The following is a 123,043-nucleotide window of genomic DNA, read 5'->3' on the forward strand; positions in this document are numbered from 1 at the left end:
CTGCCTGAGGTAAGTTATGGGGAAGAAGAAGAATCAAGAATAGAAAAAGATCTCCAAAACATACACAAGTGTGCAGAGAAAGAGAGAGAGAGATATTAATAAAGTCTGCTCCACTGAAAACAAGCAAAATCATATTGAGTAGGTGACTGTCTGTCTATCTATCTTCCCACCCATCTATCTATATGTTAAAAAGCTTTGTTATGATAGTGTATCACGGCTCACAGATGGTAACATTTTTGATAAATGTTACACAAAGTGCTGAACAGCTAAATTGATTTGCTAAATCTGCATGCGTGTTGTATTCATTAATTTTTTTAAAGAGTGGGACCCACACTAAAAACCTGCACTGGGACCATCATCATCTACTTCCTCTGCTCTTCTTTGGCATTTATTGCCGACATTCTCCCCCCAATAAAATAAAATAAAAGGTAACAGAATGAGGATTTGACAGACACTACCAGTTGAGGCTGCCTCTCCTAGCTGAGAGTGGGCTGGCACCAGCATCTTATGAGTCACTTCCTCTGCTCTCCCAGTAATCAGTCCCGCCCACCTGCTCAGCACCCCAACATTGCCAAGGCTTCCCACATTGCAATCTCTACCAACTTTTGCCCTGAATCTCTCAACTCAGGTGAGGGAAGATGTTCACACTAGCTTCCTCCTCCCTCATCATTTGCATACTACATTCAACATGCACAACCTGTAATTCTTGAGGAGGGAATTTTTAGAGGCTGGTTAATAAATATCCTATGTATTGGCACCTGCACTCCTGCTGTTAGGAGAATTCCTGGGTGATGCCATCACCTGTAAAACAGAAAAGTCTAATGAGGAAGACTTCATCTAGCTCCCTCGTGTGTGATTTACCCATACCATCACAAGGTATAATATTTGAAGACAAACATGGAAAAATATCAGCCCCTCTATGGTGCAGCTGCTGGATTGGACTGGCTAGTTGAATCTGGCCCCTAGACATCAATATGGGATCAGGTAAGCCTGTTTTTATATGCCTGTTGTCTTTGTCCATGGAGTTTTCTTGGCAGGGATACTGGAGTGGCTTGCTGGTTCCAGCTCTAGGTGAATCACGTTTGGTCAAAACTCTCCACTTTTTTTTTTTTTTAAATTATGGTGCTGGAGGAGACTCTTGAGAGTCCCATGGACTGCAAGAAGATCAAACCTATCCATTCTTAAGGAAATCAGCCCTGAGTGCTCGCTGGAAGGACAGAGACTCCAATACTTTGGCCACCTCATGAGAAGAGAAGACTCCCTGGAAAAGACCCTGATGCTGGGAAAGATGGAGGGCACAAAGAGAAGGGGACGACAGAGGACGAGATGGTTGGACAGTGTTCTCGAAGCTACCAGCATGAGTTTGACCAAACTGCGGGAGGCAGTGGAAGACAGGAGTGCCTGGCGTGCTCTGGTCCATGGGGTCACGAAGAGTCGGACACAACTAAACGACTAAACAACAACAAGCCTGTTTTTTAAAACGCAGTCAAACCCAGATCAAACATGCAGGTTTATTGCACCAATATGTTGGGTTTATGGTTTGCCATATGCCAAAGACAGAAAAATTAGAACTCAAGAAATTAAAATCAAAATACTTGCCTTAACACCATATGCTGGTATTTACTGATTGCATAATAACTCCTGGAGGTCTATGGCAAAGAGCAGTGAGAAATCAAAGCCCCACTCTGCCCTTTTGGCAGAAAGTGCAGTTTCAGGAGTTCAGAGTACAGCTTTTGCTGCTGCTTCTAGACTTAAAAATAAAATAAAATACCTTGACACAACCTTGACTGTATTCTGGATGGAAAATTAGCCTGGGAACTTGCCTAGGGGTGCATAAAGTGATGCAACAGCATAGAACAAAGGCGAAGGGGGAATGCACGTTGTTCTGCTGAAGTTCTAGAAGCTCAAAGAGGGAAATTTCTCCCTCTTTGCCCGGACGCAAGATCATAGGATGACTTGGACATGTAAAAAGAGCTATTACGTATCAAACGCATAATAGAGGGCTTCCATATCAGCTGTCATCACCTTAGACACAACTGTTTTTTAACAGGCATGTTCAATTGTCAGTCACTGACTGTTAAGACGTGTACATATATTTTTTCGGGAGATCCAATGAAAAGAGACCATGGATTATATGTCCATCTCGTGGCTGGACTGCAGTGGCCAGAGTCCTCTAGTCTGTATTGTTTAACTCAGGGGTAGGCAATGTATTGCCTTCCAGATGTTGCTGGACTACAGCTCCCATCATTCCTGACCATTGGCTCTGCTGCCTGGGGCTGATGGGAACTGGCATCCCACAACATCTGGAAGGCACATGTTTGCTCCCCCTGGTCTAATTAGGAGCAGCTTTCCAGCAGAGCTCTTTCTAGTCACCTGCCCTCTGGGCCTGTTCATTGGAGATGCCAGAGACTGAGCCAAGGATCTCCTGCATGAATCCTGCCAGGGTCCTTTCATGTGCCAGCCTATGTGGATGGGGGAAAGGAGATTTCAGCAGATGCAGATTGCCCTACAGTGATGAGAAAAACAGCATAGGCTCAAATTGCTTCTTTCGCACCATTATTAATAGACACAGGAGTTCCTGTGTATCTGGACACCTTAAGAATGTGTGAATCAGCCCAGGGTCTACAGCATTTGGACCTGTAAATCTTAATTATAAACGTTGCTCTATGCTGGGGAAAGCTTGTAGTCCAGCTCAAGTCCTTGTTTCCTATCCACAGGGTAAGTCGATTAATAACTTCCAGGAATAGTCAAGTAAAAATAATTGGGACAGTCTGGAGAGCGGACTGTGTTTGGTTCTGGAAGGGAAATGGTAAAGTTCTCAAAAACCCTTCAGAACTTTAAAGTGGAATAGTTAGTTTATGAACTGGAAAAAGCCCTTGTTCACTTCCCTTGCCAATGTGCTGCTGGAAATATTTATAGGTATCATGGATGAACAATCAGGAAAACAATGAGCACAAGCTTCTCATTTATAACCGTTCTGCATGGCCTAATTAAGAAACATTAAACATTTAAACACCAGCCCACTTGATTTGAGGCTGTCATTAAAAAAAAAAGTTAGTAAGTATGATCTGTGAGCATGCAATTTGAACCTTACTCCCCCCCCCCCCCCCGGTTTCTGATACTTCTAAATTCATGATAATCCTGCCCCTGCTTCAGGTGAGATGGCTAATCTGTGATGCTCCAAGGATATTGCCCATTTTGAAGAATGTTGGGACTGAGTCACCTTCATGAGACCCCTTGACACAAAGAATTTCAATGGGCCTATACAAAATTTGAGGATATAGCTGGGTCAGGTATACGGAACTATATTTTTCAAGACCTATGTTATTTTTATGATTGCAAGCTGTTATAAAATGTTTTAAACATTGTTTTAATGTTGTATCCTGCCCTGGGACCTTATGATGAAGGGTTGTTGTTGTTTAGTCGTTTAGTTGTGTCCGATTCTTCGTGACCCCATGGACCAGAGCATGCCAGGCACTCCTGTCTTCCACTGCCTCCCGCAGTTTAGTCAAACTCATGCTGGTAGCTTCGAGAACACTGTCCAACCATCTTGTCCTCTGTTGTCCCCTTCTCCTTGTGCCCTCCATCTTTCCCAACATCAGGGTCTTTTTCGGGGAGTCTTCTCTTCTCATGAGGTAGCCAAAATATTGGAGCCTCAGCTTCCAGCGAGCACTCAGGGCTGATTTCCTTCAGAATGTATAGGTTTGATCTTCTTGCAGTCCATGGGACTCTTCAGAGTCTCCTCCAGCACCATAATTCAAAAGAATCAATTCTTTGGCGATCAGCCTTCTTTATGGTCCAGCTCTCATTTCCATACATCACTACTGGGAAAACCATAGCCTTAACTATACAGACCTTTGTTGGCAAGATGATGAAGGGTAGGTAATAAATAAAATGGCGGTAGCAGCTATAATGAAGTATCTGGCTAATATCCAGAAGATTTTAACAACCTGACTGCTTCTTCGCGCCTACACCAAAGCCAACCATTACATACCAGTGCTGCCTTTTGCCTAACCTGTGGCATTCTTCTGTAGTTCACCCTTGTGGCTTCCCCAGTGCGCTGCTTACATTACAATGCCTCATCCATTACAATTGCTCAGGACCACAATACCTCCAGGACTGCCTCTACCCATATGAACCAACCCAGACCTGCGATCATCATGCGAGATCTTTCTTCATGTGCTTCCTCCGTGAGAAGTCTGGAGGGTGGCAACACAAGCATGGGCATTTTCTGCAGTGACTCACTGCTTGTGGAATGCTCTCCCCAGGGAGGCTCACCCTGCACCTTTGTTACATACCTTTTGGTACCTGTCAAAAACTTCTCCCAGGCCTTTGGCTAATTAAACAATCTACTGTGTGTGTGTGGAAGTTACTGTTTTCGTTTGTCACCCTAGTATGTATTTTTGTGGGTGGGGGTTTATATTGTAAACAGCCCTGTGATCCTCAGGTGAAGGGCAGTATAGAAATTTAATTAAATATATATATATATGATATGGGACGCAGGTGGCGCTGTGGGTTAAAGCCTCAGCGCCTAGGACTTGCCGATCGAAAGGTCGGCAGTTCGAATCCCTGCGGCGGGGTGCGCTCCCGCTGCTCGGTCCCAGCGCCTGCCAACCTAGCAGTTCGAAAGCACCTCCGGGTGCAAGTAGATAAATAGGGACCGCTTACCAGCGGGAAGGTAAATGGCGTTTCCGTGTGCGGCTCTGGCTCGCCAGAGAAGCGATGTCACGCTGGCCACGTGACCCGGAAGTGTCTCCGGACAGCGCTGGCCCCTGGCCTCTTAAGTGAGATGGGCGCACAACCCCAGAGTCTGTCAAGACTGGCCCGTAAGGGCAGGGGTACCTTTACCTTTACCTTTATATATGATATAGTTGTTTTTCCTTCCAATTACTCATACCACATTTGTCTTCGATACCTGCCCACTTACTCTGTGACACTGCTATGCACTGCTTATAGAATCAGTCTAGTCTTCACCTAGATCCCCATCCCGGTTTCCTTCTCTGTACTCAGGCCTTTTCCACACTTCCAGTCTCATAGGCTCCACTCGCATTCACTGCTTGCCACCTTTTCTCCCGAGGAATGATGCTTTGATCATCACGGCATCCAACAAAAAGTCAGCAGGGCTGTTCTCTTCTCACAGCTTTCGGCTGCTATGTGCTGGTTTCATCCCTGTGCCTCTGATCCTCCCCCACCAGCCACATCTGAATGCTCTCCACATACCTTCACCTTTGTGGTTAGTGTTGGAATTCAGTAAGACTTTAATTGGACCGGCCTCAAATTGCCCTCCTCTGCCAGAGACCTTAAGATTTTAAACTCTCATATTTCTGGACTGAATATAAAGCAATCCGTTGGAGGGCCAACCAAGTCCTGCCCAATCAGGGAAGTTCTTTAAAATAATAATAATAAAAAGAATCAGTTACCAATGGGGGAGAAATTCAATTCCGTTCACATTTAAAGGCAAATTTACAAAACCAGTACCTTTTAAAACAATCCATGAACTGAAACAGCTATCCTTCAAAATTTGTATTTGTCAGGGAACTGCCCTCAGAGCTGGAGGCGGAGGGAAGGCTCCAGAGGGATGTCGGAGAGGGTCCCAGTAGGGAGAGAGGCAGCCCATCTGCTGGGGAAGGAAATCAGCGTAACACCAGTGGAGAAGGGGGGCAGAGAGGGGATTTGGAGAGGAGGCTCCAAGACTCTTCGCCAGAAACCAGCGGGGAGAGCACGGGTACTCCGCTGCCCACTCCCTCCCTGCGCAGAAGACTTCCGTGCAGGGAGAGTAGGAGGAGACTTGGCGTCAAAGAACTTCTTTGCTGGAAGAGATTCAAAAAACGCCCACTGACGGATTCTGCCAGTGACTGAGACAGCCACGAAGTGAAGGGCTGTCCAGACAGAAAGGGTTCAACCAGGCAACCAAGCCAAGAGTGGCGGCAACTTACGCACGAGCAACCCCTAGAACCATTACATATATCTTGGAGGCAAAGCTTCTCTCTGTTCCCTTGACTCCTTCCTTCAACTACAGCATCTTTCTCTTATTTCAGCATATCTTAACTGCATTGTGGTCTTTGCCAATATGCCTTCGAGGTACCATGGAACTGTTGAGAAAGTGTTAGAAGAACAGGATGCATGGCTAATTAAAGTGAATCCCAGGCTTGTTCACCAACTCCCCCACCAGTTTTGATGGGTCAAGGAGCCAGTGGTTAGTTTTCAAAAACATCCATCACTACACCAGGTAGGTCTAGCCATGTCTAAATAACACAAAGGGCACTCTTGACTGTCCTACCTTGCAAAGGTGGGAGTACTTTTGCCTCTTCTTTAACAACAGGGAAGAGGTGTGTGTGTGTGTCTCCTCCCATGTGTCAGTGTGATTGGATGCTGACCACAACAGTGCAATATTTCTTATCATCCCTCATGTTGTGGGACCATTCTGCCTCAGACTGCTGGATCCTGTCCTAACCAAAGTGGTCTTCTTCCTTGCTCTCAGGGGGAAACCATGCAGAAGACGAAGGGCACATCCTCAGTTTGTTGGCATTCCAAAATAGTCAAGGGCAGAAGCTGTGAGCCTACCATCAACGGAAGCTGGTCCAACAAAAGTAACTGCTTTTCTTAAGATGTATCTGCGATGGGAAGAAGCAACTGTTGCATGCATGGACGTGCAACCTAGAAGGGCAACATCTGCTAAAGCATCAGATCACTGGATCAGACAGTGGGATAACCAGTTCTGAACATTGACTTCAAAGACTGATCTCTGTAATTAAAAGCTAGGAGGCTTCTGCTTTCAATTTGGGGGGGCGTTCATGGCGGGCGGGGGAAGTTGGAAGACGGCGTGGCGGCTGCGCTCTGTAATTATGGCTCAGAGATGATTTCTCTAAGGACTCAAAATTAAAACCCATCTCTCATTTGAAGCTGACATGCACCATCAGCTGCATCTTCAGTATAACATCTCTGCCTCGCCCGTTGCTTAAAGGCCTTGTTGGGACGGCATGTTGCTATTTGGAGCAGTGGGTGCTCCAGCTGCTCCATTGTGCTGGGAGATGGCCATCACCCTTGGATCTGATCTGAAAGCAGCTGCTTGCATTTCAGAGCCCCGCTAGAGCACATCACGTAGCCCAGCTTGGGCATAATCACAAGGAGGTGCTATTTTTAAATGTGCAGTTGATCATTCATAGTGTGAGGTTTGTTTCCCTGGGCAGCAGAAATGGGGGGAGGGGGGAGAGATGATATCTGGACCAGCCAATTAACATAACGAAGCTGGTGGAGTTGGTTTTGAGCAACCTCAGGGGAACTAACAAAAAAAGAAGTCAATAACTGGTTCTGCAGCATGATTTTCAAGCCATTCCAAATTCCATGAAAGAGAGACTCCACCTACAATCAGGTCAGAAAGGGATGGAGAAATGATGGGCATCAGAAAATAATATATAAGACAAATGGAGGTGTATTGATTTCTCCTGGATGCAAGGAAGTACAGCACAGGCAGATTTGCTCAACACTTCTTGAAAGAACAAACCATTTAGTACTCTGAAATCCCAACAGAATGCTTTTATGTGTCATGTACTTGTGTGTGGATTATTCTGGATTTATAGAAGTATGGTGTTTCATATAAACTCCATGCTTCTCAAAGAAGAAGGAAATTCAGGGAGATGTTGCTTACCTCTCAGAGTTACAGTTCTCAGAATCATTAACCAACTTCAGTTCCCAGGATTCTTTGGGGGAAGCCATTCACTTTAAATGTATGCTGCTTATGTGACCACTGGCAGTCTCCAGCAGTTATCCTTGTATCCATTAACCCTCTCCTGTCCACTTTGCAATCTGCCCCCAATAGTGTGGGGAGGGGTAGGAAACTGAGGAGCTCTCTCATATCCATACTCTGTTTCACCATCTCAGTTCAGGAAGACATACATGAGGTAATCTCATTTAATCTTCACAACAACCCTATGAGGAAGGTTAGGCTGAAAGAGAGGGGCTGGCTAGACCACTGTCACCCAGTGGCGTAGCGTGGGTTGTCAGCACCCGGGGCAAGGCAAGTAATTTGCGCCCCCTAACCCGTGGATTTGCGCCCACTAACCCATGGATTTGTGCCCCCTAACCCTAACCCCCAGATGTTGCGCCCGGTGCGGCCGCCCCCCCCTGCATCCCCCACGCTACGCCACTGCTGTCACCCACTCAGCTTAACTGTTGAGCAGGAATTTGAACCCAGGTCTCTCTGCTTTACGTCAAACACTGGAACCATGCCACTGTGGCTCCCAACTAGGGTGACCAGTGGCAAAAGGAGAGAGAGGGTTTGTGCACTTTTAACAGTTGTGCAACAGAGGAGATTTCAACAGGTGTAGCTTGCCATGCATGCTATAAGTACTGAAATTTGTACTTCCAACACACTATAAAAGGGGCAGGTGTCCCCTATCCTCTTTGCCCAGCACTGAATCATGCCCGGAATGGCTGCAAAAAGTTGCCCCTATATCTTCTCAGCAAGTATGGCTGTGCAGGTGCTAGTTGCCCAACACCTGTGATATCTGGTCCAACTCTCTTAAGAGCAGAAAAAGTGCTTGCTGGATCACGCCCAATGGCCCAGCTAGTACAGCATCACTGGCCAACCAGATGCCTGAGGAAAACCCACCAGCGGGGCCCTTCCTGCAGTTTCCAGAAACTGGTGTTCAGAAGCATCACTGCCTCTGTCTGTGGAGGTATATTTATTCAGTTAGAGCCTTGCACTGGTCCACTGCAGAAGGAACTCAATGGAATAAATGCCATAGTAGGAAACATTGGTCTAAACAGCCACTCTACCAGAAATGGAAAGCTGAGATGCACCACTTTCATCTTTCCCAGTATTTTTTTTTTTGGGGGGGGACACACAGGGGTATGCATACCCCTAAACATTTTGTGAATCTAAGTTGGGCCTCACTGAGGGGCAGTGTTTCAATATGAGTAGGAAAAGGAGAGTACCCCTAAACATTATTTAAGAAAAAAAGCACTGATCTCTCCCTTCTTCTGCAGTATTGCCAGCGGTGGGTCTCTCTGTAAAAATCTGAGTCAGCCACTTGAACCAGAAATGCTGGCGCTGCAAAGGATGGTTCCTTTCTTCCACCAGGAGAAGATTAGTTGGAAAGAGGACCTAGTCAGGAATGAAAGGGGGCAGATCTGTAGATGTTCTCCATCTTCTCCCAACTTTTACATCTCCCCCGCAGCTGGGAGGTGGTTGGGTCATCAAAGGGCCCTGTTCCACATGGAGTAGAGAGGGGGAAATCGCTCAGATAGGAGCCTGGAACATATCTCTGGTAGCTTGATTGTCTCCATCGTTCCCAAACCAAGTGGAGATGTTTAGGACAGGACTCACGTGTGCACACAAACACGCACACACCGACCACTGATACAGAGCTCAGAGGACACCTGCCTAAGGGCTGAATTAAACGTGATGCATCTTATGTGTCTTAGCATTTAATCTGCACTTTAAAAAACAAACAGGGAAATGGCATCAGTTGGGGATGGCAACTGATGATTATTGTGATCGCCACCTGCGGGCATGTGGCACCAGTGGGGGATTTCCCCCAACCTACCTTGCAAAGCTAATACCAGGTTCAGATGAGGGCTTTCCCTCAGGGCCACAGCAGGGAGGAAAGGGTTACATTCCCTACCCCCTGCTAGCCATGAGCCTGATAATAACCTTCCCCAGCACAAAATGAAACTCAGAAAGGATGATATGAAAGGGCAGTGCAACATCCTATGAACGTTAGGACACACACACACACACACACACACACACACACACACACACACAAATTACACTGCAGATGTGGAGTTGTGTTGACATTTTTCATATTGTCACAGGCACAGAAAAAGGTGGCTATGGCAATTGCACAATCCCATTCCTACCCCCACCTTACTATTTGGATTGCAGTCGGCATGTTTGCTGTGAAAGGAAGAAACTGAAATTCCCCTGGCAACTCGAGTTACCACTCTGAGTGCTGGGAATCCGAGTCACTTGCAATGGAAGCAGAGTACTGTGTGAGGACATCATGTGGATCTTGCATATGAACTTAATAATGGCTTTTTGTATCTCTCTCTCCCTCCTTCTCTCACGCATGCACGCATGCGTGCACACACACACGCACACACACACAAAAACCACATTGTCTGCAATGAATCACTTCTTAATGTCATGTGTTCTCCTGACATAGAAAGCTGGTGATTTTTCAAGCTGATCCTTGTTTTGATCAATATGACGTTTTCATTCAGTGGGAAATTTCTGTTAGACTTAAATGTCACTTATGGAACGACTTGCAGAAATACTGTTACAGTTTCCTACCAGATTTTTGTGAGGTGGGCTATTGGTGTGGGTCGCCCTGAGGCAATACCTAACTAGTGTCAAAGGACAAAGAGATATGATATGGGATGATGTTCCAGGGAAGTGTCTCCATGGAAGCTGAGGGGGTCAGGTGATCGTCAGAAAAGACGGCTCATCCAGAGTCTGCCACCCTCAGCCCCAGCCAGGGGCAAAGTTTCTGTGTGTGATAAGAGGAGTCCCAGGGTGGGCTGCAACATTAAAACATAATATTAAATACAGTTCAAAGCAACTTACAATCACAAAAATAAGGTGGGTCCTAAAAATATACGAAAGTGTCAAAAGTTGTAATTACTGCAATTGCTGTTCCCAGCTTGCTCTGGGTGTGTGATGTGATTTTTGTCTGCAATAACACGACCTGCAGTGGCTTTCTGAAGGAGACTGGCTTAGTAAGCTGACCATAGCAGTTTAGTTTTAAATCACTGAGGAGTGTTTAATCCCAGTGGGATCTGCTTTTCCTTATTACAGAGTAGTTGCAGCTCAAATGCATTTAGGTGGTGGTTATTGGCAGGATTGAAGAAAGAGAAGCTATGCATTGGGTGTGCAGTCAGTAGAAGGCAGGTTGTGGACCCTCCTTTCTTGGAGGCTTTTAAGCAGAGGTGCGATGGTCATCTGTCATGGATGTTTTAACTGAGATTCCTGCATTGCAGGGGGTTGAACGAGGTGACCCTCTGGGTCCCTTCCAACACTACAATTCTAGGATTCTAAGAAGAAACTGAGGCAGAGGTGGGTGTTGTGGAGTAGTGGTACCTCTAGTTACGAACTTAATTCGTTCCAGAGGTCCGTTCTTAACCTGAAACTGTTCTTAACTAGAGGTGTGCTTTCGCTAATGGGGCCTCTTGCTGCTGCCGGCAAACAATTTCTGTTCTCATCCTGGGGCAAAGTTCTCAACTTCAGGTAACTCTGCCAGATTAGCGGGGTTTGTAACCTGAAGCGTTTGTAACCTGAGGTGTTTGTAACTTGAGGTACCACTGTACCTCAGATTGCTGGCTGTCCCCCCACAATGTGAAGTTGGGGCAGGGGGATTTGGCTGCCTCTCGGCTGTGCCTCCAACTATGCTCAACCTGTTTATGTGTAAATACTACACAGCACCAAGAAGCTTCCAGTGGCCTACTTCCAAAGGAACCCAGATCCACATAAGCTCTGCACCCCTGGAGCTCCTCCCCATTTGAAGCAGTGGAGCGAGCATAACAATGCAGACTGTGTGAAGAAGGATGCTACTTCATTGTCACAAGTGTGTAATTGTTATGCAGAAATAGCTTGATAATATTAACCCTGCTCACTAACAGAGTCCTGGGGGCAATCATTTTACCTTTAAATCTTGGTATATATGTATATATGCACAAATAAGTGTTCACGTGAACATTTAGGTGAGTGTGGGTCAGGCATTTTGTTTACAAAGCAAAATTATCATTCTGGGAGTGGAGTGGAGTGGAGTGGAGTGTGTGTGTGTGTGTGTGTGTGTGTTAGTTAGAGTTTCTTCCTGCATGCTGGGGTGGTAGTGATGATGCTAAGCTTATTGGCTTGCTCAGCTCTGCCAGGAGAAGCAAACAGTCCAGCCTACACACTCTCTCACTTGTTTCAGCATCCCTCCTCTTCTCCCAGTAGCCTCTCTTGATTAGCACAGGATTCTCCTTAATTTCCTCTCCTAAAATGATTTCCCCAATTCTAAAAGTAGCATGCTATGGATTTTATGCATGTAAGAGTTGCATCCAGCTAAGCTCTACGGAGATCAGCTGAAACGAATGGACCTAAGATAGTGTCTATTTATTTCAGTTGGTCTTTTCTGAGTACAACTAACACGGAATACAACCCATTATTTTTTCTTTGTTCCTTGGCTTCTCCAATCCCCTCCTTGCTTCATTCTGAGGAAAGGCCAAGGGGATCCTACATCAGATCAAGGCATTCTGGGGTGGGGGTGGAGGTGGCGGCTGGTAGAGGACCTGTTCTGCCACTCCTGTGGTGGCTAAACATGCTGTTCATCATTTAAACCTTTAAATAATTTTAAGTGGTGTTTCTGACAGCTGTGGCAGTGCCGTCACCTTGCTTAGAATGCCTCACACTGAGGAAGTGACCCTCTCCTTCCTCAGCGCAAGGGAGGTGGAGAACATGGGTGGTTGGCTCATGGAGGCAGCAGCAGAGTCAGGTGAGTAGGGGACCACCAAATTCCCACCTCCATGTCCACTGCTGGAGATAATTGCCTCAGGTTGCCTCATGAGTGATGGTCCTGCTGTCCCCTCTCTTCTCCCCGTCATATACCTACCAGTGATGTTCTGCCTCTCCTCCACGCCTTGTAAAAACGATTCCACTTTCTGCAAGGCTCCCACTACCAGCTTTCAAATGAAGCATGCCGATTGCATAAGTATATGCATAATCTATGGTGCACACAGAGCTGGTATTTTATTGTCAAACAAAAATTTATGATCTCCTTCTACCGGTCCACAATAGAAAGTGTCCTTTCATACTGTATTACAGTGTGGTACGCTGGTTTGACAGCCACGGACAGGAAGTCCCTACAGAGGGTGGTGAACACAGCGCATGATTTCATGGGCTGTCCCCTGAGTTCGCTAGATGACATTGCGGGAGACCACTGCCTCAGGAGAGCGAGGAAAATTCTTAGGGACGACTCACACCCTGGCCAGCACTTCTTTAATCTCCTATCTTCGGGCAGGAGATACAGAAGTATAGTCAGCCGCACCAACAGGTTAAAGAACATTTTTTATCTGTGGGCTGTTGGGCTGCTGAATGGAAAAAAATAGTGGTGCATTTGACTTCCAACAAGTACACAGAGTGCGAACAAGACTGAGTGTATGTGGGGGGGAGGGGGCTCATTTAATTCCACTGCACACAGGTGGTGTAGTGACAATAAAGGTTTATTATGTTTATTCTTTATTTATTATTATTATTGGCACAATGAACAACCACGATGACGTGAGCCAATGGCAAGCCACACACCTGAGCCACACTCATCCCAACAAGCGGTAGAGAAAGCTTTAAGGGACACAAACAGCTGGAGACACTATTTCCCGTCATAGATGGATGACCTGGAGGCCAACTAATTCCACAGTGGCAGCTGTAAACAATTCCTACCATTCTTTAGATCCCCTGCATCAGCTGTTTTCTACGTTTCAGCAGCCTAGCCTTCACGCCAGGCATCTATTCAAGCCCAAACTGCTTCAGAGAAGGAGAGGTTTTGGGCATTTGCTATCATCATTGCCGCCTCCTCCGCCACTTGCCATCCTTAGGTTAAAATGCCAAGTTCCTACAGTCTTTGCTCTTGCAGTACGTCCACCAATGCTTCTGTGCACTTGCTGGCCTTTTTAAGTATTTCCAGTCATGTTCCAGTTACGCCCCTACTGAACACACATACCTGCATACACTCCAACATTTCTCTGACGAAAATAGGGACGCCCTATTCTATACCCTTTGGCTGACTGATATTCTATGGCTTTTTATATGTGTTTGTGGGGAGGGGAGGTTATTATTTGTTGTTTTTGTTTTTACTTGTCCTTTTACCCTTGAGGAAGGGTGGTATGTCAATTAAATAAGTAAATAAATGCCCTCCAACATTTCTCTGATGAAAATAGGGACGTCCTAAGGAAAAGCGGGACATTCCTGGATAAAATTGGAAACTGGGATGGCTTCTGTAAATCTAGGACTGTCCCTGGAAAATAGGAGAGTCTGAGAAGAAAGTTAAGCACCCTTTCCCCCAAGAAACTGCTCTTGCTCCCCCAGTCCCCACCCTTGCTCACCATTCCCTACACTGGGAGAGGCAGTCTGCTGCAATTCTGCCTCAAGTGGCAACTGCACCCAACGTCTCTAATTGGCCCTTCATGTGAAATTCCTTATTGTGCATGGGAGGAGTGGGGTTGTTTTCCGATGAGATCAGTGCTTTTTTCCCTAAAAATAAAAAATAGGTGCCAGTACTTACCATGATGGTGTTACAGTAAGTGTCACATTTTTTAACAATAAAAAAGAGGTGCCACGTACCCTTAAAAGAAGCCCTGGGTGAGATGATGTGGACAAACTCCCCTTGCACTCCATTTTATGTTTGACAACACTTCCGAAATAGGCATGGCACACCAAACGCTTGGGACAGGTGTCAGCCCTGAAACCCCACCCAACAGGCCTCAATCCCTGGCACCCAGAAGCTAGAAAGCTATTGCAGTGCAGCCCAGATTAAACCTTTGCGCTCCCTCCCTGAAGCAAAGGCTTCTGTGCAGCCATCTCCGATGACTAAGTTTGCTGTAATAACCTCTACTTAGCAGCAGGAAAGAGCAGCGGATAATTGCAGCTCCACTTCCCTTTCGCACACCTGCATTGCCAGCTTTTCTTTTGCATTAGCTTCGGGATGAACAGTTCCAAGGTTGTGTTGTTTTGTTTGTTCCAATTTCCTCGGTAGCGATAGCAGCTTTGTAGAGGAATCCAGTTAGCACAATATAACACAGTTAACGCTGTCTGGAGGCTTTTCTTGCTTTTGCTCGGCGCTCCCTTGCTACGAGCTTCGCAACCATCCTCCAAACGCATAATCAGCAACTTCTCTCTCTCTTTTCTTAACGAGATTATTAAAGCAAGAGCAGCTTGTTGCCAGGAACGGCATCAGCTTCCCTTTAGCACAAACAAGCATTCACAGCCGTCAGTGCAATTGAAAAAGCTTTTTATCATAAAGTTCCAGTCCAAAATCCAGCTCCTTTTCCAAGAAGTCTTGCCAACCTTCCCTCTTCTATTCCTTGCTCATAGAAGAAGAAGTTTCTCCAGGAATTTACCATCTTGGGTGCTGTTCAAGGGCTTTACAGAACCATTAGATGATAAGCTCCCTGGCTAACCATTTTCTATTACCCCCCTGGTTTTTTGGGGTGGGTGGTGACATTATTTTTTGCTTGAGTCTGGGTCCTTGGCATTGAGTACATTTCACTGTACACACACTTAAATGATTTAACACATGTCCATTAACAACAGTCAAGTTCCTTACCACTGTTGAAGTCAGAGTAGCAAAATCACAGCTAAGAAGCTCAGATCATATATATGACTGACACCCTTCTTTGGAAATTAAACCAAAGTCCAGAATTTAACATTCAAAAACTTTACTTCCAGAAACTTATAGATGAATTAAAACATAATATTTATTCACGTTTCTCCAAGCATGGGCTTACAGTCTCTTCTCTGAAATTCCAAACAACTGTATTTTCCTCTCTTTCCAGAGCTTCAGCCTGTGGTTTCTCAATTAGGCCATGCCTTGCAGTTCCTATGAGAGATTTCCACTTTTACCTTCTCCTGCAGCTTTGCTACCTCTATTTCAAGCACTCCAACACTCTTTTCAACTTAGCAATGTTCACAGTGGATTCTAAAACACAGCCATCTCGCTTCACATAAAATGGAGTCTCTTCTTCACTAGATACCTCCCATGTGACCAATCACATGAGAACTGCTAGAGAACTCTCTAGAATTCAGTTACCTGCCAATTGAATTTAAAGACTTAGTAATGCATACAAGCATTTACAATTTCAGTAAATTACATTACTATACTTATCAACACCTACCCCTTGGGCAGAGGTAGCAACTAGGGGAAATGGAGCTTTCAAGCAGTTCTTAGGTTGGAGCCAAAGAAAACTCATTTTTCAGAGTGTTGAAGGTGCTGTGAGAGAGTCATGGTTGCTGGATATGTTTGTGTGTGCACCCATTCCATGGTCACCTGCAGTGAAAACGTGGTCCTGAAGGAGGTGAGGACAGGTGACCCCACCTAGGCCCGAAGTCGCCCCCCTCAACCAGACCTCAAAACTGTCCAAAATTCCTTTTGTCTTCTAAAAATCCAAAACAGCTTTTCTCTGCTCTTCTCTGCTTTTCTCACAAGATGCATAGGAAAAATGTTATTCTTTTATCAGCACGAGAAGGCTTCAAAAAGCTAATGAATAGGCTCTGTTCAAAGCAGGCCTGAGAACTGACTTTTATCTCATTCAGTTGCAACATCTTTGGACATGCTGAATCGCTCTCATTCCCCTTTCCTGTGAAGGGTGCCAAGAGTCCACAATAGTCCCAAGACAGGCGCTTTCTGTTCATGCTCAGAGGAACTCATGGGGCAGGACTTCGGAGAAGGAGGAGAAAGGGGAGGGAAATGGAAGGGGAATATATGCTCTGTGCAAATGACTGTGAACTCGTGCTTGTTTGTGAACTATCACACTTGCTCCTTCTACCAGTTCATGGATGGGAGAAATAAAGCCTTTTCTCCGAAACTATTCATTGAGTGTCTGTTGACTCCCATTTTCCCTTTCCTGGGCGCAATATTTTTTTCCACCCGAGGGCAAAGCCTCATAAAGCTACAATCCATGTTTTCGAACTGCAAGGGAAGAATGGCAGCTCAGTGGTAGAGCCCCAGCTTGGAAGGCAGATGCCCCCTGTTTCAGTCTTCAGGATCAGGGGATGGGAAAAGCCCATGGGAAAACCTCAGTGCCTCTGGAAAGCTGCTACCAGTCAGTGCAGAGTAGTCGGTATGGAGCTAGAGGGCTAATTTATCTGTCCTATGTTTCAAAGCCTTCAAAACATGCTTGACCCAGAGGCAAAAGAAGCATGTATACACCCAGAGCAACAATGTCTCTTATCACTTGACACAGGGAGATCAGTCTCTTTCAGTTCCACGCCAGTTTTGCATGCACTCAATCACAAGCTCATTCTGTCCCACTTTTTGCAATCTTAAAAAAATACGTACTTAATATGTATGTATTTTATACACATTCTTGCACACACACACACCCTATAAAACACACATTTTTGTGCACATACTTTTAAACCAAAGCTGCATGATAAAATCTGGAGAAGTTTGCAATCCAACTGATAGCTGTGTTCTGCAAATAAGTCCAGGATGGGCAAATTACTGTATTTTTCCATGTATTAGACTAGGTTTTTCCCCTAAAAAATAATGTCAAAAATTAGGGGGCATCTTATACTCTGGGCCATCTCCCCCCCATTTTCTTAAATCTAAGTCCCCCAAAATAGGGGGCATCTTATACATGGGGGCGTCTTATAGGCAGACAAATATGGTAGCTTTAAAATGCAGACTGAATTAATTTCTTGCTCCAACCCTATCTATCACACCAACATTGTCTTTCTTCAACCTCGGAAAGATCATTGCTTCGTGTATGTCCATTGCCCTAGGTGCACACTCAACAGGGAATATAATGACCCAGAATGAGAGGGCTGGTTGCATAGAACTTGAGCCCACAAGATGATTTTCTCCTAAAGGAACAAAGAGTTTCCTTAGCGTTATGTCCCCATATCTTTGACCCTCTGGGCAGAAAAGCATCTGGGGGAGAAAGCTCAGTGCTGTAGAGTCAGGTGGCTAAGAAAGAATGGGTTTTACAAAGCCCCTCTCTCAATTCATCTGTTGATGACCCCCATGGCCCCTTCCAGGAGGAATTCTATGATTCTATGAGCCTGAGCCTGAGGCTGTGCACATGCAAGGGGGGGGGGTGGAGGGAGAGGGAGAGGGAGAGGGAGAGAGAGAGAGAGAGCTTTCTGGTGGAAATATGCTTGCATTTAATTAGCCAAACTGTTTCCATCTGAGCTGTGCACCTCTTTATTATTGTCTGCTCCATTTGGTAGATTTAAGAGGCTTTGAAATGTCAAACAGAGCCATTCAAGATGCATATTCACAATATTTAATACCTATTGTATATTTTCCATATAATCAAGCCACCCATGCAACCAGCCAGACATGCAACTATGTCCCAGGTATAGTGGTAGTGTCCCAGTGAGATCCCCGCCTACCTCCTTCCCTTTCTCTGATCCCATAGGGAGGAGAAGAGGGGCTGCTACATATGTGAATACAGCATTTACATTTGCTCCCATAAACAAGTGTGTGTGTGTGTGTGTGTGTGTGTGTGTGTGTGTGCACGCGCATGTGTGTTTTCCCTTGTGGAAACTGCACTGTGGCCCAGAGCTCTGAGTACCTAAGGCTCCAAATAATCCTGCACCCATTTCCTTGATAGTAGAACTGAGCTGTGTGATTGCCAATGTACAGGACTGGATGTTTGGCAGCCAATCCCTTCTCTGAGCTTTTTTTGGGAATATCATACATGTGTAATAGTACTAAACATCAACTGCTGTTCAATGTCTGCCTCCCAGCAAAGTCACATGGAAGTGTATCCTATAGAAAGCCAATTGCATGCCCTGAAAAGTGAACCAATGATTTTGTACACTAGTTATGACAAAGTGCCAAAGGGTATCGCCTGGCCAACATCTTCCCCATTCCAAGCAATTTGTCCTGGCTGCCACTGCGAACCAGGTGAAAAACCTACCACTTAACAGCTGCTGCCTCTTTGTCCAAATGCAGAGCACATCCTTAGAGCAGTCAGAAAATGCTCAGAACTATTGCGACGGAGTGTGCAAGAAGCTGATGCTCAAGAAAACAAATGAGGAGAAGTGGAAGCAGCACAGTCTGCAGGAGAGCTGCAGCTAGTGAGGAGCTGCTGAAATCCACACACCCCTTTGTCTCTGCAGTAAAGAGCAGAGCTGGTGCTAGAGCAGTGGCAACAGGGTTTGGTGGGTGGGTCTGGCAGTGGTGGGTGAGATCTGGTATGTTAGCCAGGCGAAGACGGAAGACCAGGCTCCGAAGAGCTATCTAGGCCCTTTCACATGGTCAAAGAAGCCCATGCTGGGTGCTCTGCGGTCTGAGAGAGCACACACATGCCATCCCATGGCCAGCACCAAGATGCTCCTTGGCTATCTTCCCATGAGGGTCTTAACCCTTAACATGCTCCTGGGCCCTTGTAAGCTCTTTTACAGACAGTTATGCAGCAGGTGAAGGTTTTCCTAACATGGTAACATAAAGCTATCCTGCAGTCTTGTCAAGTTACTGTCCAAGGCACAGGTGCCATGCTGTGGTGATCAGTTGGCAACCTCACACATGCACAGGGGGGAGGGATGTCTTTCCCCTTTAGGGGTCACCAATGTAGGATTACACCCTAAATCTCCTTTGCAATCATCACAACCTTTGTCTTTTACTATGAGCAGGGATATTTGAAATCCGCTGTAGCATATGGTGGGAGCTATAAGAGAATTTAAGTTCCTTTGCTGAAAATTTTAAAATGTGGCTTCTCAAAGCCCTGATCACATGGATGTAGGCTACAGACTTTAAGAGGAGAAATCCATTCATGCACATTTTCAGATGCTTCCTATTCTGTTCCTAAGCACCTCCAGTTTTCGATTCTGAGAGCTCACTGTGTTTCTAGTCACCGCCACTAGAGAAGATTAAAATACTGCATTCTCAAACACAGTGTGGGTATTCGAATGCTTCAGTACATATCCAAAGTTTGCATTATAATGCTGTGAAGTTCATCAAAATGCTTGTCTGACATGTCTCCTTTCATTTACGGTACTTTGCTCCCCTGTTGCTTTGAAAGGTCCTTTTAAATAACGTCCTTTCATTCCATGTGCTCGGATTAACCAAGTGATGACTCACAGGTAACCTGGCAACTTCTCCTCAAGGCTGGTGAATCTCAAAAGATGCAGAAGCAGTTCCCAGAATGTATGAATAATGAAATGACCATTCAACTCAAAGATTCATATTTTTGAAACCTTGACAAACTACAAATGTGTTTTTAATCCAAACGTTTGACTGATGATAATTCAGTGCATTTTTAAAAATTTGCCTAGTCTTTTCAGCTCTGTTGGTACCTACCCATGGTTACCTTGGTGACTAAGACCCTGTAACCATGATTTCTTCCCAGCACTGAAGCACTGGTAGCTAAGGGCCATCTTCACTTTGGGATTTGAGCACTGTAGGCTTGTTGTCATGTGTTTGCGCTAACATTGGTTGTCCTTTGAAACTCAGATCCTGGTAAGCATTTATGAAGTTGGAAAATGGTGTTTTTCTGCTTCCTGGCTGCCAACCCAAATTGCTCACCCTCTAAATTGCTCTGCCCCTGGCAGAAAGACCTGTCCTTTGTCATAAGATCCAGCAAATACGAGCCTTGGCCCCAAGGGCTGCTTCACCACAGCTTTGATTTCTGCAGGCAGGGTACTGCAGAGCAAATCTTGGCTCATTGAACAGAACATTGCTGGAAAGAACATTGCTACAAGGTGGAGTCAGTAAACAGGACAAGGAAGCAAGGAGGAGCTGGTTACGTCCATTCCCAGGAAGAACAAGGTGAGACACAAAGGTTGGCTTTAAGCAAGGGACACAACTTTATTAACTCTGTGGTGAGCAACAGTTTGAATTCCTTCATTCCTCCTACCTGTGTTGAGGCAACAGAAGCCAGAAGACCATGTGACTCAACTGAACTCCTGGTGAGCTTGTCCTAATGGCTTGCAGGTCCTCTCTGCCCCACATACTAGTTGAGTTAAGGGGACAGTCTAAATATGGCAACCCTACCCAGGGCACACATGTGATGTCAAATCCTCTGCAGGAGGCCGAGCGCTCTGGCAAAGCTGGGCAATGAAACTGTGACATGCAACAGGCCCTGGGACCCCTCAACATTGAGGAGGCTGGCCTCACTTAAGGGTGCCGAAGAAATCTCAGCCCTCTAGAGTTGGCACACCTGGCAGGCCTACCTGCCCCAGGAGGGTTCTAGCCCTACATCCTCCAGACCCCTAAGTGTTGAGGGGTTTTTCCAGAGAAGCTCATTCTTGTGCATCAGGCCATTCGTCCTTTACCTCCACTTTCCTGCTAGTTGTGGTTGGTCTAAACTAGGCCCTATTTAACCAGGGCCACCCATGACTACAATCCAGCTTCCCAATCTTTCACATTACGCAAGGTGTAGAAGATGTTACTCAGCTTTGTAGTGACCAGCTAATTTTGAACTGCAAAGCAAATTGGGTAGCAGAATGCAGACTGCTGACTGAACAACTTCTGACTGTCATGAACTGGCAGGACACTGAGGAAGGGGAAGAGGATCCTGGCAAGGAGTGTAGCCATGACTGGTATACACCGGGGCAAGCTGAAGATGGGGAAGGGGAGGTTGGGGATTTAGGAGGTAATCACGGGACATCAGAGGATGTGACAGGGCACCTGACAGTTCACAGGAGCCAGGGGAGGGGGAACACATCACCAGAACCAGAGGCACCCCTATCTCCACAGACATGGCAGGCACTGAGGCAGACACTGACAGCAGGAGGTGCACTCTAGGAGATGGAGACAGGCAAGGGAACACAGCCCAGCTCACTAGTTGACCAAGTTGAGATCATGGGGCTTGTTAGGTCTGGGAGGAGGTTTGTGGTCACTCAGCTGCATGAGGCTCAGAGCAGGTGAGGTCCACGTGTCTTGTCAAGTAGAGAGGCACGGCTGCTCAGCTGGAGCAAACCCAGATGTGCCAAGATTGGAAAGGTAGAAGGGATGCAAGGCAGAGAGTCTGTGTCTGCTCAACATTCTATGACAATGGACCATAGCTTGGCTGCTTCGGGAATGCCACTGGGCTGTGACTTTGGGACTGACCCCAGGTTTTCTGACCCTCAATCTTCTGCAGAGGTGGGAACCTGGCCTTCCTGTTTGATTTTGGGCTTTACTTGCTGTATTGGGTTTTGAGCTTTTGGACTGTGTAACTTTTCTCTAGCATTGCCCTTGGGACTGTGTGCACTAGCAGGATTTACCTCCAAGTATTCTGAGGTTCAGGACACTGACTTGACACTTGAGGTGCTGGAAGATCTTTGCCTGCACTGCTCCCCTATTGGCCGAGCTGCATTGGCCCTTTTGCCTCACTTCTGTCCTGAGGCCAGATGAAACACCACTGCTCCTGACAGCTGCATTGCTAGGAGCGGCAAAACTGGGCTGTAGCTGAGCAATATTTCTGGACAGGCTTGATTCTTTCAATCACAAAACTTCCTCCTCCGATCCCTATGATTTTAAGAGAGCTTCTGACTGAAAAACAAGCAATCGCTATCCGCTACTCTGGGCGACTTGGAAAATAACTCTTCGCCTAGGACTTGCCGATCGAAAGGTCGGCGGTTCGAATCCCTGCGGCGGGGTGCGCTCCCGCTGCTCGGTCCCAGCGCCTGCCAACCTAGCAGTTCAAAAGCACCTCCGGGTGCAAGTAGATAAATAGGGACCGCTTACCAGCGGGAAGGTAAACGGCGTTTCCGTGTGCGGCTCTGGCTCGCCAGAGCAGCGATGTCACGCTGGCCACGTGACCCGGAAGTGTCTCCGGACAGCGCTGGCCCCTGGCCTCTTAAGTGAGATGGGCGCACAACCCCAGAGTCTGTCAAGACTGGCCCGTACGGGCAGGGGTACCTTTACCTTTACCTTTTTACCTATGGTCAGCAAGAGTTGAAGTGATGTTTGGGGCCAGAACTTTCTGAGAGATTCCGGTGAGTTTCAAGGAATTGCAGCCAAAGAACATAAACCAGACACAGCCTGTGGCTCAAGAGGCTCAAAATTACCTTTGTGCATGTTTCCTAGGCTTCCCAAAATCCTCCCTCAGCTGGAATAACAGAAGGCTCAAGTGCAGGAGCATTACGCATATGGAAACCAAGCTGAATTGAACAATGCCAGAGCCAAACTGGGATCCAAATTTCAAAAAAGAACAGAATTCAATACAGTGGTACCTCGGGTTAAGTACTTAATTCATTCCAGAGGTCCGTTCTTAACCTGAAACTGTTCTTAACCTGAAGCACCACTTTAGCTAATGGGGCCTCCTGCTGCTGCTGCGCTGCCGCCACGCCGCCGGAGCACAATTTCTGTTCTCATCCTGTAGCAAAGTTCTTAACCTGAAGTACTATTTCTGGGTTAGCGGAGTCTGTAACCTGAAGCGTATGTAACCTGAAGCGTATGTAACCCAAGGTACCACTGTATAAAACTGAAAGCTGAGATGGGGACACCGAGGGATTGTGGTTTTTATTTATTTATTTAAACCAACAACAACCAGTTTTAATAGGGGAAAATAGTAGAGATGGGTACAACACAGAAGCTAGGACCAAAACAGTTCATACTGCTGAGCCTTTCCAAACTCCCTTCTCGCTGTACTCCAACCTTATTTTAAAGTGCCACTTCCTGCTCAATGCTACTCTCCATCATAGAATTGTAGAGTTGGAAGGGACCCAGAGGGTCATCTCGTCCAACTCCCTGCGATGCAGGAATCTCAACTGAAGAATCCAAGACAGATGGCCATCCAAACTCTGCCTTAAAACCTCCAAGGAAGGAGAGTCCACAACCTCCCAACGGAATTCATTCCATTGTCAAACAACTCTTGTTGTCAGTAAGTTCTTCCTGATGTTTAGTTGGAATCTTCTTTCTTATAACTTGAAGCCAATGGTTTGAGTCCTACCCTCCAGAGCAATTGCTCCATCTTCCATGTGACAGCCCTTACTATTCTCAAACATCTGCCATTGTTTAAAATTGCCACTTTCCTCCTTTCAGTGTCTTTCTATCTCTGCTTTATTCAAATCTCTGCTGTTGTTTAAAATTGCCATTTTCCTTTCAGTGTCACAGCATCCCAGCTTTACTTTCCCCCTTTCCGTGTCCTTCCCTTCTCACTCCCATGCCGTGGTCACTTATGTTACGCAACCTGCCCTCATTTTTGATCCCCTACCCCATCCTGACTTCCTGAAAATCCAGGACTGCAATGAGGCACTACAAATCCTCCAATGGGAACTGTGCAACGACAGCCTAACATTTTTATTATATAGAAAGACAGAGATAGGTATATTCTTGCTGTTGGCCTAAGTGCTGTCAACTTTGCAATGTCAGCCTTTCCAATCTGAACTTTACTGTGAGACTCATCAGACCCTGGGCCCAGAGAGCTATTCAGTCCGATATAAAAGCGCTCTGCTTTTTCAAAAGACATAGCTTGCAACAACGCTTTCAAAGAAGGAAGGTACTATAATTTCCTGAAACTGGAAAATCCCCCGAAAGCAGGAACACTAAATTTCTCTGACTTACTGCTGACTTGAAAGGTTCTAGTGTGGGCATGGTGAGATGTTCCTGCACATGTAATCATAAAACTGGTCCCTCAGCTTCCTATGGGGCTATTACAGGAAACAGCACTAGACTGGAACATTGCTACTATAAAAACCAACGGGACAGAGAGCTTTCAAAACTCCTAGCTGCCTACCCACCCCCTTTTCCCAGAAATTATCAGGACTGCAGAACAGATTACTGTGAGGGGACCCCCCCCCCTTTTTCATTTCGGAGAACATCTTTCAAATAGGTTAGTAGGAATATTTTAGGATATAAAATGCACAAACTGTTCCAAGATCAGTTGAATATTTTGTGCAATTTCTTGTCAGTACTGCTTTTCCTCAGGTCAGGTCAGCCAAGGATGTGGGGGGTCCTTCTACATTTCTAGCAGTCAACATTATTATTATTTTAAATTCTGGATATTCTTAGAGAAGTTGAATAAATAGCACCTTGTCCACAGTTTTAATGAGTTATTAGTTCAAGTTGGTGATGCTGTATATTTCTCTTAATAGTTCACCATCTGGGATTGCTTCACTGATCATTACTTCCCATTTGCGAATATGACCTATCTTCATCCTTATGTAGTGTAATTTGGGACAAGATAAAAATTTCCTTTGTTTTTCAGACTGTCTTTTTTTTTTTTTTTTAAAGGCATTCATCTTGATAAGACCAAAGAGAAATTACTGGTTTATATTATTGTGGCAACAAGGGCACTGTATGTAAAGTATTGAGAGACAAAAGACCCTCCCCAATTAAAGGAATGGAGTATCCTGGTTTTGGGACTCAACATGTTGGAGCATATGAGACAAGCAGAAAACGTCGTTCAGTTTAAACACAGCCTCAAGAGGAGGAGGGGAAAGAGTCAATTATTTTTTCATAGCTGAAAGAGAAACATGCAAGTTATTCATTTTATATGTACGCCGCTTTTCCGGGAGGTGGGGGGTGGAATCATGTTCAAAGCAGCTTACGACAAAGAAATCAGGAAAGCATTTCAAAACTGAACAATGCAAAAAGAATTTCATAATAACAGAAGACAACAACACAATAGCAAATATAACTGTGTACCAAAGAATTAGCATTTCAGCGCTATAAATACAACAAGATTACATTAACAACATTACACCTCCTGGCAATAGCAAGGATAACATGGGAGCTTGACAGTTTCACCTTGGTCCTCTGCCACAATGTTGCTCACAGTCCCTCTTCTGAGGCAGCTTCTTATAAGGCTTCCAGGGGTGGCGGGGTAGCTGGAAACACCCCTCCCATTATGTTACACTTTGGAGAAAAATGTGGAGAAGAAATGCAATAAATAAATATAAATAAATAAGGCTCCAGATTGTTCAGGAAGGATCCAAAGACAAGTTCTCTTCTTGACGGATTGGCTAGCACTGTGTGACAGTTAAACTAACTTTTGCTGGACCAGACAAAAAACTTCCCACATCAAATGCATTACAATACCAATGTCAGAACACATTACACAATACCCTTGGAAACTTAATTGAAATAAACATGATTTCTTCACAACTTTATTTAGGTCGCAATCCTAATTATAGAGACTTATTGGGTTGTTGTTTTTATATTATGTATTTTGATGTTTTATATTTTTATTTTATTCTGTGAACCGCCCTGAGACCTCCGGGTATAGGGCAGTATATAAATTCAATTGATGTCTTGGTATATAAATTCAATAAAAATAAAATAAATAGGAAGCCCCTGTTGAGTACACTGAGACTTAAATGCATAGGATTATACCTCATGACATCAAAATAGAAAAGTCTGGAAGCCTAGAGAATGACAGAACAGACCCTCGAGGGAAGAGAGATGGCAGGAAGGAACTTGTTGCTGGCTTAGGAAAGAGATGGAGGATTCAGTTCCTATGTGCAGATTATAATTATTTTAGCCAATTCCACTTTTCTCCCTGATGAGCACTTCAGGAAGCTGCCACCTTTCTTTATACTGTAGGACACTTTTTCTCTTACAGTAACTTGAAGTTTCCTCCGGAGGGACTGGAGGAGTTATCAGTGTGGAGACCATTCTATCCACCAAACATTGATTTGCTGTGTGGGTGGCAGTAGAGTGAGTAGGTGGCCATCACTTGATTCTCCCTATTCTGTTTGGATCTTTTCTTCTCTCCCTTGCTCCTCCTTTTTCCTTCCCTCCCCCCTCCCCAGGAGCCACATCTTACTGAGTTCACAGCCTGTAAATCCTTTCCCTTAAAAGGGAAGGAGAATGAGAAGAGAAGGTACTTTGCAGATAAATAAGAGAGGCACTCTTCTGAAGTGAGAGAAAAAAAAAAGAATTCCAGGGCTAAGTCATTTCCCTAGCATTACCCCCCCCCCCAAAATGCACAAAGTTCTGAGGCAGAGTAAAGGTGAGCTCTGGCAACACCTACAATAAAATATCCTTCCAATGAGTTAAGACTATGCTGTAGAGTGGGCACAGTTTCTCTTGCTGTGGGGTCTCATTTATCTGTTCTCTCTGGGGCACTGCTTTGAATTCCTCTGTTGCCTCTTCTGAGAAATGCACCACTTACTTTTGTACCTGAGCCAAGGGTCTCATTTCTCTTTCAGAAACGAGGTAAAAAGCTTTTGTGCTCTGCTAAATGACAAAGAACAATGAGTCTGTATGCTCCTGTGCAGCTGCGGGAATCCAAGGCTAACCTGGTCTGATCAAGGCCTTGAGAATGAATGAAGCTATTTTTGGTCCAGGCAGTCCTTGATGTACCTTCAAGTGGTTTTGCCCTTCTGGACACCTCTGCTTAATTCTCTTAATAATCACAATACATCTCCGTTCGGTGGTCGGAGGGAGGTCTTAAATGCATGTTCTCACAGCTGAGCCTTCATCTCACAAAGGGATTGATGGACCCATTGAAGTTTGGTCCATACCAGTTCTCAGAAGGGACAGGACTAAATCTGTTTCCAAGCAGATTTTTAGGGGGGGGAATCCTTAAAAGAGAGTGGGGGGAAGCAGAGTGGGCAAAACAGTCCAATTAAAACTGAGCATGCTCACTGGCTGCAGAATGCAGGGCATCTGTTGGGGTGAAACCAGGGGTGCAGAATGAAATGGAATGGAGTGTCCTGGAAAAGGTCTTAGGGGTGGGCTGGCATCCTTCACGTCAGCACTCCGGATTGCAACACTTGGACGGATGCCCGTCCTGCTTGTCAGAAAGAAAGATGCTTGGTTGACATGGGATGTAACAGGAAATGAGAAGTGTTTGCTATATTTTTAGACTCGTTTATTAAAACATTTAATAAAATGTTAAAAACAGTGACAGACGAGATGGTTTCACAGTGTCTAAGAAGAAACTGCAGTTAAGAACATAAGAATTACTTTGCCGGAAGCAGAGCAAGCTTCCATCTGTTCCACCAGCGGTCAGCCAGATGCAGAAGTGGGAGACCCACAAGCAAAGCATAGAGGCAATGCTCTTCCCCTGCTGCTCATCTGCTCTCTTCTACACTGGACATTTGGCAATATTCCGCTCTTGTACATGGCGGTTCCATCTCACTGTGTTGGCTGTGCCCACTGATAAGTTATAACAGGAGGGACTTCAGGCCTGGGGGTGGAGGGCAATGTAGCTCTCCAAGACTATCCAGCCCTTGGGCTTGACCCCAGACCACACCTCCATAGGCCAGAGCTTTCCAAACTGTGTGTTGCGATGCATTAAGTGTATCGGCTGCAGTGTTTAGGCGTGTCACAAGAACACTCTTATAAGGGGTTAGTTTAACCGCCGATTTGCTAATACAGTGGTACCTCGGGTTATAGACGCTTCAGGTTACAGACTCCACTAACCCAGAAATAGTACCTCAGGTTAAGAACTTTGCTTCAGGATGAGAACAGAAATCGCACGGCGGCGGCGGCGCAACAGCAGCAGCGGGAGGCCCCATTAGCTAAAGTGGTACCTCAGGTTAAGAACAATTTCAGGTTAAGAACGGACCTCCAGAACAAATTAAGTTCTTAACCCGAGGTACCATTGTACTGGAAAACTGAATGACTGTGTCACAAAATGATGTGTGTCTAAAAAGTGTGTCACCAACATGAATAGTTTGGGAAGCTCTGCCCTAGGCCATGGCCCTCACTAACCCTGCTTTACGCCCATTTTTTAGTTGGTTTTGCCTAGCTAGAAGGTGTTCTTGAACCCACAATGCCTTTTCCTTGCCTGGATGGAGGATAGAGAAGGGTGTGTGTGTCTGCAAGAAACTAACCCACTGTGCAAAGGTAAAATGTACATTTGTTGCTCCACCTATTATTGCTTCTGGCCCTGCCCACTTCTGGCTTGTGGTCTCTGGAATGCGGCCCTCAAGCTGAAAACAGTTCTATGCTCCGGAGTTGTTGAAAAATGTCAGAACAGTCAGAACTATGCGAGCTAGGGATTGAATTTTCTGAAAATGTCAAACTTATCCACATGGAGGTTTTTTTTCTAATTAGAGTTACTATTTTTTAACCTGCTCAGCTAAAAATACAAACTATTCTCACATTAATATTAAATGCACATTATATGCATATTGTGATGGGACAATGAGCTACTTGTGCGTAAAAGGGTTAGTCCCTCGGAGTTTGCTTAACGTAGCAAAGCTCTGCCTTGAGCGGAGCCCTTGGACATGGCTCCGTCAGTCACTGGTAGAATCCGACAGTGGGCGCTTGCGGAAACGCTTCCAGCATAAAAGCTGCTTGACAGAAACGCGTCTCCTAGATTCCCTGCGTGACAGCTTCCGGCGAGGGGTGGGGGTCGCTAAAGGGGGCCTTGATACGTCCTCACTGTTCTCACTGGAAGTGTCCCAGAGCCTCCCCTCCGACTTCCTGTCCCTTGAAGCTCCTGCTCCCCCCCTACTGGTTCCCTCTTCTGCTGCTGAGTCTCTTCTATCCTCCTGGAGCCCTTCCACCACCTGTTCTTCCGATGGCAGTTTCCTGACACATATATATGCCAGGTCTCCTAACGTAGCCAGCGCATAAACTGACACATATAATAATGCATAGCTGCATAAAAATACTTACATATAAAAATAATGCTGCAGATATATAGGACTACATGAGGTGTATTTTGTGGATAATTTTGCATATGATTAGATTTTTTAAAAAAACCAATGCACTCCTATATAAACAGACACTCGGTGCAAGAGGTGTTGCAAAGTAGGCAAAGCTCAACTGGGCCACACCTGCCAAATTCCCTGAATGAATTCATTTTAAATGGACTCCTCCTCCATCCCTAGCAATAGCCATCTCTACAATTTACCTCATTTATATCCAGTCTTTCTTCCGAGTTTAAGGCATTTTCCATGGTTCCTGCTCTGTAGCCTACCCTCACAACAACCCTGTGAGGTAGGTTAGGCAGAGAGCAAGGATTACCCAGTGAAATTTTGTGGCTGAATTTGAACCCAGATCTCTTTCCACAGCCCTAGCTTAACCATAAAATTTGCTTTATGCTGGGGGGCCACTAGGGGGCGCATCAGAAGATGGCTGACAATAACATTTCTCCGACCCACACGAGGTAATTTGGAGGCTGTGATGGGAGTAAATAGCCTCCCTACCCCCCCCCCCCAGGATTGTGGGGTGGGACTGCCCTTGCCTGCTGTGCCCTATACCACCCCCGAATTTGTGGGGATGGGGGCACTAGGCACAATGCCCTCCTGTGGGATTTCGGCGCTCCTGGACGCCGTCTCTGATCCACGCCACTAGCTGCAAGAACTTCAAAAGAAACAATTTGGATGAAGCGAATGCACATATTTCAAGGAAGAAGGGGGAGTAAAGACTGCTAACAGAAGAGATCTCTGATAAAACAAGAAGAGCCGAAGGAGCAAGTATAAATCACGAGAAGATACGCCAAGACTCGGTATGGCAAAGGGACTGATGGGGGAGGGGAAAAAAACCTTACTTTCTTTCTTATATGTGATTAAACAAGACCCCCCCAAGCCAGAAATGTCGTTTTAAGGACTTAAGCTGTGGATTTAAGGCTGTGTGGAGATAAATTTTCGAATCAAGGCATATTTTGAGAAGAGCGTGGAATGTATAAGGGCTTTGGAATGACGCAGTTAAAAGTGCCGTCGCCATATTGGGAAGTTCTGTCGGAGGACTTAAGTCTGAGAGGAGAAATAGAGAAATAGAGCTGTTTTTATATTGTGGGTGAAACTCCTCAGTGGGACTTAAGAACGACAGTTCTGTAATTAATGATGGAAAGAGTGCTGTTATCTATGAAGGCGATTGTCAGGGAACTGCCATCGGAAGGACAGGTGGTGAGAAGGCTTCAGGAGAATAGGAGAGCCTCTTCTTCAGCAGAAGAGGGAACCAGTAGGGGGAGTGCGGGAGCTCCAAAGGAAAGGGAGTCGGAGGGGAGGCTCTGGGATACTTCCAGTGAGAACAGCGAGGAGGTATCAGAACAGCCTTTAAGGACCCCCACCCCTCGCCGGAAACTGTCACGCAGGGAATCCAGGAGGCGCATGTCTGTGAAACAGCTTTTATGTTGGAAACGTTTCCGCAAACGCCCACTGTCAGATTCTACCAGCGACTGACGGAGCCTTGCTGAAGGGCTCCGCTCAAGGCAGGGTTTCACTACACTGAGTGAGCTCTGAGGGATCCAGTTTCAACGCACAAGCAGCTCATTATCCCACCCCAGCAATCTGACAGTCTCTGAAAGCAGCTTGTGCAAAGAGAGGCATCATGAGCAACCCAGCCGGAGCCGGAGATGGGGGAGCAGCTGCAGCCGGTCCTAGCCTGGAAGAAAGGTACAGGATGTTGGAGGTACAGTTAGCTCTGCAAACGGCGAGGCTGGAGGAGAGGAGGGCTCATGATGCAGAAAAGGGGAAAGCCGCCCAGCTCTCGAGGAAAGTGCCAGGACTGGTGCAGAAGTTTGGGGGTGATCCCAGGAATTATCAAGCCTTCAGGACAGAGATGCAATATGCCCTCAATCTGCAGTTTGATGATTTTCCTGATGAGGATTCGAGGGTTGCTTTTGTGATTGGGCATCTCGAAGGCGGGGCCAGAGATTGGGTGAGGCCACTAATGGCAGCCAATAATGAAGCCCTAAGGGACACAAGGAAGTTTTTTCGCGCCATGGATCTGATGTTTTCCAGCGAGATTGAGCAGGGAGTGGCGCGCAGGCAGTTAATGGCGTGTAAACAAGGGAACCGATCTGTCCGTGAGTACTGGACTGAGTTCACCATGTTGATCCATAAATTAGGATGGGATTTGTCAGCGGAACCGATACAAATGCTGTTCGAAGAAGGACTATCTTCGGCAGTGAAAGACGAACTTTCCCGGGGGCCCAGGGCGGAGTCTATGGACCATCTGACTAAATCAGCGCTGGCCATAGGGTCACGCCAGGAGGCCAGAGCCTTGGAGAAGCAGGAAGGGAAAGGGGAGCGTTGGAGGGATTTCCGCATTCCAGAGATGCCAGAGCAGCCCTCTCTGCCAGCAGAGCCGATGGAAATCGGAACAGCGCGCGCGCGCGCAATTTCAAACCCCAGTGAAGGGCAGAAGAAGGAGGGAAAAGGCGCCAAGAAATGTTTTCTCTGCCAACAGCCAGGTCATTTTGCCAGAGTTTGTCCGCAAAGAAAGGAATGGCAAGGAATGGCGGGGGCTGTTGGGGAGGAGGGGGAAGGAGCTAAGGAGCAAGTAAAAGCCAACGCCTGGCTGCCACCGACGGGGCACAGCAGCCAGGCCAAGGAACAGTAAATGTGCCCACGCCAGAACCCCCAAGACCAGCTCTTGTAATAGAGGTATTGCTGGAGCTGGCAAACGGACACCCACTAAAAGTGAAGGCGCTATTAGACTCAGGCAGCTCCTGCAACTTTATGAGTAAGGAGTTTGCAGCCGCCCATCAGATACAAACCATTCCTTTAAAAAATCCCCTGCAGGTGACCACGATTGATGGGAGGGCGCTGTTGGGGGGAGAAGTAGACCAGCAGACTGTCCCCATGACAATGAGGGTGGCAAGACACACGGAACGGATAGCGTTTAATATAGCCACGTTGGGAGGAGCGCCCATCATTTTGGGGATGAGCTGGCTAGCGCTGCATGATCCGCTTGTGGGATGGCATCAGAGAGTGGTTTCCTTTGGGTCAGCACATTGTATGGGACACTGCACAGAAAAAGGGGGCCAAGTAGGCACTCAGGCCACGTTAGCAAAGATAGAAGCAATGGAACAAGGCAGGGTACCACGACAATATGCAGATTTTGGCGACGTCTTCAGCGAAAGGGAAGCAGATAAACTACCCCCGCACAGACCCTTTGACTGCCAAATCAACTTACTTCCAGGAGCGCAATTGCCAGTGGGCAAGGTGTATGCAATGTCTGACAGAGAGATGCAGGAGCTAAGGGAGTTTATTGACAAAAACCTCAAGCGTGGGTTCATCAGGGAGTCACGAGCGGTGGGGGGTAGCCCAGTGTTCTTCGTAGACAAAAAAAACTCGGACAAACCGAGATTAATTGTGGATTTCAGGGCCCTAAACGCAGTGTCCGAACCCGTGACCTTCCCTATGCCCAGAATCGATGACATTCTGACCCGGGTGAGAAAAGGGAAGATTTTCACCAAGCTGGACCTGAGGGGGGCGTATAACCTGATACGTATGAGAAAGGGAGATGAGTGGAAAACCACTATGTTCACCCCCTTGGGGGCATTTGAGTACTGCGTTATGCCTTTCGGCCTCCAGGCGGGTTCCGCAGTATTTCAATCATTCATGAATCACGTACTAGGACCATTGCTGTACAAGAACTGCGCTGCGTTCTTGGACGATGTGCTGGTGTACTCAGAGGATGAAGAGCAGCATGTGCGAGATGTAAGAGAAGTACTGAGCAAACTGCAAGAAAACCAGCTGTGGGTGAAACTGGAGAAGTGTCAGTTTCACACCAGGGAGGTGGAATTCCTTGGGTACCGGTTGTCGGACAAGGGGCTGGCCATGGATCCTAGCAAGGTGCAAGCAGTGCTGGAATGGAGGCCACCGAAAACTAAGAAAGATGTGCAGAGGTTTTTGGGGTTCGGAAACTTCTATCGGAAGTTCATCAAGAACTTCGCCCATTTAACAGCCCCCATCACGGATTGTCTCAGCAGCAAGAAGAAATTTGTCTGGACGGAAGAAGCGCAGCGAGCTTTCGAAAGTTTAAAGAGGGCGTTTGCTTCGGAAGAACAACTCTTACACGTGGATCTGCAGCAGCCGATGAGGGTGGAAACCGACGCGTCTGACAGAGCGGTGGGCGCCGTGCTTCTGCAGCCAGGAGCGAATACGTCGGAATGGAGGCCGTGTGCCTTCTTCTCGAGGAAATTGAACAAGTCTGAGAGGAATTATACGGTGTACGACAGAGAATTACTCGCTGTCCACGAAGCGTTCAAGAGATGGAGACACCTGTTGATTGGGGCGCAACACAAGGTTCAAGTGCGGACAGACCACAAAAATCTAGAATACTGGAGAACAGCCCGAGTATTGAACCAGAGACAAGTAAGATGGGCGCAAGAGTTCTCCAAGTTCAATTTTGAAATTCGCTACGTGCCAGGGGCTGAGAATGTCAGGGCGGACGCTCTCTCCAGAAAACCTGAGTACTTGGAGGGGGAAGGAGGGGCGGAAGAAAGACATATCATCTCAGAGGACCACTGGGTTTGTGGGGCGGCATTGGTGGGGCAAAGAGAACTGGTAGAGGGTATTGAAAACGATGAATATGCCCAAGAGAAACTTAGGGAACTCAGGGAGACAGGTGAGAACGCAGGGGGGTTTGAGGAAAAGAACGGAAAACTATATTACAAAGGGGCGCTCTACATACCAGGTGGGGGACTAAGAGGGCGGGTGCTTAAACAGTTGCATGACAGCCCCACGGCGGGGCACTTCGGGCAGCACAAGACCATGTGGTTGGTTACCAGGGAGTTTTGGTGGCCCAAGGTGCGGGAAGACGTGCGGGAGTATGTCAGGGGATGCGACAGGTGCCAAAGAGCAAAGGGAGAGAGGTTGGCGCCAGCGGGGTTATTAGAACCCTTACCCACCCCAGAAAGGCCATGGGAGATGGTATCCATAGACTTCATGACCGATCTACCGAGATCCAAAGGGAAAACCGCGGTCATGGTGGTGGTGGATCTACTAACTAAGATGTGCCACTTTATAGCTTGTTCACATGCAGTGACAGCGGAAGAAACCGCAAGGTTGTTTGTGGAGCACATTTTTAGGTTGCATGGCGCCCCCTTGAGGGTTTTGAGCGACAGAGGAAAACAATTTACTTCTAGGTTCTGGAGGAAACTAATGAGCATGTTGCATGTGGAGGTAAGTTTTTCCACCGCCAGGCACCCAGAAACAAATGGGCAAGCAGAAAGGGCAAACGGGGTTTTGCAACAATATCTGAGGTGTTATGTAAAGGACAGAGAAACTGATTGGGTAGACTGGTTACCTCTGGCAGAATTTGCCTACAACAACGCGGAGAACGTGTCCACAGGGATGAGTCCCTTTCTAGCCAATTATGGGTGTCATCCTCGGGCGTTTCCAGGAGAGGGCGGGGGAAGGTGGAGTGTACCTGCAGCGGAAATTTTTGTTGAAGAGATGGAAGCGATCCACCGTCAGCTCCAACTCAACTTAGAGAAAGCCAAAGAAGAATACAAGAAGCAAGCTGACAGAAATAGGAGGGAAGGCGAAACCATAAGGGTGGGTAACCGGGTGTGGCTATCCACCCAAGGACTGCCGTTCAAGGGAGGGTGTAAGAAATTGAGACCCAAACGGTTGGGACCCTTTGAGGTCATACAGCAGGTCAACCCAGTAGCATTCAAACTCCGATTGCCCAGTCACATGAAATTGCACCCAGTATTTCACAGGTCATTACTGTCGCCATACAGAGAGGGGTGTGAGTGGGGGGAACATGAGAGGGAGGTGACCCGGACACCCGTCATAGAAGAGAGAGAACGCAACATGGATGTGGCGGGGATCATTGATTCCAGGTGGAAGGGGAATCAGGTGGAATACTTGGTAGAATGGGAGGGGGAGGAAGAGTCAGAAAACACATGGGTACCGGCAGAGGAAGTCAAAGATGAGATTTTAATAGAAACGTTTCATCGGCGTTTCCCAAGGAAACCACAACCAGTGGCAAGGTTTGGGAGGGAACACTTCGGGACCACAGATGAGGAAGGGGAATTTGAAGGGTTCCCAGAGTCGGAAGTGGAGGTGGAAACAGATTCCGACGAAGGAGAGGAAGAAGGGGGAAGAGGCGGAAGGCCGTGGTTAGAAGTGTTTGAATCCTCGGAGGATGAGGGGAGTTCCTTCCAGGGATTTCCGTCCTCGCCGCCAGTAAGAGAGGAGGCGGGAGGGGGTGAAGGGGGCCCTGGGGGGGAGGTGGATGTCAGGGAACTGCCATCGGAAGGACAGGTGGTGAGAAGGCTTCAGGAGAATAGGAGAGCCTCTTCTTCAGCAGAAGAGGGAACCAGTAGGGGGAGTGCGGGAGCTCCAAAGGAAAGGGAGTCGGAGGGGAGGCTCTGGGATACTTCCAGTGAGAACAGCGAGGAGGTATCAGAACAGCCTTTAAGGACCCCCACCCCTCGCCGGAAACTGTCACGCAGGGAATCCAGGAGGCGCATGTCTGTGAAACAGCTTTTATGTTGGAAACGTTTCCGCAAACGCCCACTGTCAGATTCTACCAGCGACTGACGGAGCCTTGCTGAAGGGCTCCGCTCAAGGCAGGGTTTCACTACACTGAGTGAGCTCTGAGGGATCCAGTTTCAACGCACAAGCAGCTCATTATCCCACCACAGCGATGATATATGGAAACCATCTCGATTTGAGGATTGGAAGAACGGAAAAATTCACACAGGATTATTATTGGTGTTTATCGGCTTAAGGAGACTATCAGAAGAGATCATAAAGAAAAAAGAGAAAATATATGAACAAGAGGTGATGTGGAAACAGCAAGATAAGACTGGATAGAATTATGAACTTTGTTTGGACTGATTTGGACATTAACACAGTAGCAAGAAGAGGATCAGAATCCCCCTTCGGATCTTGAAATATGGGTCCCCTCAACAAAATTTAAAATTCGGCTTTGTAATTCGGAATTTATGTGATTTGATTTGATTTGATTTGATTGGCCGGTTAATAAAAATTATTTTTTTTAAAAAAAAAATGCTTTATACTTCCTTTTTAAATGATATCCCTTTGCTAGCACCACAATAACTGGTTTCATAAGCAACCTTTTATTATGTTGCCATCAAAACAATCCTGGGAAGTAGAATGCTGCTATTCCCATTTTTATAAATAGAGGGCCTGAGGCCAAGAGACATGCTCAAGGCCAACCTAATGGGTCTGTGGCAGAGATGGGACTTGAACCCAGTTCAGAGGGAAAGCTGAATAAGATGTCCTGAGCTAAATGTGCATAAGCCCAGGCTCCTTGAACACAGCAGATCTTACTTTAGAGTAAAGTTGCAGACTCCATCCCTTGGCTAACACTCTGGGGCCTGCATGACCAGAATTGGGTATGGAGACACCCCCTGCCATACCACAAGAGATATGCACATTCACAAGACACAGATCACACACAATTATCTGATGAGTGTGATTCTTTGTGTATCTTTCACTTGAGCACCTCTGAATGGAAAAGAAGATAGATTACCCAGAGAGGAAGGGTAAGAGGACTGTGTCCAGGCATTCAGTGGATCAGTCATGGTCTGCCCAGATTGAATCAGGGGAGTCCGTTTTGGAATCGGAATCAGATTACTCCCCCACTGCTAGCTTCCCAAGTCAGACAACAGGTAACTCTGTGGGCTGACTCAGTAAAGGACCTTGGAGTGAAGAACTCATGGGAAGTGCAGCCACTTAGAGCTGTCAAAGACAAGGACTCGCTGTTGGAGCAATACAATGTGATGCTAAGCAAGCTGGGAGGGCCAGGGGGCCAGCCTTGATCAATGTTGAAAAGAGGGCATTTTGGGTCACTCGGCCTGCTTCCCAGTTCTGCCTGCAGCTCCACTAATGGATGCCATCTTAGCAATACAGACCCTCTGACAGCACATGTGTATATGCATCACATGAGACGGAAAGGCCAGCTTTGAAAAACAGTCCTTGAAACAAACAGTAAACAACACTCAATTTATTCCTTTATATACAGATTCAGCCACAGGCTGAGACATTAAATTACTTTATAGCCCTTTCTAAAACAGGCCAGCATCCAAGGTCCCACATATTCTGGATGTTTCACTATTCTAAGAGAGGTAAGGGGACCTGCCCCCACCTCTTATGGAAGGGATGAGCTTATTTCTGCCTTTTCCTGAGCCCTTTAGCAGGGGGAATCATATCGCAGAAGGTCTCCAGCCATGGTTTTCTTGAACCCACATAAGTGGGAGATGCTTGAAGGGAAGCTACAGGACAACTGGAGAATCCAAGCTGCGGCAAGCCAAGGCTCAAATGGAAGATGAGTCAGGAAGCTTCCTCAGTCAGAGAAGTGAAAGGCTGGCAGTGTTTGCATAGTGTTAGGCTCAACTCAGGTGTGCTACCTGAGAACTGCCTCGTATCAGTCAGTGCACAGTAGCAGCCTCTTCCTCACTCAGCCCACTGGAGTCCAGATCATCCTCACAACTGGTCAAAGGAGGGAAAGGCTGGTCTTGATCAAGGTTGACATAAGTGACATTCAGGTTGATATAATGCTCCCCCTTTAGACAGGCTAAAATATGCTGGACTTCTTGGATTACTGCAGAGAAAGTTGGTCGCTCCTCAGGACTTGGGGCCCAGCAATTCAGCATTACGGTGTACCTGTCAGATTAAACACAGTCACACACACATTACAGCAGGGGGAATGTAAGGCCAAGACCTCTAGCTTCAAAGCCTGAGGACAGTGTAGACTTGTGGTACTGCATAGCCGTACACCATCTCCTGGGCACGTTCCAAGATAACAAACTGCCATGCATTCCCATTCCTCATTCTCCAGCAACCCCTGGCCCACAGGCAATGATCCTGCTTGTTGGCTCATGTTCACTGGGATTTGTATAGAAAATTGGGGCTCTGGAACATTTGGCAAATAGGCTGTGTACTTATGATATGCACAGCTGGGATGGGACTGCAAGGAAGGGATGGAGGCCCTCAGAGGGTCTATCAATCTGGATATTCATGGCAACTCTAGGCAGTATTGAATCTGACTTGATAGAGCAGGCTTTCTGGGCTTCACAAGCATCCCAAAGTCTGATGGATTTGGTAAGTTTCATCGCAGTGCTATATTGTGTTGCAGTCACCGCATGGCCTGTTTTAAGAGGAACTTCCAAAAAGTTCGCCAGATGTTTGTCTCTAGCAAATCTCATCACATTGGGAATCTGGGTCATCTGAACAGTATCAGATCTCTGAACCTCATTGTTCACTGAGAATGCCGTGCAAGGCTAGCAGTAAGGGCTGTACAGAAAAAATGAATTTTAAAAGGCTGGTGCCAATCAAAAGAAAGGAGTAGACTCTCTTCCAGTAAGCCTAACCTTTGCCCCCACACCATCTCATTTATAGCTTCTTTTTACCTTCCCATCTGCCAGGGGAATATACTCTAGGTGTAGCACACACCCCAGTTTATTGGGGTACACATTTTTCAATCTGCATAGTTCTGCATAGAATTCTAGAACACTTCCCCCAAATATGACTGCCTGTGCCTCCATGTAGCCTGGTGGAGACCAGATGGATGCCATCTCAGCCTTCCTATCTCTCCACATACTTCAAGGGTCTTGTTAACCCGTCCTTCCCTAAGGCAGAGGTTTTCAACAGCCCTCCCCTAAGTTCATATATACTCACAGAGAATCTGGGCAGTATTCTGGCTGCGGCAACCTTCTTCCTCGCAACAAATAGCGGGTCATATCATATGGGTCCACTTCAGGGTACGGAGAAGCCCCTCGCGTCATCAGCTCCCACATGAGGACCCCAAAGGACCACTGGGCAGAAGAGCAGAATGCACAGATGGAGAACACATACAGCAGAATGCACAGGTGGCAGTGCAGATCTGTGACTCCCAGAAGGGGCGCAAACAGCCTAGGAGGGCACCCAGGAGAGGTTCGCCTGTTTCCTCAGCATATCCCATCTACCAAACACCATGTGTTTCTACAGTGTCAAGATGCAGCCTTTCATGCACAGGGGCACAAAGACATTGAAGAGAGGCCTGCCCTGGCTAGCTTGGACAGCCAAGAAGCCTGTTTTCTGACATGAGCTAACAATACGCACACATCATCCAGAGAGTCTTATGGGTTATGTCACTCAGTGATTAGCGAGAGTTTGGAAGTATCTCTGTGTCAGAGAGACAGTATGTGTGAATGAATGTGTGTGTTTGTATATAGCTAGGTATGAATGTGCAGGTGTGTGGATGTATATGAGTGCACCAGAGGGGGTTGGACTAGATGACCCTTGCGGTCCCATCCAACGCTATAATTCTGATTCTATGAGTGGCCGTTTATGTAGATGGCCAATCTACTTTCTGTACTGGCCCCACCCACTGCTGTCATGCAGCCCTGGGTAAGTTTACCATGAGGGATGGTGGCCCTTGGGATGAAAAAACTGTTCCCCATTCCTGTTGCAGCAATTATGCAGCTAGGACAGGAAACTCTGTCAACATCAACTTCATTGGACTGGTCATGTTGTTTGGATGCCTGATTATCGTCTTCCAAAGCAACTACTTTGTTCCGAACTTAAAAATGGAAAGTGTAATGCTCTCTCAAGGCAAATCTTTAAAAATGTAGTATAAACACCGACAATTGGGAAACACTGGCCTGCGATCGCTCCAATTGGAGAGCAACCTTTACCAAAGGCGTCATGGGCTTTGAAGACACTCAAACTCAGGACGCAAGGGAGAAACGAGCTAAGAGGAAGGAACGATTGCAAACCCTCATCATGATCAACTTCCACCCGAAAACCTATGTCCCCACTGTGAAAGGATGCGTGGATCCAGAATTGTCCTCCACAGTCACTTACGGACTCACTGCTAGGACCCTGTTCATGGAAGACAATCTTACTAGGCTATGAGTGATCGCCAAAGAAGATGACCCTGGTTCCCATGTCTAAATAGCACCCACTGCCTTTGCTTGCACTTACTACATCAGACTTGGTGGTAAATTTTTGGGTCTGCAGGCTCTCAAGGGCCATCCACTTAACCGGCAGCTTTGCTCTGCGGTGTCGGCGGATGCTGTAATATTCCTTGTCGAAGACGTCTCTGGCCAGCCCAAAGTCTGCCACTTTTACTGTGAAGGTCTCATCTAGCCTGCAAAGCACAGAGAGGAGAGGGGAAGGTTTAGAGCACACACTGCAGCCAAATGAATTACAGTCCCTCGGTCACGGAGGCACCATTAAGCGACTCAAGTCCCACTTCTGGACTTTTTGACATTTCAGCCCAGGCCAGAAATCAGCGCTTGCAGCCCTTTTCAAGACCTATGAGCGCTTAGCGGCTTCCCAAACAGCTTTTAGAAGGGCAAGAGAGAACAGCTTAGCCCTGCATGTAATGAGCAACCACCATACTGAAAGGCGAAGCTGTCGCACAGTGAGAGAAGCTTGTGGGGCTTGTTCTACCTGCTAATACAAGGCTTTCACAAAAATAGTAGGTGCAAAGGTAAAGCAGCTGTAGGTAGGGAATAGCTATACTGGCACCAGGGAGGGCCTATTTCTGTCAAAACACAGGGAATAAATCAGCTAACAGGGAAAGATGCCTGACAGACTCACCCAGGAAGCCTGAAGGCCCAGCCAGGTATTTGTTATTTATTACATTTATATTCCTTCAAGCTCAAGGTGGCACACGGAGTTCTCCTCTGTTCCATTTTATCCTCCCAACAACCCTGAGAGGTAGTTTAGGGATGAGGGAGAGAGTGTGACTGGCCCAGGACCACCAGTCAGTTTCATGGCCAAGTGACGATTTGAACCCTGGTCTCCCAGGCCCTAGTGCAGCCCTTCAACCACTATGTTCTACCCACTCCTTTCAATACTTACATACAGTTCCTAGCAGCAAGGTCTCTGTGCACAAACTTCTTCTGGGCCAAATATTCCATCCCTTGAGCCACTTGCAGCCCAAAGCCTATTAAATCCTTCACAGTCGGGTTCTGGGGAAGAGCGGGGAGGGAGAGGAAACTTAAAATGAGCTTTCCATCTGGCTCTAGAGTTTATGCCCCTCTCGAGGTCTGAACTGCTTGCTTGTAACTCCCTCAAGCCAGCACAGCTGAAGCTAATTTCAGGGCTACTTCACATGGGAAAATTTGCTACTTGGATTTCACTTCTGGGTGGGAAATGGAGTGCGCCCTGCATGCGCACTGTCCTATGGGATGAGCGCATGAGCCGACAGACACTCGGCTGCAGAAATTTTCTGCTGGTAGAAAATTATTCTCTTTTGGGAGCGCACATGGCACAGACACTTGCACATTACTTGATAAGGCCTGCGCAGGGTGCAAGCCATACATGGAATTGATGTCAACGCACAAATACAGTCTTATGTGCAGCTTCCCTGCTTAAGACTTTATAATAATGCGTTATGTATGAGCATGCCTTTGTGGCCCCCTAGTGGGCAGAGGCTCTCATTGCCTCTCCCCTATCTCATTCAAAGTGTGTCCCAACCACTTTTTTTTAAATTGCCCTTGTCCCCTGAGGAACATTTCAGCAAAAATAGTGGGATAGAATATCTGACCATAAGAGGTAAAGTAAAGGTAATAGTACTACTCCTCCTTCTCTCTCTCTCTTTTTAAAGCCACATGTTATTTTAGGGTTGGAGGAGAAGAAATTAAATCTTGCAAAAAAATCATACTGCTGTAAAAGGTTTAAAACGGGCCATGATTGTATTTGGTCAGCTAGCTAATGAAATAGGGCTGAGAAAGGGAAAGGAACATAGGAAGCCGAGTCAGACTATTGGTTCATCTCACTCAGTATTGTCAACACTGACTTGCTGCACCTCTGTAGGATTTCAGGAAGGGGACATTGCAACCCCTACTGGGAGGTGCCAAGTTGGAGTGGACCTAGGACCTTTTTCATGTAAAGTATGCGCTGCACCACTGAGTCACTGCCCTTCCCAAGGAATTTTGTTGCTCATTGCTAATGACATTTCCCCTTGTGTCCAATAAGCACACAAGGTACACATGCAACAACATTCCGTGCTGCGTTTACAATGGCAGCGAATGAGTAGCCTGAGCAAGCGTCTCTTTTTCGAACATACAACTGCTCTAAAAGTGCGCTGCACCTCAAACGGCAGTCTGTTCAAGGTGAGGTCTGTGGACGGTGCGCTGCAATCGTTTGAAAAGCGCTTTTGCGAGAAAAGCTTTACTCCCCACCATCCCCCAAGACCTTGCTACTGACAAGTCGCTGGAAGGAAGCGAAGGCTTGGCTTAGATCCCCATAAAGATTCAATTCTCTGTATGTAATCATTGGATACAAGATGACATTGCTGTGGGGCCTGTTTTCAAACTCTTTAAGACAGACACAGCAGGTGCTGCCAGAGGTCACTGCTGAAACTCCAGACTTAGGCAAGATGACAACGGTCTGAAGGGCTTCTGCTTCCCTGTCTTAAATCTGTCATGGGAATGTGCAGTGCATGTCAAATCTTGCTTTGTAAATGAGGCTACATGGCACATATTGTGTACCTAGATAAAATGTTTCTATGTAGAAACAATACGAAACCTGTGGGGAAATGATCCCATGTATAGTAAAGGTAAAGGGATCCCTGACCATTAGGTCCAGTCGTGACTGACTCTGGGGTTGCAGCGCTCATCTCGCTTTATTGGCCGAGGGAGCCGGCGTACAGCGTCTGGGTCATGTGGCCAGCATGACTAAGCCGCTTCTTGTGAACCAGAGCAGTGCATGGAAACGCCGTTTACCTTCCCGCTGGAGCAGTACCTATTTATCTACTTGCACTTTGATGTGCTTTCGAACTGCTAGGTTGGCAGGAGCAGGGACCAAGCAAGGGGAGCTCACCCCGTCGCGGGGATTCGAACCGCTGACCTTCTGATCGGCAAGTCCTAGGCTCTGTGGTTTAACTCACAGTGCCACCCGCATCCCGATCCCATGTATACACATAGCAAAAATACACGTGCTAAGCTGTCACACACCTGACAGTGTACACAAAGTTTTAATGCTATTTCCTATGTAGAAATGCTACACCCTTAGGTGGCCACACACAATAATGGTAATTGTACCACTTATTTGATCGTTGCAAGCAGTAATGATGAAGATGACAGTGGCTACAGAGGAGGCAGGGGAAACTGAAGCCTGCTTACTACCCCTGGCTCTGTTTTTCTCCCCAAAGTGAAAGGGAAGATGGTGTTGCTGCAGCTCTCAGCAGAGAGTAGCTAGTTCTGCACTGGCCAGGGTGGGAGGGAGACACGATTGTGCTCTGCGTCTCTGGCAGCAGCAGCAGCAGCAGCAGCAGGTACATCAGCCACCAGCTCACGTTCCTACTGCTCAAGAAGGCTCCGAGTCAGCAAAAAGCAAAGAAACACACAACCTCTGCTCCTTGGATGCTGAGGTCCCGGCTGCAAGAGCAGAAGCTACTGCAAAAATAAGGTGGTTCGTACACATAGAAGGCTCCGGCAGAAACCTGACGAGAATGCTTGAGCTAACAAATTCTGCTGCGCCACAGAATGGATTTCTCTCCCTGCTGCACCTGGGGGAGGGGGGGGGCAAACCCTCAGTTGACTCATTGTTCATTCCATGGTGGTGAACACCTAACTGGGGGGATGTGCAAAGACTGCAGTGATTAAACAGGAAGACATCCTGCAACAGGGATGTAGGGGGTTCACAAGGCCAAAGCAAAAGCTGACCGGAGTTGAAAGGGAGAGGAAGGAAGGGTCTGATACAGCACTATCTCAGTACCCCCTTTCCTTAAATGCTCCACTTTACTAGGTGGGTGTGAACCACCCTCAACCCAATGGTAGCTTCAGGATCAGGAAGTCAGCATATTGGCATTGAGATGCTCATCTCCCAGAGCAAGCCCTCCAAGGGCTGACTTGCTGGTGTAAACCCAAAGTGGGAAGCAGTACACACCCTCTCCTCTGAACGGATAAAGTGTCGCAGGTCTCCATGCTTCATGTATGGCAGTACCACGCGGGGAAGCCCCTCCCGAGGGAGGGCAATCCCAATGAGCGAGAGGACGTGGGGGTGGTGAAAGCTCTTCATCAGAATCCCCTCTTTCAAGAACTCTTCCACCTCCTCCAAGTCTGTGATTCCTGGGGAAGAAAAGGAAGCAGGCTTTGAAAAGGCAACAGAGCGGCATACCCACACAAGGAACCGCAAAACTCTTGGGAAATGGGTCACTGGAGTGCAGGAGGTGCGCACGAAAGCAACACAAGATCCGTTATGGATGGCACAAGTAGCTCATTTGGACTTGGGACAGGACATGCCAGCAGGTTAAACCTACGCTTGAATGTCAGCACTGAAGGTAATAAGGGAGGGATGCCTAGCCAGATTAAGAACTGCGCAGGGCTAGGTCAATGTGGCACGTGGGTCCCTCTGCTTCCCAAGGGATGCTGTTGATAAGGAGGATTCTTCTGAGACTACACTCAGAAGGCCGACAAGGCCTTGAAGGCAATTGGCTGAACTGGAAGCCTTTGGTATGTCTCATTGGAGATGATGAACAAACAGCAGAAGTTGGTTACAAAAGCATCCCTCCCTCTCCCCCCAACCCAGTCCAGGACTGTTTCCTGAAGTGTGTCAAAGAGCTTCCTTGGGGAAGCTTTAACAGCATGTCCTCCCATCCCCAACCTCTCTTCACAGCTATATCCACCTACTCTTGAGTGGAATGACATTGCAAAGGGACAACAAGACTTTGCCGCAGAAAACGGCACTTAAGCTAATGGTGTCTCCTTGTACCATGTCACTGAGCAAGCCGAAGGAGAGTGCAAAGTAGGGCAAGTCTCCCTAGAATCCAGATTACGGTGCCATTTAAGGAAGGAATTATCCGAGGGCCTTCCTTCGATGATTGAATTGCCAAGTCTTCCCCTACAGAACTGAATCTATGCTAGTTATAGTCCAGTTGAAGTAGCATGATGCCCCTTTTCTCAAGGGAGGGGAGGGGGTGGAAGAGCCCATTCACTTTTATTTGTTAAGCAAGCAGAACACTCATAGAAACTGTCCACTCCCATGCTGGAAGAGGGACATAGAGCATGTCCTTCAAGTTTAAATAACAACAACAATGGGGCATAACCAGGTGAGCAGCTGGTGAGGAGGGAGAGGGAACAGGCCCCTCATCCCTTGGCTTCCTTTTGCAGGACAGTTAAGTGCAGTTGCCATTGCTGTGAGGAAGGAGGGATTACTCACGGTTCAGAGATTTAACAGCACAGTGTATATGTCTATGGTCCGAATCTATGTACATTCCATGATAAACACTCCCAAAGTGACCTGGACAGGAAAAAGAACAAAAAGACCTACTAGACACACAGCCCAGCATGCAAACCAGGTACTCTCAGCCCAATCCATTCCTTGAGTTTTTGCATCAGCCTCTTGCAGTTAGAAGGCTGCACACCTGAGTGCAGCATAACATGAGAGTGCTGCATAGGCTGTTTCTGTGCTGGAGGCACAGAATGGAACAGAAAACACTGTGACGACTTGCCACATTTACCAGGCCAACATGGGTGTGTGCACGTGTTATGGCTTTTAGTTTGAAACACTTAAGCCTAAACAAGAATCCAATGGGTTGTATCCAACAAAGTTGTCCAATTAGTGCAAGGACTTCTGCCTGCGCAATGGGACTCCCTCTGCCAGTACACCCCCCCCCCATATATTCTCCAGAGGGTTAGGAGAACTGATAGGGGTTGTGGAGAAAGCAGAGGGAGAGGAAGTCCTGTTGCAAAGGCAGAAATCATTCTGCTAGTAGGACAACTTCATGGGGTGCTACCCTAGGTAACCCTAAAGTCTGTGCTTTCAAGATGGTAACTAGAAATGCCTAACAGAGAAAAGCATCTAAAAACGCATCTAGCATGGCGGTGTGGGTGGGTGGGTAGGTAAGGGTACTCTTCAAACACAGTTTGAAGAAATTGCAACAAAGCTTTGCACACTATGCGTGATTGATACAGGCAACCTTAACAGCACTTACCTTTGCCAATGATCTGGTCCTGTTGCATAACCAGCTGCTCTTCTGGGATTAGAACGTCCTTCACCTCTTCTAACAGTTGCGGCCGAAAATTTTTAATGGAGTAAGAAGGTACCCGCATGAAGGGCATGGCAGAACCGTCACTGCTTCCTGTGTAAGAGGCGCTTCCAAGACTCACTCTAGAAGTACGGGGCTCTGCTAGAGCAGTGCCATCAAGAGAATGGAGGGGAGGAGACTGGCGTTAGATAGGTGCTAGAGAAATGGTAATAATTGTTCATTTTGCATCTCCTGCCGCGGGGTCACTACTGGATTCCGGGCAAGACAGTGTCCCCACATGTCAATAGAATGCCACATGTTCCTCCCAAACAAAACGACCAAAGGAACTGGGGCATGGAAAGGGATAGGTGTTTGAGAACAGTGCTTTTTGTTTATAGGACCATTTAGAGTGAACTGTGGAGATGGTGATGGGAATCCTGGTATCAACTTGGGACATGATTGCTAGTGCAAAGCCAAATATACCATATGACTAAGCCTGCTGGCCAAGCCAAGGCAATCCCACAATAGGAAATCACTAGACCAGACCACTTATATGACCCTATCCCAGCTGCTCCAAAGCACTAGGAGCTGTTAAGTATCTCTTTATGCATCCTTACCAGCAGTATTTGTGTAATTTGGGTTAGAGGGAAGGAGAGGGATGCTCGTCATGCCCCTGTTGAGGCTTGAGAGTCTTTCCAAGTTTTCAGTTCCTGCAGAAACAAAAAGGAACACTCAGTTCTCTTTCCTAGTTTGTACGCCCAGCCTCTCCCTGCCATGCCTAACCCTGCCCATCTTGCCAGTCCAGTTACCAAGCCAGATTTGATATATGCCAATGCTCTGACTGGAGACCTCACAGATAGATGCAAACCAGCACAATGATTAAAACATTGGATAAATGCAGTTGAATGAATACCTTTATTGAAAGCTCTGCTCTGATCAGAAAGCTTTGTGAGAAGCTTGCAGTTTACCTGACTTCTTCTTCTTCTTCCGCTGCATGAATTTCATCACGAAAAATGCCAAGAAGCAGAGGAATAGGATGGCTACAACGGTCCCCAATGTAACAGCAACAGGAGATAAGGAGGATTTCACAACCACAAAGCCAAGGTCTGTGCAGTTTCCATTCACACAAATCTAAAAGGAGGAAAGGACACGATGGAAGCAGATTATCAGCCATGCCAGAGCAATGGCGTTCAATGGGCAGGAAGGAGCCAGGAGGTAGCAAAGCTTTAACGTACTGAACTATCACACATTAGTAAACTTGTATAACAAATTGCCAGCTGGACAGAAAGGGAGCAACTCAAATATCCTAGGTTGTTTAGAAGCCTGGAGGGCCGCTGTATACATTGCACTATTAGTCCCAAAGCTCGTGGAAGGGCATAGTTGGCAAGACTACATGTGTGCTGTGGTGACATTTTGGAAGGGGGCTGTTGGAGTCCATCTGTTTGGTCTGTTTCCTGCCCAGAAAGGGGATGATGATAGCGGGAGGAGGAATCACAGGGCAGGAAGAAAAGAGATCATGGGAAGGGGGCAGTGCAGGGCTTCATCTTTGCACAGGATTCCTTAAGTCTAGACTCAAGTGCAAAGAAGGCATCTCTGCTAAGGTTGTGATGCTCTTGTAGGAGGAGGAGGAGAACCATGAAATGTCCTGGAGGGAGGGTAGCAGGATGGCAGCAGGACACATGGTACAGAGCTGTGTCTTTTATTCCCTTGAGGAGAAAAGCAGCAAAGGTGTGTGTCAGGGAGTGATACACTGAGGATGAAAAACAGCTAGTAAGGAAAAGGATAAACATCTCCTCCCCTTTGTCCTTCTCTCAACCTGAAGGAACCCAAGAGGGGCAGGAAGCAACCAGAGAGTCACATATGCAGTGTAATTTCTCTCACAGAATCTATAGAAGTGACAGACACACATACCCTCCCCCTCTTCAGTAGTTAAGACAAGTAGCCAATTCCTTCTTTAGGCAGCATTTGGCATGCTCTGTACACAAATAAACTTTAAAACACACACACAAGAAATTCTAAACTCCGGAATGGCCAGACAAAAAGAGAGAGAGAACGCACATGCATTCCATAGTTGGCCTGTAGCAATGCCTCTGAGAACAGAGAGTGCCCACACACACACACCAGCAGAGAATGACCCAGGGAAAGTATTTAGAGCCATACTGGGTGTGCCCTTGAAAATCAGTGCCATCTAGAATGTGGGCAGTGATGCATGCATGGGCACCAGAACCAATTTTTTCACCATGTGCTGTTCAGTGCAGGAACTCCAAGGCAGTAGAACTGATTATCCACCTCTTTCTCACCCCCACTCCTGAGAGACTTGCAGATACACAGATGGATTTTTAAAATTTATTTAAACCATTAAGAGTCCCTGGTGAATTCCAGACACGGAAAAACCCTTTCCTAATGAAAAATGAGTCTAAGGAGTAGTGCCAAGGGGAGCCAGAAATTTCCCAATGTTCTGCTGTAAAAATGTATCTGTGGCTTGTTTGGTTTGGATATGCCAGGTATTTCTTTAAAGACTTTCTTTAAAGGTCAGAATTAAGTCTGCTCTGAGCTCACAAGTTGCTACAAAGGCCAGATGTTATAGATGACGTGGGATGACACATCCACAGGATGTGACCCAGATCAGTTTTCCTGGGAGCCATGTCATGCTTAGCTGCTGCCTTCACTACTTCTCAAACATGTGTTATTAAATAGCCTATATGTTTTAAAAGGAGAGAAGCAGAAGTAAGGGGGCAAAAGTTTGTCAGAATGAGAATGCATGGAGCTACTGCCCCACGTTCGTTCAGTTCCATTTCCTCTGCAGCCAGTAGTGGAAAAACCAAATGAGTGACTGAAAGGTATCAGAGGAAAAAGCAGCCAGGATGGACAAGATGGGAGGAGGCCAAGCTGCAAAAAGGAGAATGGGCCAGAGGAGGCAAAGAGAGAAACATGTCATGGCATCAGTGCTGGTTGCAGAGAACTGTTGCAAGCTTCACCTGTGCTGGCAAACGATGCAGAGGGGAGTTCAGGTCCCCGGGGATTCGGCAGGTCACCTCGTTTTTCAGCACAGTGGGGTGGCATTCTTTGCCAGCCACTGTCATAGAGATTGCCATGCAGCCTGCCAGAGCATCCAGTCCTCTATGCTGTACAAACAAATAAAGACATATACGTTAACCCATTTCGGGAAAAGATCTTCCTCATTGGGCCTCTTGGCTTTCTTTCCCCGTGTTTCCCAGACTCCCATGTAACCCTGCTCTGAATCTACAAGCACTTTTGCCTATCCAGAAGAAACTGTTCTGATGACGCTTTAGCATCCCTACCCTCATCCCAATCCCTTCCCGCTCACATTTAGTACAGGGGGAACTATAAACAGCAGCACCACCCTTGCCATTTTATTTAATGGGACCCCCTTCGCTATATACAACTTGATTTCTTGGTGCCAGTTCATACGCTGCTAAATGGCTCTGTGAGTTAATTTCAACCTGCGGAAGTGGTGTACACATATGAGCACTGCAACTTCAGAAAAACCTCAAAACAGCCAACAATGGAGCAGCTTCTTTGTGCAGAGAATTACACATTCCCAGAAAACCCCACTTGCAGACACTGCTGCTATGTCCTCTGTGGCTGTGGTGCTATTCATGTTTACTCAGAAGTACAACCCACTGTGTTCAATGGGGCCTATTCCCAGGTGTTGGGAGGGCGTTGCCTAGGGTTGCAGCCTAGGTTTTTCTGATGCCACACTGCTCAGGTGAGCACAGCAATATTGTCCACACATATTGTTGCCCAACTGACAATTACATACGTGGATCTCGATCTCATCCTCTCCTGGATTGATTGTGTACAATTGGTCTTGCTGCTCAAAGGGGTAAATCACTGGCTTAGGGTAGAAGCGGATGCGAAACGTCTGGTGCCTCAGAGCTCCATCCATCAAGATCTTCAGGTTCCCATGAATGCTCGCTGCCTTGTTTTCCAATGAGTAGCGAGGACTCTGGCACACGAGGCTTGTAGCAGACCTTTCCCCCTTACAATCCTGAAGACACCAAGAGAACAGTTTAACTTCATTTGACTTAGTTATATCTATCTGATCACTGCTGGAACACTGGATTCCGTTCAAGGGCACACCTTACCGTAAACTAAATAGGAAGGGCAGTGTGAAATTCAGGGGTTGAAGAATATGACAAACTACAAACTACATAAATTCTATAGCTTAATGATGCATTCTGTGCTGCTGTATTTAATTTGCCTGCTCTGTACCTATTAATGATCAATTTTGTTGCTTCCTTGACACTGTTATTTTACCATGCCGAATCAATGGGATTTAAATCATGATTAAATCTGTGAGAGGGAAAGGGCACATTTAAATAATAATAATAATCAAGTCTCTTGCTGATACTTCATCATATATTTCCTAAACAGTGGTAAACATCTAAAATCTGCAAATCAGGTAGAGTTTAAGAATTCATATTTGAGAAATAATTGAACAAGTTCTTCATTTTCATAGAAAATATTCCTTTAACTCAATAGAAGACATTGATTTGGTTTAGAAATTCGGGCTAATATATTTATATCATTTAATATTCACCAACTTATTCTTTAAGAGAAACTTAGCATTTTTATTGTTTAATGATCTACTCTAAACAGTTCTGAATATTTTTTAAAGCACATTTTACTTTTTTAAAAAATCCAATTTTTATCTACTCTTCATGCTGGCATTTTATTAAATGTGTTGGTACCACCCTGAAAGGTGGCCTACAAATACAGACGACAACAAGTCCTCCTCCTCTATACCCTGCACAGTATTCTATCCCTTTCCTACAGTTTTTGGTCTCTTTTTCCAATCCTTGACAAAAATGATTTTTTAATCTGCCACGGCAAGACATGATACGATCATCCAGAATAAAAATTCTGAAGGATGTTAATTGCTGAACAAACTATTCACAATTCCAACACTTTTCATGTGATTTGATGGGGAAAGGTTTTACAATGAGCAGATTCACAACCAGGTTTATTTAAGGCAAAACATAAGGAGAAATTGTTAAGAAGAATGAAAATAAAGTCAAAAACAACAGCAACCGAGTACTTGAAATATAAGGGGGTGGGGACGACTAAAAAGGTTGTAAAAGTGTACGTTCCATAGAGGAAATGTAAATGTTTGAGGATAAAACAACCACAATCTATGCATAGCTAGGTGCCCCTCAGTTCATCTTTTCACACAAATGAAAGAAAATGCCTTTAGGTAGTCCTGGAAGAACTATTCAAGGATATTCTTACTCATTTAGCAGCAGGGAGGCACCTTCCCGCACAAACTTTGCTTTTGCATTACCTGTTGGTGAGCTAAAACGTCACTACAGACTGTCTTCCCCCCTTCAAATTGTAATGATTTATTGGGTTGACAGAGAACATCCTCTCCATTAGTCCATCTCTGAGACAAGTCCCTACAAGGACATACAGGGAGGTATTCTTACTGGGTGTCCCACACTTGCGGGAATCTGTTTCACAGAAGACATCTAAAATTCTGAAACTAAGAATTTCTAATGCTTAAACACAGAATTCCTCTGAAGTACTGTAAGTCCTTTTTGTTTCTTTATATGGAGAAGGGTCACTTTGATATGGTGAGTATCTTATATATGCAGCATGTTTACTCAGGCCAATGGGACTTGCTCTCTAGAAAGTGTGCTTAGGATTGCAAACTTCATTTCTCTCCCTCCACCTAGAATACTCACCTTAGCTTCAGTAAGCACTCCGGCAGACTCAAACTGCACCTTTGCATAATACACTGAATCCAAATTGGTGCCACTGATGGAGATATTTGAACCCCTGAAGAATAAAAATCAGAAGGCTGTGAAAAAGTTTCCTTATCAAGAGATCCTACAGGTATATCCTGGTTGTGTAGGCGGACCTGAGCAGTAAACATAGGAAATCGGTAATGGTACATCCAGTTCTCAGTTCCTGGTGGTATAAACATCCAGGTCCTAAATAGGCCAGTCTAAGGCCTATTTAGGATGAGATTTAGGCCCAATGCTACATACACTTAGCTGGGATTAAGTCCCACTGACCTCAATGCAATTTACCTCCGGGTATCTGCACTGAATAGCAGATCGGCGGTTCAAATCCCCACGACAGGGTGAGCTCCCATTGCTCGGTCCCTGCTCCTGCCAACCTAGCAGTTCAAAAGCACGTCAAAGTGCAAGTAGATAAATAGGTACCACTCTGGTGGGAAAGTAAACGGCGTTTCCGTGCGCTGCTCTGGATCGCCAGAAGCGGCTTAGTCATGCTGGCCACATGACCCGGAAGCTGTACGCCAGCTCCCTCAGCCAACCCAGAGTCGGTCACGACTGGACCTAATGGTCAGGGGTCCCTTTACATTTTATCTGCACTGAATAGCACTGTTGCTATGGAGCTTCCATTTAATTTGGTTAAATGAGATATTTGATGGCTTGGGACCAGGAACTTTGCTTCATAAATAACATGATGTGCATCACAGAAAGCCTAGAAGAGGGAATGCCATGACACAGGATGGAAAGAAGACATTCTTCCAAGAATGAGGGCAGCCTTTGACAACCAAGGGCCCTCCAGATGTTTTGGAATACAACTTCCAGCAGCCCCAGGCAGTGCTAGCTGTGTGTGTGTTATATTCCAAAAACATCTGGAGGGCACCAAGTTCATGAAGGCTGAATAAGGGTGTCCACTCACTCATAGCTGCAGTTGGGAGAGATATGGTGTATCTGGGGATCTTTTCGATACCAGAAGGGCTTCGGAGAAAGAAACGGCTGTTCATCTATTACTACAGTCACAGAAGCGTTGCCCAGGTTGTTCACAGGAGGGGTGGTACAAATAATGGCTTCCTCTTTCTGGCTGGGGAAAAGAAGACAAACAGCATGGTAAGGCCCTGCTCAGCCACCTACCATTTAGTCCCATCCTCCACAAGGTCAGGGTTGAGGCAGTCCTTTGCATAATTGCATCATTGTACGTCATGTCACGATGCTGGGACAGGCCTGCAAACTGCCACCATGTAAAGAGGTGGACCCCCACACAATTATCTGAGCCCGCTCACTCTGGGAGATGGGAGAATGCGTCACCAGGGATGCAGGTCCTGACAAGACTCATGTGGCACAGCCTGATGAGAGTGTGACAAATTTAGTTAAGGAGATGCAGCATAACCAGACCCGGTGTCCGTGGTCCAGCTAGGTCAGGCACTGGCTGAGGGGTTCAAGGACTTGGGGGGGTTCCCCTCACTGCTCTGCCCTGGCTGTGCTGTCATTCACCTTGGATGCTTTTTATTTGGTGAGTGGGGGTGCTGCTGCTGCTAAACAGCTTGGCTCCGCATCTGCAGTGGACACCCACGATTCTAAGGGATCCAAAATGCCATGCCCCACTACATAGATCTAGCAAATGTGTTGCTTTCATAGGTTCATAGTCTAGTAGGGCTATATGGGTCTGAGCTTTGCATTGTGGGCAATTTAAGACGGTGGCTGTAGATGGGAACCAAGCTTAGTTCCCATTATGAAGTGCTGTTCCTCATCCATCTGAAGCATATGGGGGATAGATGAAGGCTGAGAAAACATGTGGCAGCCTCCACAGCCATAGCAAGTGAGGCAAGGTCCTGTCCTGGTTGGAGTGGGGTGGGTGCTGAGGAGTGGATTGCTAGCACTGTGCCATGGCCTGGCACCAGCCCTGACCACAACTACCAAGCACTTTGGGATAAAGAAGAGATGCGAAACCATGTTTCTATCTTCCATTGAAGTTGTAACTAGATCCTAAGTCATCCTCATTCATTTTGAGGAACCTTAAAAAATAGTAGGTTCAAGCTAAAACTTTCCTTCCATACAGTATAGGCAGAAGATGGTTGATAAGAGGAGTGGTGGCTGTCCTCTCCCTCACATACCTCGGCCTAGAGTGAGCATGATTATGGGAGTATTCATAACCATTCATAACAAAAGGCGATGGCAGGTGGCTATGAACTCACATGCCCTGCAAAGCTCTACTCGGTTCATTTGCTTTCACACAAGCAATAGAGACTGTGACTCATTCGGAAAGTATGACTACGAGCGATCGCCAAAGAAGAAGAAGAAGATGACTGGTGTAGGGGCAGGCAACCACAGATTTACACACAAAAGAACACAGGAAAAGAGTTGCCTCTTGCATCATCAAGATGTGGGAAGGATATTTTTGACACCTCAAACACTGACCATTTAAATTTAGATACTCTGTATCATTTTCCTGGAGATAAGGCCAAAAGAATTGAAGAGATAAGGAAGCTGGTAACATCTTATAAGGTTGCCTCAAACCAGCCTAGCTAATGTCTGTGGTCAGTCCATTAGCTTCACATTAATGCTACCGTGCTAGAAAATGAGAAAAATCCAACATATCTGGAAGGTGGTCAAAAATGTGTTAATCAACTTTCTAAATGTATTTTGAAAACCATAGCTCTATCCTTTATCAAAGGCCATGAACACAATTCCCAGTCTGACAAGCCAATGTTACAATTAAGTGTCACTATTTGCCATACCTTTCCCTTGAGACCAAGGGACAATCCCGACCATTAACCATCACCTTCCTTGTGCCTCCCACCAGAACGTTTTGTCCTTGGATAAAGATCTCTGTTCCTCCAGCCTGTGGGCCGTACGGTGGATGGATAGAAGTTATTTTAGGCAGCTGTTGATAGTGAAGAGAAGAAATGCTAAACTCACTGTATCAAACTCTCTGAGCCCTGTAACCAACTTCGAGAAAGAAAAGGGAAGACCACTGTTTTTCACAGACATTGAGGTAAGGACAAGAAGTAAAGAATTTAAGCTGTGGCAAGGTAGTTGTAAAATATTAAAAGAAATCCTGACCATCAGGACCAGAAAACAGAATAAAAGTAGAGGCTGAAAGACCTTCTTCTGTAGAAGTGTTTGCCTAGAGTGGCTGATTACTTGTTTTCAAGTAATAAAACTTGTTACTAGAGATTTCTTAAGCAGAAAAGCCAGGGCTGGACCTGGGAGTTTAAAAATACAAAGCAAGTTTCCCACCAAAGCACCCAAACCCAGTAGCTGAGATCAGCAATCTTGCATTATGCCTCTGCACCACTAGCTCCCATGGAACACCAGCTGCAGAGCACCAGAACGCCTATCACTGGCCCTTAGCGGGTCTATTAAATTCACATTACATCAATGAACAACAGCCATGAAGAAGCATGCAGGAGCAAAGGTAGTGGAAAGAAACCAAGGCTCACCTTAAACTCAAAGCCACTGAGGACTGAGGAGCCACTGATGTAAAATGGGGTGTGCGCCTTCTCTACAACAGTGACCTCAACCTTCTGTGGCCCCAGCATGTTCACTTCCTCTTTTGGTGTCAAAGTGCAGACAATAATTTCAACATAATCTTTCCAGCGCGGCACTTCACTGTACCTGAAAAGCAAAAAGGGTGCTGAAAGGATGCACAAGAAACTAATGTGATGGTGATCTGCCTAATAAAGTCTAGTGGCTCTTTAGCACAATGAAATGGAAAATTATTCAAAATAGTTCACTTGTACACTACTGTACTAACCTTAGGGCAGATATGGGGAACCTCCTGCCTGTGAACCAGACCTGGCTAGCTGGACCTCCACATTTGACTTGCAGGGCTGTTTCAGGCAGGCCACACCTACCTGCCCTACACCTGATGTCATACATGAGGGTGTGGCTTCAAAGGAACATTAATGAATTTAACATGAGATCAGGGCTATTGCTTTGTTGGAGCAAGGTGCGCTCCCATCAGCTTATGAACAATGCCTGCTTCCCTTACTCCAGCAGAATGGAGGTTCAAAGAGTAGCTTTGGTTTTTAAAGGTTTAATGAGTAGGGCTATCTGCAAAAGGGCTTTCAAACAGCCCGCACTGTGCTTTGAAGTCTCAGCAATCAGGGCTTCAAAGTGCAGCATCACCTGATGTCATAGTGATGGCAGGTGACTTACAGGTGGGCAAGGTCACATTCTTCTGTCAAATTTGGCTTGAAGGGTAGGGAGATAAGGAACTGGCCTGCAGGTCACATAATGTACCACAAAAAAAGATGCGGTACATTATCTGACCTGCAGGCCAGTTCCTTATCTCCCTACCCCTGCAAGCCAAATTTGACAGAGAGATGTGACCTTACTGTTGGAGATGTAAAGAAGGGGAAGGTGCATTTTACCATATGTGGGGGGATTGCAAGATTATTTTTTTAAAAAAAATGGGAAATGATATACAATGAATTGGAAAAAATGTTTAAAATAACATTTGTTAAAAAACCAAAAGCATTTTGTTGGGTATTTTAGTACAAGAGCTGCTGAAAGAAAAACGGACATCATTCATGTATGCTACAAAAGCAGCAAGAATCTTAATAGCACAAAATTGGAAGACTGGAGAAATACCATCAAAAGAACAATGGCAAGAAAAGTTGATGAACTATGCAGAATTAGCAAAACTAATGGACAAGCTGTGTGAAAAGGACAATAGTGACTTTGAAAAAGAATGGGAACCTTTTATAACATATTTGCAGAAACAACAACAAAAAATGAACGCATTGGCAGGGTTTAAATAAACATTTACAACTTTATTTAAAGAGAATAAGAAGTATAACAATGGGACAACATAGTATTAATTACAAACAGCAGATTGTATCATTTGATGTAACAAACCAGAAATGGAAGCTAAGGGAAGTCAACAGGGAGGGGGGAAACTGGAAAATGAATGTTTAGTAATGATGATGGATATTTGTTGTAAGAAAGAAAATCAAGAAATTAAAAAAAAAAGATACAGTGGTGCCTCGCAAGACAAAATTAATCCGTTCCGTGAGGCTCTTCGTATAGCGGTTTTTTCATCTTGCGAAGCAAGCCCATTGACAGCTTAGCGGATCAGCTGATAAGCGGCTTAGGGCTTAGGAAAAGGGGGGGGGGAAGGGAAAAAACCCCGCAGGAACTCGCAAGACATTTTCGTCTTGCGAAGCAAGCCCATAGGGAAATTCGTTTTGCGAAGCGCCTCCAAAACGGAAAACCCTTTCGTCTAGCGGGTTTTCCGTCTTGCGAGGCGTTCGTCTTGCGTGGCACCACTGTAATGTACCACATCTCTCGCTTACAGCAATTCATCTCTGAAGGCTGTGTTTGCAGAAAGTGGCAACAAGAGGATGGGTCTTTTCCATTGTAGTTGCCCAGCTATGGAATGCTGTCCCCAGGAAAGCTTATCGATGCCAAAATTGCCAGTTTTGAGGAACCAGGAAAAGGCATTCCTCTTCACCCAGACTTTGGGATCTTAATTTAAACTGAAATGTGATTTGTTCTATGGTCTGTTTTAATGCTTCTCTTTTAATGGGATAGGATAGGAGGAGTCCTTTTTATTCTTGTTAATAGATGAGCACCTTCAGAAAAATATAGAAATTTAGGTTTTATGTTTGCTTATTCCATGGTTTTTGGAATCTACCGTATTTACGCGAATCTAATGTGCCACCCGGGATGCGGGTGGCGCTGTGGGTAAAAAGCCTCAGCGCCTAGGACTTGCCAATCGAGAGGTCGGCGGTTTGAATCCCCGCGACGGGGTGCGCTCCCGTCGCTCGGTCCCAGCACCTGCCAACCTAGCAGTTCGAAAGCACCCCTGGGTGCAAGTAGATAAATAGGGACCGCTTACTAGCGGAAAGGTAAACGGCATTCCGTGTGCTGCGCTGGCTCGCCAGATGCAGCTTGTCATGCTGGCCACGTTACCCGGAAGTGTCTGTGGACAGCGCTGGCTCCCGGCCTCTAGAGTGAGATGAGCGCACAACCCTAGAGTCTGTCAAGACTGGCCCGTACGGGCAGGGGTACCTTTACCTTTACCTAATGTGCCATCAAATCTAATGTGTGCCTCAATTTTCAAAACCTTGAAACTAAAAAAGGATTTGCTGGTGAATATAAATGAGCCATTAAATCTAATGCACACCCTAATTTTCATGATGCAATTAGGCAAAAAATGGTGTGCTAACTTTGGCCCATCCATTTCAAGATGTTCACTCTGAGTAAAAGTTAGTTGAATACGGTCCATACATATATATTATTGTGGCAATTTTCTTTGAATGTACACCTGCATATTGCAGGGTGAACTCAGGGAGCCAGCTTCTGTAAATACACAATGCCTGGGCTCCAGCATGCTATTATAACTCCATCAACTGCTTCCTTCACAGAGGGTTTATCATCATCCTCAGTAGGGATTATGGTGATGGATCAGCTTGGATCAAGCAAGGGCTCCAGCTTGGAAATACTTGATCATTTATGGAATGGAAGAATTCAATTCACCTATTCCATTTGCGAGTCCAGAGTTAGATGTGAAAAATGGATGTGGCGATAGCAAGACGTAACAACTGTGACTCCTGTTATGTCTTCCTATATACCTCTGTTTCTCCCTCTAAACAGTTTTTAAGAGGCATTTCCTTACCCAAATATGACCTGCCCTCTCGAAGAAAATGCTGCCAGACAATGCTCAGTTGTTGGTTTTAGTTTTTTGCTTAATGCAGATCAAAGCTCACTAGAATGACTGACTCCAGCAGGGGCCATGGAGGTGAAACTCTATTTGTACTAATAGGGAACAGTAGAAACTGCTGTTTCATTTCCGCTCCGGGAAAGCTGCCAATGTCTAAACTGTGACACACAGAAATGTCTCCTCTCCTGATTTCAACATGTAAGTGTAAGGCTGCTATGACATCATCTGAGGGCCTCACACAGGCAGAAAGAAGTACCAGAAGGAACTCTAGAAAAAGTCATATTCTAACCGTAAGCCCCGCATTTTGCATCTAGTCTATGAATACATTGATTAAATGAGAAGGAGAGAGAGATGGATTTAGCCACATGGATAGCACTGTGCTAAGTAAAAGGGGCGAATTACTCAGTGACTGAACTGCTACCCTCACAGAACTGGCAGGACTTCTGCAACCATGAAGACTAGAAAATTCTCCCCCCGTAAAAAAATGCTTAGAATCTCAGGATTCTACTGAGATTGTTGGATGCCACATATATTCTACACTCCACAGTACTTTCATACTTTCATCTTGAGAGCTCTGGAAAAGAACATTCTAAACCAGCACCAATGTTTTATTCATATTATAATTCCCTTCTAATGGTGCTCAGGGAGCTGTGAGGAAAGAACAACAAACCACACAAAAATTCGTTTAAGCTGAGTGGTACAAACACTCTGAGGTGAAAGGAGAAAGAGAGTCTGTTCACTAAGGCTCCCACACAACCTACACCGTACCTCTACAAAGCCCCATGTCTTCCTAAACTTGTCCCTTGGCTGGCCCCATTTTCCTTCAGGAAGATACCAGAAGCTGAAGAAAACATTAGACCACTGCTGGCTTAATGTCCCTTAGCAGTGAAAACACAAGAGTCCAAACCAAGAGAAGAGAGCACTTTTCCACCAGTTTTCCCCAGACAACTTATCAGCTGTGGCCTCACTCTCCCCATCTGGCCTCACACATACCATGTGGAGTCTGAACAGAGCACTGTGCCATTGTCAGCCAAGGCTTCTGAGATTAAGGGCTCATCCAGACTTCCACTTGTCCTTCCACTTTCTGCTTGGAAAACCTGCTCTTTGGTGCTGAATCGGAACAAATGTCAATCAGGTTTTCTGCAGATTGGCGTTTGCTCCTATTCAGTGCTGGGTTTTCCCAGGGAACGCAGTGGGGTAAATGGAAAACCACTCATACCTGTGCCTAGAAAGCACAGGACAAGGGTGAAACCCCTCAGACCCATGCTTTCTAGGCGCAGGACAAGTGGAAATGTGGACCAGCCCTTAATCAACGCATCACTCAGTATGTTCCTGGTGTGAAGCACTGAAGAACAACACCAAAGGGAGATAGTTCTTCATAGGGACCATGGGACAAGCATGCACAGAGGAATTCCCTTCGATCTTGAACGCCAACCTGAAATGTAAAACTCCTGGATGAGAGGGAATATTGCTTAACTTTGTACATTATAGTCTGCCTGCTTATAGTCCATCTTATTTTGAAGGCTCAGGGCAGCTTTTAACCCCAAAATATAGGGTATAATTCAACATAGTGCTAAGCAGACTGCTCCAGCAGCTGAAAATTTCTGCTTGCCTGATGGCATGCTCTCTCCTCTCCTCCCCCTTGTGCAGACTTCCACTAGTGGGACCAGATGGTTGAACACGGTCCTTAACCTCTCCAAATTTAAAGCAGAATTTATATATAATTATAACACCATGGGAAGTCTCCATGCTTCTACTGACCTATCCAACCTGCCTTCACCCTGCAAAGGTAGCCCAGACACACAGGCCTAACAAGTCTTCCAGAAGGTGCTCAGGCTGAGATTGTGGTGAATCTCCAAAGAAAAACAGCCACCAAGAATTCCTCTCTGCACACCTTTCTTACATGCATAAGGCACATTTACAGAATGCTAGTCTGTGTAGATGCAAAGCTGAGAAAGTGAACAGGAAAGAAGGAGGGGGGAATACTGTTTGCAGGCTTCGTGTTTTTTAACTTTCAGATGTTACCTGTTTTCCAGGCTCTCTTCAAACAGTATGGTGCAATTCTTCCGTCCCACTGTAACCTTGTAGTCACCAAGGGTTGAAGGTGAGGCATCCATGCCACTGAAATATGAACCTGAACGAAAGCCTGAGCCACAGAGTGTCACCTTAGTGCTGCCTTGTAGTGGTGCATTTCTGGGGTAGAACTGTGAAAGCAGATGATACACAAAGCTTTACTTACGCAGTCACCAGCATGATTCGAATAGCCCTTAGATACACCTGTCTTCTGCTCAAGTTCCAAACACCAATAAGACCCAGTTATTGGCACCAGGCAATGCCGCAGACATACTCTGACACAAAGAGAACTTACATGGGAATGGCAATTTTTTCTCCAGGCCCTTCCCTAACTGCTGCAAAAAGCCTTAGGCTAGGATTCACTTCCATTTGGAGGGAAGATGTTGAATGAATTATTAGGATAAGCTGTTGCTCGGACCAAGTGCAGGAAAGTTCAACTGCATGCAGTAAAAGGTGCACACAGTCCATATGGGGAACATAAAGTGGCAGTTATCCCAATTATCTGCAATTAGTTAACATGTTGTTTCAAAAACTGTCTAGGATCAAGGCTGGCATGGTCAGGCTAAACTAATGGTGTGATGATATCACCAACCAAACCTTGAACAAGGGTGAATAGCAGCAAGCTGGGATAGTCCCACTTCTTGAAAGTGCTACTTTGGTACTGAATACAGATAGGTAGCCGTGTTGGTCTGCCATAGTCAAAACAAAATAAAAAAATTCCTTCCAGTAGCACCTTAAAGACCAACTAAGTTAGTTCTTGGTATGAGCTTTCGTGTGCATGCACACATCTTCAGATACTGTGTACTGGAAGGTACTACTGGAAGGAATTTTTTTATTTTGTTTTGGTACTGAAAACATTTGAGCATGAACATTTAATACTCCCTTGCTTTATGCTCACAATAAACTTATTTTTCTTCACTGTTGAGGCCACGTGAAAGTGACTTGATGAAGGCCACCCAGTTTGCTTCAAGGGTGAGCTTAGATCTGAATCTGTCACGCATATTCAAAATCAGTATAAACATGGTCACAACATTTGCCTAAAATTTAATACAGGGAGCAAAATATGCAAATGGCAAAACATTTAAACAACTCTAAGTGTGCTTCTTCAATAATATTTTTATATGTTATTTATCTAGTTAAAAAATGAATAAAGAGTGAAGTAGAAGTTTAAATTTATTCCTTTATCAAGCTGTTACTCTGCCTCTTTTTGAAGCCAAACTAATCTGACCTAATGACTCCCTGTGACGACAAGTGACTAATGTTAATGGTTAAGAGTTTACCTCAGAACGGTTTGCTCTGCTAAATATTAACTCACCTTAAAGGAATATAGGAATCGCAGTGCAGCCACATCAAAAGCCACAAAAAGACAGTCTTAATCAGCCCTAGCAGCAAACCATGATTATGCATAGACTCTTTATTAGTATCAAGGAGACTTTTTAGATGCCCGCAGTGGTGTGAAGATGACCCCATTCCCAGAGGAGCCACTGTACACCTGGAGTGTGTGTCTACGCAGGCTCTCTGACAGAGCTAGGGAACCTCAGGCCAAGGGGCCAAGGGTAACTCTGTTTATCTAGTCCTCAGCCACACCTCCTTCTCCCATTCACACCTCTCACTAGTCCTAGTCATATCCTCCCTGAGCATTTATGCTTGTCTGGAATGTGCCCTTGAGCTCTGATAACAGCCATACAGAGGCTGTATTTACATTTCTTGCTTTGCCCACTTTTGCCTCAGGAGTCACCTACTACGGGCGTGACACACACAGAAGGTTGCCCAGGTGGGAATGTGGCCTTGGGCCTGAAAATGCTTTCCCCCACCCCTGCTGTAAAAGGAGCAAGTGTATGTGGTCTCCATATACTGGCTGTTTCATGCACACCAGCCCCAATCTGCTTGAGAGAAAGGGGGAAGGTCAATACCAGAACACCAGGAAGGGCTTCGCACTATAGCTGAAAACTCATCAGCCCACCTTTGTCCCCACATGACTGTTCCTTGTGCATGTCAAATGCAGTGAGTCGTTCCAAAAGATACAAAGGATGTGAATGTGTATCTTTGTGGGTTTTCTAATTTTCTGTTTGGGAAACAACAACACTGCCCTCACTAAAGGCAAAATGGAGAACACAGTGCTCAATATTGCCATGCTAAAGTCACCCTTTCAGGAAAGATGAAAAGGGTCACATAGAGTAAAAGAGAGAGGGAGGGTGTGGGGTTTTTTTTTTGTTTGGTTTTTTTGTCCCCCACCCCCCGTGGCTCCACTCAAGAAGTTGAGCCAGTGGTGAGGGAGATGTCTTAAGTGCTCTATTTGGACGAACATGCAAAGCAAGAGGTTAAGACAGAAAGAAAAAATACACCCCGTGGAAAACATAATAACTAATGCAAAATGCAGGTGGTGCATGTCTCAGGAAATGCAGGCATTATGGGTCCCAAGATGCCCAGAGTACTTTAGGCTTTATGACAAGCACATTTGACAAACAGAAATATAAAAAAATCCAGACAGTTAACAAAGGGTGGAGGGAAGAACTAAGGCAGTCCCAAAGCACCAAATAGCTCAGTGAGAATAGCTGCAGTGCGCATAAGCCACCATGCCAGTGTACCATTAGGCAATCTCATACATAAGAAGATACTTGCGTACATCAGTGAGGACAGGAGAGCAGCTCTTCTGGTTCCACTCTGCCTTGCAGTCTTCCTGACGGGTGCATGCATTTCCACACCAGCCACACTGCATGAAACGCTCTGCCTTCAGGCAGCGGAAGCATGTCAGGAAATGGCGACAGCCTGGACCAGTTATTTTCACCTGGGACACCTGCAAGATGGACAGTTGCCAAAGAGGATGGGTTGAGCTCAACTTTGCATGCAGAAGGTCCTTGTTTCAATCCTCAACGTCTCCAGGTGGGACTGGGAGAAATCCCTGCCTGAAACCCTAGATAGCCAGTGCCAGGCAGTGCAGGTCAGCAGCACTGAACCTCCAACCAACTGTAAGATCATTTTCCCCAGCAGGCTGACCACCCACCGCCCCACACCTGGTATCATGTATGACAGTCAGGTGTGGGCAGGAAAAGATATGTCTCCAAAGGAGCCTTAAAATGCACGCCAAAGTATTCACTGGAAAATGGGTTTGTATCAAAGAATCCAAGCCCCACTTGGATCAGCTTCGCTATAAAGTACTGGAAACTCCTGGGTGCAGCCAAACCAAGCAGGGATTGATGTCACCACCAAGCAGCTAAATGGCAGTGGCTTCAAGGCTGGCTTGGATCCACTGGCATCTTCCTGTGCAGCACAGCTCGAACTCAAGCTACACTGCATAGTAAAAATGGATCCTTTGGCATCATGTTGATGTCAGGTGATTGACAGGGAGATGGCACTTAACTCCCCATGCTTGGTGTTGACAAGCCTGAGCAGGATGAACCAATGACCTGACTTACTGTAAGGTAGCTTTCTATGTTCCTATGTCAAGGGGACCGATGGTCTTTCCAACAGCACATCTTTCAAACAGCATGTACTTTGCTCACCAAGAAAATCAATTTATTTATAAGTATTTTTATACCGTCCTTTAACCATATTCCCAGGGTGGTCCACAACAGGAAAAACCCAATTAAAATGTGAGTGCAATCTACCCTCAGAACAGCCCCTCTTGTGCATCTGCCACACTCGGTGCTTGTAGCTTGTATCAAGGCATCAAGACATCAGAGAGACGAAGCAGGTGGGCTCCTAATACTCCTGGTCTCAGCAAGGAGCTGTCATCAAGTTCTGAGCTCTGTTTTACAGCTGCCTGACCAGAATTTTTTTTTTCTCCCCCAGTAAAAGCTAGAATGAGTTGGCAGCAGAAAATGCCCCAAACTTTGCTGAAATCCAGTGGGATTTGCCATTTGATGAAGCCACTAAGTCTGAGACCAAAAAAAGTTAGGTAGGCAGTCCTAGAGCTATCAGAAGAAGAAAGTGAAGCCCAATGAAATGGTGACTTAGAAGCACCAATTTTTCAATTAAAGTTCCAACATCCTAGGAGAGATAAATGACTGGCTAGAGACAGCAAGTTCAAAGGATTTCTGTAGAAAGAAATGAAAATTTAAAGGGCTGGAAGAGTCAAGGAAATGCTAATAAAAGAATTAGGTGGAAAAGTAGCTCAAATAAGCCTTTGTGATCTTGAATGGAGAGACATCTGCTACTCTGACATCGCTTAAGAAGATAGTTCTTTCCAAAAAGGATCATACTAAGGGTCAATCAGTCCTGGAGGACTGTATCTCCTCAGAATGCCAGAGGTAGATTGAATAGTCTTCCCTCTCACAAATTTTCTGCCTGTGGAAAGGGAGATGACCCTGGGGGTCCCTTCCAACTCTACAATTCTATTATTCTATGACTAGGCTAAAACTCTTATCCCTGATGTATGCATTTTCTGCAGGCAGGCAGGCAGGTTTTTTATGTGGGGTGCTATCAAAACATGTGTACTCTATGCACACTCTAAACTGGTGTAGAATGCCTCTGCCACTCAGTTTTCCTGAACATGTACTTTGGGTCTGAGATGATGGATGATGAGATCAGAGCAACCTCAGCATTCTCTCCATTTGTAAAAATCAAAGCACCTGTAGAATAACCCTCCTCCCACCCATCCACCCAGAAACAAGCAAATAAGTAATGCTTCCTTTGAAATCTCATGCACAGTCGAGCTTCAGAGCCTCACATCTCTTACCTTTTTTCCTGTGACAAACAGCAAAGTGTCATTCAGCTTGCTGACTTCTCGCAGCACTGGCAATGTCTCCCCCAGGGAGAAGTTGGCCAATATGTTTGTGTAGAGATTGGATGGAAGAACCACCTAGGAACATACACACACAAAAGCTTACACACCCTCAGCAGCTGTTTTTAGTGGAGCAGGGACAGTTGTAGAGAACTTCTTCATTAATTTGGCAAACACATCTGTCTGCTGGGGCTGCGAATTACAAGCAGGAGAGTAACTCCACGTTTTTATGAACATCTCTGCACACTGCTAAGTGCTATGAGATGCTGAAATAGATGTATGAATAGATTTGGGCACCCGGGATTCATGTTCAGAATTCCTGATACTCTGCAGGTCGACTCTCCAACAACCCCAAGAGTAATTCCTAATAGCAATTTCAATTATGATAAATCCTTGAGAAGTTTAGCTGTTGACACTTCCTACAAGAAACATTGGGAATTATAATTTTGTGAGCATGTTGAGAAACCCCTTATTTGTTATCCCTAGTTCCCTCAAAGAGCTAGAACTAGGGAAAGGGTTTCTTGTAGAAAGAATAAGAATAAAATAAAATTAGCTTAAGTTGACAGTGGAAACATGGTAATATTTCCTAAATGTTAATGGATTGGCTTTCAGCATTACAGCTTTAAAAGTACCACAAGAAGCCATTTGAATACATGATGGTATTTAAAGAGATATTTAAACACTAGCAGCAGATGATAGCACAGAGGTTCACAATATTATAAACACATATTAATAGATATAAAAAGCAGAGCTGCAGCTCTTAACTGACCTGCAGAACACGTCCTTCTGATGTGCCTAGATGAGCCACAGTCACCTCATCTATTACAGTTACAAAGATGGAGGTCAGCAGCACTCCAGCCATACGTCCATTGAAGAGGTCCACCCTGTAGTAATTTGTAGAGATGAAGGTGGGCTTCTTCCAGCAGCTGGTGTCCACCAGTGGGGCTGAGAAATTTACCTGGCATGACAGAGAACAGGTGCTGTTTCAGATGCTAAGTGAAACATGCTAGGAGTCTCAAACTGGGGACTTTGGCATCCCCACACCACCAGGTCACCAGAGGGAGCTTCCTAGTCTGGCCTCTGTTGTACAGCAGTGCAACCTCCATAATGGCCAGAGGGGGCGCTAATGCTTTGTCGCGCCAACCATAACAAGTGACTTGAAATTTCAATAAAAGCTTGGCTGAACCTATACAATTGTTCAAGGCTGAACAACTTTTTAATGACAGAAGGTACTAAGTAGACCCCTGCCTTGCCTCTACTTGCCTCATCAGCTCTGAAATTTGGGGGTTTTATTGATGGGCAGGGCATAAACCCTCAAACAAACACACAAACACACCAGGCATACAACCCACCTTAGACCACATCATCTGTCTCTGGGCCTTTGGATCATTGCCTGCCTGCTCTGGAACCTGGCCAATGGAAGGTCTGGATCACGCTGTTTGCTTCTGACTTTGCTGGGCCCTGACATTGAACAGGAAGGTTAAATACCAATTATCTAGTCTAGTCCCTCTCTATCAGCCTGCCAAAGCGAAGAAATGTAAGACAACAGCTTCTCCAGGTTCACCCTTGCCCTCTGCTGGAGCCTTATGAGACTAGAAATCCTGGTTTGTTTACATGCTAGAAAGTCCAGCTGCCTCTTTATTTAATACCCTGGCAATAAATATATTCTGCTTTCTTCCCCTATTGTGCCCACTTCTATTTTGTTTGTTTATTTCAGAATGTCAAACAGATAAACAGCTATGTGATTTTTAAAAGACATATGAAGGCAGCCCTGTTCAGGGAATTTTTTTAGTGTGTGATGTTGTATTGTATTTTTACCATTTCTTGTTGGGAGCCGCCCAGAGTGGCTGGGGCAACCCAGTCAGATGGGCAGCATATAAATAATAAATTGTTGTTGTTGTTGTTGTTGTTGATGATGATGATTAACACACCTACTAACTGAGGTTTTTTGAGGCAGCTTCTAATATATTAAAAATTGAGTTGTTATGTGCATAATCACAAAATGTACAGTATTTGTATGTTTCCCCCCCAATCCCAGCCCATAAATGGCAGTCAAATGAGCTGGATGTGAGGTCCCTGCCAGCCAGGTCTTTCTCACTGGGCCTCTCACAGCTTCTGGCTCTGGTGGCAGAGGCAGGAAGTGCTAAGGGAGAAAAGGTGTTAGAAGCTTTTCCTCAGTCCTCCAATGTTCCAACGGCCCGTACTCTTACCATACCATATTTCATCCATAGTCCTGCAACATAATCCATGTGTCTGTTAGATGTCACTATATAACTGAACCAATCAGAGTCTGCATTTTTAACCAAATGGTCCAAAGTTAAGGACACAACATTCAGCCGTACACAATACATTCCTGGTGTATTGCTTCTCCGTGCTTGATTGCAGCAGCACATGCTATCCTGCAACTTATTGTGCCCTAGAGACATTCTCTTCCAATATATGAAGCTGAGCTCACAAGGAAATGAGAGTCTTCTCACTTGGCCCTGGATTAACACCAGCCATTCCTAGCACACAAGCAACCAAACGTTTTCAGAGTAGACAGTACACTTTAGTCACAGTCAAAGCCTGCAGAGCTATAAGGAGCAAGAGCAGATGCTGCAGGAGAGATTGACCAATTACTGTAAACAAAGCAAGCCTTAAGGACACACAAAATTATGCAATGCACTCTTATGAAATGGAAGAGACATCTGGAGTTTCTTCAAGATCAGATTAATGAGACACAAAGCAAAGGGCAATATAAGCAGCCAAATGACAACTACAGGAAAGAGGAAAGCGTCAGTCATTCTTCAGATAAAAAGACAAGAGATTAGGCTTAACTGAATTCACAATAATGGAGCACACACATAGGCATTTAAAAAAAGAAAAAAAAGAAAAGAGGGAAAATAAAACTTGCAATAACACCCCACCAAAGCCCAGTTCAGATTTAAGAGGAAGCCATAGTTTCCTGCTACATGAATAAGCCATCTGCTTATGGTTTTGAGCAAACCACAGATCCTGATAACAACCAATCTCAGAGAATCATGGCTTCTTTCAAACCTAGGATTGACTTGCCTAAGATCCAGGACAAAGTGTTGCCTTTTGGAAATTGACCCCAGACATCAATTCCGCCTTTGAAATCCCAGTAATGTCCAGGAAAATCTGGACGCATGGTAGTCCTATTTAAACCACAGTCCTGCAAGCCTAATCAGCGCATCAAGTCTTCCCTGGTGGCCTGCCAGCTCATTTCCTGAATTTGTTGGCAGGGATGCTACTGCAGGGAAAAAATAGTCTGCAGAGCACCGGTAGTGACAGAATGATTTTCATTCCCATCATGGCAATGGACAGGGCAGAGATGCAGTGCCTCCAGGGCACTTCAGAAAGTCAGTGTGATGTCTCGGGAATAGGGCAATGTTTATTCCCATCATGGCTTCATAGTTTCAACTCCCTGGCAACCCAATGCCATTATGGGGGTGCAAATTGCTCCTCCTCACTCATTAACTCTATTATCTGATAAGGGAGGAGACTCAACCCCCCCCATCAGCTGATCTGCATAGTTCAACTGAAAAGGTTTCTCATGGGTCATAGACCCATATAATTGTAGAGTTGGAAGTGATCTCAAGGGTCTAGTCCATGGGTAGGCAAACTAAGGCCCGAGGGCCGGATCCGGCCCAATCGCCTTCTCAATCTGGCCTGCAGACGGTCCGGGAATCAGCGTGTTTTTACATGAGTAGAATGTGTCCTTTTATTTAAAATGCATCTCTGGGTTATTTGTGGGGCATAGGAATTCATTCATTCCCCCCCCCCCAAATATAGTCTGGCCCCCCACAAGGTCTGAGGGACAGTGGACTGGACCCCTGCTGAAAAAGTTTGCTGACCCCTAAGTCCAACCTCCTGCTATGCAGGAATTTCAACTAGCTCATGCATGACCAACTGTCGTCCAACATCTGCTTAAAAACCACCAAGGTAGGGGAGTCCATCACCTCTTGTGGAAGTCTCTTCCACTGTCAAGCAGTTCTTACTGTCATAAAGTTTTTCTGATGTTTAGTCGAAATCTCCTTTCTTGTAACTTAAATCCACTGGTTTGGGTCCTGGCCTCCAGGGCAGGAGAATACAAGCTTGCTCCATCCTCCATGTGACAACCCTTTAGTCATTTGAAGGTGGCTATCATATCTTGAAACTAAATCCTTCGAAGACAGAGGTCCTATGGCTGGGTCGGGATGGCATGGGGATGAGAGACCAACTCCCTTCTCTTGAGGGGGCCCAATTAGTGCCATTGCCTTCCGTTAAGAGTTTGGGTGTAATCCTTGACGCTTCCCTTTCCATGGAGGCGCAAGTTACAGCAACAGCCAAGGTGACATTTTTCCACCTTCGCCGCATCAAGCAGTTGGTCCCTTACCTTTCCTGCCCCGACCTGGCCACAGTGATCCATGCGACAGTCATCTCCAGGGTTTACTACTGTAATTCGCTCTACGCGGGGCTGCCCTTGAAGCTGACCCAGAAACTCCAGCGGGTGCAGAATGCTGCAGCGAGGCTCCTCACGGGGTCTCTGCCATGGGAGCATATTCACCCAGTGCTTTTCAAACTGCACTGGCTCCTGGTAGAGTACAGGGTCAGATTTAAGGTGCTGCTTTTGACCTTTAAAGCCCTTCACGGCCTAGGACCCTCGTACCTATGGGACCACCTCTCCCGGTATGCCCCACGGAGAGCCTCAAAGTCCATAAATAACAACACCGTAGTGGTCCCGGGCCCTAAGGCAGTTAGATTGGCTTCAACCAGAGCCAGGGCCTTTTCAACTCTGGCTCTGGCCTGGTGGAATGCTCTGCCTCGTGAGACCAGGGCCCTGCAGGATCTGATTTCTTTCCGCAGGGCCTGTAAGACAGAGTTGTTCCTCCTGAGTTTGGACATCACGAGGAACCATAGTTTGTTTAAAATCAGAAGCAGAAGGTTCCAATCTCCTTCTTGGGAAGAGAGATAATGTGAGCCCAGGGCTCACCACAGGGAAACATGGTTTCCTGTAATGTCTGAAGTGGGCTAATGACCCAATATGTAGATGGGCACAAGGCCATCAACAGGGGGCTACAGGAGGTGCAAATGTACTAGGTCCCCCTCTTAGCTTTCTCTTAAAAAAAAAAAGTAAGCCAATTGGACACGATTTTATGACATGTCTAAAGAAAGTTACAAAACATGGAGGCTACTCTAATGCTTTGGCACTTGCAGGCAACACCATTGTGAAGGATGCTTAATCACTGTTGCCAAGCAACCAGAGGAAGGGATGTTGACTACCCCCATTTGGGACTCAGGATGTGGAGCCATCCCAGAGCAGGAGGGGAAGCTGGATAATAATAATAATAATAATAATAATAATAATAATAATAGTTTAATAATAATAATAATAATACCCCATCGATCAGGCTGGGTTTCCCCAGCCACTCAGGGTGGCTTCCAACAGAATAATAATAATAATAAAAGTGATAGAACCTAAAACATTAAAAACTTCCCTAAACAGGGATAGAGGAGGATACTCTGGTATGTTTGTTTAAGCATTTTCCTCATGTCTACATTATTTCATTCATGCCCCAAGTATGATACCTTCACAGAACAAAGCATAACTGGCTGGCTTTTGTATGTTTTACTCAAAGGTAATTCCCATGAAATGAAGGTTTCACAAAAAAAGTGAAATCGCAACCTGTCCCCCACCCATCCCATCTAGTGTACCAGGCCCAGAAAATCCTGTTGGCTTCCCTTGATTTTACAAAAAGATCCTTCATCTTCAGGAAATATCAATATGTACCGGTAATAAATGTTCAGAGAGAGAGAGAAAATAAAAGGGTGCTTTCTTCCTGCACATCAGGATTTGTTTATTTTTACACTTGAAATGCAGCTGGGTTTGCGGAAAACCAAAGAAAAGGCAAAATGTCTCCCAGCGGATTGTTCACATAAAAACAATTACACAACAGACATTCATGTGATGGAACTGGTAATTTCTGGAGGAAATTCTTAAAATATTCCTTACTCCAGCAATTGACCTCACAGTATTAGGGTTAAGTCACCCTGAGGCAACTATTTTAAAATCACACCACACTGTGTGAATAATCCTAAATTTGAAACAAGGCAGCCTTGGGGTATAATTATAGGATGAAGTGCTTTGTGAAAACTGCTAAATGAATGGATGGGTGGATGAACGAGTTTCTCAGAGGTAATCAGCATTCTTGGCTAGGGGTAATTCCACATCAACACACACTCCACTACAGCTCCCAGGGTCCCTTGTGGGGAAGCTATAGCACATAAACCAGTTACAGTTGATCATGTAGCCTCTTAATTAGTTTTTCAATGCTCTGCTGACTCAGGGCCTCACTGTCTTTGTGCGGGAATTTCCTTGATGCATTTCACACCCACCTTGCAAACTTTTCCATTTTCTCCTGCTATCAGTCACTGAGTAAGAAGTGACTGGGCGAGACCTACAAATCAAAGTATGACCCAGAAATCTCTCTCCCTCTAATCAGTTCAAAAATATTAAAGAAGTGTTCATGCAGGTTTGTGCTTGCTTCTCCTGAGTGGAAAAAGCAACAAACATGAGTCAGGAGAAGGTCCCTCTAGTCCTCAGGTTGCAGGTCTTTTGCAGTCTTCTTTAGATCTCACCATCCTGATAGATCAGGAATACTTGGCTGTCTCATTTTTCATTCTCAACACCTGATTATTTATAAACAATCTAAATAGCACCAAACCCAATATAAATCTTGGGGTGGGGGGAATCCCATGGTTTAATTCCCTTCACTGTGAAAACTTTCCATTTATTTGCTTCTTTAAGTCACTTACATCTTGCCTTCCTGTCAAAATGTTCTCAAGGTGATTTACAACATAAAATATTAAAATAATCTATATTAAAATGTTAACAACAAAAATCAGCCATAAGATAACATTTTAAACAGTCAAAAGAAAATTTGTGGCTACAAAAAATAAAAACTAGTCCATGAACGCTTTCTTTAAAAGCTGGTCTTAGCCACGGGTGTTAGTTTTGATGACAGTTTGCAGCTGATGTGCAAGTAAGCTAGCGCTGAGCCAAAATTTCTAAGTGACAGTTTGATAATGCTTAAAAAAACAAATAACCCCCCCACTCTTTTTTTGTGTAGGAAATTATCTCTCTGGGAACCACCAATCATAGAATCATAGAATCATAGAGTTGGAAGAGACCACAAGGGCCATCGAGTCCAACCCCCTGCCAAGCAGGAAACACCATCAGAGCACTCCTGACATATGGTTGTCAAGCCTCTGCTTAAAGACCTCCAAAGACGGAGATTCCACCACACTCCTTGGCAGCAAATTCCACTGTCGAACAGCTCTTACTGTCAGGAAGTTCTTCCTAATGCTTAGGTGGAATCTTCTTTCTTGTAGTTTGGAACCATTGCTCCATGTCCGCTTCTCTGGAGCAGCAGAAAACAACCTTTCTCCCTCCTCTATGTGACATCCTTTTATATATTTGAACATGGCTATCATATCACCCCTTAACCTCCTCTTCTCCAGGCTAAACATGCCCAGCTCCCTTAGCCGTTCCTCTTAAGGCATCGTTTCCAGGCCTTTGACCATTTTGGTTGCCCTCCTCTGGACACGTTCCAGTTTGTCAGTGTCCTTCTTGAACTGTGGTGCCCAGAACTGGACACAGTACTCCAGGTGAGGTCTGACCAGAGCAGAATACAGTGGCACTATTACTTCCCTTGATCTAGATGCTATACTCCTATTGATGCAGCCCAGAATTGCATTGGCTTTTTTAGCTGCCGCGTCACACTGTTGGCTCATGTCAAGTTTGTGGTCAACCAAGACTCCTAGATCCTTTTCACATGTACTGCTCTCAAGCCAGGTGTCACCCATCTTGTATTTGTGCCTCTCATTTTTTTTTGCCCAAGTGCAATACTTTACATTTCTCCCTGTTAAAATTCATCTTGTTTGTTTTGGCCCAGTTCTCTAATCTGTCAAGGTCGTTTTGAAGTGTGATCCTGTCCTCTGGAGTGTTAGCCACCCCTCCCAGTTTGGTGTCATCTGCAAATTGGATCAGGATGCCCTTGAGTCCATCATCCAAGTCGTTGATAAAGATGTTGAATAAGACCGGGCCCAAGACAGAACCCTGTGGCACCCCACTAGTCACTCTTCTCCAGGATAAAGAGGAACCATTGATGAGCACCCTTTGGGTTCGGTCAGTCAGCCAGTTACAAATCCACTGAGTGGTAGCATAGTCAAGACCACATTTTACCAGCTTCTTTACAAGAATATCATAGGGCAACTTGTCAAATGCCTTGCTGAAATCAAGTTAGGCTACATCCACTGCGTTCCCTTCATCTACCAGGCTTGTAATTCTGTCAAAAAACGAGATCAGGTTAGTCTGACATGACTTATTTTTCAGAAATCCATGCTGACTATTGGTGATCACAGCATTCCTTTCTAGGTGCTCACAGACTGTTTGCTTAATGATCTGCTCCAGAATCTTCCCTGGTATTGATGTCAGACTGACTGGGCGGTAATTATTTGGGTCCTCTCTTTTCCCCTTTTTGAAAATAGGGGCAACATTTGCCCTCCTCCAGTCTGCCAGGACTTCGCCTGTTCTCCAGGAATTCTCAAAGATGACTGCCAGTGGTTTTGAGATCACATCTGCCAGTTCTTTTAATACTCTTGGATGCAGTTCATCTGGCCCTGGAGACTTGAATACATCTAAACTAGCCAAGTATTCTTGTACTATCTCCTTAGTTATTTTGGGCTGTGTTTCCTCTGCTGAATCATTTGCTCCAAATTCTTCAGGTCGGGCATTGTTTTCTTTATCGGAGAAGACTGAGGCAAAGAAGGCACTGAGGAGTTCAGCCCTTTCTGTGTCCCCTGTTTGCATTTCACCATCTTCTCCTCTGAGTGACCCCACTGTTTCTTTGTTCTTCCTTTTGCTACAAACATACCCATAAAAGCCTTTTTTGTTGCTTTTAACCTCTCTAGCAAGCCTGAGTTCATTCTGTGCTTTAGCTTTTCTGACTTTGTGTGTGCCTACACATGCTGGCTATTTGTTTGAATTCCTCTTTGGTGGTTTCCCCCCTTTTCCAATTTTTGTACACATCCTTTTTTAATCTTAACTCAGTTAAAAGTTCTTTAGATAGCCACCCTGGCTTCTTTAGGCACCTTCCATGTTTCCGTCTCATTGGTATTGCCTGAAGTTGTGCTTTTACTATCTCCCTCTTAACAAACTCCCAGCCATCATGAACTCCCTTTCCTTTTAGTATTACTGTCCATGGGATCTCACCCAGCACTTCCCTAAGTTTTATGAAGTCGGCTTTCTTAAAATCAAGAAATTGAGTCCTAGAATGCTTGGCTGCTCCTTTCCGCTGTATAGTAAACTTCAGAAGAGCATGATCACTCGCGCCTAATGATCCTTCCACTTCTACCCCACTAACCAGGTCATCAACACTGGCAAATGTAAAAATGCAAAGCCCAGAAAATGTTTATTTACTGTTATCTTCCTTTTGCATATTCCCCCCTACTTAGCTAAAATATACTGCTTTATTTGTACTTTAAACACCCAGGAACTGTTATGTGTGCCATTCTCACACACCTTGCACATTAGAAAAAGGCAGATATACTTGCAACCACTGCAGAGGCCACTCCAAGAGGACCTGAGTCTCCGAGAAGCATGCCAGTGGCCAAGGACCCATGGCTAGAAGCTGCCATCAGTGTAAGACCACTGGCCTCACCAGTCCCACAAAAAGCAAGATTAGCATTGCCCCAAATCTCCCTTTAACCAGACTTGCCACTCCTCAATCCCAGTAAGGTCTTCCATGCCTTATTCTAGGCTACTTCCTACTGTTTCCCCACTAGAACCTCTTCTACATGCACCTGAATTCTTCAGGAATTATATGTGCTATGCATTGATTTGGAGTAAAACATTCTCTAATAAAAAGACATTAAAGAGCATGTGCTAAGCAGTCATGGGAACATGACGGAAATCCCTGCTTAAACTTCTACTCTCTGCAGTGAATGTATGGAAGGGTTCATGGCAGCAGACTGTGAAGCCAATTTCCCTTCCATGTATTGACTTTACATAGATATAAGTTATCTGTGCTGCACAGCAACCACAAGGCTGCTACTGATACAGAGTCAAGCTTCTGTTGTTCTATGGTGCTTTGACACACCCATCCTTGAAGACTGCTGGGGCTCAAGATGCCACGCATCTGCCGAATCAGACGACCCGCCACTATGCTGCCACGTGCCGTGAAGACTAAAATTTCCGTCACCGCTGTTCTTTAACAAGTTAGCACTGCAAGAGGAAGATGAATGAAGTAATAAAAATGAGCTTGCAGTCTTCTCCACGTGCTTCCTTCCTACCTTCTGGGAGGAAGGCAGTGAAGAGGAAATCTTCATCACCATTTCACCATAACTTGAGTCAGTCTGTCCGTTCTAACAGTGATGGTTTGTGGAAAGTTGGTTTGGCAAGACTGGCTGGGGAAGGGGTGGGGTAGGGTAGGTGAAGAAACCTCAGGCGTATGTCCCAAGCACAGGTCTGGGACTCATAGCAGGGTCCTGAGAAAGCCAACATTTTCATTAGCTTAGAGCACAGACACCAACATGCACTTCCAGCCACGTATTAAGAGAACAGAAAAAAAGCAGAGCTATTAGAGACATTTGCTAATGTTTTTCTTATAGCACGGATTTACATTGTGGGAGATATTCAGGCAGATTTGGGCTGTCACTGAGACAACACGTGTAGTGCATGGCAGTGAACTAAGATAGTTGGGACAAGTCTTAGTTTTGGTCTGGTTTAACTTGAGCAACAAACCTCAAAGCCATGAAAGAGAGCATACGCACAGTAATGTATGAAATAGAAAGTTGTGCAAAGCTCACACGAGTGCCAGGAAATGGACAATGAATCTCTCTCTCTCTCTCTCTCTCTCTCTCTCTCTCTCTCTCTCTCTAAAACACAGAATGAATCTGCAGAGAAGTGAGCTGAGCACTCTGAGGGCCTGTGGGACAGTTATTTTGACCTAAAAGTGTGGTTCTTCCATACAAGGAAAGCGGCAGGAAGAGCAATTATGGGCTGGGTCATGCTCTTAATAGGTTTGGAGCAATCTAGACTTCTTTTGTCATTCTCATCTTATTTCCTGAGCATTAGCAACAGGTTCAAACCACTTAACAAGAACTGGAGTCTAAAATGTGTTCCACAAAACCTTTGCACAACTTGGTATCTTGGCGTTTCAAATTTCAGTGGCGCCCTCTGCGACACCAAAATCTGGTGCCCCCTCCACCTCTTGCCTTCCGTTCGACTTCATAGTTGTGACTCCTGCTGCAGCGCCCCAGAATCTCTGTGCCCAGTATGACCAAACTGGTTGTGCTCCCCTAGATCCACCTTTGGTTATCTTCACAGGCATGATAACCAGGATTCCTTAAATTCCACATTTATTTTACTATGTACTGCCTGATTCAACTCTGTGCAACTCTTTACTGACGAACTTTAAGAGGAATATATATGAAGCATGTAGAACTTATGGAGCATTCACACCTATACAGCTGGTACAAACAGATGTCCTCCCCTAAAATATGCTGCTGTTGTTAATGTTGTTATGCGATGGGCTCTCTGTCCTCTGAAAGTGAATAGAGTGAAGATAAAGCTGATATGGGACGCAGGTGGCGCTGTGGGTTAAAGCCTCAGCGCCTAGGACTTGCCGATCGAAAGGTCGGCGGTTCGAATCCCTGCGGCGGGGTGCGCTCCCGCTGCTCGGTCCCAGCGCCTGCCAACCTAGCAGTTCGAAAGCACCTCTGGGTGCAAGTAGATAAATAGGGACCGCTTACCAGCGGGAAGGTAAACGGCATTTCCGTGTGCGGCTCTGGCTCGCCAGAGCAGCGATGTCACGCTGGCCACGTGACCCGGAAGTGTCTCCGGACAGCGCTGGCCCCTGGCCTCTTAAGTGAGATGGGCGCACAACCCCAGAGTCTGTCAAGACTGGCCCGTACGGGCAGGGGTACCTTTACCTTTACCTTAAAGCTGATATGCCAAAGGAATTTTCACAGTGTTGATCCCTACAGAAAGAGACTTCATAATTCAGGAACATTTTTGCCCCAGAGATAGCCAAGCATTAAATGAACCTCCATGGTCATTTTGTGTGAATGAACTGCACTGATCCCTTTACACACAGCTGTAGGGCCTGATTGGAGCATCTCTCAGCATGGCTCAAACAGAGCTTGGGGTTTGACTGAAGTTCCTAAATCATGTTGTCAACTGAAATTGCCACTTCAAAGGATTCTATACAAAGAAAGCATTTAACATAGCCATTTGAGCACCAGCTGATGCTTTGGGGACCCTTACCCCAATCATGAAGTGAGTAACACTTTTCAAAGTCAGGAAAGCTACCTGTTATTCTTGATTTCCTTGCGGCATCTCTAATACCTCACCTGCCCAACACAAGGCATTCTTCCTTCCAGTTACATCTAGGGTGGGAGTGAATCAGGGCTCAGTAGGACTGAGACCCAATGCCAGGAATTAGCCTTGTCAACTCATGATATCATTACAGTATATAGATGAGGGATCTCCTGCGCTGGCTTGGCCGATGGGTGTTGCAACCCAAAGCCGTTGGACGGCACCCAGTTGGTAAAGGTTGGGCTACAACAGCAGAGGAAACACAACACTGCATAACTGCAGGGTATTATAACACAGATGTTATAACACAGATGCAGAGAATACAATAGCTAATTTGAGCAGCTTGCAAAAACAGGTGCCGAATGTACCAGACACAAAGGAAGCATAGGTGAGTTTATTTGTTTGAGTTCCTTTGTGTATCTATAACTTCCAGGTAATAAGCTCAAGGAAAACAGCAGCTAAGCTGGAAAGGACTTTGATAATCACGTGCCCTTTGTATTCTGCAAGGGGTTGAAATTACATTTCTAACCACTAAGCTTTCAGGTAAACTTCACTCACTTTCTAGCCTAAAGGTCACAGCTCGCAGTACTCTTATGATGCCAGAATTGTTTCAGTTTCAAGAAGTCCAAAAACCTAGACTGATATTACAGCCTGAAGCCACCTTTGTCAACAAAGAAGTGTCACACTCTTAAAAATAAAAGTATAGCACCACATGGTGTGTTACTAAGCATGAAAAAATCCCTATTTTTTTTTTAGGGTTCTGGCAGCTTAATTGATGGAACAGGTGGGTGTTTTTTTAAGCCTGTGAGCAATTTTATTTGTCTGTGGCACAATGGGCACTGCAAAACATGTGAATAGTACAGTTCCCACAATTGCAAATCTAATCTCCTGCTAGGACAAGCACCAGGGAAGCAGGAACAAAACACGGCGCTAATATATAACACTAAAATTTATCAATACAAACTGAAATTAAAAACATCATCAAAATATTGTGGATCAATCTTGTGGGTCAAATATTGCAGTCAACAGCAGACATGGGCTTACCCACACTTCCTCTTGTCTCACTGCTTTCCCCTATAGGGAAAACTGCTCTTTGGCACTCAATCGGAACAAAGAGCACTTCGGGTTTTCTCTGGACTGCTGTGTCATCCAATTTAGCATTGAAGAGTAGGTTTTCCCTGGGAAAGGAGAAGGGCAAATGAAAAACCACTCGGATCTGTACTTTCTAGGCACGGGACAAGTGGAAGTGTGGATGAGCCCATAGGGAGAAAATTGTGCCCCAGCTTGTCTCAACCAGCCTGCCAGGAGTTCTCCCGGCTCCGCTTCTCCCCCACTTGTCAAGCCTCTTGTAAAAACCCACAATTTTTCCTACATCGTCGTCCACTGTAACCCTGAAAACGTCCCCCCTCCCAACTCTGTCTTAATGGCCTATCTGCCAGGCGATGCCCTAGTCCGGAAAAACAAGCTCAACTTATATTCTTACACTGTTAAATTGTCTGGCACCCAGGGGAAGGCTCCCAGCATTTAGTAATTCCAATTATTTAGTAATCCCTGACACTTACTCACTCAAGGAGTTATGGATGATTTTGCACCCACAAACTCACAAATATGCAGGTCCATGCTGGGGGGGGGGTGGGCAGTTGGGTACACTTGCCCTGGACCTTGGGGGGCTAAAATACCCTCCAAAATTTATTCAATGAAAATAGAGACATCCTATTCCATAATGATAGTTTTACTATTTATGCCCTGCACTTCTTACTGGGTTGCCCCAGCCACTCTGGGCACCTTCCAGCATATATAAAAACATTAAACTCCCCCCCCCCCAAAAACTTCCCTATACAGGATTGCCTTCAGACAAGACGGCTCAGGGGTCGGATAACTCTATACCCTCCAACATTTCTCCAATGAAAATAGGGACATCCTAAGGAAAAGTGGGACAAATCAGAAACTGGGAAGGCTTCTCTAAATCAGGGACGTCCCTGGAAAATAGAGACACTTGGAGGGTCTGGGTTAAGATGTGCAATGGTTATGCTAGGGTTCAAATGTGAAATATAGAATGCTGTCCACCAACATCCATTCCAGTATTTCAGTCTTCTAGGATGATATTGCATTATAATATATTTTGTACACACACAAATAAATGTGGGGTTCATGTTAGTTTTCAGACTTACAATGTAGAATTGTGTCCTCCTGACTGTGCATGCCAAATTTCATTCTGATACTTCAAGGCTCAAAGGAGAAACTTACTCAAGAAACGTAAATGACAAACAGACAACTAAACCAATGACTTCACTACACCTGGCCAAAGGAGATGAAATCCTCCCCTCCATTGCTGTGACTCATAATGGAAACAAAGCCAAGAGATTTAAAGGTACTCTGAAGGCAGTTGCAGGGCTGGTACCACCACAAGCCTTTCTGAAGCAGTTGCCTCAAGAGGCACTCAGGGAAGGGTGGCAGATTTGCACCCCCAATTTGGGTCTCCCATCTTGAATCAAACTTGGGAATCTGGGGAAGGAGAAGACATGGAGGCTTTTCACAAGTGCAACTTAAACAATTTTTTGTATAAATTTGTTTGTAATGTGAGTATTATTAACCAAGAGTCAGAACGCATAGTCAGATTCCAAATGCAGTTCTTCTGCTCTCTATTCTACATTATCTTCAACAATAGCATCTTCACAGTACAAGAGCTGCTCAAAGGCAAGATTTGCAACTTAGCTGGAATGGCTGCCTAAATGCCTTAAAGCAAAGCCTCCTTCCTGGTTTCTTTCTGCTGCCCAAGATTCCAGGCTTGGTTTGGGGGGCATGAGCGTCAAATAAGACAAGATTTTAACAACAGCACTTCCCTGCATGGTCCCTGTCGTCTCTCAAAACCATTAATGAAGTGAATAAGTAGTTGTGATCACATGCCTATGACATTCATGGAACTCTATTTCATGCAACAGTCCTAATAGCTGTGGATGCATACATCAGGGACGAACTGCATTTTCACCAGCAACAGTTTGCATGCTGGACAAATGCAGTATCTCCACAACAATAGTGTAGCCTAAAGAGAAGGTGTTGGACTCTTGTGTCACATATGAGAAACATTTTGCTGTGTGTTGGGAGCTGGGGGACCCAACTTGTGAAAATACACGTTGGCTGCTAAGTCTGCATGACTTGGTAAGCCAAGTTATAGTTTACCTGGAGTCCACATGAATACTTGTTCTTGGCTGCAGCTCATGGTTGGCGAGAAGAAAGCTGAACCCACCTTTGGACAACACACTAATCTAAATCTTAGCTTAGCTCAGCATGGCACAGGAGCAAAAAGGACCAAGGAAAAGCAAAGTAGCTTTAAGCTCTTCTCTGGGAGCCCACACATTCACAACAGTCCCAGTAAGCCATAGTTTTGTTACTATGTCATGAGAAGCAGGCCTCAAGTGTCGTTGGCCTTGTTTTCTGGTTACACTGCATGGGGATTTCACTATCGCCTACTCCCTGTTCCTCTTTTTGAAGAAATCTGTGCTTCAGCCAGACATCTATGTAAGGATGCAGGAGGATCAAGAAAAGGGGGTGACTAAGCTTTATTGCATAATAATCCATAGACTTTAATCACAGAATTGCAGAGCCAGTGACATTTATCTATTCATCCTGCCAATGTTTTTGTTTGCGTGGGCAAATATATAGGAAGGGGTGTGCAGCCATCAGGTCTCAGCTAGCCCAGATCCTACTTAGAAATGTTACATAAGTCCATTGCTTTGGTTTATTAAAGTGTTAGGAAATATTTGATAAACAGACCAAGCTACCACTTCTGGCCATGTTTATCATAGTGGTTACTGGAAGAACCGAGGCATGTCAGTCTGAGTATGGGGCTAGCCACAATGTAAACCATACATCAAGCAGGAGGGGAAAGATGGGAAATAATTATGACTTTTTGATGAATAGGGAGCACATGGGGCTTGCTCCCAGGCAAACCTGTATATTAGATTATACCCAATGCTAACAAATAAGCTTGCTTGCATTCTCTTTCCCATCACTCTTTCTATATGATCTGATTTTTGCTTTAATCTTAGTTTTGCTCTGTCTTGCCTCTCCACTGCCCTCATATTCAAAATGTCTTTACTCTTTCATCTGCTCACACATCTCTTTCCAATTCTTACTTTTACCTCTGTCTTAGTGTACACTGGTGTACACTGTAACTAAACATCTTGCACCCACAGATTAAAGGGCACAAAATCAAGACTCAGCTTCAAAATCCTTGCTCAATGGCTGGAAAACAACATTTCCAGTCCTCGAATACAGCAAGCGATAATGTACTTTTAAGAAGCATTGTCCCAGGAGGACTGTGCGATGTGCCTTTTCTCAGTGTTTGAATCAGCTCTATGTCAGTGCCACCTGGGAATACACGATGTAATAATGGGACTATTAGCAGCTACATCCTAACAGAGATAAGGAACATGAGAGGAATATGATTTGCCTCCGGAAAGGGGGAGAAATGCTGAACGTTTGAAGTGCATTCCCCAGTAACTAAGTCGAGAAAACCAAGCAGCTGCAAATGGCTGGCTGAGACTTTTTGCATACCTTCCAATTGCCTTCTATAAATAAAATTAATAGCCATGCCCCTCTGGCCTATTGTCTTTAAAAAACTAACTGGTTTAAATATTTGGAATTTTACCCTTCAGTCCTGGTTGCAATGAACAGTTTATTTTCCCTCCTGTTGTATCATACAGAAACCACCTTGAGATTTACGAATGAAGGGCGATATACAAATTTAATACATAAAATAAATTGAAACCAGTACAGTATAATATTTAGTGTTGGTCTGGGACTAGGGAGACCAGGGTTCAGGTCTCCATTCAGTCATGAAGCTCATTGGGTGCCCACTTCCACTCAGCCTAACCTACCTCCCATAATGTAATGGGAAAGGGAAGAACCATTTATGCCAGCTTGAACGTGTTATGAGAATTATAAGGTCTAAGATATAAAATACATATACCAAGCAAACACATACATAAATATATAAACCGTATGTCTGAAACGGTACAGGAAAAAAAGTCCTGAAACCATTTTGTCTCTCCCAAACTGACCTCAAATGTTTCTCTACAAGGAGGGAAGAAATGGGAAAAATCTCCCCATTTGCTCACAAATTCTGCCCTAAGGGCACATTTAAGCTATGAATAGGGCGAGCCTGTGATCTGGACTCAGGAATTAAGTATTTATCATCACAAAATAGCCAGGCTGCCCAGGTAAACTCATTAACAGCCAGGTAAACCCATTAACAGGTTTCCTGCCAGACAGGAATCTGTTGTAGATCAACCCTTCTGTGATTTATGCATGATGTATTGGGGGGTGGTCTTGGGCTCCAGGGTGGGCAATTTCAAATGTCAATATAAGGGCTTGTGCGCCATTGTTCGGGGTCCCTCCTCTCTCCTGCATGTGGTTGTGAAGCACCCTGTTGCAACAGTTAATAAATCAGGCTTACTAGCTGCTTTGCTTCTCAATATTCTCTGGTTGGCCTCTGCTATTTTCTCCTACTGATAGAGAACCTACATAAGGACTCTATATGGGCTCTTGGGTACCCCATAAGGGACAGGGAGCAGGTTTTTTTTTCTTATAACAAACTCCTTGGAGAAAAGGCAGGATATAAATGTAATAATAAATAAATAAAATTATGTATGGTGTGGAGAAAGTGGGCAAGGAGAAGTTTTTCTTCCTCTCACACAATACTGTAACTTGGGGGACGTCCAGTTACACTGAATGTTGGAGGGTCAGGGCAGACAAAAGAAATAACTTCTTTGTCTGCAACTTAATTAAATACAGTGGTACCTTGGGTTAAGAATTTAATTCACTCTGGAGGTCCGTTCTTAACCTGAAACTGTTTTTAACCTGAGGTACCACTTTAGCTAATGGGGCCTCCTGCTGCCGCCGCACAATTTCTGTTCTCATCCTGAAGCAAAGTTCTTAACCTGAGGTACTATTTCTGGGTTAGCGGAGTCTGTAACCTGAAGCATCTGTAACTTGAAGCGTCTGTAACCCGAGGTACCACTGTAATGGAATTTGGTCTCCTGGGGAAGCAGCAATGGCCACCAGCTTCAATGGCTTTAAAACAGCTACCATGGCTGTGCTCTGTTTTCAATGCTAGAGGAGGCAGTACTACTTGCTGGGAATTCCACCTGTGGGGAGCACGGTTGCACTTCAGCTGGCATGCTTTCCATAGGCATCTCGTTGGCCACGGTGAGAACCAAAGGCAACATTATGTGGGACTTTGGCCTGATCCAGCAAATCTCTTCTTACATTCTTATACCCTACGCTGCCTGCACAAGAACACTGCTCCCTTGAGTAAAGAAATGGGACCATAAGGAACACATGGACCAAATTTCGCACACATTGGAGCTGCTATGTATTTCTTCTGTGTTTGCAAGCATGCCTGGGATATCAGGTACCAAAGCAAACTGTAGTATGCATGCTGCAGCACTGAGGAACGCCAACGTTGGCCTAAGGGCAGTGGTGCTTCTTAAATTACCCTTTCCCACCTCTGTTCAATCATAAGAGCCCAAACCAGATGCACATTCCCAACCCATCCCAGCAGGGAGATTACGAAAAAGATTTCAAAGGAGAAATACTTGATTTTCCGACTGCCTGCGCTTCAGAAAGGGCGTGCACTTGGATTCCAGCCACCACAACTGAATTCTGGTTTTGCCTCCATCCGGCGTAAACTCGTTGGACTAATCGTTTTATCTTATTATATTCCAGCTTTAACGAAAGTGATGCAATAACATCATCACCATGGGAGACTCCGTAAACACCCACCAACACAAAAGCCTCCCCACTCCCTTTTAAAGAAGCGGAAGTACATGTTGCAGCAAGCAGCCATGAAACAGCTGCATGTGCTAAATGATAGTAGTGAAGCTGATGAACGTAGACTGAGATGGAGACTGCTTCACAGCTTCAATATTAATGAAATGGGTAGATTAAAAAAAAACCAAAGAAAACCAGAGGCACAGAATGTGAAAAGGATTCGGGAGAGCACGTGTGTTGGCGTGGGGAGGGGACTCAAAGATGGAAGATAAGTATGCTTTGACTGATTCTGTTTTAAAACTTTAAAAAAATAAATAAATCCCCAGCATGCCAGAAGCCTTAAAACATGCAATTCCAGAAACCACATTGGCCCGAAACATAATGCTTGTTATTCTAGTAGCACCCCACCCTCCATTATTCAAAGTATCTTCTTTTCCCAGTATTTGAACGTATTGTGGCCATTCTGATAAATAAATGAAGATCAGCAATACTTTTAATCAGTGGGTAAGTTCTAGAGAATCTTGGACTATAAAGATTAAAATGCTGGTCTGGAAACAAACCTATGAAGAATTCCCAGAGGAGTTATCAATATATCTAACAGCTTCCAGATGCGTAACCATGCTAGTCTGTTGAAGCTAAAACAACGAAGAGCCTTGTGGAATCTTACAGAATAACAGATTTATTGTAGCACACACTTTCATGGATTAGCACCCACTTATTATTATTATTATTTAGGGAAGTTTTTAATGTTTGATTTTATTTTTAATATTCTGTTGGAAACTGCTCAGAGTAGCTGGAGAAACCCAGCCAGATGGGCAAGGTATAAATAATAAATAGTAATAATAATAATAATTACTACTACTATTGTACCTTGCTTTTGAGTATAATGAAAAATCAGCAAATTAAGTAAGGTTATTATTAAAGGTAAAAAAAACACTATCCTGGATCTTTAGGGGATTTGCACTGGCATCCACAAACCAAGCATACAGGATCTTGATCAGTTTTTCCACACGAAGATGAATGAGAAAGGAACTATGCTTTGTTCATAGCATGGAGCTGCTGCTAAAAATGGCAACCCAGAGTCTGGTTCTCTCCATCTTCCCTGTAATGTAGGGGTCATAGGGGTAGGCCAATCTGTGGACCTCAAGATGATGTTGCTGGACTCCACCTTCGATCAGCCCTGGCTGCCATGACCAGTGGTCAGGGATTATGGGAGCAACATCCAGCAACATCTGGAGGACCAAAGGTTAGACTGCCATCCTGTATGTGCAGAAACCCTTTCAGTACCATAATATCACCAAACTGTGTGTTTTCTCCTTCACCCAACATATTGTTGGAGGTCATTAGCCTGGGTGGGGAATGTAGAACAGAATGATATCATGGAACTGGGTAAGTTTTCCAACATGTTGATGAAGAAGAAATATTTGATGGCTGAAAGATACTGTTCCCAGCAACCCTGAAATTATTAACTGTGAGGATATGTAAGATTAATGTTGGCAGTCTGTTATGTTTTCACATTTTTAAATTATGGTTTTGTTTTACGGTCAAATCTTGGCTCCCGAACGCCTCCGTTTTGGAATGTTTCAGCTCCCAAACGCAAAAAAAAAGGTAAAGGTAAAGGTACCCCTGCCCGTACGGGCCAGTCTTGACAGACTCTGGGGTTGTGCACCCATCTCACTTAAGAGGCCAGGGGCCAGCGCTGTCCGGAGACACTTCCGGGTCACGTGGCCAGCGTGACGAAGCTGCTCTGGCCAGAGCCAGAGCCGCACACGGAAACGCCGTTTACCTTCCCGCTGGTAATAATAATAATTACTACTACTATTGTACCTTGCTTTTGAGTATAATGAAAAATCAGCAAATTAAGTAAGGTTATTATTAAAGGTCCCTATTTATCTACTTGCGGTCCCTATTTATCTACTTGCACCCGGAGGTGCTTTCGAACTGCTAGGTTGGCAGGCGCTGGGACTGAGCAGCGGGAGCGCACCCCGCCGCAGGGATTCGAACCGCCGACCTTTCGATCGGCAAGCCCTAGGCGCTGAGGCTTTAACCCACAGCGCCACCTGCGTCCCTGGCAAACGCAAAAAACCCAGAAGTAAATTCTCCAGTTTTCAAATGTTTCTCAAAAGCCGAACATCCAGCACAGCTTTCACGTGTGTGCAGGAAGCTCCTGCAACCAATCTGAAGCCACACCTCAGTTGTTGAACATTTCGGAAGCTGAACGGGCTTCCGGAAGAGATTACATTCGACAACCGATGTTTGACTGTATTTGTATTGTATTTTTTACCACTTTACTAACTGCCTGGAAATGTAATAAATAAATAAAGTTTGCAAAAGTTTGACAGAACTCTCATGTTTCATGAAAAACAATACTGTACTAGTATCAAGATCTGAAGAAATGTTTTTTTCAAAAGAGAGAAAGAGAGGACACAGCAGAGGTCTCTTTTGGTTTTGTGTAATGTCAGTTCACCTCAGTTAACAAGTATGGTCTGGTGGCTACAGTGCTGGTATTTGCACTCAGGTTAAAAGCCCACATCTGCCATGTTTACAGCTGGCCAGCTCCATTCCGCCCCCACCAGATTCCGCCCTTGGACAGCCACGGCATTTCTGATAAAGGTAGCAAAACCAAATACTCAGGTTGTAGATACAAGGAATGATCCTGCTTTGCAGAAAAGGCAGACAATGGGAACAAGTGGGAACTAATGGAAAGGCTAATAGAAAAAGGAAGGAAGGAAGGAAGGAAGGAAGGAAGGAAGGAAGGAAGGAAGCTAGGTCTCTCTTTTCTCTAAAAGTCAGTGCAGAAACTCTCCTCTGGCCTGTGCTTTGTTTCATTAACCTTGCCCTTCCCCCAGGTGGGTGGTTGTTGTTTTTTGGTTCCCTACACTTGATGGGCAGGGGGTGTACCTTGCTGGCAGCCTGCAGAGTCCCAAACCACCCCAGAAGGTGGAGTCCCAAAGCACTGGGCTCCCCTACTAACACCCAGGCAACCTCTCTACCACTTGTTTCTGTCTGTTCTGAGGTAAATATACAATGCTCATGTAACCTTGCTTCACAGTTTCTTAATTTCCTGTCTTTAAAATGGGTCTTAGTGCAACTTATCTCAAAGAACTGTTTTGAATATTTTTTTTAAAGCCTGTAAAAAATACTGTATATAAGTGACTAATGATAATTTCCTCCAACCAGGCCTAAGAATCACCTCTGATATCGCATACAATAATTTCATGTAAGAAGACGGGAAATGATTGCTGGGAACTCACATTATGTGGACAGTACTCCAAACCCTGATAAAACTTCAGTCCTCGAGGCACACTGTTGTGGACATCCACATTGCAGCACTCCTTCATCCCTTCATCGATAGCCTCATTTATCTTGTTCACGGGGAAAGCGCAAACAGCCGAGTAATTCCGGGGCACTTTGCTGCCTGGCAAGCTTTCAGCAAACACCCCAAAGAGAACCAGTTCTCTGTCAGCATCACTGACAGTGATCTCAGGAGCCAGTTTCGAGCCAGGCTGAGTAGCATGAGCTGCTTGCAAAACATTAAAAACGACATCCCTGGGGGTTGCCCCAAGACTCCTCTTCCGCTTGGTGTTAAAGCGGCAGTCCAAGTTCAGTTCACGGTACGTGCGCACTTCTGTTTCTTCAGTACTGAGCCGTACGACCCTAGTGTGGTACACGCTGGACTCAGGGTTTTCTTTTTGGACTGTTAGGAAATATACAAAATCCCGGTATTCAAAGGAATACACATAGTTAATTGGGTATGAGTCTTGAAACACAGGTAGCACCGTTAACGAGTGGAAAGGATGGTCGAACCCTTCCGCATTACTCTTGAGTCTCCGTATAGACACGGATTTGGGGCTATATGTCTCCGCAATGTTTCTGTTAATGGTAGAGGCAACGTAAAAGTAAACTGTGTTTGTCATATCAGAAACTACAACTTTAGTGCCTAAAGGACTGGCCACACAGTCTGGACACTCAGAAGGCCTGTTAAATTTAGCAGAGAACAGGCATTTGGTGTCGACTGACACAACATTGCCCTTTGTTTTAATCTCATGCTGGAAGCAGACTCCATGATGGGAAGTCCCACAACTATAAAGCCAAAATTCTTGAGGATCCAACACTAGAACTATGTTATCTGTATCTTCGGGGTTCATTGGCCCTTTCACGGGGCATTTGGCACAGATCTCACACGCGGCGTTACCCCAGGGACCAGTCACTATCGTAGACAGAATTTCCATCTTTGAGTTCAACATGAAGATCTTGTTCCGAACTGCAACAAAGATCGCATCATCGTACTCAGAAGTGACAATGTTCTGAATGGAACTCCCAGCATCGAATGTAGGGAAGCTGTACTTCACTGTGAAATCTCTGGTTGAGTCAGACCATCGAGGTGGGCATTGCCATGCCTTCCCAATGATTATTGTGGGCAATAACCCCAATGTGAGGCAAAATAACAATGATACACCCATACTAGGGAGGTAACAGTAATGCAGAGTCCCAGACGTCAGAGACTACCTCAGCTTTTCAGTTCTGTGTGGAGCTGAAATCCATCCAGAATAGTCTACCATCGCATTGCAGCTGAAAGGGAGAGAAAATATGAATGACTGACATTGAAGAAAAAAGAAAACAAGCTTGCATTTAAGTATTACGGAGCATCCGATAGAAGAGAAAGATATTAGGAAGCGGTGTTGAGTCTGCTGCAGCAAAAACAACAGTTCTGTGGCACCTAAAAGATGAACAGATTCCTTATATTTTTATATTTTATTTATAAAAATATTCATATTCTGGGAAGCTTCCAACTTCATAAAGACACAGCAAAACATCACACAATTAAAAACTTCCCGATACAGAGCTGCCTTCAGAGAGTTGTATAGTTGTTTATCTGTTTGACATCTGATGGAAGGGCATTCTACAGGTTTACAACAAAAATAAATAAAATACATAAAACCAGTGCTATTTTTCTAGAAAAAGAGGTGCCAGAACTCACCATGAACACCTCCCTTGTTCTCTTATAATGGCAATGGTGCCCACCTGAGAGGTGCCAGAACTGGGTTCCAGCAAGTTCTGGCTGAAAAAAACACAAACCCCTGCATAAAAGCATATTGTAAAAACCAGTTAAAAGCAGAAATCAATTAGCAATTGTGGGAAGATGCATTCTTAACTGCCTGGACAGACCTGGTGGAATAAGAAAGTTTTCAGAAGGTGTTTAAAAGTTGAAACAGAAGTTCCCTTTTTACAGCATAAGTTTTTGTGGGTCGTACAATAAAAGGGAGTTGGATCTCCTTGTGTAAAGGAATCCTCTACAGAGGCTATACTGTCCGTGAAAATCCAGCCATACAATGTTCGTGAAAATCCGGATGTATGGCAACCCATGTCGGCAGTGCCGTTTTGGACAAATAAATTGTGATTTTGCCAAGAAAGCTCAACAACTTTTAGCTGGTGCCCATCATCACATCTGTGTCCTAATTGTTGTTGCTTTTGATCTGATGTTTTCACCAGACAGTAAAGGATCTAGGATGTCAAAATCTCATGGATTAAAAAAACCCAAAGAATTCCATTCTTTTCTCAGTAAAAATTATACCAAAAAGTAGGTGGAGTATGTAATAATAATAACTTCGTAAGTATTATTTCCTATATATGTAATTGGTCTACATCAGTTAATATTTACAGGCAGTTTTACACTGACTATCAATGGGTTCATTGCACAGTGGGTTTATTTTAAAAAGGTTTTAGTAATGTTAAAAATTTAATTAAAATTATTCATATTAATCATTTTAATTGAATTGAATATGACAATACAAACAATAGAATACAAAAAAGTAAAACATAACAACAGATGACTGGTACATCTATTATTAATTAAAGTTTGTCAAGACAGTTATTTTTACTACATTCTTCAGTAATTGAACCAATTCCCTTTCCTTTTATTTCTGGTTTTTACATAATCTGGATGATAAAACTGCCAGATTCTTTTGGCAATTTGGGACTGACTTCTTTGTGAGCCTTATTTCATTTCTAATAATGTCTGCCATATAAACCTTTCTATTTCTGGAATCAAGAAACAAGGTTACCCCCACCATTCTATACTGGATGCTGGGACAACCCCCCTGCCAAAGGCCTCAGAGTTTGAAAAGGAAATAAAATCATACCAGATTGCATAAATTTATATATATATATATACACTGTATTTTTCCGTGCATAAGACTAGGCTTGTTTGTTTTTTACCAAAAAAATAGGTTTAAAATTGGGGCTTGTCGGTCGGAACGAAACAATATAAACTTAAAGCTTTTGCAGATGACCTAGTTTTGACCCTGCAGGAGCCAGAATCTAGTACAAAAAGAGTACTACAACTGATTCAAGATTTTGGTCGGGTGGCGGGATTTAAACTAAACAAACAGAAAACTAAGGTGTTAGGGAAAAATCTGACAGATACAGAGTCGGAACGGTTTCAGAGAGAAACAGAACTAACTGTGGTTAAAAAAGTAAAGTACCTAGGGGTAAACATAACAGCAAAGAATCTGAGTCTATTTAAGGATAACTATGAAAAATGTTGGTCTGAAATTAAGAGAGACTTGGATAGTTGGACAAAATTGAAGCTTTCTTTGTTAGGCCGAATTGCTGCTGTTAAGATGAATGTATTGCCAAAGATGTTGTTTTTGTTCCAAACATTGCAGATAGTGGACAAGACAGAGTGCTTCCGGAAGTGGCAGAGAGATATATCTAAATTTGTCTGGCAGGGCAAAAAGCCCAGAATTAAGTTTAAGATACTAACTGATGCGAAAGAAAGAGGGGGCTTTGCCCTGCCGGACTTAAAGTTGTACTATGAAGCCGCAGCTTTTTGCTGGCTAAAAGACTGGCTACTTCTCGAAGACACTGACGTATTGGACCTGGAAGGTTTTAACATTGCTTTTGGTTGGCATGCATACCTATGGTAATGAGGCATCTAATCATAAGCTTGCATTTTTATTAAAGCTTATATGTTTAATCAGGGCTTGTATTTTAAAATGAGCTTAAAGATCTTCAAATGTTTTATGCCAGGCAGAAGACCAGCTGCCTAAGAACCTTGGCAAAATGTTTTTCTCCTAGACAAGGGGCCCCCCTGATTTATAGCAGAAAACAATTCTCAAAGTCGTAAAAAGGGAATTACAGGCTGACAGCCAAGGTTACACTGACCCTACAAATTAAGGGTGGATAAATAGTAAAATGAGCCATATCTTCTTCCTAAGGTTAAAAAGGTCAAGAGCAGTGAAAAAGCAACTGGTCTGGCTGGCAGAAACAGAACATTTTTGGGAAGTCTTTTCTAAAGCTGTTTCTTTCTTAAACTAAGATCCTTTTAAGATTTCTTTTCCTTTTAAAAGGTTATTTATGTATTAAATATATTAGCTTAAATATAATTATGCAAAGGATTTAAGAAATGCTAGATTCTTATTTCATATAGTTGTAAGAGTTGTAACTATCCTGAAATTAAGTCAGCCACCAGCCCCCCTTGCCAGACAGGAGACGCCATCGAACACTCCTGATATATGGTTGTCAGGCCTTTTGTTTAGAAACCTTCAGATGAAGGAGATCTCTCAATGTTGATGTGAACTCAAAATCCTTGACATATGTTTAAGATAAAAATTCAAGATTAACCATCTGTTTTGGAAGGCAATAGGGCAAGGAGGGCAAGAGGTGAGCTGGTAATTAAGATTCCTTGTTGAGACACATGTAAGATATATTACTACTTATTTGTCATTTATAGATAGAAGAATATATAGCTTTTTGATTTCCATAAAAGGGCAGAAGGAAATGGGTGTATCTTTTGTGATTGGTTCTAGCAAACAGCCAATAGGAATTTTAACCAGGCTGATTGGACAGAGGCAGCCACAGGAGGAGCAAGGGGGCTGGATTAAGGAAATATAAGTGCTGGCCAGAATGGCAGGAGGCCAGGCCAGAGCTTGGTAACCATATACCACTGTGCCTCATATTTATTTGTCTGACAAATAAATTATTATTTTAATTTCTCTATTGCTGCGTTGAATATTTCATTCCAGCTAAGCGTTAACCACAAGCAGGGTGCTACAGTACGATAAGGTTAAGATCAATAAGGTCTTTAAGAACCATATTGTCAGGAAAGCAGTTTATAATGTCTGGACAAAATACAAAGACTTATTGGAAAATAAAACTCCGAGGTGGCTTTCACCTCTGGAAGCTAAGGCCCGAAAAAGACCCAATATGGAGGCCAAATGGCCAAAATATTGGGAAATATTAGAAAAAGATGGAGACAATTGGAAATTGCAGAGTTTGGAGAAAATGAAGGATAAAGTGCGAGACTGGTTACATTACGCTCAGATTAAAGAAGTTTTTAAAAATGACAAAAAGGTAGGGTTCCAGGTGGAGAAATCGAAGTTGGAAACAGAATTGTTAGAACCAAAAAATAAGGTATTATCAAGAATGTATAACTTGCTGTTGAAGTGGAATACACAAGACGAAATGGTTAAATCAGTTATGATAAAGTGGGCTCAGGATATTGGGCATAATATTTTGTTTGAGGACTGGGAAAGGTTGTGGACCACTGGGCAGAACTTCACTGCATGTAATGCTTTGAAGGAAAATGTAATGAAAATGATATATAGATGGTACATGACCCCAGTTAAACTTGCCAAAATATACCATTTGTCTGATAATGAATGTTGGAAATGTAAAGAACATGAAGGAACATTCTTTCACCTCTGGTGGACTTGCCCTAGAGTGAAGGCCTTCTGGGAAATGATATATAATGAGTTGAAAAAGGTATTTAAGTATACCTTCACTAAGAAACCAGAGGCCTTCCTTCTGGGCATTGTCGGCCAGAAGGTGTTAAAGAAGGACCGAACATTTTTTATATATGCAACAACGGCAGCAAAGATACTTATCGCTAAGAGCTGGAAAACTCAAGATCTACCCACACTGGAAGAGTGGCAGATGCAGCTGATGGACTATATGCAACTAGCCGAGATGACTGGCAGAATTCGAGACCTGGGAGAAGAGAGGGTTGAAGAAGACTGGAAGAAATTCAAGATTTATTTACAAAAGTATTGCAATTTGGTTGAATGCTAAGAAGGATGCTAGATCATAAATAATTGCCTACCATTGAATTAGATTTGAAATTTGACGATAAGTGAGATTGAGGAAAATATAAAATTTTTGGAGAATTATTAGATTAAATTAATTGAATGAGATATAAGAATGTAAACAAGATGATAAATTGCTGGGAAAAGTTCACAATGATGCAAGTGGGAGCAGGAGACGTGAAGGAGTCCAAAGAGGCTTTGAAAATATGTTATGATACATGTTATATTGTGTATTATTTTTGCATTTTGTATTTAAAAAATCTCAATAAATATTTATAAAATAAAATAAAATAAAATTGGGGCTTGTCTTATACACGGATAGTGCTGAGGGGTGTTTTCTTAATTTGGAGTCCCCAAAAATACATGGGGGCGTCTTATACATGGAAAAATATGGTGTGTTTTGAGTGAGCTCTTGCCACTTTTAATTTATGCAGCAGCATAATATTTAATATTTACAGTCAGTTTTACATTGGGCGGGGCAAGTTGGGGCAGGGCACATTGCCTGGAGCCTCACCGCTGCCTCCCCCTCAGTTGTAGGGTAGCTGAGGGAGAGCGGGTGCAAGCCCCACGCTGCCGTTTCGGGCAGCGCAGAACCAGCAGGCGCCTGAGCCACCGCATCACTTCCAGGAGAGACGCATGGCTCGGGCGAGCTGCAGGCCCCATGGTAAGTTTCAACCCCTGCAGTGTGGCGCTCAGTGCCCCCAGCTATGCCTCTGAATTTATGTGATATCTTTTCGCTTCTCAGTGGTAGGGCATCTGCTTTCATTCACATCCCTGGTTCAATCTCCAGCATCACCAGGTGGGCCTGGTAATAATCCCTGGCTGAACTGCTGCCAGTCAGTGTAGGCAGTACTAAGTTAGATAGACCAATGGTCTGATTTTCTATAATGCAGCTTTCAATATTCCTGAAATCCCCAAAGAATAAAAAAAAAATGGTGCTCTCTCTTTGAATTAACAAATGAAGCAAACATTAAGTGATCTGGATAATCAAATCTCATTATCACTGGGTGCAGCACACACAATCCTACATATACGAGAGGAAATGCGCACACAGTGCAAAGGTGCACTCTTGGGTGTGGCTAACACATAATAATGGAACACCCAGATACTTTATTTTAAGTGCCTACTCTCCTGTAGAAATATCTCCATCCATTAACTCTGATTCTATGTATGCATATTCAGGAATGCCATGAAGTTACTCCCAAACAAGTGCAATAACATGAATCACCCAGTAAGTTTATTTCCCCAGTGCACAACTGAAAAGATGGAGGGGTTTAAGGGGGTTCTGACTTCAAACATTACACAACAGCAAAAGCACATTTGGCACCAGGAGTGTACACTCACTGGGAAGCCCCAGCAAGGCCAAAGTCCCTGGCAACCCTACCTGCATAACACACACCAACAAGCACTGTTTCGGGATGAAACAGTTTTGCCTCACCTTTCAATCTTAAGGGGTTAAGGCAGCTTACACAAATATCAATTACATATATAAATATATATATATATACACACAGACACACCACTAATAATAATAATAATTACAGCTCCAAAAAGCACAGCAAAACACTATCAGGATTAAATCAGAAAAAGGCAACTGCCCTTGACACACCCATCTATCAAGAGAATATCAGGAAGGAGGTACAGTCATCGACTATTTTAATAGCTTCTTGCTTGCTGGCTAAAGCGCAGCAAGTGAGGATGCCAAACGAACCTCTCCTTGTTGTTTTCGCACACTGCATTTTTCGTGGGCGCGCATATAAAAGGGTGCATTAAAAGAAAAGAAAAGCCGTGTGATAGTTGTGGGCAATGGGTGTCTACTAGTGTGCCCTGCTGCGAGCTGAGGCCAACTCCGGAGCAGAAGCGGAAGGCAGGCTGGCGGCATTGCCCTCGCTCGAATTCTCCTTCTCCCAAGCGCCCTGGGCAACAGGTGACCCAGGCGGGAAAAGCCCTCTCCCCCCGAAGGGCGGGCGAGCGCCCCGCGCGAATCCCCCTCGGGGCAGGCGCGGCGGGCGAGCGAGAAGTTTCGCCCCTTCCATGCGCCCAGATCCTGATTCAGATCCCGCTACGCGCTCGTGGACTGGAAAAGAAACCGAGCCTAGGCGAAAGGTAAGGCCGGCAGCACTGCCCACCTCAAGGCTGAGCCCCCTCTGAGCTCCTTCCCGAGCGACTTCCCCGTGGCCAAGGACTCACCCCGCCGCAGCCGCCGTCTCGGACTCTCTGAACTCGGCGCCGACTACACACCTGGCCGGGGAGGCTCCCAGGCGCAGGACGGGACGGGACCGGGCGGGGACAGCGCGCCGAGGGCGGCACTCAGCCCGCCTCCGCCTCCTCCTTCTGCCGGGCCGCTTCCGTAGCAGCCCGTTCCCGCCTTTGGGTCGCGTCCCAGCGCCGTCGTCGAGGAGTGGAGCGGAGCGGACGCCCTTGTAGGACAAATGACTTCCTAGGGAGGGAGGCGCAGCCCGGGTTGGCGCGCTCAGAAGTCGCCCTGTCTGGCGAGAGAGAGACAGGGACAGAGAAAGCGCTTGTCCCCTCGGGCTGTGTCCTGATAGCCGGCGCTGGCGACTGTGGCTACTTCTTCGGGGCCACTTCTCGGCGGAACAGGGCGCAACCCGTCCCAGCTCTCACCCCGCGCTTTCTGCTGCGGCCAGAGGACTTTGGCCGGCTGCGGCTCGCGCAGAGTACCTTTCTAACGTCTGCAAGGGAAAGACGCGTGTCTATAATCACCGCGGTGCCTGACCGGAAGCCGTGATTGCCTCCGTTCCGCGGCTTGTATCCCTTGGGTTTAGTTTCATGTTGTGTTGGGTTTGGAGTAGCAAAAAGAAAAAGAGTGAGAGGACTCTTAACGACTTTAAACGTTTTATTATGCTGTAATAAAGTTGTTGCTTTTAATGTTTTCCACAGTAGCCTTTCTTCTGTTTGTAGGCTCGTTTTGATTTCAGACATTACGAAATAATACAGCGGCATCGGCACTTGTCTGGCATGCGTAGTATGTGGGTGGATGGTTACGAGGAGTTGCATGAAATTTATTGCTTAAAAAAACCCCCTCAAAGGATCCTGGGGAAGGGCTACACTATGTCGTAACTGGAAGCTGCCCGGGAGAGTACGCAGCACACGCCCTCTGACGCTTACTTAAGGGTGCTGGGAATTATAGCTCTGAGGGTGAACTAGGATTCATTTTGGGGGGTGCTTTAAATGTATGATGTGTATACGTCCTGATTAATACTTTCCACTCCTGCCACCTCGCAGCTCAAAATCGCCTTCTCCCATTGGTTTTCTCACAGGTGAGGGAGAAAAGGGACACTCCTAAAACATTTTGCTGCCTGAGGAGAAATAGCAATGTCTCCCCCTTACCCCTCCCCATCCCCGGTCAAGAAGCATAGTAGTCATTCAAGGCCAACTTAGCTATTTGGCTCCTGAAAACTTTACAAGCAGCCTCTCGCTGGGAGGAACAAAAGGCATTAATATAAATAAGGAACAATTCGCTGCACTTTTACTACACCCCAAATCAGCTGCCTTGGGCAGCTGTCTCATGCTGCCCAACAGAAGGCAAAGCGGTTCTTGTTTTTGAAATATGCAGTGGTAAATACAGAATGGACGGGTAGGTGGGCTGCTACTGTGTAATATGGGTAAGGTAAAGACCCACACACGGATCCTAAAGTCGATCAGTGCTATTCCCTCCCTTGCACACTTCCTCCCACCCAGGCACAGTCTGCCAGACAAGGCAGAGACAGAACCTGAGAGTTGCACTCTGTGCAGCAAGTAATATCTCCAGGTGAATAACGTATTGCCATAATGTTCACAAGAGAAACACACCTGGCGGGTTGACATGCATCTGTATGCTCACAAGCACACATGCCCTCAGTGGCCTGGTGGACTACATAATGCTAGATTCATAGCAACAGCAGCATCATGGGGGAAGAGGGTACAAGTACGAGGGGAGGATTATTCTGTGTTTTGAAATCATGAGAGGGGTCCGTCTACAACCTACCGTCTTTGTGCATAAGGAGCAGAGTTGCTTTCAGCGAACAGAAGGAAACAGTTCTAACTTTAAGATGGCTTGCGGAACACTTTTTATTTACAGTATTACCTCAGGTTAAGAACTTACCGTAATTTGTTCTGGATGTCCGTCTGGGTTAGCGGAGTCTGTAACCTGAGGCATCTGTAACCCGAGGTACCACTGTACTGGGCTCTAAAAATCTAACACATTTTATGAAAGAAGAGAACTATCAAAGAGGGGGGTCACCCAGGCATCTCAAACCATTATTTTCTTTTCCTATATGATAGTAGATTTTTAAATAACTAGTATTAATGCAACATGACTGCATCTTATGACCCATAAATCAAATTGCATCTTATCAGTCTTTATTTCTCTGTTTTCCTGATTATTTCTGATCCATTTCCTTCTTGGCTTCTTTACCTCTGTTGCCTTTCCACGTACAGCATATATTTTTATGATCCCTATTGTGCATTTGCAAATGAATTATTTACATCCCCCCCAAATGTCATGTGACAGCAGCCATTCCAATAGGCGGCTGGCTGCCACTGTGAGCAAGATGGGAGCAGGCCCCATTCCATTAGCTTTGCTGGAAGGCCAGCTCCACTAGGTCCCCCTGCCCCCAACCCATTTCTGAACTCTCCATTCCTGAGCTAGTACTTATATGAACAGCTATTTAAGAATTGGTGCCTGAGTTTGCTTTCCCTCTTCCTTTAGTGTTGTGTATTTTTGTAAGCCCACAGGAAGGGGCTGTCTTCCTTTATTCCACATAAGCTGCCCTGAAAGGTTTTTGTGGTGGGGACTGAAAGGCTCCAAGGTAGACATGCTCTAAATAAATAAAGAAATCTTACAGATCGGGGATTGTTTTCTCCCACACGCGGCAGACACTAATTCCCATCATCTTACCATAACAGTAACTGCATCCCAAAAGATAAACGTTTTAGTTATCAAGTGATCTGCAAAGCGTTTCACAATCTTGCCCTACATTTTTCTTAATAAAGCTTATTAAAATGTGATTTGTGTTGAGAAGATTTAAATAAGGCAATGTAAGGGTTGTTAAAGCTGACAACTATTTTACAAAAGGCATCAAGAGCTCCTTTCTACACAGGAATTGCTTGCACTGAATTAAAGTAGCAAAATCAAAACCATGATTATATCATCCGTCTCTGGCATTCATACTATTATTTCCAGTTTCTTTGTAGGGCTCCTTCCGGCTTTTCTCCAGGCATTTTAAATGCCCTCGTGAAATATTTTCTGGGAATCTCTCTTTAGTGGGGTAGCATAGTAGTTGCTGTGCCCTCCCTCGAAGGACAGAACAAGCAATGCAAACAGGAGATTTAGTTCAGCAAGCTAGAAATCCCCAAAGGGGCAGATTCCCCCACAGGATGGTTGTGGGTCCCCAAGAGTAATTTAATACTGGGGATGTGCGATCATCCACGTTCAAAATGATCAGAGATCTTGAGATGAAGAATAAAATCAACGAAGCATCCAGAAAAGGGTGACTTCAACTACCATCACATAGACTGGCTACACATGTGTTCCAGTCATGACAAATGGGTGAACTATATTGAAACCCTAATAATTGCTCTAGTACAGTACATATGGGACACAGGTGGAGCTGTGGTCTAAACCACAGAGCCTAGAACTTGCCGATCAGAAGGTCAGTGGTTCGAATCCCTGCAACAGGGTGAGCTCCCGTTGCTTGGTCCCTGCTCCTGCCAACCTAGCAGTTCGAAAGCATGTCAAAGTGCAAGTAGATAAATAGGTACCGCTCCATTGGGAAGTTAGACGGCGTTTCTGTGCGCTGCTCTGGTTTGCCAGAAGCGGCTTAGTCATGCTAGCAACATGACCCGGAAGCTGTCTGAGGACAGTAAAATGGCCAGTAAAACAAGATGAGAGGCACAAACCCCAAGTCGTCTGTGACTGGACTTAGCGGTCAGGGGTCCCTTTACCTTTTTATAGTGCATATGGTCATGGAGCCAACCAGAGGGCAGCACCCTGGGCATAATATTTGGTGGTGCCCAAGAACCTGCTACAGGCTATAAGTGTTGTTGAACCAATTGGGAGCGGTGACCAATTGGTTCAGCAACACTATTAAACGCTATTAAAGTAAACATACCTGTCAATGGCAAATTGCCAAGAAAATTCAACATGGTCACATTTGTCAAAAGAGAAAACTTCCCAAAATGAGGGGATTAATAAAAAGGAAGCTGAAAGTCAAAGTCAATAAGGTTTTGTCACTCCAAAATGGCAGGGTGCTGTTGAAAAACACAATATTAGAAGCTCAACTGAAGTGTATACTACAGGTCAGGAAAGGAGCAAGAGGATGGCAGTGGGGTTAACAAGTAGTCAAATGAGCTATTAAGAGGCAGAAGTCTTCCTTCAAAAACTGGAAGTCTTATCCAAATGAGCAGAACAAAAAGGAACACAAACTTTGGCAAAAGAACTGCAAGCAGGGGTGCTCATAAGGGATGAACAACAAAACTTCTCTTACACTCTTTTGGAATTGATATCTTTGCCTAATCCTAAAGCACGCCCTATCTGGGCTCACCCTTGATACGACATGTACCAGCTGCAAGTTGCACAACCCAACAAAGAAAGTAACAATTTTACTGCAAATTTCCTGAAACCAAATGGTTTAATTAGCAAAAGGTTAGGTAAGGTTAGGGGAGATGTTATCCAGAAAACTCAAATGATGTACTTTGGATTAATGAAAGTACTATTTAGAGAGATTTTACATGATATGTGAAGGACAAAAATGAGTGTGGATTAAGTAGGATTTTTAGTTGGGTAATTGAGGTTTTCTCAATGGAGGTTCCAATATACTGAAAATGAAAGTTACCATAAAAGTTATTAAGGAATTGATCATGAATATTGTAACTGTAGAAATCTAAAGCAACTACAGTATATGACTTTCTAATTCACATGTGTAGCAGAAGATGTGACCTTGGACTCACACACTGTAAGCACAGGAAATTTGTTCATTTTTAAAATTCCATTTGGATCGATTTCTTGTTTGTGTTGTCACTGCCCTGATCAGTAAGAAAGCTTTCACACTGCTGACCCTTTGCTGCCACCCTGTGGCTGTCGTGTTCCCAGCCTTTTAGAGACAGGAGTTGACACAATGCTTTTTCTCATTTGCTTTAATGAATTACATTGCCATTGGTATGTCACATTAACCTTCTCTCCCCCCACCATCCCCCCTCTCTCACACAAGCTTAAACAAGCTTAAAGTATTGAGTTCCTACAAAGTCTCACATCTAGGTCTGGGGTCACATGGAGACAGCGAACTTGGGCCTAGGGCTGTACAACTGCAGCATGCATGCAAAAACTGAATACCTATCATTCCAAAAAACATCATTCACATGGAAAACTGGATGTCAGGGAGAAGAGGTCCAGCCTAGCCTTCTCCCTGACATGCTATTTCTCCATGGGCTAGAAAATGTTATATTCCTTTTGTACAAAAGAATGTTTGGTCACATGAGCAACCCCCCCACCTGCAATCTGAGGTGGTACAACCCAGGCAAAGGTTTACTACGCGTCTGAGATCATGGCCAAGGATAAATAATGCTCAGTATTTGGTTGAGGTAAATGAGACTTTAGAATAACTGTATGGTCTTCTCTCTGTGTATATTACAGAGGTCAACCCGAGAGAGAGAATTCTCTTTGCTGATCTACTTTGGATCTTGGAAGACCTAAGCACAATCCTTTGTATTCTCCCAAACCTCTCAAATGTAGTCCACACCTTCTTTCCTGATTTTGTTGTTTGCTATGTTTTTCGCTGGGTTGAATATCAGCTATACATGTGCCTCCCTCCAGATCTGTCTCTACATTTCTTATAATGAAGCAATTACAGAGTGGACTGCAGGTACAATCACCACTTCCATATGTATGCTTTTCACTAGACTTTTTGTTATTCCTGGAGCACAGCGCATTCTTTAATTATGTGTATACGGTACGTGGAATGTGATTGCTTCACCATGGATGGGAATAATCTCCTGTTACATCACAGATGTGTTGGGCATGGGGAGTAGAACTTAGCTCCTTTGTCGCCCGTGAAATTTGCAAGTCTGCCTCCTGAGTAGATTGCATCGCCTCCGAGCATTCCTATAACACGAGGCCAAAAAAGCATCTCTGTCTTTTCTCTTCCTATTTGCACTTTGTAGGAATGTTATTAACGAAAGGATAGAATGCAAAATATAATTGCAGACAGATGTAAGAAAAAGGTGGTTTAAGCTTGATGTGGAAAACACCTTTGCCTTTTTGTCATCTAACAGTGTAAATCATTCTGTCCTTGGGATGGATAAAATCTGAGCTTTTGTTTTTTTCTGGTATGTCCTCAGTCTGAAAGTGATCAGTCTAAACAATTGTTAAACAATTAAAAGAGTCTTGCATTATCTACACCTATCCTTGAACCTGCAGCTTTCCTTTGTGGTTGAAATTATGAGTAATATAATAAAGAAAAGTCTATCAGGCACCCAGAGCGGCACACAAGCCGTGCACCCGGGGGTGGTGTGATTCACCTGAGGGGGTGATCGGCACGGCAGCGATCTACCCAGGGAGGATTTTGTCACCCCCTCTGGGATGACACCCGGGGTGGACCGCCCCCACCACACACCCCTTCCTACGCCCCAGTCTGTGTGGGCAGCATGTGGAGTATAATAGCAGAGATGTGGATACATCAGAATTTTGCAAACTAGGAACTTGCATAAAAACTAGAAGGAATCAGTGACCTAAGCCAATTCCAAAGGGAAGTGTGCAGCAGGGAGCCAGACTGTTCATAAAATGCTCTCTCTGCTCCACAGTACGTGCTGCTTTGATGACCCACTGCTTCAGGTGCAAGGCAGCATGGCACAAGTTGGACACAGAGGACATTTGGGAAGTCATTAAAGATTAGGGAAGCCATGGGCAATGAAGTACACTAGACTCCTTGATGCATTGGCTTGGGCAACAATACAGGAAAACAATTGCCTGAACTTCTCCCAACAGAAGCTTGTTAGGAGAGGAGGGGAAAACACACTCTGGAGATGTGGACAGGATTTGGTTTAAGACAATCTAAAAAAAAAAAAAAGTGGCAGAAATTACATTCTATGTTTGGGATGAAGAGCATCTTGGGTAGCAATCACATGGATGAAGGCCAGGAGGATCCATGTTTCAGTTCCAGATGCAGTAGGGTTAATGTTTAAAATATAGTACAAACTGAAATGCAAGTCTCCTTCCCATATGCTCCCTGTGGGCACAAAACTCTGCTCTCCTCTGACCCACCTTTTCTCCTCCTCCCATTTCTGGTTGGGGAGGGAATCTCTGAGAGAGGGTTTAGTCACCCCAGAGGCAAGAGGACGTCCCTTCAGGCATTCACTGGCACTGAGGAACCCCAGGCAGACGACACAGGCCGCAGCAGTCAGTAAGTCTGGGGTGTTAATATAAAGAGCCGGTCTTCTTCCTTGCGGATCCACCTCATAAGTTTGTTGACAGCGCTGACAGCTGCTGCTTTGGTTCCCAGGGGGCTGAAGCATACGTAGAGCTCAAAGGCACTAGTTACCTGAAAAAAGGAAATGTTAAAGCTCTGTTACAACATGCCAACAGTGCAAGCCCACTCCTCTAGAAGAAGAATTGTTGTCGTGGTAGTTGCCAAGATTGAGGTTTTGGTATTTTTCACTGGTTCAGGTGTTGTTGGTGAGAGAGGATGTTAATAAGAAGAAATGAGAAGAAACCTGATGAAGAATTATTTGCTGCTTTAAACCTTGCATGCTCTTTTAACCATCACACTTACCATGCAATTTTTAAAGATTAAGTTAATGGACATTGGGAAATGTACCCAGAGGACACACCCGCAAAGAGCAAATGTACAAAAAGCAAAGCATTTTTTGCAATACAAGCTAGCATCCATTTCTGATCTTGTAATTCTAAATTGGTGAACCCAGATAATAAGCTAGTACATCCAGTTACAGCCCCAGGTTTTGCTTTTACTGTGATTTTTCTAGCAACTGCCGCTGAGGTGTAACTTACCCAAGCCAGGAGATTTTCATTAGATCCAGTGTAATAGATGTAGCTCAGAGGACGGGAAGAATTATGGGCCCGGCTGTGTAAGTACTGATACAATCCCAGAAGTCTCTCTTTTTCCTCCTCAGTGATGTAGGGAGCATCAATCTCTGGGCTGGAAAAAGAAATTTCCCCTTAGTTAAACCTCTCATCATGAATGGAAAGGAAAATGGACTACAGCAGAATAGCTTCTTTTCACAGGACAAAAAGAAAACTATTCAGAAATAAGTTCAGAAAGAAAAAGATCTGGGGCAGAAGCCAGAGCTAAGGAACTAGCTAAATGCATTCCTGGTTATCAGATGAGCTGTCCCTGAAACAGAATTCTTGCAGTTCTAAGTCTGGACTCACTTTTGATTCTAGAGGTAAAACCAATGGGCCATGCAGCGTCGCAGCGATATGTTATGCATCCTATGAGCTCTGTAGTAGCTTGGCGCCCCAAAGCTAAACATGGAGGCCATCCTGACTGGTATTGACTATTGTGCCACAGAGAAGGGTAGACCAGTCAGAACAAGGTTACCTGTCAAGAATTACCCACACTGGAAGAATGGCAGATGCAACTGATAGACTATATGGAACTGGCCGAGATGACTGGCAGAATCTGAGACCTGGGAGAAGAACTGGTGGAGGAGGATTGGAAGAAATTCAAGGACTATCTACAAAAATATTGCAAATTGTATGAATGTTAAGAAAGATGTAAGATTAGCAAAAACATGGCTCCAACAAACTAGTTATAAAGAACATAAATTTAAATTTAATTGGAAGATGAAAAGATAAATTGTGGATAAGTAATATTTTATGATTAAGCTTCAATAAGAGTATGTTAAATCCCAAAATTTGAGATATTAAATATTGGAAATTTATATTATATGAATCAAACTAAGTTAATAATTTGCTGGTAAAATTTATGAGTTTAGAAAGCAGGAACAAGGGTCGTGAGGAAGTCCAAAGATGAATGTGAAATGTGGATACTGGAAAAGACTGTGTTATTATCTATGTATTGTATTGTTAAACTAAAATTTAATAAATATTATAAAAAAAAGAACAAGGTTACCTGAAAGACCACCTGCCCTTGAATATTATTATTATCATCATTAATTTTTTTGATCGCCTTCTACACAATCGTCTTTAAGGCACAAAACCAGCAAACCCTCCCAAACAGCAAGTATATTTAAAGCAAAAAACAATACAAAATAGGCACTTTCCCTGACCCATAAAATTGGGCCCTGTACTGAATTCCTATTTTTATAATACTGGGGTTTTTTTTATTCTGTATCTCTGGGTTGTATCCAAGCAACTTTTACTCAGTGTTACTCTGTCCATTAATTTCAATGGGTCTACTCTGTGAACGACTAACATTGCCTACGACTCTCTGTTTTTACGATTCTGTCCTATTGTTTCTATGTTGCATTTCATATACCACTTAGATATCTTTTAACACTTAAGTCATTTATAAATGCTTTTAAATTAATAGATAAATCCCACCCACCCTTGCCACTTAGCAAAGCATCAGATAATATTTATGAACTGAAAGAAAGATGCGGCCCAGAACAGATTCTCACCTGGTGAAGAGTCCTGAGCTCTTTGATTTGTAGATGAAGTGTCGGAGGTCTGGGATTCCCACCTGGGAGACAGTGTAGAAAGGAGTGCACAGCGCCTCCACAAGGGCATGATAAACGCCACGCTTCTTCAGCCGTTCCTGGAACCTGCGCTTGCAGTCAGACGCTGTGAAGAAGTCCTCACGGTCAGTGGAGATCAGAAGCAGACACAAGTCCGTGTCCTGCGCCAAGTAGGAAATGTGAGCGTGGAAGAAACCGCTGGAGTTGAACTTGGGCAGGCAGATGGGAGTCCAGGCTTCTCCTTCTCTAAATGAGGAGGATGAACTGATGAGGTTGAAGAGTAGGTGAAGGTCAATCGGATGCAGGAACTGGTCCTTTTTTCTCACCAGAGATACCAGCTGGTTCTTGGATAAGAGGATGGAGAAGACCAGGCTTTTAGCTTTGGCTTGCTGGAGGCAGGAGCTCACGGCATCCCTGACTCCAGCAGCCATAGGGAGGCAACGTGCAGCCCCCATCAGAAAACTCGGGTCCCTCGCCATCAGGTCTAGCAAGTTGTCCGTGATGCGCTCGGAGCCTGCCAGCAGTCTCCTCAGGTCATAGTTCTGCTTCTGCTGGAAGATACGGCTGAGCTGGGTCCACGTCAAGAGACTAAGGATCTGGTAGTAGATATAAAGAAGCTCCTGAGCAATTTCTTGTTCTGACTGCCGTGTCTGAGCCACAGCAACCAGCACCAGGGGGCTCCTGCGCACAAACACCACCTTGTACCCATCTGCCAAGAAGGCAAGGATGGGAGGGAGAAAGCGAGAAGAAACACATCAGTTTCTTTAGAACACAGTGGGAAGTCCTGAACACAAAGCAGCTATGGTTCTTTTGTGGCAACTCCTCTGAATCCATAGATCACTTGTGGGGGAATCTCTGGCCTGCAGGCCTAACTAGGCTTGGCAGTGGTCCTAATTTGGTCTTGGAATCTGTTTTCCACAAGCCACTCCCACCTATCCCACAGTCTGCAGCAAGCCCTTTTCAAGTTGTCACCTGATGCCATAATGATGTCAGATGATTGACAGGTGAGCAGTCCCACCCGCCTATCAAAGTTGGCCCATGTCAAGTGGGGTAAGGAAGACTCCAGCCCATTGGCCAGACCTAGTTCCCTAACCTTATTACAGATGGTGGGAAGAAAATCAATTTCCTTACAAAGCAAATTTCCTTGCAACAGTGTGATAAAAAGCTTACACTCTCCTGGAAACCCAGTGTTTAAAACCTAACAAAGAATAGGAAATACAGAACTCTGTCGCATATGCAGTTAGCAAGGTTGCCTTGCTATGGCATAAGGAAACCATCTTTACCAGGGGATCATATTTTAATTTCATAGTGTGACTTCCCATTCTTAAATATCTACTTCTCACCAGGTTGGTCAATTTGCATCTGAGCTCTACTACTTCAGATTGCAGGTGAGGGTTCGTGTGACTGACAGCTACTCTACTAAAAAAAGTTCCTATACATAAAAGAAAATCCCTAGATGTCATGGAGAAGGGTTCTAACCTAGCCTTCTCTCTGGTGTGTGTGTGTGTGTGTGTGTGTGTGTGTGTGTGTGTTTAACATGCATGGATTTTTTGTGATCCCCATCAGCAATTTAAAATGATATGGTCCAAGCTTGGGTTTCCCTGCTCAATGAGAATTAGGGGTAAGAAAACAATGAAAGAAGGCAGGGAGAGCATCTTAAGTTAATTGCAGTGATTGTCAGGATTTAAGGAAGCATACTTATAGAATAGGGATGTGGGTGGTGCTGTGGGTTAAACCACAAAGCCTAGGACTTGCCGATCAGAAGGACTTGCCCCCTGCGAGGGGGTGAGCTCCCATTGCTCAGTCCCTGTTCCTGCCAACCTAGCAGTTTGAAAGCACATCAAAGTGCAAGTAGAAAAATAGGTACTGCTCCAGCGGGAAGGTAAACAGCATTTCTGTGTGCTGCTCTGGTTCACCAGAAGCGGCTTAGTCATGCTGGCCACATGACCCGGAAGCTGTCTGTGGAGAAACGCTGGCTCCCTCGGCCAGTAAAGTGAGATGAGCAGTGCAACCCCAGAGTCGTCCGCGACTGGACCTAACGGTCAGGGGTCCCTTTACCTTTACTTATAGAATATTGCCTTTCACTGGTATCTACATGTAGATTCCCCATCCCAGAGACTGCAACACTGTCAACATGGTTATCAACATCTATAGCTAGCAGTCTGGAAAGGCTTTCTTGAACAAACATTGATTTAGATAATCATTTTTACTACACTTTGGCTTGAGACTTGCCTTTCAAAGAAATCTATAGCTTCCTTCTCTGGCTTAGTTTTGAAGCATTTTCTAAACGGAATGTGAAAAGGGCATATTGTTCTCTTCTGATCATTCTGTGTACAAGTTGGGACTGGCAATCGGATATTCGATGACATCTAATATTTCCTAAAGCTGCTGGGTTAGAAAGGAGCATAATAAAAGCATGTCCCCATGCCACTCTGGCAGGGGGCTATCCTGGGGACAGATCATTCGCACTCCTTGCTCCTGTTTCTCAGGTTCTTTTTCAATTGGGAGGCCAAATGAAAAACGGTAAGATAGTAGTCTCTTGGGGAAAAACCCTGTCAATGTGACTCCTAAGTACCTGCATGAATAGACCTGATGGAATTCTTCTGTGCTTCAAGGAAGGACACCAGAGCCATCATCACCCCCATGGTGCTGGACAGTGCCTCTTCAGACCCATAGCGGGAATACACCGGCTTGCCTGCCTCACTCAGAACAAAGACATGCTTCTGGTGCATGCGCCAGGCATCCATGGTCACGTCTTCTTCCTCCTTCCCGGACAGCACAGAATCTCGGCGCGAGGCCTGCGGCGAGAGCTCCATCTTGTCTTCTTTGCTGTGCCTTATCTCTTCCTCCAAATCCAGGGCTATGCCAGTGAGCTGGGTGCTCAGTTCGCTGAAGTCCTTGCTAATCTCCTCCATCTTTGCCTGCTCACCTTGGCGCTCTTCGCTTTCCTCCGGGCTCTGGGGAGTCGCATCCTGATTCTCGGTGCTGGTCAGGTCTTCATAGGACTTGGCATGAACAAACATGGCTCCCTCCTGGCCTGCCCCTTGTAAACAACATGCCAGAACAGATAATGAGTTACTCTCCGGAAGGAGCAGATAAAAAGCTATGACAATGGCATCATCAAAGAGTGAGTAGGAAAACTAATAAATGCCCACAAGACACATACAATGGCAAAAATCTCCCAACATTTTCCTTAACCTTATGCCAGAGTTTCCTGTGCTCCTCATCCAGTGAGTTACAAGCTGCAAACCGCAGATTTCAGTGGTTGTGCCATGCTGTAAAGAAATATCCTTTAGTTAAATAGCATGCATGCTTCCTAATCCATAATGAATGCTCCTCCTTAGAAAGCACTCCAATTCTATAGCTTTCTTTAGAACACACAGGGCCTTTCATTTTAACATTTTGATGTGGTAACTGCACTGTGGGATAGCAGGAAATTGAGGTCCTTGTACCCGAAACCCTTTGACTCCCATCTAAGTATCTGATATTCATTATCTTCCATACTAAAGCAGAGCATGTGCATTCTTTAGGTACATTCACTATCTATCACAAAGGAACTGCTTCACTGAGCCTTTTGTAGTAGTTTTACAAAGAAAGAAATGAGAAAACAATTCTCCGCAAGCAGCTGAAAAGTACATGCAGGTTAAAGATGTAATCCTAGGACCGCTTTCTTGGAGTAAGTCCCATTGATAAGAGTAGAATTTACATTACGAAGTAAGCATGTTTGGGATTGGCTACTTGTTGATTACAAAGGTGACCTCAGACAGGTTTATTCTCACCATACAGCCATGTTGAACCTGCAACAGGTCTATTGGTCTATACCCTGTTCTGTGCAGACAGAAGAAACACCTTGGTGCATCTGTAACAGCAAAACCAGATGCTTTCATCTGCCCCAGCTGCAACGAAACATGTCTTTCCCTTATCGGTCTCCACAGTCAGTGTAGGCACTGTAACTCTCCAACGGTTTCACTTTACCCCCAATGGTGCACCCTTCCATTCTCTCTTGAAACAGACGAGTGCCAACACCTGTTCTGGATTACCTCTTGCTTTCCAGCAGTGCAGAATTTAGTTAGCTCTGTTTTGTGTCCTCTCCTTGTTTTGATCAAGGGAATATGACATTTATTATTGCTGGCATAAGGTGTGGGTGTATGCGGTCTGGAAATGCTGCCTAAGGAACAGGTCAACAACTTCTGATTTTGTCATTATGACACAGTCTGTTTATGCCAGCCTCAGATGAGCGCTGTTGGCTGGAAATTTTTTTTGTCAGTCCACAGAGTTGATCAGATAATGGTGCCTGACTATAAGTTCATAACAATTTTGGGAAGTGGGGTGGAGAGATCAGCAGGCAGTGAAGAGCCCAAATCACAGAAAAAATGTTTTCGTGTATATGATGTATGCTTGATTGAAAATAGATTTGAATACGAATTTCCAGTTTTAAACAAAATTCCGGCTCAGCTTAAAAAGTAGGAGACTTATAAACCACTTAATCAAAGAGGTCTCTAAGGGTGTGTTCCCATCACCCCCTTAGACTACAGGGGTCAGCAAACCTTTTCAGCCTTGGGCTGGTCCACTGTCCCTCAGACCTTGTGGGGGGGGGCAGACTATATTTTTCTGGGGTGGGGGAAAATGAACGAATTCCTATGCCCCACAAATAACCCAGATGTACATTTTAAATAAAAGGACACATTCTACTCATGTAAAAACATGCTGATTCCCGGACCGTCTGCAGGCCGGATTTAGAAGGTGATTGGGCCGAATCCAGCCCCCAGGTCTCAGTTTGCCTACCCATCCCTTAGATTAGAGCATAGTGATGTTGATTTCCCCCCTGGTGCATTTCACACCTCTTGCCTCCCTAGCTGTTCACATCAGCACAGCTTCCTTAGTGTCAGTTTGTTTCTGTTCACACCAGGGAGCGGAATAGGTATTCGCAAGAGGTGTGAAGCTTGACAAACAATGCATCGAAGAGCAGTATTTTATAACCAAGTACAGGATAACATGCATTTGGATAATTTCATGTGAACACAGATTAAAAACCCAGTACTGAAAAGGCAGTCAGTTCATAGGAAATAGCAGGGGGAACACAGTCTAAGCGGTGCACAAAGAAAATTGTAGATTAAACACAGCACCCTTTTGCATTGCCACTCCACTGTAAGTATGCCAACTGTGGAACTGGCAAAAACAGGTGTCGGTGGCAGGGGAAAGCGCTAAAACACTGGCCCCCAAACAAAGGGGAGTGGGACAGAGAACAGCCCCACCTGCCTGGCAAAGCTTTGGATTGGGTGGTCCCTCTGCCTTTGCTTCACCCTCCCCAGCCCCCTCTGAATTGCTCTGCCCACACCTACCTGGTTCTGTTCCCTGCGTGAGACCTGGGGTAGGACTCTCTGACCTCTCAGCCTGCTTTCTGTCGCATGGGACCAATGAGCCATTGGGCACATCTCCATCCTTCTTGTGAACATCAGCAGCCATCCCTTGGAAGCTTGTGGGGACCTGCAAACAAAAAAAGACCTGCTAGCTTTTATTCCCCAAAGCAGTGCAGATCTTATGCAGTTACCTAACCTGAGTGACAAAACAAGTGCATTGGAGCACCTCCATAGCATCGGATTTATAGGAAGCAGGAAGTCAGCCTGGAAATGCTTCAGGTTTAACTAAAGGTAAAGGTAAAGGTACCCCTGCCCGTACGGGCCAGTCTTGACAGACTCTGGGGTTGTGCGCCCATCTCACTCAAGAGGCCGGGGACCAGCGCTGTCCGGAGACACTTCCGGGTCACGTGGCCAGCGTGACATCGCTGCTCTGGCAAGCCAGAGATGTAGCACCCTGCTTGTGGTTAACGCTTAGCTGAAATGAAATATTCAACGCAGCAATAGAGAAATTAAAATAATAATTTATTTGTCAGACAAATAAATATGAGGCACAGTGGTATATGGTTACCAAGCTCTGGCCTGGCCTCCTGCCATTCTGGCCAGCACTTATATTTCCTTAATCCAGCCCCCTTGCTCCTCCTATGGCTGCCTCTGTCCAATCAGCCTGGTTGAAATTCCTATTGGCTGTTTGCTAGAACCAATCACAAAAGATACACTCATTTCCTTTTGCCCTTTTATGGGAAATAAAAGCCATATTTATAATTGGCAAACAAGTAGCCATTAACCTCTACAAGGCACCTTAATTACCAAATCACCTTTGCCCCCTTAATTCTAAAATAGAGCAGATGGCTAAAACAGATGGTGGCTAATTCTATTTTAAACAGGTATCAAAGATCTTTTGTACGCATCATCAATGAAAGATCTCCTTCATTGGAGGTTCCTTTAAACAAAAACCTGACAACCATCTGTCTAGAGTGCTCCGATGGTGCTTGGCAAGGGGGGGCTAGGCTGGTGGCTGATGGCCCCTGTGATCTCTTCCAACTATATGAAATAGGAATCTAGCATAAGGATTTAACATTTCTTAGCTTCTAATTCCTTTGCATAATTACATTTAAGCCAATATATTTTTAATACATAATATATATAATTTTTTATAAGCAAAGACGTTTTCAAAGTAAGAAAAAACTTAAAAACACTTTCTTTCCCTATTTCCATTAGCTCTTGCCCTTAGGAAAATGTGGCTCAAGTCTCTAATGGGAGGCACAATAATTCTTACTATTTACCAACTTAATTGTAGCTTAATTGTACTCTGCAATATGCAAGGTCAGTGACCTCTGCTCAGCCTTTTATGACCGCAATAAACCAGAGGGCCTCTCTGGCGGAAGAGGATGAACATCTGCCAATATCTTAGCCAGCCTAGTTTCTGCCTGGCATGAATCATTTGTGAATTTGAACTCATTTTTAAGATACAACCTTGATCAAAAAATATAAGCTTGATAAAAATGCAGGCTTATGATTAGATGCCTCAGAGCCACACACGGAAACGCCGTTTACCTTCCCGCTGGTAAGCGGTCCCTATTTATCTACTTGCACCCGGAGGTGCTTTCGAACTGCTAGGTTGGCAGGCGCTGGGACCGAGCAGCAGGAGCGCACCCCGCCGCAGGGATTCGAACCGCCGACCTTTCGATCGGCAAGTCCTAGGCGCTGAGGCTTTAACCCACAGCGCCACCTGCGTACGCCATAGTTATCCCATATAGAGTGAGCATTTTCTAACTGCGTAGTGCAGCGTTTGTTTCTTCTCAACACCTCCTTATGAGAAAAGTTACTGTCATTTTCACTTTACAAATGGAGAAGGGAGGCTAAGATACAGCGGCTTGCCCAAAAACCACCCTCTGAATCCATGGCTAAGCAGATATTTGAACTCAACAATGCTCTCAAGACCTGGAAGTATGGCTCTGGCCAGCAAGCAATGGGGACAGATGTTTCAACAGCAACGGCACTAAAACCACATGATTCAAGTGTTTGGTAGGGATGGCTAGATCTGTTGATCCCGCAGTAAAATGGTCAGTCTTTTCCTGCAATGTGTAACAATCAAACAAGAAGCAGGGCAGTGGTCCTTATTCACAGGACAATTAAAGTATTATATGTACAGAATAATGTTTTTATTTGAAACCGTGAAGCACAGGAGGGTTTGGTAATGTACTCAGCGATATATATCTCCTCACTGATGAACAGTCTGCTTCTGCAAGAGCCTCCTCATGTTAACACCGGCTCAATAAAAATGTGTCTTGTTCATATTGATTGGTTAAATGTCAACCATGTCCCATCGGTGTTTGCCTGTGGTTGTTAAAATCAAACGATGACGGAGGAGTTAAATCCTTATGAGATTAAGTGGACAAATCATAAAAAGACTCAAAAGCAAATGAAAATGGGTTCTTTCATTTGCCTTTAGGTTTCACAGCTATTAAAGCACACAACTTCCATATTTTCAAACTTTTGACGGCACACACAGGATGAGAAAGACATTCTGGTTATTTCAGTTAAAGCAGAATTGGTTACAAGCTGCATGCTTTTATGTTCCACCCCAGATACCTTGCTATCCATAGCATGTTGAAGAACTCTACACACTGGGGAATTTTCACCTACTGATCATGTAAAAAAAAAAGTGCCATGTATTGAAGATGAGTGTTTATGTTAAGTTGGTTGGCAGCAGGGTGTTTATTTTATTTTAACATACCGGTATGTCCTTTGTAGTTACTTATTTTTAATATCTGTCATCTACCACAAGACTTTGGAATGTGCTGAGCTAACTTGTTACAGTGCAACCTAAACCTATGTACTCTGAGATAAGTGATACAGAGTTCAGTGGTTCTTACTCCTAGGTGAGCAAGTACAGTGGTGCCTCGCAAGACGAAATTAATTCGTTCCGCGAGTTTTTTCGTCTTGCGATTTTTTCGTCTTGCGAAGCACGGACTTGGGAAAAGCTTCAAAAATCACCAAAGTCTTCAAAAACCTCAAAAAAGGCTACCACACCGCGAGCTATGAGTTGCTCCTCGAAGTGAAGGCACGGTTTTAAGAAAAAGGAAACAAACTTGCAAGACAAAGGAAACAAACTTGCAAGACGTTTTCGTCTTGCGAAGCAAGCCCATAGGGCAGGGGTCAGCAACCCGCGGCTCCGGAGCCGCATGTGGCTCTTTTACACCTTTGCCGCGGCTCCGGGGCGGATACTAGTGAGGGAAGGAGGCGCATTGTGCGCCCCGACACTCCCCACTGTGGCGGACGCTGTACTGGCTGTGACGTCGCATGGGGGCGGTGCGTGCGTGCGTTAGTCACGCACCGTCCTGACGTCACCTTCCCGCCAGCTGTCAGATCGGAGGGCAGCGGTGCGCATGCAATGGTTTTGCGGCTCCCAGTTTTTTTTTTCTTCGGAAACAGGTCCAAGTGGCTCTTTTTGTCTTAAAGGTTGCAGACCCCTGCCATAGGGAAATCCGTCTTGCGAAGCAACTCAAAAAACGAAAAACTCTTTCGTTTTGCGAGTTTTTCGTCTTTCGAGGCATTCGTCTTGCGAGGTACCACTGTATAGGATTGGCTGGGGAAACCCAGCCAGATGGACGGGGTATAAATAATAAATTATTATTATAGGATTACAGCTTGAATGAACTCATGCTACCATCTGACACACTTTTTCTGGGTGTTAATCCCAATGAACACAGTGGAAATTATTTCTGAGCCAAGGTGCACAGGATCTGCAAGTGGTTAACAAAATAAATAAAGTTATTATAGATCAGTGCTGAACTGAATTTAATTTCAACTGCATTGCTTTTAAAAGAGGAGGGAAATTCCCACTAAACAAGATTAAAAAATAGGTAGAAATGGAAATCCAGAACTAAATTTGTACTTTACTGTTGGTATGAGTTAAGCTGGTCTGTTTCCTTACCACCTTGTGCCTTTCTCCTGCTCTCTCATCCATCTTCCTGGAACAATGGTTAACTGACTTGAGCCATTACCCTGCTTTTGTGACTGGTTTGCTTTTTTCCCTTGTGCAGCAATGTAAATTTTCAGCACAAATTTGTGCAATCCTATGCATATATTTGGAAGTAAGACCAAGCAATTTCAGTAGAATTTACTTCTGAATAAACATGCAAAGGTTTGGACTGCATGCTGTTTCAGAATTCTAGGAAACCAATGGCGCATAGCCAGCTGTACGCTTTGAAGTAATGCTTGGCCCTAGGAAAAACTGCTAAACAACAAAAACCAAAATACAACTAGCTTAAATACTAATAGGCTTTAATGAAAGATAACATATTAAAGAATTTGAGTAAAATACAATGAACATTTAAGCATGAATTTTACTAAAATCTATCAAGGTTTAAATGACATACAGAGAAAAATAAAATAATATATGTACACAATATATATTAAAAACAAATAGCTACATTAAAAAAATTCTTGGCAAAACAGAGCAACACAAAATTCAGCAAATGAAAAGAGCAACTATTTAATAGGTGTTTGGTTCAGAATACAGTACATACTTAATCTGCATGTATTAGTACATTGGAAAAGTCACTGGTTCTGCATTTTTTGTTAGAAATTGGGCTTTTGTGGTTTAACACAGGAATAGGGAACAACACATAGGTTAGCAACATCTGGTTCCCTATTCCTATATTAGACAAGAGAACTCCATTCTTACAAAAAAGAAAGAAAAGAAAAAGCAGAACCAGTGTCTCCCATCAATCCTGGCTATTAACCATGCTAGCAATGGCTGCTGGGAGCTGGAGTTCAACATCATATAGAGGTCAGAGGTTCCCCTCTGGTCTATCAGATAAATCATATGACAGATGTTTGTCTCTTTTTAGAGAGGAAGTATTATTCCATACAATAACTCTGGGTGATGTGCGAGAAGCATAGTGAAGAGATGCCAGGAGCTAGGAATTCCTTCAACGTCCCTAGGTGTGTTTTACCTACATTCTGCAATTAGGTCCCACGACACACCCTTCAGCGGGTGGTTTTGGACGGCCTGCAGCTTAATTTATTTATTTATAAAAATATTTATATACCACTGTATCATAAAGATACACATAAAGATCACAGCAATTTACAACAATATAAAAGCATACAGCCAAACAATAAAATTTACTGATGAGCTGAAGTATCTTCAGCAGACCACTAATTAAGATAAGTGTAGCTTATGATTATTCCTTAACAGCCTTGAAGAGCTTGCAAGTTTGAGATTCCATAAACTGTAATTAATCAAGCCCTAACAGGTGGCGCTGTGGGTTAAAGCCTCAGCGCCTAGGACTTGCCGATCGAAAGGTTGGCGGTTCGAATCCCTGCGGCGGGGTGCGCTCCCGCTGCTCGGTCCCAGCGCCTGCCAACCTAGCAGTTCGAAAGCACCTCCGGGTGCAAGTAGATAAATAGGGACCGCTTACCAGCGGGAAGGTAAACGGCGTTTCCGTGTGCGGCTCTGGCTCTGGCCAGAGCAGCGATGTCACGCTGGCCACGTGACCCGGAAGTGTCTCCGGACAGCGCTGGCCCCTGGCCTCTTAAGTGAGATGGGCGCACAACCCCAGAGTCTGTCAAGACTGGCCCGTACGGGCAGGGGTACCTTTACCTTTACCTTTAACATTTTATCAGGCCAACTAACTCCTTATTTAGAAATTACCAAAATGTTTATTTCAACAGGACAGAGAGGAGAGGAAACAATCCCTGTCTCTATTCCAAGACATTTGGGTCACCCCAAATTGTATCCCCAGTTGCATCAAACTTTTTGTCTTTACCTAAAAGAAACTCACTGTCTTATGTAGCACAAAGTAAATGGTCCCCAACTGGCCAGACTTGGGGTGGTGGTGAGAACCTGCCCATCCATCCAGATTTTGTTATCAACATGGGCAAGCTAAGACACACACCCAATTTTATTCCATTTTGCCTCCCAAGGTTCTCAGTGCAGCACACATGATATTCTCTCCTCTTTAATCCTCATCTCAACCCTGGGAGGTTGGTTAAGCTGAGAGATAGTGACTGGCCCAAGGTCACCCAGTGAGTTTGTGGTTGAGTGTGGCTGAACTCACAATCCCAGTGAGTTTGTGGTTTAAACCAGACCTCCCTGGTTCTAGTCTGACACTCCAACTACACCACACTGGCTTTACTTTCTCCTGGGTGAGCTGCCAAACACCCACAAAGACCTGAGAGACCTGAGTTCAGTTTTTACCATTGCTACAGAGCAGCGTTCGAAATCTGCCAGGTGCATTTTGCACCTGGCTATCGGTCACTTGCGATCAAGTGAAGATGCCCGGGGGCCAGGATGGCGCCTGATGTCTCCACCATCTGGAGGTGCATGCCTGGGGATCCTTGGACCTGGTCTGTTTTCACACACTAGCAACACATCCTGTAGAATTTGATCCATGATATTTTATCTGCACAATCGGAATGAATTACAGGAACCAAAAAGTCTTACAGTGGTACCTCGGGTTATATACGCTTCAGGTTACATACGCTTCAGGTTACAGACTCCGCTAACCCAGAAATATTGCCTCGGGTTAAGAACTTTGCTTCTTGATGAGAACAGAAATTGTGCTCCGGCGACACAGCGGCAGCGGGAGGCCCTATTAGCTAAAGTGGTCTTCAGGTTAAGAACAGTTTCAGGTTAAGAACAGACCTCCGGAACGAATTAAGTACTTAACCCGAGGTACCACTGTATGGAAAAATACGACTTTTGAGCCGCCTGGCCCCAAAATGGCAACTAGGCATTCCATTTTGGCAACTGTAACCCTGGTTTAAGGAGCCATTTGGTGCTGAGCATATATATCGGAGTTTCTCACCCTGCTACAGAGTACAGACTGAGTGTGTGGACTTGGACAAGCTACTCTTCTTTCAGGCTCAGTTGTTTCCTTGTAAAATGACAATAATGGCCATTTATAACAATAAAAGGTATCAGCATGATAATAGTTATAAAGTGCTTTTGCAGCTGTAAAGTGTAACATAGGCACTTTTGATATCAGTATTACAGCCTTTGGCTCTAGGATGAGGAGGCACACAGGGCCACAAGTTTGACCTGCTGCTACTTGGTAGAGTTAATTGCTCTGCAGACAGACATTCAGCCCAGCACATTGCTCTAAATCAAATAATTATTTATGCTTTTGTACAACTTCCGACACCATCTAAGCCACCCTGAGAGCCCAGCACACAATTTAAGAAGTGGGGACATAGTCAGCCCTTCTCAGGAAATGTCCCTGACTTTTACTTTTGCTACATTTCCTCCTGGGCTGTCTCTCTCTGTCGGAGAAGAATCTCCTAAGGAGCACAGTGTGATCCCAAACCACTCTGGTTTCTTTGCTTCTGGTTTCCTGAGGAACCTTATCGTTGTTGGCTTTGGTAGTACAGCAGACGGATTTGTACAAAATCCAGTTTGGAAGAATTTCAGTTTCCCCGATTCCACAGCGGGCCATTTATGTTGCTCAAATAACGTGGAATATATGCAAGGCTGAAGAAAGAAATCCACAGGCCCAGCCCCTGTATGTGCCTTCCTGTTTGGTCTAGCAGCACACAAAGGATACTTACAGCTTTGACAGGAACAGCCTGCAGAGGAGTGGAAAGCGCCAGTGAGTGTCTGCTTCTGCAGCTGCCTTGCCGGTGATGTCTAAGCAGAAAGGGAAGAGCGTGAGCCTCCAGGGGAAGAGGAGAGGGGGTTCTGCATGCTGCTATCTCCTCTGGAGACTCTGATGCTGCACAGTCACAGGCATGCTTCCCAGTCTAGCCAGCTGAGTCTGCCCTCGCCAGCTATAGCCAGGAAGGTACAGTGCACTACCTACTTTTCCTTTCAAAGGTCACTTTCTGGGCCACAAGTCCCAGTGCATCTTGGGGAATGTAGTTCCAAACTTTGCAGTTACGGTGTTTCAGTGGACAAAATACAATCTCCACAGAAAATGGAAGCGACCTCTGGTTGATGCACATCTGCCTAGATGTGAAAATCTGTGAAGATTTAAGCTTTCTCGCAACATAGGAAACCTTGGTGTCTGTGTTTGATGATAAAAATAGGAGTGATTTAAGTATCACTTAGTTCAAAGCACTCTACATGCATTCTATCTTGAATCCTTATGACAGCCTCGTAAGGTCAGCTGACACTATTAATCTCATGATGAAGATGGGGAAATGGAGAGGAATTCCTGTTTCAAACTATTAAATCCTGTAAAATGTTCTGTTGTAATGTTTTTATTAAGTCACATCACATTCTTAAATGTTAAGGAGGAAAAAAAGCCATAACAAACATGTGGCATGTTTTTTCAGAAGTCTCGCTGGGTTTTATTTCCAAATAAATATGTTTGTGATTACAGCCATGCTGCCACATTACTTAGAACTGAATTCTCCTGTGTTAATTCAGATTTACTCCTACAAAAGCATGTATGATCGAGTCTGCTACAAAAATAAGTTGAAGGGCTTTGAGCTGTATGCATTAAGATCTGTAAATCAGAATGGTCACATTCAGCCAGTGTACTGTAGTGGTTTGAGTTCTGGACAAGGACCTGGAAGACCATGGTTCAAAACTCCACTCAGTCATGAAGCTCACTGGCCAACCTTGGGCCAGTCACTGACTCTCAGCCTAATCTACCTCACAGCGTTGTTGTGATTAAATGAGAAGAACCATGTATAGCACCTTAAGCTCCTTGGGGGAAAAGGTGTGATATAAATGCAATAAATAAATAAATTTAGCTCAGTTAACTCAACCTTGGTAGTCCTTACAACTTCCATAATCACAGTTCACACAACTTTTCAGTTCAATCTGCTGCAGGTTTATACAGAGGTAAACGACATCCAATACAATGGGACTTACTCCCAAGTAACTACAGTGGTACCTCAGGTTAAGTACCGTACTTAATTCATTCCGGATGTCCGTTCTTAACCTGAAACTGTTCTTAACCTGAAGCACCACTTTAGCTAATGGGGCCTCCTGCTGCTGCTGCTGCGCCGCCGGAGCCCTATTTCTGTTCTTATCCTGAAGCAAAGTTCTTAACCTGAAGCACTTTTTCTGGGTTAGCAGAGTGTGTAACCTGAAGCGTATGTAACTCGAGGTACCACTGTATGTGTGGAATGGCAGTCATAGCTACTTCCTTGCACCAGTTCCAAATTATGATCTGTGAAATAACCTCCACAGGTTCAAAGCTCTTGAAGGAGCAGCATGTTGCTCGTGAAGGATCCCCGCCCCCAAAAAACCTATTGTGTTTGTCCTTAAAGCACTGTTTTGGAAATCACAGTAATTAGGCACTTTAGGGTTGGTGCAGAAAAAAACTGGTGAAGGTAGGCAAGATTATATCAATTGAAGATACAGAATTGCAACATCTGATGTGAAAATGCTTAAGAACTTACGGATCAGACCAAAGGCCCATTTAGTTTAGAATCCCTTTCCCTACAGTGGCCAACTAGATGCGCCTGGAAAGCACAAAAGCAGGCAATAGGCCTCTCTCAGTTTCTCTCCCAGAAACTGGCATTTGGAGGTCTGCTGCCATTAAGTGGTTTAAAAGAATGGACGTAACATTTTATGAACATGCCACTAGTATCTCATTCTCGAACTGGGAAACTGGTGATAATGCTTCCTTACCTCTGCTTGACAAAATACCGTAGTTCAGAATAGTTAATTACATTGAGAATATGAATGTCTTGTCAAACCCACATTTAAGAAAGACTAGGTGTACGCCTTTCAAGAGAGACAGGTAAGGTGTGAAATGCTTATCGAGGAGCCTAAAGTGGAGGGAAAAGGAAACATAGTTCTACTGTTATAGCCATTTCCATCACCTCTGTGAAGAAATGGCAGGGCTTGGCCTACTGGTTTCTGGGGGAGATGTGTGTGCATTCCACTCCACAACTTTACACATTCAAGCCTCCATCAGCACAATGAAACCAAAGGACAGGGACGGGTTTACTGGGCCTTCTCTTGCCCCGTGCTTGATGAGGCTGGAGGCCTCCTCCACTTCCTGTGTCTTAGTGCCGCCTTCCCTTCTAGTTTGCAAAACTAACTGCATTCTGCTAACTATGCTTACTTGCACAACCCAGACCCATATCCAAGTCATGATGGTGTGTGGCTAACACCCCAGAGGACAGGATCACACTTCAAAACGACCTTGACAGATTAGAGTACTGGGCCATAACAAACAAGATGAATTTTAACAGGGAGAAATGTAAAGTATTGCACTTGGGCAAAAAAAAAATGAGAGGCACAAATACAAGATGGGTGACACCTGGCTTGAGAGCAGTACATGTGAAAAGGATCTAGGAGTCTTGGTTGACCACAAACTTGACATGAGCCAACAGTGTGACGCGGCAGCTAAAAAAGCCAATGCAATTCTGGGCTGCATCAATAGGAGTATAGCATCTAGATCAAGGGAAGTAATAGTGCCACTGTATTCTGCTCTGGTCAGACCTCACCTGGAGTACTGTGTCCAGTTCTGGGCACCACAGTTCAAGAAGGACACTGACAAACTGGAACGTGTCCAGAGGAGGGCAACCAAAATGGTCAAAGGCCTGGAAACGATGTCTTATGAGGAACGGCTAAGGGAGCTTGGCATGTTTAGCCTGGAGAAGAGGAGGTTAAGGGGTGATATGATAGCCATGTTCAAATATATAAAAGGATGTCACACAGAGGAGGGAGAAAGGTTGTTTTCTGCTGCTCCAGAGAAGCGGACATGGAGCAATGGTTCCAAACTACAGGAAAGAAGATTCCACCTAAACATTAGGAAGAACTTCCTGACAGTAAGAGCTGTTTGACAGTGGAATTTGCTGCCAAGGAGTGTGGTGGAGTCTCCTTCTTTGGAGGTCTTTAAGCAGAGGCTTGACAACCATATGTCAGGAGTGCTCTGATGGTGTTTCCTGCTTGGCAGGGGGTTGGACTCGATGGCCCTTGTGGTCTCTTCCAATTCTATGATTCTATGATTCTACATAAACCTTCCACAAGTGTTATCAAGTGTTATTTTATTTATTTTGTTACTCTCCACCCCCTTCTTCCAAGGTACCTGAGATAGTTTACAATGTTTAAATACTTAAACAAATAAATTATATAAAATGTAAGGTAGCACTGCAACAATTAAAGAACCAAATACTGACTGCAACTTCATTAAGCATGTCTTAGTTTATCAATTTTATTGAAAAAATAAAGGAGGGTGAAAGAAGAATCTTGAGGTCAGCCTCCAAACATATTCAATGAGAAGCCTTGTCCAAACAACACGTGGAATACCAACAAAAGTGTTTCAGATCATGTTTAGAATGCCCGCCCAAACTTCCATATAGTATGATAACTTTACCAGAGAGCTTCACATAAAATTCTGCTATTCTTCAAAATAAATCTGCTTCAGCCCTTCTTCTATACGACTGGAATGTACCACCGCAGTACTGACCAACTTCATCAATAGCAAAAATTAACAGCACAAATCTTGTCGCCGCCGTCATCGTTCTAACAGGCTCAAACCATGAATATAAAGCTGCAAGTCCCAGTATTACACATCGACGCTAGAGAAAAGGAGGAAGTGGGTTGCGGAGCATCCTGGGAAATGTAGTTATAAGACATACACTCCTCCGCATTGAGCAAGTGAGTTCTTTTTCTTTATTTCCTCTTTCCAAGCAGAGCATTTAGGGCGTATAGGAGCATTTTAAAAATACAAATATTAGAATTATAATTCAGTTGTCTGATGATTCATTTCCCGAGTCCTTCTGTAGCTATCTTTTTCTTATTCCATGGGGCATAAGTGAGAGCTGTCCACACAAAACAAGTGGGACCGGACCTGCAACAAAATGTTTATTAATTATGGATTTACAGTCTGCTCTTCACCATATTCTAGTTCAGAGTGATCTTGTTCGCGGTTCAACCCAGCCTTCGTCCATGAAACTCCATTGCATTTCCCCACCCCTGCAACAATCGATCAGCGTCCTGCAGCTACTGATGCTCAGTCCTTACTAGGTTGACTCCTTATTTCCCCCAGGGTTTTCTTTTGCCTTTTTTGTGTGTGTACTTTTTCAAACCTTGGGATTACTCCGAGTTCCCTCTTGTATGTGGCTGTTGTCTGATAGCAGCACGCAGATAACAAAATTGGAATATAGAATAAAGAAATCCAGGATTTTGGCGTAGCTGTAATTTGGTGGTAGCAGCAGCAGCAGCGCTTTCTGCACCTCCAGCACCCCACAGCAAATCTCGCCTTTTCTAACTCAGAGCTATTATTAAGTTTTAATACAGTTAAAAGTTTTTGTTGATGAAATTTATATACCACTGACTGTAAGAAAAACCTTTAAAGCGGTTCCCATGCCAGTGCATTGTTTCCAAATTGAAGAGCATGCAACTTATACCAGCTTTAGTGAAGCTCTCTACTAATATTTTCAGTGAAAGGCGGGCTGACGTTGCTCTAGCT

General features: G+C 44.9%; 2 protein-coding genes and 1 long non-coding RNA gene across 6 annotated transcripts; 1 reads left to right on the forward strand and 2 right to left on the reverse strand.

The window, feature by feature from the left end:
- The first annotated feature begins 1,932 nt into the window (after positions 1-1,932).
- LOC307209426 lies at positions 1,933-6,902 on the forward strand. The gene is made up of 4 exons (XR_013835578.1): positions 1,933-1,964; positions 3,157-3,293; positions 6,039-6,229; positions 6,482-6,902. It is a non-coding gene; the product is annotated as an uncharacterized lncRNA (long non-coding RNA).
- Positions 6,903-37,234: 30,332 nt separating this feature from the next.
- MST1R (macrophage stimulating 1 receptor) lies at positions 37,235-96,528 on the reverse strand. 3 transcript variants are annotated; one of them, XM_079964396.1, is made up of 21 exons: positions 95,836-96,528; positions 87,814-89,131; positions 66,197-66,385; positions 65,383-65,505; positions 63,331-63,501; positions 60,657-60,835; positions 55,405-55,579; positions 54,700-54,845; positions 52,884-53,045; positions 51,914-52,007; positions 49,993-50,220; positions 49,187-49,333; positions 47,177-47,339; positions 46,826-46,918; positions 46,176-46,367; positions 45,401-45,481; positions 44,129-44,310; positions 41,096-41,205; positions 40,211-40,376; positions 38,924-39,060; positions 37,235-37,909 (listed from the first exon to the last, which is right to left on the reverse strand). In XM_079964396.1, exons 2-21 carry the CDS (start codon positions 89,020-89,022, stop codon positions 37,675-37,677), a joined length of 4,182 nt encoding a protein of 1,393 aa, XP_079820522.1. In that variant the 5' UTR covers positions 89,023-89,131; positions 95,836-96,528; the 3' UTR covers positions 37,235-37,674. The 3 variants fall into 3 exon arrangements, with proteins under 3 accessions (XP_079820522.1, XP_079820520.1, XP_079820521.1); XM_079964394.1 differs by having other exon boundaries at positions 46,176-46,370; XM_079964395.1 differs by lacking the exon at positions 95,836-96,528 and adding an exon at positions 89,541-89,629 and having other exon boundaries at positions 46,176-46,370.
- A 6,137-nt stretch (positions 96,529-102,665) lies between these two features.
- On the reverse strand, positions 102,666-118,739 carry MON1A (MON1 homolog A, secretory trafficking associated). 2 transcript variants are annotated; one of them, XM_079964429.1, is made up of 6 exons: positions 118,215-118,739; positions 110,640-110,784; positions 107,873-108,340; positions 105,241-106,006; positions 103,649-103,796; positions 102,666-103,181 (listed from the first exon to the last, which is right to left on the reverse strand). In XM_079964429.1, exons 2-6 carry the CDS (start codon positions 110,761-110,763, stop codon positions 103,041-103,043), a joined length of 1,647 nt encoding a protein of 548 aa, XP_079820555.1. In that variant the 5' UTR covers positions 110,764-110,784; positions 118,215-118,739; the 3' UTR covers positions 102,666-103,040. The 2 variants fall into 2 exon arrangements, with proteins under 2 accessions (XP_079820555.1, XP_079820556.1); XM_079964430.1 differs by lacking the exon at positions 118,215-118,739 and adding an exon at positions 112,861-113,126.
- Between the last annotated feature and the right edge of the window lie 4,304 nt (positions 118,740-123,043).

The sequence above is a fragment of the Podarcis cretensis genome (genome assembly GCF_951804945.1).
Source record: "Podarcis cretensis genome assembly, chromosome: 2".
In the NCBI taxonomy this organism is placed as follows: Eukaryota; Metazoa; Chordata; class Lepidosauria; order Squamata; family Lacertidae; genus Podarcis; species Podarcis cretensis.

Excerpts from the sequence above, each read along its gene's own strand:
- MON1A (XM_079964429.1), bottom strand. The coding sequence starts at position 110,763 with ATGGCTGCTGATGTTCACAAGAAGGATGGAGATGTGCCCAATGGCTCA. Across the intron at positions 106,007-107,872 it reads CATCAGGTCTATTCATGCAG|ATGGGTACAAGGTGGTGTTT; the intron begins GTACTTAGGAGT and ends CCTTCTTGGCAG. Across the intron at positions 103,797-105,240 it reads AGCTCAGGACTCTTCACCAG|CCCAGAGATTGATGCTCCCT; the intron begins GTGAGAATCTGT and ends TTCTTTTTCCAG.
- MST1R (XM_079964394.1), bottom strand. The coding sequence starts at position 89,022 with ATGGGTGTATCATTGTTATTTTGCCTCACATTGGGGTTATTGCCCACA. Across the intron at positions 50,221-51,913 it reads GAGTGCTTACTGAAGCTAAG|GATTGTAAGGGGGAAAGGTC; the intron begins GTGAGTATTCTA and ends TGGTGTCTTCAG. Across the intron at positions 41,206-44,128 it reads TTATCCGTTCAGAGGAGAGG|AACCCGACTGTGAAGGATTT; the intron begins GTGTGTACTGCT and ends GCTCTTCCCCAG.